Raw genomic sequence first — 112,862 nt, 5'->3', positions numbered from 1 at the left:
GTGCACCCCCAGGAATCGGGTGCTGCTCACTCTCTCCACCACAGCACCGTCGACGGTCAGCGGCAGGTGGTGGGTGCGACCCTTCCGGAAGTCAATGACAATCTCCTTGGTCTTGTTGACGTTCAGCAGAAGGTTGTTGTCCCTGCACCATGCGGCCAAAAGGTCGACCTCCGATCTGTAGTGAGTCTTGTCGCCACCGGTGATCAGACCCACCACAGTCATGTCGTCGGCATATTTCAGCACGCGGTTGCTGCTGTAGGTCGCAGTGCAGTCATGCGTCAGCAGGGTGAAGAGCAGCGGACTGAGCACGCAGCCTTGAGGGGCCCCAGTGCTCAGCGTGATGCTGCCGGAGACATTGTCGCCCACACGCACTACTCCAGTAGCCAGTTGCAAAGGGAGGTACTGAGGCCCAGGAGCATCTTCCTGATTTAAGGAGTCCGAAAGGCGCCACCGAGCTGGTGTAAGTTACTTGAGAGTAATTATGACTGAAAAGTCACGGCGTGCAACCCGTGAAGGTTGTATTGTTTAATATACCTCATGAAGACTAAGACGATTTTTGTCGATTTATCACAAAGCGGATAGTGCGCAAATATATATATAATAATTTTGATACAAATATTGAAAGGAACTCAACAGTTCCGACGTAACTTACACACGTTCGGGTTCCGTTGAAAAACGAAAAAAGAAGAAAGTGCAATAGTCATTTCTAACGTAATGACGGGTTCTGGCCGCTCGAGGACGCCATCAATATATTTGTACACTTGCTGTAGCTCGTCGTCGCCTTCTTATTGAATCTCAATCAACGTATTTTTAAAAAACTGTAATTGAATAAATTATTCAGCGACACACGTTTGGGAAACTTGCTGTTCATGTTCATGCTAAAACTGTTGCCTTTCCCCACAAAATGCACACAATCAGTGAAGTAATACACTGCTCAAAAAAATTAAAGGAACAGTTTTTTATCAGGGTATGGCATTAATTCAATTACACTTTTCTGATAAGGTTTTGGTCAGGCACGTGGCAGAGGAGGTTGTTAATCACTTTCAGCTGCATTGGTGTTGATGGAATTAACAACAGGTACACTAGAGGGGCAACAACGAGATAGTCCCCAAAAAAGGACTGGTTTTGCAGGTGGAGGCCATTTCAAGCTCCTCCTGCTTGATCTTTTTAACTGTTTTTCCACAAGTGTTGGCTCTAGCAAGAGTCATTATCAAGACTGGAAGCATGAGGCGATTTCTTAACCGTCCTGAAGTTGCCTATTGTCTAACTCCTCCAGGATGACACATCCATGCGTGCTGTTGCAAGAAGATTTGATGTGTCTCCCAATACAATCTCCAGAGCATGGAGGAGATTCCAGGAGACAGGCAGTTACTCTAGGAGAGCTGCACAGGGCCATAGACGGTCCTCATCCCATCAGCAGGACCAATATCCGCTGCTTTGTGCAAGGAGGAACAGGTTGAGCACTGCCCGAGACCTACAGAATGACCAGGCTACTGGTGTGAATGTTTTTGCCCAAACAGTCAGAAACAGACTTTACGAGGGTCGCCTCAGGGCACGACGTCCTGTAGTGTGCCCTATGCTCACTACTCAGCACCGTGGACCAGAATTGGTAAGTCCGCCACTGGCGCCCTGTGCTTTTCACAGATGAGAGCAGGTTAACCCTGAGCATCTGTGATAGACGTGAAAGGGTCTGGAGAAGCCAAGGAGAGCGCTATGCTGCCTGCAACATCATTCAGCATGACCGGTTCGGTGGTGGGTCAGTGATGGTCTGGAGAGGCCTTTCCATGGAGGGACAAACAGACCTCTACAGGCTAGAGAACGGCAGTCTGACTGCCATTAGGTATCGGGATGAAATCCTTGCACCCATGGTCAGACCCTACGCTGGTGCAGTAGGTCCTGGGTTCCTCCTGATCCACGACATTCCCGGCCTCATGTGGCAAGAGTATGCAGACAGTATCTGGAGGATGAAGGAATTGACACAATTGAATGGCCCTCACGATCACCTGATCTAAACCCGATAGAACATCTATGGGACATAATGTTTCGGTCCATCAGACACCGCCAGGTTGCTCGTTAGACTTTGCAGGAGCTCACTGATGTCCTTAGACAGATCTGGGAGGACATCCCTCAAGACACCATCCGTCGTCTCATTAGGAGCATGCCGCGGCGTTGTCAAGCATGCATAAAAGGATGTGGGGGCTACACAAGATATTGAAAAGAGTTTGTAATTGCAGAAATTGAATTTAGGCAAAATGGACGAGCCTGCCATATCATTTTTTCACTTTGATTTTTTGGGTGTCTATATACTGAGCCCTCTGTAGGCTGAAAACTTTTATTTCCATCAAAAGATGTGGCATCCTTTTGTTCCTGAGACATTAAACTGTCCATATCAGTATAGATATCCAACTTTTTTTCACCATTGAAAAGTGTTCCTTTAATTTTTTTGAGCAGTGTATATGACATTAATATCCTCACACAGGTGTTGTGCCAAAGTAGTTACCCCTGTGAAAATCTGTATCCCCTGTCGCGGGAGCGCGCTCACCTTTAGTGGAAAGCGGAAACCGATGGCGTACGGCGACAGCATGAGCTTGTTTTCAATAAAAATATGAAGAACACACATTTGCGTCAGTCTACTTCCATTTTTAGAACGTTTTTATTTTTTATTTTATTTCTTTAAATTCATCTGCGTTCTGCCGTTGACATGAGGTGCGTTTCGTACAGTCGAAATAATCACTTCACCAAAAAGCAATGATAATTACGTGAGCTTTTTGCATAAACCTCGATGCAAAGGAGCTCAACTTTTTGGGGAGCATTACATGGTATAAAGAGTATATGTTACAAAGGGGACTTTATTCTACATTGTGATCAACATTAATCCATTGTTATTATTCACATATTTTCAAATCAACTTATAATTTTTGTACTTATTTAAGTTGAAAATGACAATGCATAATAATTAAATGCTGACATTGCAGCAATGTAAAAAGTGTTCATTTAAGAAAAAGCCACGCACGTTTTGTGATGAAATAATTATTAACAAGAATGATTGAGTGAAAAGACCCCCAGGAAGACAAAGAAAAAGTCAGTTTATGTCCAGGACTCACCGTATTAAAATGGGAGGGGGGTACTTATTCTCACGGGCCGGTTTTGAGAATTTGTACCCCCCCTGTAACTTTGCCAAGGAAGAGGGCAACTTGTTCAGATTTGCCACACTATCTGAAAAGACCCCCAAGAAGACAGGGAAAAAGTCAGTCAAATTCCAGGCCCCCCGTTTTTTAAATGGGAGGGGGGTGCTTATTCTAACAGGGCTGCTTTGAGAATTTGCACCCCCTCTGTAAATTTGCCTAGGAAAGGGGGCAACCTGTTCAAATTTGCCACACTACCTGAAAAGACCCCTAAGAAGGCAGAGAAAGAGTCAGTTGATGGGTAGGGCTCACCGTTTTAAGGGGATACAGATTGTCACGGGCGTAATTACTTTGGCACTACACCGCCATTCACGACTGTGTGGATTATTGAGAGCAGATTCTGCCTGTGATCAAAAGCATTTTTGATGTGTTACAGCATCAGAGACAAACCTTTTGAGCAGTAGGCCAAAATTAGACACAAGGCTGAATTTCAATCGGAGCAAGTGTAAGGAATATTGTGTGCGATGTCATTTCTTTAGGTGAAGCTCAAGCACAGTAGTTGTGGTCATGTGTGTGTTCCCTAATCATTGATATGTGTTGCATGTGATCCTTGCGCAATATTCTCGTGAGAGCAATGTCAAAATAAATACTTTTCTTCCCACGTGGTCTTATTTTATAGCTGGCAGCAAGAGCCACGGGCCGACCGCACAAGGCTGTGTACACAAGACGTTCCAAATGTGTTTGGGAAAAGTCTCAGACACCTCAGATGCCTTCAAAATAACCTCCCTCCCAAATCTCAGCGTTTCTAGCATCGAGCCACAATCGGGAAACAAAAGTCAAGTACCCCGGATAAGAACACGTAGCCTTTTCGCGAAGTGCCGGGGCTGATTGAATTAGTCTCTGCTGGTATGGAACACGTGGCGGGGAACCAAGTCGCGGGTCAGCGCGCTCCGCCTACCACCAGGGAGGGAGACGTGAATTGTTTAACTGTGCCACGCTAATAAGAGGACCGAGCAGAAATGATGCAAATGGGCCTTGACATGAACTAGAAAGTACGTGTGCACGGCAACGAGGATACGCTTTTCCAAGCACCTCCTCCTCGTTGCCGCACATAGGGGGCTATTTACTGTTAGCCCCCATTTCCGCCTGGGAAATCAGACAGAGCAAGTGGCCAAGTGGCCGGCATACCTGCCTCCCAAGTTGGAGGTTTGGAACACAAACCCTCTTTCACATCCGCCGAATTTGCAACTTTTTTGTTAGCTAGAGAACAGAAACAGCCCGTCGTTGACGAGACAACAGTCAATTTGGACGAGCCCATCCAAAGGACTCACACAGAGGACCGCAGTCCTTACAAGAAGATGTGAGGGAGGGGAATAGTGCGCCCCACCCCGGCTCGTCCCAGTCTTGAAAGCGCAACGGAAATAAGCTGTTGACATCAGATAAGCATTGCGCTCATACAATGGACGACAGAATGCGAATCTGCTGAGAAAGACCGGTCTTGGGAAATTTCCTTTTGGCCTTTTCTGTAAATTTCCCAAGCATTCGTTTGCTGAACGTCAACAAGACCAAGGAGATTATCATTGACTTCCGGAAGGGTCACACCCACCACCTGCCGCTGACCGTCGACGGAGCTGTGGTGGAGAAAGTGAGTAGCACCAGATTCCTGGGGGTGCACATCAGTGAGGACCTCTCCTGGACCACCAACACTGCGTCGCTGGCGAAGAAGGCCCAGCGCCGCCTGTACTTTCTGCGGAAACTCAGGCGGGCAAGTGCTCCTCCCGCCGTCATGACCACATTCTACCGTGGCACCATTGAGAGCGTCCTCTCCAGCTGCATCGCTGTGTGGGGTAGTGGCTGCTCTGAGTACAACATGAAGGCCCTGCAGTGCATAGTGACCACTGCGAGTAAAATCATCGGGGCTCCACTCCCCTCCCTGAAGGAAGTTTACGCCTCCCGTCTCACCCGCAAAGCGGCTGCGATTGTGTGTGATGAGAGTCACCCTGCTCACTCTTTGTTTGTACTTCTGCCCTCTAGGAAGAGATACAGTTGCCTGCGCTCCCGCACCACCAGACTCAGGGACAGCTTCGTGCTCCAAGCTGTCCGGATCCTGAATTCCCTCCCCCCTCCACCCTCTGCTACATGACGTCCTGTTCTTTTGCGCTATGATCTGGCTGTCTGCTATTAGCGCGCTTGCTCCATTTTGCTGCTCTTATTTGTCTATTTATTTATTTATTGTTTATTATTTGGGTTATTTGCTTATTACTTATTTGTTGCTCTTGTCTGTTCGTTTTTACTCTTTGTGCTGTTTGATGTGCGTGTTGTGTACTGTCTAGTCACCGTGGGACGGTGGGAAACGTAATTTCGATCTCTTTGTGTGCCTGGCATGTGAAGAAATTGACAATAAAGCGGACTTTGACTTTGTCAAGCTCACGTAATCTTGTGCGTGCGCACGCACTCCAATGAGCCGCCACCAAATGGCCAATGCGGCCTCCGGCTCGGCCTTCTCCTGCCGCAGACAATCCGGCCGGCGTGTTAATCCCATCTAGGCCAAATGGGGACCTTGCTGCATCGAGGAAGGGGGTGGCCACCACACCTCATTAAGGAAAAAGCAGGATAAGAAGAGGAAAATCTCTGACTGGTCGCAAGATTAGGGACACCTACAATGGCCTCCAATACAACAACAAAAAGGATTAGAGTTTAACATAACGTCAATGGCCCGGTCAAGTCAACTCAACAACTGTTTCTTAACAAATTGAACATGTTTGGAGATAACAACTGCCAATTTTAATCAGAAATGGCTTCATGTGTCTCTTAATGGACAGTATTTTTGACACTGATCTCCAAACAATGGGGTTGTACTGGGGGATATTCCAGAAAGCAGGTGCAACATACTCTGAGTCTATCCCTGAACTCTGAGTTGACTTACTCTGAGATGGGAGAATGAGTATTTAGTTCCAGAAAAGCTGATCTGAGTTAGTTCATACGACTCTGAGTATGTTAATCTGGAGTTACATGCGTGCACAACCACAATAAAAACCCATCATCAATGGAGCCTTGATACCACGAGTCACCATGACAACTGAGGAAAAACAGATCACCTTATTTTAACACAATGGAGTTGGAGGTCCTTATGCAGGCCTACGGCGAGTACTAATGTATTTTTTCGCCACAAATCTAATACGGCTACAGCAGCGAAGGAGAGAGAGACGTCATGGGATTCCTACCTGAGTCAATGCTTAAGTTTGAATGGACTATTCCATTGATGTAACATTTAACCATAAGATCGTAGAATCGGCAATGAGGCAGATCCGCCATCAAGCCACAAAAAACATTGCACAACATCAGAACCTCAGAGAAGTGCCTGGTCAAATTTCATTTTTAAGCAGTGTTCCCACATTTGTGGGCAAAGTTCTGCTTGTTCAAAGAGTGTTTCAGAAATCTTTTGTCAGTATAGAGAAGGATTCAACAAAATACTTTGTTTCATTAATGGTTCAGTTCCTTCAATCAATGGAAACGACATATACAATAATGCGGTAAGTTTGAGATGACACCAAAATAATGAACTGTATTTCACTTGTTGGAGGTACCGAACCCCACCAGTTTCATATGTGCATTCATCAAACCCCTCTTGAGTGAAAAATAAAATAAAACATTTCCGAATTCAAGACACAGATGTTTTTTACTGGTGCACAAAATGAGCCGTGCATGAACATCACCTTGTTCAAAGAACAAAACCACACAATGCATGAACTCACAACAAATTACATACCTGCAAATCAGTGTGACTTCTGTTGTTGCCTTTGCGAGACCAGTACAGATATCTGCCGAGACCCTGAGACCAACTCACTGAACCCCTAGGGTTCGATCGAACCCAGGTTAAGAATCACTGCGCTTGCGCTAGCATTAGCTTACTTCGTAGCTTCAATGCAGTGCTTATTTACAAGACGTTCATATATATTGTGAGGGGATTTATTTTATTACATCTCATGTATGGTTGTATGGACAAGTCTTCTGTCATTTATATATTTTTATCAATCAGAAAGTATGCGGCGCAAGTAAATGCTACCTTGTTTAAATAAAGCAACAACAACAACAGATAGTAAACGATACCTCAGCTACAAAAACTACAAATGGTGACCGGAAAGGTAGGCGCACATCTTGCGGCCTGAGGGATGTGAACTAACTCATTTGCATTTAAAGAGACCGCACCAAAACGGCTTGCTCTGAACCGCACCTCAGAACAAGTAGAAAAGAGGGACCTGTGATGCTATTTAAACGAGGAATTAAGACAAAAGCATCGCTGTTCCTCTTTATATCGACCACAACTAAATGAGTAAAACGTAAAACAGTAGAATTTATTACCGTGATATTTGGGGTTTAAGTTTTACTTAGAAAAGCTTGCGCAATATTGATTTTACAGCTTTCACTGTTCTGGCGATCAGGAGGGTGGGGGGACAAAATGGGATCAGGCGATCCACCAAGGCCCTGGCATGAGTCGTCCCTCCCCGCGCCACGTGAGACGTTTAGCGCCCTCATTGGCGTCAGCGGTTATCTGGAGCAATGTTGCTGACTGGCTAGATAGATATGCCCGCTCGGCAAAGATCCACGCTTTCCCTCCAGCGGTCCGGCAGCGTGGCCGCTTCCGGGCGGGATGTGTTTATGTGAGTTGCTATTTTGTAAAAGTGGCAAGGGGAATATGTTAGATGAAGTAGCATCCATTTGACAGGTCGTCCGAGTATTTGGTGCAGAGTTGAATTTCAACAACAGATTCCTTTTGACTTTCTAGGGAGTTTAAACCAGAAACAAAACATCATTTCGATGGCTCTTGCATGCCCGCAGTGCGCCGAGCCCTTGAGGAGCAACAAAGTCCATAATCGGTTGCCCGTATTTTACCCATCAATGTTCGATGATGATAGGAGACGATAGCTACGGGCCTTCCGGGGTACGCGCAGGAAGGTGTGGGAATCCCTGATCAAGTAAAGTTTCGCAATAAATTAGGATAAACATATCTGGCAAACAGTGAAGACTCGACACCATCGGGCGGAATCAATTCTCTCAAATGAGGCGCATGGCCGATGCTCAACAACTGGCTCCAGTGGGCTCGCTCCAGTGGGCTCGCTCCGCTGCTCTCGCTCTCAGTCCCAACCAAAGTCTTGAGTGGTCATCTGATAGAACCTCCTGTTGAAGGGCTTGTAGAAGTCTCGTAGTCTCCGCAGCACCTGCGGGTCAATGGCGGGGTGGGTTCTGCCTTTGGTTTTGCCCAGGCAGCGGACTTTGCCGTTGCTCTCGGGTCTCTTGAGGCAGGGGAAGCCCTTGGCCGGGTTAAAGACAAAATGCTTCTCGGTGACCGCTCTGCTGAGCCCCAGAAAGTCCTGGACACGCGCTAGCTCCCCGGCGGGGTCGCCAATTAGCCGTTCGCCGCTGATGAACAGCAGCCGCTTGGAGGGAAAGTAGCGGAGCCAGTGCTCCAGGTGCTTGGCGTACAGGCCGATCTGGACGGCGCTCCACGTCGTGTCAATCTCACCCGCTGCTGACATGTTCTTGATGGTCAGGCTTTCGAAAGACGGGATGTCCGCCTTCTTGGAGCGGGTTTGGGTGTAGTCGGAGACGGCTCGCGTGACAGGGTCTCGGACCACCACGATCAGCTTGGTCTCTTTGGACATGGCGTAGATTCGAGCGGGGACCTCCTCTGTGACGTAGTAACTGGGCGTCTTCTCCATGGTCAGCTGACCCTGGGAGGACTTTGGCATCAGTTCCCTGCCAAAGAAAAACAATTAGACGTGGATCGAGCAGACCATTCTCCATCCACAATTGCATTGCGAGTCCAAGTCCAAGGTGCTGTTTGCGTAAAAGGTGGATGGGTAAAATGAGCCCCCAACAAAAAGTCCTTACGGGTAATAATTACACTCCCATATTGAGAGAGCGAGAAAGAGCGAGTGAATAATTATCAACCCCTTTAATTACCCTCCCCCCATTTTTCAAAGTATACAGCCATTTTGAACTGCCACCTCATATGAAACATTCCTCGGGACTCAGATCATGAGCAATAGAGCCGACAAATACGTGAGGTCAATACAACGACAGTTGAGATAGATGCAAGAGAATATTTATAGACACAGGGAAAAAAATATCCTTTGGATTTACTTTCATCAAAGTTGCACATCATTCAAATGTGTTAAAATAACTTGTTTCTTCATCGTTTGTGAGGAACCACTTGTGAAACAAAAACATTTAGTACCAGTCTTCTGCTGTGTAAACGGACGCACAAAATAAAATAGAAAAAAACGATTTAATTGGATTGGAATAGCTCTCTTCACGGCCAATGTCGATTCGATTATAATTCATTTTATGATCCACCGAATATCAGTCAGCGGCTCACCTGTACCAGTCCAGGCCCTTGTGGTAGTTGCGGTCGAAGAAATGCGGCTCTGCCCCCGCCGCGCGCACGTCCGGGTGCAGCCGCAGGAACTCCAGCAGGGCGCGCGTGCCGCCTTTTTTCACGCCGATGATGATGGCCTGCGGCAACTTCTGACTCTCCAATTCATTGAGGGAAGCCGCCGCCGCCGCCGCCACCGCGTTGGCCTCGTCCCCTCTGCTGTCCGCGTCGTTGTGGAGCAGGTCCCCTGACGGACGTGCCGAGGAGCCGTCGCCGCGCCTTGGCTCCGCTCTCGCTCCTCCGCTCTCGCCCCCAAAGCCGGGCACGGCCGAGGTGTAGCCCAGGAGGCAGTAGATCATGCACAACCACAGGGACACCATGACGCAGACGACGAACAGTTTGTTCTTCACGTGGGCTGGTGGTGGCACAACATGGGCATCCTGCAGAGCCGGACTATATTCCATAGGAGCGAGATGGCGTCCAGGGGGCGGGCATCTATCTAAGCCAAGCGCACCCAGTTCGCCAAACTTTCAAGGCGGCCCCTGAAAGTCAGTCGACCTGTACGCGGGGTTGTGCGGCGTGTGAGCGAGCGCACACAAGTTATGGTTGAGTCAAGACTCTCGTATATTTGGTCTAAGCTTTGGTAGGGACATTACAACTGACTATCCACCACCCCCACATCAACCTACATAACATCATACATCACGTGTACACAACCAGACACACTCATAAACTCGGCAGAACAGTTCAAGAACACTTTATTTATTGCTTTTCCAAATTCACCATACATTTTGCATTTTGTCCTCTTATGCAGTTAAGAGAAAAACATTCTAGGTAAGATAAAAATAAAGAACAAAGAAATAAGAACAAAAGATGTATCTTGCACTATATAAAAAAGTATAAATAAATAAAAATCTCTGTATTATTGCAGTGTTTGTTGGATGCTTATGCCTTCTGTATTTATCAACTGGCAAAATTAAATATGTAAACATAGATGCTTAAAATTCTCTGTGGAAATTGCTTCATTTTGAGAAAATGAACGGCTTTAGCTTCCCTTTTATGACTTTACCTAATACTCATGTAATGTAGACTTCATTTTTATGGTAAGCATTTGGTTTGTGCATATAATGCTTCGTATTTCTTTCATTACCACAGAGCGCCTTAAAGTTGCAGGGGAGGGCGGAAGTTGATGCCAGTTTGTCCCTCTCACTGCTGTACAAGTGTTTGAGCAACTTCTAAAGGGCGCGCAAAGAGTGGTTAAGTTCGGCCACAGATGAGCTCAGATGTGTTGCCACCGTCAGCACCAACATGGATCTCTGCCGCCACGTGAGGCTACCTGACCGGCACTACTAAATATAACTAAATGACTCTGTTGCAGCCAATGAAATAGCAGCATCTGTCGTCATCATCATACGTAGCTATGAATAAATCTCGGTACCTCTCATAGAAGCAACACATTTAATGTAGTTCTTAAATTAATGCTATCATTGCATAGTATACTGAAATATTACATTTATAAATATAGATTTTTGCCATATCAAAGCCTACATGATATGATAAAATGGTAAATATTGGTAGGGACTATTTTTTATTCCCCAAATATTGGTTGTTATATGTCCCTACCATCCCTCTATAAACCTACAACCATGCTCTTGTCATACATGACACTCATACTTTTGGTGCGACCCTTCAAAGTCATCACAATGTAAGCCTGTACACTCAAGTGTCAAAACTCAAGCGTCTATTGGAGCCAAACGAGTGAAGTAACGGCCACTTTATTCGCTGCTCATCTCTTCCTTGGTGTCAAGTGCCGAATGTTACATTTCATGCGCTGCAAAGCAACGAACTCAATCGAGTGTTTTATGTTAAAGGTAAGACTGCCTCAGAGAAAAACGCTTTCCGTCAATTATGTCCAGAGGAATTAATTGTTCATGTGATGACAAAGAACCAAGTGTAAATATTAAGCGTAAATATCATGTGGATGGAGCACATCCTGGTGGGTTTCTTGATCCGTCAGTCAGAAACATTTGGACAACGCTCAGGTCTTGATCTGATGGAGGAATGGCATACATTACTTAAAAAAACAACAACATTGATTTTGAATTAAAACACCTTTTGTAATTGCAAATGTGGCAGGACGGAGTAGTTAGCTTGGCTTAGTGTGGCAACCTCACAGTCAAAATGGGTGCATTTCTTGTTGTTGTTTGAAATAAAGTCTTTGTAAGTAATCGATAGTGCTTGCATGAGCGCCTGTGTCGTCTCCTCTCGGGGTGGGGTCACAGACCCGTGGCTTCAGCATATCCCTGAGCTCATGTTGGATGAGCAAGATTACCTGCTGAGCATGTCAGTCAGCAACCCCCCCCCCCCCCCCCCATCTAAGCCCCTTATCTCACCCCTCAAACAGCAATATGAGATATGCCCTCACATTAGGTATTCTTGCCCAATACACTACAAAATGCCTTATCAAAACCTGGACTAAAGAATTTTGCCCGCATCTTTCGTAAGGGGGTGGCATTGTAGGATGCACTGCTGAAAATGATACAAGAAAAGAAGAGCGAAGCATTGCAGTTAAGCATTCACCAACTCGTGCTTGCCGTATGTTGCTGATTTTGTGGGTGAAGCAGTTCTTCATTTTCCTCAAAGATGATATTTGAATTCTTGCTAGTGTTTGTGTCACTTTGAGTAAACTTCAACCGGCTCCAAGCAAGCACACTCAGTCTCGTAAAAGTGGGAGAACATAGTGAAGGAATTCTTTCAAAAAGGATTTTCAAATAAGTTGCACCATGTACTTTCAAAATAAAGAAAAGCGACAAAGTGTTCGAAACGTGATTGTCGCTTCCTCCCGGATGGCAATCACTGCCTTGTTAAAGGATGCGCCGTGGAGTCATAAACGCGTGCCTTGTCGGGACCATGTGGGAGATCTTAAAAGGGCTAATTGGCCTTCTCAGAGAAGGGCCAACAAATCCAAACAAGGGCGACAGCTTAAGCGTGGCTGGCCCAGTCGCACACGGAGACACACACGGACACGTACATCACCACTGTGACTCCCTTAAGGTCTTAACTCGCGGCTAAGGCCCAGTCCATCGGACTGAGATAGGATTTCCTCTCTTGATCCTGCAGAAATGCTCTTAAGCACTTGGCTGGCTGCCTTGCTGTCCAGAAGGAAGAAAGCCGCCATGCGGCAGGTTGCCAAGGTGAAGGCCAGGTGAGCGGAAAACAGCGCTTGAATGTGAAGCGACGCACAGGCCATCAACAGGAGTCGGCCATGTGGCTATCGTGCTTTCCTAATCTGGATGAGGTGCTTGGAATCCATTTAGAACATTCGATTGTTTTATGAGCTTGGCAAATGACTCGAACGCAGACTCGCCCCCTTCCTTTAGGACTTTGCTCTATACCGGTTCTTCTCATTTGGGTTTTTGAGCAGAAGAACCATCCAACGCGTCGTTCGGGCCACTTCATCTCGGTATTCTCATCCCAAATTCTGAGCGCTGCGTCCGACCACTTGCCCCGCTCGTCTCGTGATGGATGTTGCCACTCACATCTGCTTGTAGTACTCCAGCTGCAAGACTTCCACCTTTGTGCTCTTCCTGACAAGAGTCATTCTTTGGTCACACTTGTCGTCGTTTGTGGCATGACCTTTTGGTGCCACCTTGACGCCAGTAATATTGCTAGCCTCCTCCGTGAGGCCTCCTTTGCCACAGTGGCCTCAGTGAGCCCAGACTGGACTCAAGTCAAAAGACTTGCTCCAGCACCTTCATATTTTTTTTATGAAAGGAGAAAGGACGATTTTGTCCTTACTCGTCCCAAGTCATTCTATTGTGTTTTTTGTTGTGTTGTGTCATTCTATTGTGCCCTCTTTGCATTCATTGCAGCCTGGTGATCTTGAAAGGACGATCCTTCCATCTGTGGTTCCTTCTCAAGGTTTCTCATTTTTCCCCTGGTAGCGGTTTTTTGAGTTTTTCCTTGCCGTTTTGGGAGCTCAAGATCAGGGGATGCTTTGAGAATAATTGTGAATTGTTTGTCTATGTGGAGCCCTTTGAGACTGCTTGTGATTTAGGGCTATACAAATAAACTTGACTTGATTTGACTTGTTTACATTTTGTCATGGTTTCTGTTCACAAGTCTGTGTGCTCGCCCCTCCCCTCCTGTGTGCCCATGATCAGTGTAATCACTCTCACCTGCCTCTCATTGCATGTCTGTATTTAAGTCCTGTCTGTGTTACTTCCTGTTGGATTGTTCACGTCTCGTCTCATGTCTTTTGTCTCACATCTCACGTCTTTGTCTGTCAGTTCTGTTTCTGTTAGCCAGTCTGTCGGTCAGTCCCGTTGTTGTTTTATTAGGTTGTTATGTTAGTTTGTCTGTCTGTTCCTCTTCATTCTCCCTTCCAACTCCCTTTTCCTTCAATAAACCCTGGTCCAAGCTGCATTTGGTCGGCTCGCCCCATTCGCATTCGTGACAGATTTAGCTCGCCCCTGAGTTCGGTAAATGGCGCTTCAAAATGCCTTTGGGGAAAAAAGCTAGTCTGTCCCGAAGGTGAGGGACATATGTATGTTGGATGATTGTAGTCGTTCACTTACGTGCATGCACCCCGTGCTGGCTTCGCTCAACCTGATAAATCATACATGACGCACATAAGATTGCCAAACATCGATGCATGCGCTGCAAAATATGGAACTGTATTATGCAATTAAACACATATACACGTGCACCTTGCACCTGCTGTTGTCAAAAGAAGCACTTGAATCTGTATCATCTAGATCAGTGGTTTTTAACCTTGTTGGAGGTATCAAATCCCACCAGTTTCATATGCGCATTCACTGAAGCCCTCTTGAGTGAAAAATAAAATAAAAAAAATTCAAGACATAGATGTTTTTTACTGGTGCACATAATGAGCCGTGCATGAACATCACCTTGTTCAAAGAACAAAACCAACACAATGCATGAACTCAAAACAAATTACATACCTGCAAATCAGTGTGACTTCTGCTGTTAGCTTTGCGAGACCAGTTCAGACATCACAAATCTACACGATAAATCAGGTGTGTTCGGACCTCTGCAGTGGAGGCTCTGCCGAACCCCTGAGACAGACTCACCGAACCCCTATGGTTCAATCGAACCCAGGTTAAGAACCACTGGTCTAGATACAAATCTCTTGGGAGTAAATTATCCTGTTGAATATTCCATGGATTCATCCGAATTTGCAACATGACGTTAATGGGCGTTTATAAGACAAAGTGGTGTGCGACAAGTCTCTTTGTTTCCCCCTCCCTTCAATTGCAAGTGGCAAAAATCATCCTGAAGTGAGCACACTTCGTTTCGGAGCAAGTGACACGCCAAACCGGAGCAGAATCCCACCACTCACTTTCTTAGAACCCGTGGTTTGAAAAAGGAATTTGGTAAAAAGCCTCCACAAGGATAGTTGAGGAGTGGTCGCTGTTGTGCCTGAAACTGACCCGTAGCTTAGATTTGGGTTGGCAGCAAGGAGAGAATCAACAAGTGACCAGTGGTACTAAAAAAGCCTCCCAATTTGGTTTCCACATGTTGAATGTAGTCGGCGCAGCTTCGTTTATCCATTGCCGTGCACCCAAGCAAGCACCTCTGTGATGACTCTCACACTTTAGCCTAACGGGCCCTCCTCCCTGTGTTTAACGTGAGCTCAGGCCCTGCCATTGGGTCCTTTCCTGGCGCCCTGCCCATCCCCACGTGTTCTTGAAAAATGCATAAGTCGATAACGCTGCTCTCTAAGAAAACACTGCTCTCTGGTGGACAATAGAGCTCAAAGCAGAAAAAAAAATCATTTGTACCAATGATGTTGGAAGTGGCATGCTTCACAAAGGACATCACGTTCGGACAAACGTTGGAATGGCGACGACAGCTGCACGCATCATTTTGGAGGAGGACGACGTGGCAAGAGGGAAATTCCAACACTCATTAGCCACGAACACGGCTGGCAGTTAGCCAACTACCGTTAACGACCACAATTAGCTTCCGCTAACTAGCCATTAGCAACCACTGCGAAGGAACAGTGCGATAGATCAGAGCGCTCCGCAGTCTGATGGTTCCGAAAGTGCAGGCCCGGATTGGGAGAATTTTTTCAGGCCATGAGTCAGTTATGTAACCAGGCCACCATGGCGTTGCCCACACGTGCATGTTCACAGCCACACTTAAATGCATGGGCAAAGCAAAACGCTTTTGTGCGCACACACATGCACACAAAATAGTATGTTTTTGGCTGATTCAAAACAAATATGCACTACAATATAAGAATCACAACATTCACCCTGGATATTTTTAGTGCTGGACATTTTTCCAAGACTAAGCTGTGGAGGGTTTCACCCACCAAATATTTGGAAGTAAAATATCAAATACACTGTCATTATCATGTAAAGAAAGGGTATATTAATAATATGGCAAGTACAAGTCAATATTTATGTTTTCATTTTTCAAACCAAATAATGATCAAATAAAATAATACTGTAGACAGGTAATAAAGACACCAGTTGATGGCTCACAGTCAATGACAGCTCGGAGCCTCTCATGGATAACATCAGTGACGTATCTCACAATTATAGCACTCTGCATCTGCTGGGAGTGTCAGAACAACCAGCATAATAATTATATTATCGACAATAACACATTTAATCAATATCAAAAGAATGATAGGGTCAAATATATGCTTTTTTCAAATGTTTTATGCATAGTCATACCCTATTCAATCTCATGCAGTGATAGATGACTGTCTGTTCTCTACCTGTCAGCTGCTCTGAGCTAGTACTGGGCCTACTGTCTGAAGCACCAAAACTGGCAATATTTCCACCTTTGCATTAGAAATAGACATTCATTCATTCATTTTCTGAACCGCTTTGTCCCCACGGGGGTTGCGGGCGTGCTGGAGCGTATCCCAGCCGTCATCGGGCAGCAGGCGGGGGACACTCTGAACTGGTTGCCAGCCAATCGCAGGGCACACAGAGATGAACAACCATCCACACTCGCACTCACACCTAGGGGCAATTTGGAGTGCTCAATCGGCCTACCGATGCAAATCCGTCTTTGGGATGTGGGAGGAAACCGGAGTGCCCGGAGAAAACCCACGCGGGCTCGGGGAGAACATGCAAACTGTTCACATGGAGGGCGGGAGGTGGAATCGAACCCGCACCCTTCTAACTGTGAAGCGGACGTGCTACCCAGTGCGCCACCAAGCCGCCATAGAAATAGACATATATTTTAATATTAATTTAGCCACGGCCAGTCACAAAGTTTAGAGGAATGTGCATGTAAGGAAGAATAACAAATGACTCTTCAACTTACAAAATCAACTAGAACTAAATCTAACAATAAATGAAACGATCCATTAAAAATGAATGGGGAAAACTTTACCAGAAATTTGCAAATTTTGCAAAAACGAAAGATTTTTGGAACACACCCTCCAAATCATACTCCTCACCCTGCCTGGTAAGGTCTATTCAGGGGTGTTGGAGAGGAGGGTCCGTCGGGAGGTCGAACCTCGGATTCAGGAGGAGCAGTGTGGCTTCCGTCCTGGCTGTGGAACAGTGGACCAGCTCTACACCCTCGGCAGGATCCTCGAGGGGGCATGGGAGTTCGCTCACACTGTCCACATGTGTTTTATGACTCAGAGAAGGCGTTCGACCGTGTCCCTCGGGAAGTTCTGTGGAGGGTGCTTCGGGAGTACGGGGTGCCGAGCCAACTGATAAGGGTGGTTTGATTCCTGTATTACCGATGCCAGAGTTTTGGTCCGCATTCCCGGCAGTAAGTCGGATTCCTTCCCAGTGAGGGTTGGACTCCGCCGAAGGCGGAGGGAGGCTACCCTCTCGCTCACCGGGGTGAACCCCAATGTGCAGGCGCCCAGCCGGGGGTCAATAAGTATGCCAACACCTGCCCGACGCCTCTCACCGTGGGCAACTCCAGAGTGGAAGAGAGTCCAGCCCCTCTCGAGAGGGCTTGTATCAGAGCCCAAACTATGTGTGGAGGCTAGTCCGACTATGTCTAGTTGGAACCTTTCTGCCTCACACACCAGCTCAGGCTCCTTTCCAGCCAGAGAGGTGACATTCCATGTCCCCAGAGCCAGCCTCTGCAGCCGGGGATCGGACCGTCAAGGTCCCCGCCTTTGGCCGCCGCCCAGCTCACTATGCACCCGACCCCTTTGGCCCCTCCTATAGGTGGTGAGCCCATTGGAAGGGGGACCCACGTTTTCTTTTCGGGCTATGCCCGACCGGACCCCATGAGCGAAGGCCCGGCCACCAGGCGCTCGTCTTCGAGCCCCACCTCCAGGCCTGGCTCCAGAGAGGGGCCCCGGTGACCCGCGTCCGGGCGAGGGAAAACTATGTCCATACATTTTATTCGTCATAAGGGGCCGTGCTTTGTCTGGCCCCTCACCTAGGACCCTTTTGCCATGGGTGACCCTACCAGGGGCATGAAGCCCCAGACAACATGGCTCCTAGGATCATAGGGGTACGCAAACCCCTCCACCACAATAAGGTGACGACTCACGGAGGGGACATAAAATACATAATATGGAAATCAAAAAGTGGATGTCCAGGCCAAAGCGAAGAGCTGTCGGAGGTGCTTTCGATTGTCCTGGCAGTGTCCTCTAGGAGGGTAATCCGCTGCACTTCCCTCATGCTGAATTGGTCCACGAGAATCTAGATAGCCGCTGTCAGCTTGGGTGTCACCTAACCACCTCCCCAGCCGGGGAGGGGTGGGGGGAGTGGGGTCGGGGAGAGGGAGCAAAAACAAACTCCAGCCGAATCGGCCACTACAGGTTAGTTAAAGGCCATATCATAGAAATATGTCTATAAACGTGTCTTAAATGTTTCTACTGAGGTAGCAGTTTTAATATCCATTGGTAGGGCATTCCAGAGCTCTGGAGCCCGAATAGAAAATGCTCTAGCCCCTGCAGACATTTTCTTGGCCCTCGGTGTCACTAAAAGACTAGCGTTTTGCGAACGAAGGTTACGAGACGGAACATAAGGAACAACTAAGTCGACAAGATAGGAAGGCGCTAAGCCATGCAATGATTTATAGGTTAATAGAAAGAACCTTGAAGTCACATCTTAAATGGACCGGGGGCCGGTGTAAGTTGGCTAATATTGGGATATTGGGATCAAATTTTCTTGTCCGTGAGAGCAGCCTTGCAGGAGCATTTTGTACTAACTGTAGACTTATGATGCTGGACTTGGGAAGACCAGAGAAGAATGCATTACAGCAGTCCAGGCGCGACGTGATAAACGCATGTATAATAATTTCCGCATCATCGGTCGAGAGGATTGGGTGAATCTTAGCAATATTACGAAGGTGGAAAAAACCGCAATGCTGGTTATATTCTTAATGTGCTTTTGAAAGGAGAGCGTTGGGTCAAATATTACCCCGAGATTAGTTACAGTATCACTCTGAATGATAGAACGGTTATCTATAGTTATAGTGGTTTCCTTAAATAAATGTTGATAACGAGCTGGACCAATTATCAACATATCAGTTAACATCTCAGACAAATTGGTAATGTCAACCCAAACAATTACGGGGTTACAGATTTATAGCGGTTAGTTGAATTTGATTGCAGTAACAGACTATATTCACTAGATGGCAATATTAGTTTTCTCAGTGACGTGTACCCGTTCCTGAAAGGCAAAAATGTTTCCGGTATCATCCAATCATAAATACTTTCACATAAAACTAAATTTGTGTCATCGCAGCACACACAGGCTTGCTTTCTTTATCCATTGGGAATATGCCATCATTGCAACTTGCTGAGCTCAGTATTCTATTGGCTATCATTCACTCCCTGGTGATTATTGGTCTATCCATTTTATTTGTATTATTCTTGTCAGTACAACGAACTATCTGACATGACATGCCAGCCGTAGCCTATTTTTCCCCCCACAAGTGATGTACAGGTACGGTGCCCAAATTGCTGCCGGCCCTTGTTTTCATCTAGACTCCGTCTCCCACAATGAATTGCTGCGCAGCCGCTCATGCTTGCTTAGTGTGTGTGTGCGCGCGTGTGTGCATGTGTGGGCGTGTGTTTGTGTGCGCGCGTGCTTGTGTTAGCAGCCCCAGCATCCTTTTGTGGTCGTTCAGAACCCGAGAGCACGATGCAGCCGCACAGTTCTTTGGGAACATGTAATCGCGGACCGAGCGTTTGGGTGCCTGTGGGCGCATGAGGCGATATGGACTGCAAATGATGCACTTGGCTTCGCCTCTTTCGAACGTCATCTTTTAGAACGTCATTATTTGTAAGATGAATTATTTGATTACAATAATGCGGACAAGTCGGCGTTGATTGTGGCTCAATTCAAAATGAAGAAGCAGTTCAATCGGATGAGGCAGCTCGCCAACCAAACCGTGGGAAGGTAAGACACGCGCACAGAGGTGTACGCAACTCATTTGCGCCATTCTGCTGCCCCCTTTCTCCTCCCTGCCGTGCGAACCCCAATCCCTCCGCATTTACCCCAAATTTCCCGTTTAATTTATTGATTCTGATCATTGCGTTATTTATTCCAAAACGGTCTGTCCGCCAGCGTGCGTGCTGCGTGCGCGCGGTCCACCGACACGTGTTACCGCATAGGCAGCGTGTGGGAGGCGCATTGCCCCCCACGCAATCAGCCTGCCCGCGGAAATACTTCCGATCTGCAAATCGCGTCGCATCCAACGAACGCACGAGTGGCGAGTGGAAACACAGCTGCGTGCTTTATGGATGATGGATGCGTTAAAAGAATGTCGCAATGTTTTCATTACGCAGTCAGCTATTTGGAGGGGAGCCACCCACCAACATATCCCTCACCCACCCCCCACCTCGGCTCACGCCCCCCACTATCAGCGTGCATGGTGGGATGTCTGAAGGTCGTGTTGTCCTGTTCACTTAAGTGCAGTAAGATGTAGATGAAGATACGTATATAGAGGTCCAAGCAGAATGGCTAATGTCGCTCTTGTGTTAGCTTAATTGGAAGAGGCTGCCAGTGTCGCGCTCGACTTACGGGACTTGCGCTTGCCTTGCGATTTGCGGCGCACCGCCGTTGAGTCCACAGACAGTCTCTTTCGGCTGCGCTGAGGAGTATTTTTGTTCATTTTTTGCCCTGGTACGAGGCCAGCCTGAAAGATAACGACGTGACCGGAAGCCATTTGTATCCACTGCCAACTTGCTGTCCCACTTACAGTCAGTCTCATGTGATGCTGTGCAATTGGATCCTCTTCCTACCACAAGTGCAGCTTGACGCATAAAGCTCAATGTTTTTTCCTTTTGTCCTCAGAAAGGCTCATAGCTATAACATTGATTTCAACAACACGCACGTACGCGCACACGCCGCTTTTTTTCTCCTCGTCTCATGCCGCTCCACAATGCAGTTCTCAGAAAACGGCAACATTTTGCTCGAGTAAAGCTCGATGCAGCGTTCAAATAGCCTGATATATCGCCGGAAAGGTCTTATAAAAAGAACTACTGAAAAGATCTGAGCTGAGCGAAGCAGCTGAAAACCACAACGTTTGGTTTATGTATTTGTTTTAATAAATAATAGGGCAATCAACTTACAGTATGTTGTGTGGAAATGTATATTTGGCTGAAGAGCACATTAGCATGAACTGTGAAATGGCTAACTTGAATGCACGTTGCACCCCTGCCAACAAGAAGCTCTGAAGTACGTTTGACTTCAGATTGTTTTCTAGCGTTCTGAAGAATGATGAAAAAAGAGGTGCTGCGTGTTAGAGAATTCAAAAGCCTCACGCTCAGTTGTCGAGGGACTGCTTTTATGTTTCATTTTGCATTTCTTGCATTTATCCACCCAAGTTTGACCCGTTTTTCACGTCTGCCTTTTTCTCTCTTTAGGGCTGAAAAAACTGAAGTGCTGAGCGAAGACCTTCTGCAGGTAAGAAGTGTGGCGAGGTGCATGCTAGAATGCACCGGCAGCTTTTCAAACGTGGGGCCGTGTGGCAGGTGGAGAAGCGTTTGGACCTGGTCAAGCAAGTCATGCACAGCGCTCATAAGAAGCTGACGGCCTGTCTGCAGGGCCATCAAGGGGCCGATGTGGAGAGGAAATCACTCAAGTCGCCTTCCGTGAGGACCGCTCATCCTTGTCCATCTGCAACTTCATACGCTCTCGGACATTGGTTCTCAAACATGCGTGTTGCTCTCTCGTGCGAGACTCTTTCAGTTTCTGGATGCAACGGCATATCTCTTGAGTGTGTGTGAGAGTGAGTGAGTGAGTGAGTGAGTGAGTGAGTGAGTGAGTGAAAACCATGTGAAAATCTTTCAGTCGCCTGCCTGGTGTGAGAATATTGAGAGCGTTCGCGAGAGAGCATTCATTGTGGTCATGTGAGCGGTTCAGTTGTGCGAGAGGGTTCCAGTTGTATGCCTGAGAGCGTTTTTGTCGGTCGGGTGTGTGAGTGCGTTTCGCTTGCGGGTAAAAGTGTCTCTGGGGTTTTTGTAGGCAAAGTTCATATGCACGCGTTTTGGTTGTGGGTTATCGTAGCGCGGGAGTGTGGACAATGCCATTTCAGTATGTGTGTGAATGGCGGTCCCTTCATCGCTCAATGCAAAGCATGTGATGTGTTTGCCTTCCATCTCTGGTGCAGAAAAAGCTCCCGCTCAGCATCCTGGCCCAATGCCTGGCGGAGGGAGCGGCAGTATTGGGCGACGACGCCCTCTTGGGGTAGGCAGCTGCGGCCAATGCCTTTCCTCCTATTTGTTGAGCTGCACTCGACCACATTTGTCTCCGCAGGAAGATGCTGAAGATGTGTGGAGAGGCGGAGGAAAAGTTGGCCCAGGAGCTGATGGACTTTGAGCTGCAGGTGGAGCGAGACGTGGTGGAGCCGCTTTCCACGCTGGCAGAGGTGCGTGAGACTGCCCGGCGTGGTGCGCCCTGCGACGCTGCCCTCATGACCTCCCGCCTCCTCCTTAGGTGGACATTCCCAACATACAGAAACAAAGGAAACACTTAGCTAAACTGGTCTTGGACATGGACTCGTCACGGACAAGGTGAAGCCCGTTCGTATCTTATTGTGGGAATTGGGTAGGATATTGTGCTTGAAATGAAATGCTACCCCGCAATGAGACGGCCCGCTGAGGTAGAGCCCAAATATCGCGCAGCGGCGAATCAAATTCAGCTCTTGCGGCCACTTTGACGCCCATTCGATAGATCCACCCAAAACTTGTGCTTGAATAGAATCGGGAAGTCTGCCGTTTTGGCTATGAGGCTCATTTTGCCCGCCACTGCAGCAGGAGACACATGAGGCCGGATTGGCCAAATGCAGACGACGAAGGCATCGGTTGAGCTTACTAAGTGGAGCCTTTGCTTCCATACGTCTCCCCCATGAAATGCTGGCCCACGGCCGCAGATACCAGCAGTCGTCCAAGTCGTCAAGCCACCCTGGCACCCTCCAGCCCGGCGCCAAGTCAGACTCGCTCCGAGAGGAGATGGAGGATGCGGCCACTCGTATGGAGATCTGCAAGGTAAGAGCGTCTCACCATCCCTCCCGCCGGGCCTTTCGATACTCTCGAGATTCTATTTCTGCAATTTCCTTCTTTCAGGATCAGCTCTCTGCCGACATGTATGCTTTTGCGGCTAAAGAGGTGGACTATGCCAATTACTTCCAGACGGTAAGTAGGCCACAGCGGGTGTCTGTGCTGCCCGTTGCGTTTTTTGGATGCGTGAACCAAAGGTGGTGCCGTGGCACTGTGTTCTCGTCTCCACGTGTCCACAGCTCATGGAGATGCAAGCGGAGTACCACAGCAAGTCACTGGAGATTCTGACCGCCATCCTGCCCCAAATTAGGGCGCACCAAGGTCAGCTTGCGTGCGTCTGCCTGTCACAACGTGGCTTCCTTCTGTACCAGGGCGGGAGAAGGACGTTAGACTGGTGTGAATTAGTCCCTGACGTGAGTGCGGGCGGTGCTGTGCCTTGCAGAGGCGTGGCTGGAGAAGCCGTCCTTCGGCAAGCCTCTGGAGGAGCACCTGAACATCAGCGGCCGAGAAATCGCCTTCCCCATTGAAGCCTGCGTTACCGCGCTGCTGGAGTGCGGCCTACGAGAGGAGGTAGAGCAAAGCACGCTCGCTCGCAATAGGGTAACTTGGGCCCCTTGGCTGCAACGCTTGAAAAATGCAAGAAATCCGCTCTTCGTCACATGCAAAGTTCAGACTGTATTGGGATTTTATTTTTGAAGGAAGCCCGAACATGGCCCTAAAATGGCTGCTTTAAACCAAAATGGCCGACTCGTTGTACAAGCCTAGCACATTTGGTCCAGCTCTGTGCTGCCCGGCGCCACGACCACTAGCCGCGGCGGCGGCTGCTATACCTCGACTGAGTTTGCCTGTGACGAAGGGAGTTCTGTTTGTTCCACGAGGAGGCGCTTACTTGCGCTATATTTGCGCTCGCAGGGCCTCTTCCGAGTGGCTCCGTCGGCCTCCAAACTGAAGAAGCTGAAAGCCTCCCTGGACTGCGGCGTTCTAGATGCACAGGAGTACTTCTCGGACCCACACGCCATCGCAGGTTAGCCGCACCCGCCACCAAGCCAGCAACGACCGCACCTTTATATTGTCTGTCTCAGTGACAGATTTGTCTGGATTTTGCCGAGTATGCATATCTACAGTGAAGACTTGTTTCTGTGCTCCGCAGGTGCTCTCAAATCCTACCTGCGCGAACTACCCGAGCCGCTGATGACCATGGAACTTTACGACGAGTGGATCCAGGCCTCCAAGTGAGTGGTGGGCTCTCCGTTCCTACACTTTTTCGGTAGAGCCGGGCAGGATAAATTACCTTGGCAGAAAATGTACGCATTCTTTTGGGACGTACGGGTAACTTGCTAGATTCACCGCCATTCTTGTTTGCGCAGCATTCAAGATATGGACAAGAGACTGCAAGCATTAATGGGAACATGTGTGAAGCTGCCCACGGACAACTTAAATAACTTCAGGTCACGCCCGTCCTTGTTTCCTTCCCTGTTTGTATATTTATTATTTGTTTATTTTGACCTCTTGTGCGTGAACCCCACAGATACCTGGTCAAATTCTTAGCCAAACTGAGCGAGTACCAGGACCTCAACAAGATGACGCCAGGCAACATGGCCATCGTCCTGGGCCCCAACTTACTGTGGACACACAGCGAGCCGTACGTATCCAAAGCAACAGCGCGCTTCTCATCTCGGGCAGGTATTCCCAGCATGTGGCTGCTCTCCGCAGGGACATAACGGAGGTGATGACCACACTGTCACTGCAGATGGTCGGAATCATTGAGCCCATCATCCAGCACGCCGACTGGTTCTTCCCCGGCAGTGAGCTTCACAATCTACTTTGAATTCTGTGTCGCTCGGTTTCAATTATTCAAGACACGAGCCGTCACTCCGGTTCCGTTGTGATTTGCAAGCAAAAATTGTGAACGCTCGATTGTGGTTGGGCCTAACTTGCTTCAAGTTGGTTCTCGCCGTTGCCAGTTAAAATTTACTGTAAAACTAATGTTGCTTTAAGTGAACCTCCTAACTTACAAGTTTGATAGTTTTATGCTAATACATGATGCAACACATCAACAGCAGATCAACAAACTTTGCATCCACGCTGCGGTCGATAAAAGTCTTTGCGCGGCAAATGGTAGCTGTTAGAGACTTATTCGCAAGAACCACACGGGAGACAGTATGCCCTTTGAGCACTTGCAAGTGAGAATTCGTTCGTCACTGTGCATACAGCGATGTTCGAATGAAGTCTGACTTTGGATTCTTGCAAGAGAGTATTTATTGAGAGAAAGCAGAGTGAGGGTGAGAGTGGACAGGATGGGAGTGAACCCCTGGCCTCTGGTCAAATCATTGCAGGAGCTGTTGTGTAAACAGAACAACTTTGATTGCTTCCTCTGCAGCTGGTCAATCAGTTCAAAGGATCTCAGCACTTTGTTCTACTACTTTGTTAAGACAGGACAAGCTTGGTTAATTGTTACAGGTTACATTCCAACATCATTGGATCAAAACTAATCTATGAACCCTAACATATCCCTTCCTCATATGATTATGTCACCCCGATTAACAAACATAAGCAAGAAAATATAATGAAGATAGAAAAATAAAAATAAAAACACAGAAACAACATTGTAATCATCACTTGCGAGGCATTTTTGATGGTCAAATCATCAAGTTCCCATGAAAACTGTTCAGCTAATCAGCATTATCGCAATCTTCTATCCGCAGCGCATTAAAATCATCACATTCGACATGCCTGAGAAGTTGTATTTGTACCCGTGTTACGCTAGAAGACACAACTCTTGTCACAGCAGACTTCAAACATGAGACAACAAGTCATAAATGAGCACAACTATACCAGCACAACAATCACAGGAGTCTCAAGTTTCAACAGCAGAAAATAGCCATGAAAAGAAATCCCATTGATGTGGGATCTTGTCCTCCGACATGGTCCGCTGTAAATTCTTCCGTGAGTTCATGGCGTTGTTAATATGAGTATCTGGAATGTATGTGCAACAGGAAGTCGCAATAATGTGACACACGCAGGTCCCTTGTGCTGCAGTCATCAAGTCCAGAACCATCCTGGTTTGCAAGACCATCAGTTCTAGCCTGGATCTCTCTGCTTTGTCCATCAGCAAGAAATTCACAAAAGATTGAAAATAGTGCAGTGTCTCTATGAAGAGTGATGGTTTTCCAATTCCGATCCAAAGAAAAAAAGTGCATGAATGACTTTGTCTCCGACGGACCACACTTTGTGGCTGTCAGGAACATTCGCACCCCAGACGGGATAATGTGGTTCAAAGGTTGCAACAGCCCTGTGTCGACGTCCAGAAGAGTTATGTGCTGTTGTCATCAGATGATTCTGTATCTTCAGGTGTGGCCTGTCACACACACTGGTGCACACACGCCTGTCCAGTTGGCGGGCAGCATCGGATAAACCTTGTGACCACAAAGCCACCAGCCATTCTGTATGAAGTAGGTTCCGTTTGATGGTGCAGCCATGTTGGTCGGAGAGCCTTCACCACTTGAAATGGCTCTCCTATCCTGGCACTCAGCGGTGATGTCCAAAGCTCCCATCCAGTTTCCTCCTGGAGAGCAGTCGTTAATGCATTCGTGGGTTTCATTTTCTTGGATGAAACACGTGTAGTCCATTCCAGGTAGCCTTTTTGTTTAGGCCATCTGTGGCATTTTTTGTCCTTCAACAGTCACATTGAGATTAATCTGAAAGAGTTCGAACACAGGTTCCTTATTGTGTGTCCAGGGCGGTAGGGGTAGCATCACTGACTGTGACAGCACGGTGTTGATATCCAACTCCTCCCATAGAGGCCATGAATTTCGCTTCAGTGACAGTCATTGCTCCGGCCTCCAGGTGAACTCGCATGGAGGAAGGGGGGAGTTTGGAATACACATAGCATCCCTCCTGTGTGTGGGATCTCACAGTGAACTTTACATACTGGTACCAAGTGTTGGTTTCGTATGGGTTTTTGGGGTCCCATGACCAGTCCTCAAAGTTCTCATCATGTGACCATCTTTTTCCTCGTTTGACATTGTCAATCGGTTTATACAGATGAGCCCATAGACCATAGCACGCTTCAACCACAACGCAGCAGAGGATCCACCTGGCATGTGGAGCCCCGTTGCTACTAGGATGGCAGAGACACCGATATTTCCCATTGCCTAGTCAGAGTGGGGATCGATGGATTATTCGCCAACATTGAGACGCCCCACCGTAAAAGATGATGCCCCTTTGTAGTCAGACTTCCCCACCACTCCGAAAATGGGGTCCAGCACTCTCTGGAACTTCCAGTGGCTGAGGTGAATCCAGCTGGGCCTTCCAGCAACGTTTAGTGCAGTGGGGGTAGTCATCAAGACTTGGAATGGTTCTCCCCCGCCCCCACCATGGCTGGCCCAGTTTTTTCTTTTGATGAATTTGATGTAGACCCAGTCTCCTGGCATAATGGAGTTGTCAATCTGAGAGGAAGAAAGATCAGGCTGCAGTAAATTTGCATTGGACATATTTTTCAGTTTGAGTGCACTGATCATGCAATCTGCCAAGGACTGTTCTTCGTCTGCTTTTTGTAAATCTTGTATCATTCACCAATCAATTTTATTGCCCTTTTGAACTGGTCAAATAGGAGTGTTTGCGAGAAGAGTTTGAGCACTTCCTAATGATTCCTCCTGACCAAAGACCATTTATGACAGGGGCTATCCCATTTATTGCCTCCTGTTTTAAAGGAGATTCTCTGATCTTGTTTGGATTTGGGCTGGGGGAATGGATGTTAAGTCCTGTAGCAGATGCTTCCTTTGATCAGTCAAACAAATGTTGATTAGCCTTCCAAACAGCTACACCACTCCCTCATAGCTTCTTTAGTCACTTTTCAATCATCTTCCGATTGTCTACAGCAAAAGTTTGAAAAGTTAGAGAACATTTTAACCTAATGGTATGACGCCAAATGTATTAGAGAATCTGTATGTTGTAAAGTGTTGTATTATTACTATCTTTCACTATCTGTCCTACTCCCTCCCTCCTTCTGAGGCTTGGTGTTAGAGTGGTGCTCACTCTAACTTATGTTCAAGAACCACATAGGAGACAGTATGCCTTTTGAACGCTTGCAAATGGAGAGGTCATTCGTCACTGTGCATACAGTGATGTTCGAACGAAGTCTGACTTTGGATTCTTGCAAGAGAGTATTTATTGAGAGAAAGCAGGGTGGGGTGTGAGTGAACCCCTGGCCTCTGGTCAATCATAGCAGGGGGTATTTTACGATGTTGTGTAAACAGAACAACTTAGATTGCTTCTTTTGCAGCTGGTCAATCAGTTCAAGGGATCTTAGCATTTTGTTCTACTACTTTGTTAAGACAGGACACGTTTGGTTAATTATTACAAGTTACATTCCAACATAAGCATAGCATCAAACTAATCTATCAACCCTAACACTTGATGACGCCCATGTCTCACACCTTGTCCAGTATCACTAAGACAATCTTTTTGGGAGGATGCATTCTTTACTACATATGATTCAATCATCATTTAATTTGACTTTCTTTCCAAAACGCTTCTCAGTTTCCCAGTTCACACATCTTCTGCATGTGTTTGTGGTTCTCCAGTTTTTTTCTCTAGTTAATTATCACTCCAAAAGCAATCTTTTTTTTTCTTAGCATTTAACTTCCTCCCCTCTGTGAGTCGTCACTTTATCGTGGTGGAGGGGTTTGCGTGCCCCTATGATCCTAGGAGCCATGTTGTCTGGGGCTTCATGCCCCTGGTAGGGGCACCCATGGCAAAAGGGTCCTAGGAGAGGGGCCAGACAAAGCATGATGAAAAAGACAAATGGACCTAGTTTTCCCTTGCCCGGACGCGGGTCACCAGGGCCACCCTTTGGAGCCAGGCCTGGAGGTGGGGCTCGAAGGTGAGCGCCTGGTGGCTGGGCCTTCGCCCATGGGGCCCGGCCGGGCATAGCCCGAATAGAAAACATGGGTCCCCCCTTCCTATGGGCTCACCACCTGTAGGAGGGACCAAAGGGGTCAGGTGCAAAGTGAGCTGGGTGGCGGCCAAAGGCGGGGAGAACCTTGGCGGTCCAATCCTCGGCTGCAGAAGCTGGCTCTTGGGACACGGAATGTCACCTCTCTGGCTGGAAAGGAGCCCGAGCTGGTGTGCGAGGCAGAAAAGTTCTGGCTAGACATAGTCGGACTTGCCTCCACACACAGTTTGGGTTCAGGTACAGGCCCTCTCGAGAGGGGCTGGACTCTCTTCCACTCTGGAGTTGCCCTCGGTGAGAGGCGTCGAGCAGATGTGGGCATACTTATTGTCCCCCGGCTGGGCGCCTGTACGTTGGGGTTCACCCCGGTGAACGAGAGGGTAGCCTCCCTCCACCTTCGGGTGGGGGGGATGGTTCCTGACTGTTGTTTGTGTCTATGCACCAAATGTCAGCTCAGAGTACCCACCCTTCTTGGAGTCCCTGGAGGAGGTGCTGGAGAGCGCTCTTTCTGGCGACTCCATCGTTCTACTGGGTGACTTCAATGCTCACGTGGGCAATGACAGTGAGACCTGGAAGGGCGTGATTGGGAGGAACGCCCCCCCCAATCTGAACCTGAGCGGTGTTCTATTGTTGGGACTTCTGTGCTCGACACGGATTTTCTATAATGAACACCATGTTCAAGCATAATGTGTGTACTTGGCACCGGGCGTGTGAGGAGTTTGGCGAGGCTATGGAGAATGACTTCCGGACGGCTTCGAGGAGATTCTGGTCCACCATCCGGCGTCTCAGAAGGGGTAAGCAGTGGCGGTCAACACTGTTTACAGTGGAGATGGTGTGCTGCTGACCTCGACTCAGGACGTCGTGAGTCGGTGGGGAGAATACTTTGAAGACCTCCTCAATTCCACCGACACGCCTTCCATTGTGGAAGCAGGGCCTGGAGACTCTGAGGCGGATTCTCCAATCTCTGGGGTCGAAGTCACTGAGGTAGTTAAAAAACTCCTCGGTGGCAGGGCCCCGGGGGTGGATGAGATCCGCCCGAAGTTCTTAAAGACTCTGGATGTTGTGGGGCTGTCATGGCTGACACGCCTCTACAACATTGCGTGAACATCGGGGACGGTGCCTCTGGATTGGCAGACTGGGGTGGTGGTTCCCCTCTTTAAGAAGGGGGACCGGAGGGTGTGTTCCAATTAAAGGGGAATCACACTCCTCAGCCTCCCTGGTAAGGTCTATTCAGGGGTGCTGGAGAGGAGGGTCCGTCGGGAGGTCGAACATCGAATTCAGGAGGAGCAGTGTGGCTTTCGTCCTGGCCGTGGAACAGTGGACCAGCTCTACACCCTCGGCAGGATCCTCGAGGGTGCATGGGAGTACCCCCAACCAGTTCACATGTGTTTTGTGGACTTGGAGAAGGCGTTCGACCGTGTCCCTCGGGAGATTCTGTGGAGGGTGCTTCGGGAGTACGGGGTGCCGAGCCAACTGATAAGGGCGGTTCGGTCCCTGTATCAGAGTTTGCCAGAGTTTGGTCTGCATTTCCGGCAGTAAGTCGGATTCGTTCCCAGTGAGGGTTGGACTCCGCCAAGGCTGGTCTTTGTCACCGATTCTGTTCATAATTTTTATGGACAGAATTTCTAGGCACAGCCGAGGCGTTGAGGGTGTCCGGTTTGGGGACCTCAGCATCGCGTCTCTGCTTTTTGCAGATGACGTGGTGCTGTTGGCGTCCTCAGGCCGTGATCTTCAGCTCTAACTGGAGCGGTTTGCAGCCGAGTGTGAAGCGGTCGGGATGAGGGTCAGCACCTCTAAATCCAAGTCCATGGTCCTCGGTCGGAAATGGGTGGAATGCCCTCTCCAGATCGGGGATGAGATCCTGCCCCAAGTGGAGGAGTTGAAGTATCTTGGGGTCTTGTTCACGAGTGAGGGCAGGATGGAGCGCAAGATCGACAGGCGGATCGGTGCAGCGTCGGCAGTAATGCGGACTCCGTACCGGTCCATCATGGTGAAGAGAGAGTTGAGCCAAAAGGCAAAGCTCTCAATTTACCGGTCGATCTATGCTCTTTACCCTCACCTATGGTCACGAGCTATGGGTTGTGACCGAAAGAACGAGATCCAGGTTACAAGGTTACAAATGAGTTTCCTCCTCAGGGTGTCCGGGCTCTCCCTTAGAGATAGGGTGAGGAGCTCGGAGTAGAGCCGCTGCTCCTCCACGTGGAGAGGAGCCAGATGAGGTGGCTCAGGCATCTCATCAGGATGCCTCTTGGACGCCTCCCTAGGGAGGTGTTCCAGGCATGTCCCACCGGTAGGATGTCCCTCCTAAAGCTGCTGCCCCCGCGACCTGACCCCGGATACGCGGAAGAAGATGGATGGATGGATGGATGAATTGATTTAACTTGCTCAAAATCACTCCTTCTTCAAAGTTGCTTGAATAATCTTCCATAGTAGTCTCCAACAACTTCAACCATTCAACCTGTATTTTCCTTTCATTCAGGCAATCATTCACCCTTGCACATTTGCATCTCACACACAGTCTCTCCATCACATTGGTCTCAATTTATCCAAACTCTCCACGCAATATTCATATATCATTCTCAACACAATCCTTATGCTAATGTTTCCTAAGGTTCCTGATAGAACAATCCACCTTTCCCCCAAAAAACTCAGCACAAAAAAACAGCTGGCGAATTAATCAGAATTTTTTTTCTTTGTTTTTTAAATTAACCAACTCAATCGCTCGGATTTAACTCAAATATAGAAGTTTGTGTAATCTTATAACACAACCAATCAATTATTTCTCTTAAATTTAGTTTTGCAATATCTTAAATTCACAATTTCGCTTCATCCAATTCCTGAAAGCATGTACTCTCTTTCTTTTTTTGTGGATCAGTTTCTGCCCACAAACAGATTTCTTTCTTAGTTGTACTATGTTCATTTTGGTTTTACTTGTCACGTGCTCCATTTCAAACATGTTACTCTTATTTATTTATTTATTTATTTATTTATTTATTTAATCATTGCTCTTATTTATTCATTGTATGTGCCTTCTTGTTTTTACTTTTTGTATTGTTTACTTGAATGTTTTGTTTGTCCGTGGACCAATATAATATCCATCCATTTTCTGAACCGCTTTGTCCCCACGAGGGTTGCGGGCGTGCTGGAGCCTATCCCAGCCGTCATCGGGCAGTAGGCGGGGGACACCCTGAACTGGTTGCCAGCAAATCGCAGTGCACACAGAGACGAACAACCATTCTCACTCGCACTCACACCTAGGGACAATTTGGAGTGCCCAATCGGCCTACCAAGCATATTTTTGGAACGTGGGAGGAAACCAGAGTGCCCGGAGAAAACCCATGCAGACACGGGGAGAACATGCAAACTCTACACAGGGAGGGCTGGAGGTGGAATTGAACCCGCACCTAACTGTGAGGCGGACGTGCTACCCAGTGCGCCAACGAGCAGCCCTCCAATATAATGTGTGTGTGTGTGTGTGATATATATATATATATATATATATATATGTGTGATATATATATATATATATATATATATATATATATATATATATATATATATATATATATATATATATATATATATATATATATATATATATATATATATATATATGTGTGATATATATATATATAATATACACACCGTAATTTTCGGATATATATATATATATATATATATATATATATATATATATATATATATATATATATATATATATATGTGTGATATATATATATATATATATATATATATATATATATATATATATATATATATATATAATATACACACCGTAATTTTCGGACTATAAGTCGCACCAGCCATAAAATGCACAATAAAGTGAAAAAAAAACATATATAAGTTGCACCGGAGTATAAATCGCACTTTTGGAGCAAATTTATTTGTCAAAATCAGACATGAACCAGCAAGAACAGCCTAAATGATACGGTATGCTAACGTGACATATACACAAACGAGGAGCTGAGAACGGGCCTGACGTAACATTCAGAGTTATTCAAGTAAGGATTACATAAATAACACATTTATCAAACCATCTGTCTCACTCCAATTCATTAAATCCATCGATCGTGCTTTATGTAAACAATGCCGCGTATGCGCCGCATATGCTCACGTTGAACCAGTTGTAAGTTGCATTTCTAATTATTCCACAGACCCATATAACGATATATAAAGTATATTTCAAATAACTATCATATTAAAACAATATTATCAAACCATCTGTGTCACTTCAAATCATTAAATACATCGATCAAATTCCTCGTTCTTAATGTCAACAACGCCGCTGCAGAGATCTAGTATATAACTATATTGTAGCGTTAACAAAGTACCAGGAAAGACGTGGGTCTATATAACAACAATACTATCAAACCATCTGTGTCACTCCAAATCATTAATTCCATCGATCAAATTCCTCTTCCTTCATGTCAACAACGCAGTGCACGCGCGCCGCACAGATCTATCAAACCATCTGCGTCACTCCAAATCATTAAATCCATCGATCAAATTCCTCGTTCTTTATGTCAACAACGCCGCGCGTGCGCTGCAGAGATCTAGTATATAACTTTATTGTAGCGTTAACAAAGTACCAGGAAAGACGTGGGTTTGGTAAACGGCTATTTATTTAACAAAACAAGAGTTCAACAAGCCAACAACTACTGAACTTCCAGCCACGGAGGTGGAAGAGAGCTCCATAGAATAGGAGCGGGGGTGCGTAAAAACCATGTACGAGGCCCATCCACCGTCCCCGGACAGCCACCCGGCCGAGCGCTGGCCCCCGACTTCCATCCACGGAGATGGAAGAGAGCTCCATAGAATAGGAGCGTGCGTGCGTAAAAGCCATGTCCGAGCCCCAATAACCGTCCCCGGACAGCCACCCGGCCGAGCGCCGGCCCCCGACTTCCATCCACGGGGGTGGAAAGAGAGCTCCCGTCGAGAAGGATCGGGCGTGCGTAAAAGCCATAATAGTTTTTCAAACCTTCTGTGTCACTCCTAATCATTAAATCTTCCAAACTCTTCGTCCTCCGTGTCACTTACAAACAAAGCCGCGAATGATGCCGGTAGTACGTGGGGCCCTTCGTCATTTTCGTCGTCTCGTGATCGAATCCTTTGCCCTTTATGTAAACAACCGCCGCGCGGTACGGGTGACGTCACTTGCAGTTCAAATGACAGTAATCCCTTGCTACACTGCGGTTCGTTTATCGCGGTTTCACTACATCGCGGATTTTTGAATTTTGAAAATTTCTGAAAAAAATCACATATAATTCTCTTAGTACAAGTTGCCCCCCCCACCCAAACTATGACAAAAAACGCGACTTATATCATATGTAATCTGTCTTGTCACCGTGGGATAGTAGGAAACACTTTGTGTGTCTTGACATGAAGAAATTGACAATAAGGCAGACTTTGACTATGACTTTTACTGGTTCTTTTATCACAAAAACGATCAACAAGGCGGAAGTACAAGTCGAAAAATGTCAGGTAATCCAACCTAAATATCTTGTTTGTGATAAAAGAACCAGTAAAATAATAGATTTCTTTTTTTTCCTCTCTTTTTTATTTTTTAAAATTGTTTCTGTTTTGTACTGCAAATTGAGAATACCACTGTCTAGCAAATTTCTTTGCACACTAGTTTAGCCAATTTCATCACTTCAACACATAGGCACACTCTTAGGCACACAAATGCACAACTCTCGCGCGCGATGGGGGGGGGCTGGCATCAATGATTCGTCACAAGCTGGCCATTTCTTGCAGTCGATCATGAAGCTGGTTCCCGCCCACACACGCGAGGACAGCACATTCCAATTATTCATTCATCTTGTAGAAGCTTATTGTATTTCTTTACCACTTGATTTGCAAATTTTAACTTTAGTGTGCACACATAATTTGATCCCTGGTCATTTGTCATTGGTCATACAATCAGCATTGTCATACTTCTTGTATGTACAGGAGTTCTACTAATGTAAAAAAAGTTATAATAATCTGACAATGACATGTTTTGCTGTCATATGGGGGAGGCTTCAGGTCTTTTAAATTTGGATACATGATTTGCATAGGAGCGAAAGCTCCTCTTGCCCCTCTGCTTGAGCTGCGGCTCGAGCTGCGGTCTTGCACCTGTGCACTGGGGCCTTATTGTGTTCCGGTCCGACAAACACTTGCGGCCTCATCACTTTTCATCTTTCTATGTTTTGTCTCTTCAATTTGTTCTCTTCTCTCTTGTGACACTTTCAAACAGTTTCTAGCGCATTTCATTTATCTCTCTTTTCTTTCCTTTCCCAGCCACACTCCTCCAAACGGTCTACCACTTCTTCCACATTTCAACTTTCAACTTCCCTTCTACTCCATACTTTTTCTTCCACTTCGGCATGTATTGCACACAATTAAGAAATCTACTTGCCATGTACTTCTCATGTTTTCTCCGGGCACTCCGGTTTCCTCCCACATCCCAAAAACATGCTTGGTAGCCCAATTGAGCACTCCAAATTGTCCCTAGGTGTGAGTGCGAGTGCAAATGGTTGTTTGTCTTCCTGTGCCTTGCGATTGGCTGGCAACCAGTTCAGAGTGTCCCCCGCCTACTGCCCGATGACGGCTGGTATAGGCTCCAGCACACCCGCGACCCCCGTGGGGACTAAGCGGTTCAGAAAATGGATGGATGGATGTATTTCTCATCTCCTTCAAGAGCTTCTTTATTTGGAGATTCGCAGTTTTCATTTCCCATCTTAATTTAGTATTTTACATTTTTTGCAATTTTTTTTTCCCCCAATTTTGTTTTCTTTGAGGATCCTCAATGCAGGTTTAAATTGACCTTTCAACAGAATTACTAGCCTGTGTTATTACCGTGGATTAATGCTAGAACTGCTTTTTAGTCAATTTATCCTAGCAGTCACTCTCAACCACACAAACTCCAGCGCTTTTTTACTTTTAGGCCTATCCAGGATGGGTGTAAAACCCTCCCAAACAGCTTGGACAAATGGACAAAAAAGAATCTACGCCCTTCTTCAATTAAGAAAAATAAGCTCTGTTTTCTCTAGCCCGTTCCTTCCACTGAGTCTTGGACCTAAGCTGTTCTTTGGCTCGGAAAAACGGACAAAGAAAAATGTACACTCCTTTTTGATTGACAAAAAAGAAGCTCTGTGTTTCTTAGCACGTTCCTTCCACTGGGACTCTAACCCAAGTCAGATCCCATAGCTTGGAAAAACAGACAAAGAAGAATCTACGCACTTCTTCGATGAACGAAAAAGAAGCTCTGCTTTTCTAAGCCTGTTCCTTCCACTGGGACTTGAACCCAAGCTATATCTTGTGCACTTTTCACTTTTACCCGTTTCACATAACTTTAGGGCTTTAACGTACTTGTCCCCTGGTTTGTTCCACTTCCGGATCCCGTCAATCCACTGTTATCAGACGAAGGCAGACCTAAGATGCTGGCCCAGCGAAGAATTCTCTTCCCAGGTCTTTCTTTTCCAGGTCCTCCTAATGGACGCTGGCCTGTTAACAATGCAGCACGTCGTCCTCCGTCGATCAGCAGTGGGTATGTTGGAATCCGGGTCACGGACCAAAATGTTAGAGTGGTGCTCACTGTAACTTATTCACAAGAACCACACGGGAGACAGTATGCCCTTTGAGCACTTGCAAGTGGAGAATTAGTTCCTCACTGTGCGACTGGGACTTGAACCCAAGCTATATCTTGTGCACTTTTCACTTTTACCCGTTTCACATAACTTTAGGGCTTTAACGTACTTGTCCCCTGGTTTGTTCCACTTCCGGATCCCGTCAATCCACTGTTATCAGACGAAGGCAGACCTAAGATGCTGGCCCAGCGAAGAATTCTCTTCCCAGGTCTTTCTTTTCCAGGTCCTCCTAATGGACGCTGGCCTGTTAACAATGCAGCACGTCGTCCTCCGTCGATCAGCAGTGGGTATGTTGGAATCCGGGTCACGGACCAAAATGTTAGAGTGGTGCTCACTGTAACTTATTCACAAGAACCACACGGGAGACAGTATGCCCTTTGAGCACTTGCAAGTGGAGAATTAGTTCCTCACTGTGCGATGTTCGAACGAAGTCTGACTTTGGATTCTTGCAAGAGAGTATTTATTGAGAGAAAGCAGGGTGGGGGTGAGAGTGGACAGGATGGGGGTGAACCCCTGGCCTCTGGTCAATCATAGCAGGAGGTGTTTTACGATGTTGTGTAAACAGAACGACTTTGATTGCTTCCTCTGCAGTTGGTCAATCACTTCAAAGGATCTTAGCACTTTGTTCTACTACTTTGTTAAGACAGGACAAGCTTGGTTAATTGTTACAGGTTACATTCCAACATAATCATAGGATCAAACTAATCTATCAACCCTAACAGTAGCAACACGTGAAGACTAACAATATGCTCTCGGGCATATATTCTTCATCCTCTCCAATTATTGCATTTTACTGATCTTAGGAGAGACAATCTTTTTAATTTCATTTTTGAGCAAAAGATTTTCTTGTCGACCGGTGGCTATCACACACGCGCACGCACCCACCCACCCACCAGAAGTCGTTTGACCTTGTCAATGGGTACTTGAGCATGACATCATGATGTACAGACTATTTAATTATTTCTTTTCAGTTCTTTTTTAAAATCTCATAAATTACAATCCCGTCCAGCAGTATTTGTCAGGAGCTGCAATGGATCAATGGCATTTCTGTTTGTATTAATGTATTTTTGATTGTTTGCGAGTTTGACGTGCTCACATACAAGTGTGCCCGGACCCTCTTTTATTAATTCTCATGAATTACAATCCCATCCAGTAGTATTTGTCAGGAGCTGCAATGGATGAATGGCGTTTGTTTGTATTAATATATTTTTGACTGTTTGATACACTCACGTACACCCCCCCCCCCCCCCCGTCATCAATTCAGAGATGGAATTCAACCTGACGGGCAGTTACGGCAGCCCCGTCCACATCAACTACAACTGTAACTACAGCTCCCTGCCGTCCCCCGACACGGAGCAGTCGGAACGCATGCGGCCGCACCACGACCAGAGCCGGCGCCCCCTCAGCGTTGCCACGGACAACATGATGCTGGAATTCTACAAGGAGAAGGATGGGTATCAAAGATGATTAATCCCACACCTCGCCCACGAACACTTGTGCATTTCTTTCAGCATGGCAAGAGGTGTCATATTTTCACTGTCTTGCTTAGCCATCTACTGTCGCCCCCCTCCTTCAACGGCACCCATCTGGCTGCAATACATGCATGAATGACACCGTCTCCACGGCGACGCAGCCCAGTTGAACTCGTTGCCTCGTTCGCTCATAAAATATTTCTCCCATCCTCCTCCTACACTGTCCGGCGACACAGCATAGAGCTGGCTGAAAATAACCAGCCAAAATGTCCTCCCGTCAGAAGTTGAGGTGTCAAACTTTTTCATTGCAGGCCTCGCCGGGGCCGTTGCGACCAGCAAAATAAAAAAATGGTTTCGTCGTATATTCCCCCTACATTTCATTGACACTTTTGCTTTGTGTGTCCTCAGCACGTTGCTGTGCAGTGCGTACATGAAGCAAGTGTCTTAACCCCTTCTTTCCCTCTCTTGCCTCTTACTAACGCAGCGTTAGGAAAATACAAAGGTACGCTATTATGGCCTCTCCTGCACCCCCTACATCTTTCCCACACGCCCGTTTTGCGTTGCCCCGCTTTTCATTTCAGCTAATGCGTGGGTTTTAAGTGTGGTGTGTGTGTACGTGTGTGTGAGTCCAGCATTGGCGTGCGGGTCATGGATACTTCCTGGATGTCGCGCAAGGGCTCGTCTACGCTGGCCCGCAAGAGCTGCTGCACCCCGACGGGGGTCTGCTCTACGCCCACCGACCCGCTCCTCGCCACCGAGCAGGCTGCCTCGCCAGCCGCCTCGCCGGCTGTCTCACCGCCCGCCACGCCGCCCCCCGCGGGAAGGGTCAGGTAAGACGCCGCTGCTTGGACTGCTGCCACGGCTGCTGCTTTGATCATTTCTTCCCCACACGTCATCATCATCACCGTTTTCACCACCACAATCAGATGCTCCAAGTTACAGTGGTACTTTGACGTACGAGTGACCTGACATTTTAAGTATGTTAGCTTAATGCTAGCATCCAACGCAACATACCATCAACAGGCGAATGAAACTAGCCTTGTAGTTGTGTTTACAGAGAGCAGGTTTTTGTCTGGACCCTTCAGAGCAGATGCTCATGATCACAAATGTACTGTCGGAACACCGTGGGATATTAGGAACATTGGCAAGTTACACTTAAATTTAGTTTTATCCAGGCTAAGGGATAGAGTGGTCGTCCCCAACCCAGAGGTTGGAAGTCAGCCATTGTGACCACGCGGGACTGTCCTTGAGTGAGACAGACGATCCCCGGTTGCTCCTGATGCTACGGCGTCAGGAGGGGAACAAGGAAATGCTCTGCGTACCAAAGGTAGAAAAACGCTTGACAAGTACAGCCCATGTAGCATCTGTGAGTCAAGGCACCACTGTATTTATGTCTCCTTTTTTGCCTCTCGACTGCAATACGGTGTCACCCTCAAGATGGTTCCCACGAAAGGGTGTTTGCGTCTGTGAGGCGAGTGTGGGTTCTGAGCCGGTTGCGTGCATGGGTTCAGGCCCACAGGACAAGGCGGTGGATTTTTCAATCACACAAAAAGTAGAAATACGATTATTTTTCCCTAATTTGCATAAAGAGGACTGTGTTTAGAGGTGCACCGCCTAACTCAAAGGCTTCTCTTCTCTTTTCTCTTCTTGATTTGGAGCGACTATCCCCCCACCCCCACCCGCTTTCCTCGATCATCCGCACAGCTTCGCCTCCTCTCGCTCCAGTGCTTCTCCCTGTTCAGTCACCAGTCTTTTATGCTGTCTTATTCTCTTAATATCTACAGCTCAGACATGTGGGCCAATCGGCCGGACACCTCTCAGGCCCGGCCGCCCCCAGGGGAGGACCGGCCGCCCCCTCCCTATCCTGCCGCCTCCCACCACCACTTCTACCCCAAGCCCCCTCCCTGTGCCCGTCCCGCGGCACCGGGCCCTGAGTCGCAGCCACCGGCCTCGCCCCCGCCCCTGCACCACCGGTCAGGCGTCGCACTCCCGGGCCCACTCCCATCCTCCTCCTCTTCCTCCTCGTCCTCCTCGCTCGACATCAATTCCAACCCCAAGCCCAGCTGCCTGCACTTCCCCAAGCAGAGCCCGCCCGGCGACGGTTACGCATCGTCGCTTTTCCTCAAACCTGCCCTGGTGGTCGCCCGCCACGAGCAGTGCCTCGGCTACCCCCCCTCTGCGCCCCCGCCCCCGCCGTGGGCTGCCTGTCCCGGTGCCAGAGAGAGAGGAGTCCCAAGGCCGACTAGGTAAATGGACAGCTCCGTGAGCGGGTGCCACCCTTTGTCTGTCCTCTCGCATCACCTCGCCTCGCTCGCCTGCTGGATTTGCGTTTTCCTCACCCCCTCCAGTGGCACGCCTCGTGCGCTGTAACCTCTCGCTTGGCTTGCCTGGCAGACCAAAAATGCTTCACGAAGCCAGACATACGCTAAATACATTCGGCTGCTCTCAAATAGCATCAGAATGTTATGTATTGCACAGGTTTGCGGCGCCATTTGACCACCCAGCAATAAAAAAGAGAGCACATTTTAACAGTGACGATGATCGTACAGGTACCATCATATGTCCCAAGGATGCTTCCACAGTAGAAAAGTTACTTTTGGTGCAAAAGCTAAAATTTTCTCCAATAGATCTTTTGAACAGAAATGTCTGTGCCATAGCGTGCGGAAAAACTCCAACAGATATTTTTGTGTGTCTAGCTGCTCGGACTGATGTTGATGCATTTCTGCTTTTGCCAGTTCGTCCAAGAGTAAAGAGCTCTCCCCTGTCATTGGCCACAAAGGCATCCAAGCGGCAAGTTCAACAGTGCCTCCTAGCGGCAGTCCGCAGAATTGCAGTCCGTGCCCCCGCCCTGGAGAGCGCAGCCCGCGCAGCCTGGGCAAAGGTCAGCTCAGCGTCAGTTAGGTGTCAAGCTCAGAGTCTCTTCTTGTCGTACGTCGAGTGACAACATGCCGTTTGTGCTTCCAGGTTCCAAAAAGTTGGCGCCCGTGCCTCCAAAGGTCCCGTACTATCAGCCGGGGGCACTGCCCGACCAGTCCGCTGGTCAGCCGTCACCAGTCAGCCTATCGCCCACCCCGCCCGGCACGTCCTCTGTTTACGGACTGCTCTGCGCTCCGGGTCAGGCGTTGCCGCCGTGCTCCCCGGGGCAGGCCCTCTCGGGGGCGCCCCACTCCCTTTCGTCGCCGCCCTCACTGGCCGGCATGCTCGCCAAGTCACGGCCCAGGCCCAGGCAGAGGCCCGGCCTGCCCCCGCCGCAGCCACCTGTCGGCTTGGGTAGTAGGGATCCGGGCCCAGTCCGAGCCCCGGCGCTCCAGCCACCTGAGCCGGCCCTCACTGACGGACTGTCTCCAGGGACGAGCATGTCGACAGGTAAACACCAGATGCAGCTGCGGCGGCCTTGGCTCACTCTAGCCGTGACTGTGTCCAACGCCAGACAAGTGTAGTAGGGCAGCCTCCTCGGATTTGTCGTCGCATTTCTGCTCTCTTTCATGATTTCCCTTTTTGTTTTCTCCACTTCATTGCCATCTACGTTGTCCCATTTGTCCTCGTCCTCTGATTCAACCACCTCGATTTAGATATCTTCAACTACGAAATCCCCTCCATCAATATCAACCTGGACAGCCTCATCGACGAGTTTAGCGGCGCCCCCCGCAGGAGGTCACCGCCCGCCAACGAGGAGGAGCGGCTGGCCACTGCTCTATGACGTGGCTCGGTGCCGAAAGCCAAAAGCCAGAGAGAAGAACGCATTGCTTGGCTTCATTGGTGGAAAAAAGAAAGGAAAGAAAAGGAAGAATGTGCATCCAGAACAGAAGGAAAAAGCAAACCTCTGGGACAAAGCCGTGCCTTTCGGAGGAAAGACGCGATTCGAGCTTAGCCCCCGCCCCACCCCACTCTGTTGGCTTGTGTCGGAGTGCTGCGTTCACGGTTCTTCTGGGTTTACCTTCGATGCCGCTGCGTCCGCGTGATGCTCTCGCTGTCGTCGGGGCTGCGGTGCGTTTTGCTTCACGGGCCGACTGTCTTTATTGGCGACTGGGCTCAAATGGTGGCCTCTGACGTTTCTCTCTTTTTGCCTCTTGAAGGATCTATATGAGGAGGGCCTTTATGAGGTGGCGGACATGCCCACATCCAACTCTGCGTTTCTTGTTGAACTGTCTGGCAGCCCTTCTTTGCGTAAATGTGCGCTTTGCAGATGTCAAGCCTCATTTGTCTGTCTGTGTCTGTCTGTCCGTCTGTGTTTGTCTGTCAGTATGTCTGTCTTTGGAGTAAAAAGTGCAATTACAGTTCTTACACATCCAGCTGTGTCCAAAAGTAAAGTGGAAGCCGTTTACTGTGTTTTGATGTATTTGCTTCCAAACGAATCGGCCTCAACATGCCTGTTTTTGCATGTGTGTATTTTTGAGGTCCTCAACAAAAACCTTTCCAACCCCACTAAAACGTCAGCACCCCGCGCCAGTTTCATCCATGAATGCAAACTTGAGTGCAAATCCCGAAGGCCTAAAACGAGCAGGACCTCAGCCGTGTTGTAGACCTTAAGAGCAAATCGGAAGCATTTATCCACAATAGACAGACGACGCAAAATTGCCCGACAGCAGCTTTCTGGATTGACAGACCTTGTTGCCAGGATGCCCCAAATCGTGTCAAGAATGCATGGGCGAAAACAAATGGGCAGCCAGCTGTTATAGGCCATAATTGCACATAAACAAGCAGTGAGCAAATTAGCCCCAATTGAAAGCGGCTCCCCTTGACGGATGTGGGGGCTACAACTGGTTATTACTGCTACTGAATGACAAAGCTTTTTTTTAATACAAGTAAAACCTTTAAGTTAAGATGTTTTGTCTCGGGATGAAACTTTATCAAAGCGATGTACGGTATGCGTCAGTGTGTGTTTATGGAGAATTTCTTGATTGTGATATTTATTCTCTAGGTAGTTGTGACCACATGACAACATTGCAAGTGCACTCACTGCTTGCTTGTTGTTTGGGGAGGGACAACTATGGACAGACTATATCTGATATGCTTGGTTCTACCAGGAGGCTGATTGAATGTGGCACATTTGATGTATTCTTGTTCTGATTCCATGGAGTTTCTTTTGACGAACCATGCAGCCTGCCGGGCCGGCGTGCACGAGCATCATGCGAACGGTGTCACTGTCAAGCTTTGGCGCATCATCTGCCCTATTCACGTAGGCGGCTGCCAAGTCTTACAAAGAAAGGTGCAGTCCCGTCCGTGTATACTATGAAGCCAAGCTACAACCCTTATCAGAATGTCAGAACTAAATAAATAAATATATATATATATATATATATATATATATATATATATATATATATATATATATATATATATATATATATATATATATATATATATATATATAAATAAATAAATAAAGGCTACATTTCTACAAATGTCACACTTCTTTTTTTTTTTTAAACCTTAGGCTTGTCGCTTGGCATTTTGATGATGATATCTTCCCGGTCACACTTAAATGCATGGGCACAAGCAAAACACATTTTTGGGGTTTTGTTGTGGGTGGTACCGGAAAAACAAATCAAAATCTCTAGAATGAGGGCGAGCAAAATAATCAAAAGGTCTCTCTGAGTCTGACTGTCTGTCTGTGTCCTTGCACTGCTCTCTGGACTTGTCTTAACAATAACACAATATATATCAATATCAAAAGAATGATATGGTTAATATGCTTTTCTCCCCCCAAATGTTTCATGCATAGTCAGAACCTATTCAATCCCATGCATTGATAAATGACTGTCTGTTCTTTACCTGTCAGCTGCTCTGAGCTAGTACTGGGCCAACTGTCTGAAGCACCAAAACTGGCAATATTTCCACCTTTGCATGGGAAACATAGACATATGATTTAATATTAATTTAGCCAGGGCCAGTTACAAAGTTTAGAGGAGTGTGCATGTAAGAAAGAATAACAAATCACTCTTCAACTTACAAAATCTACTAGAACTAAATTTAACAATACATCAACAGAAAGACAGCCTTATTACATGGCAGTGGCACATATGCACACAACACATGCAAACTGGCATGCATACACGCGCACACACACACAGTTTTTAATGGCACCGTTGGGGCGTGGCTGAATAAATCCGTAACTTTTCTGCATTTGGCCGCGTCCTCCTTTAGCGCCTTTCTTTTTTGTCCCTCTTCGCACCGCCTTTCCTCTTCTTTTTACCACGGTCGAAGTCCTTTATCCTCACTCGCACCGCTCGCTAGCTACACAGCAGCCGGCACCTGACATACGTAACACACCTCTTCCTCCACATGACCTCTGTGTGGTTGATACGGACTGTGGGGGCGGGTGTTAATTGAAACATAAACCAATCGTCTTTCCCTCCTCACATGCTCCTGGCCTGAGTGGCCTGGCCTGTCTCTCTGATAGGCGCGCTGCCGCACCGGGAGATTTTAAAAAACAAACAAAAAAAACCTGAGATACAGGCCAGCAGGCCGGCGCTTCGGGAAAACTCCCAGTTCTGTCTATGGTCAGTCCGGGCGTGGTGGAGGAAGACAAGCAATGGTGTGGTGGAACCTGTAAGACTGGCCAAGCGGGATGACACAGAAGGAAAATGTACTCGATGCATCTCGGGCTTGTGCAATCACGCAAATCAGGCTTCAAGTCAAGGGTGGGGACATAGAACAGTTTCAAACTGTTTAAGCCGGTTAACAGCTCCTCTGAGTTTTGGAATTGCAGCTAAAACTGATGATTGCTGCTGTGTTTACATATAACGTGCAGCTGGTCTTCATGAGATACCGCCCGCATGCCCGCGATCCCTAGCTTAAGCAATACAAATGTTAAATATAACATGGTGAATCTTATTTTACATTTGTGCAAGATTATTGAAAGTGACTGGGAAAATTCCTCTTTCCTTTTGTACTCAAGTCTCTTTTTGTGCCCAATCACGTGCATTGACTTACCCATGTCTTGTATTATTTACATTTTCAAAGTAATACTTTTACCGGAGTCTTTTTTTTTTTTTGGTCCCACGCAAGTTTCTATACAAAATTAAGTGAATAATTCAATGTTTTACCAGGTAAGCCAATTGAGAATTTTTTTTCTGGAGGCAAGGTGTGTGAAGCGTCTTGCCCAAGGACACAACGACATGTGACTGTGATAGAGCTGGGATCGAACCACCGGTTACCAAACGAACCACTCTACTCCCTGAGCCACAGCCGCCATAATCACACGTGCTACCTCTGTCGATGCTCGTATTTGGCATGTGGTGGTCCATGTTTGTACACTCATCAAGCCAATAGGATCCACGGCAGCACGGCAGCCACCAGTGCCATCACGGTGAAGGTGGAGAGGAGCACCAGGAGGCACCGAGCCGTGCTCCACACCCGGCGCCGGCGAATCCTCGGCGGCCGAACCACCGTCAACACCACGCTGAACGCGTCGTCCTCAGTCATAGGTCTCCCCCGGGCGCTGATGACGAAGATCTCCGAGTTGCTGCACGGACTCGTGCGGAGGAGCGTCGACCGCCGGAGACGCTCGTATTCCGCGCAGAAGAAGCGTCGAAGTCGCCCGCGGACAGAAGCGGCCGAGGTGGTGTCGAGCTCCAGTCGGGCGAGCGGCCTCCCCACGGGCACCTCCAATGTCTGCCGCCCCCCTCCTCCTCCTCTTTCTGTATCCTCCTCGGGCTCCCCCTTGCCCTGCGGCTCGTCCTGCCGCTTCCTGATAAATGTGAGGTGTCTGCACACCGGACAGGCAAGGGTGTCCCGAATTTGTCCTTCGGCGTGGAAGTTGACCAGCAGCTTGACCAGGCATTCGTGACAGAACACATGTCCGCAGCTCAGGGTTCTCCCCGTCCCGCGCAGGATCTCGTAGCACACCGGGCACTCGCTGGCGTCCTCCTGCGGGGTGTCGTCATCCTTGTAGAATGCCATGGAAATCATGATAACAAGAACGAACGATGCAGGTGCAGAACTGGCCTCGGGCGTGCCTCAACCTCCGCATTCCTCGTTCCTGACTGCATGGGCGGGGAACGGCGCAGATGGTTGCAGAACAGGGCCTGCCACCTGGGCAGGTGCATTGGGAAAAGCTACCCACGATACCTACCTCCCCACCAACACACCAAATTTATGTCTGCCTGTGTCTCTATCTATTCAACCTTAAAATTGGCCTACAGTACGTGCTGCAAAAATAGCTAGATTTCTACTTTATTTTAGGTTTGTCAAACTATTGTGCACTTAACCAGAACACATCACTTTGTCCTCGGGATGTCCATTTAGCTAATACCAACAATGCAATATGTCACGTAGACAGATATTGTACCAATATTCGCAGCTCATGAGCGTAGATGAGGGCTGAAGCAAGAGACTGTCACTGCCTCTCGGTGGTCAGAAGGAACAGTGCAGTGGTGATTTGTTACAGTTGTGGGTATGTCTTATATTCTATGATTGTATTTTATTGTATGAATTTTGATTTACAATTATGTTCTGACTAGTTCTATTCTAATAAGTGTTGCCGTGGTCAAGCAGAATTTGTAACAGCAGAGGAAAGGATAGTCTGTTTGTGTTGTCAGACATGTACTCTATTTAAAAGGACGTTTCATTGAGGTTAAATTCGTGTTGCAGAAGTATATTCCGGACACGGAGATAATTTGTTGGAGTCAAGCGCCATTTCACGGTGTTATGTGGTCGTGTCCAGTCAGCAGGGCGCGGCTTCGTTTTTATATTGTGACGCCAACGTGTTTGGTGGCGTAATTTGTAACGTTAGCGCGCACGCGTCGTCGGAACTGACGTCGCTTCCGGGAAACGCGTTGGCAAGTTCCAAAAACACAAGCAGGAGTAAGTGCGAGGTAAAGCAAACCGAACCGGCAGCGGCAAGAGCAAGGGACGCTCTGAATTAAGATCGCCAGCCTGGCCGGAGGGGATCTCGCGCGTGTTCGCAATCGGCCGCCAACGGCGTTCAGATGTTACGAGCCGCCCAAAGGAGATAGCGAGTCGACAGCCCTTTGTCATGAACAGGTGCCATTCGCCTTCCTTTGGAGCTACTTTCGGAGTAGTTCGGTCACTGTTGGACCGCAAGGATTCTTTCCGTCTTTCTCGAGTCGCGGTTTTGCCGACTTCGGCTGAAGGGTTGCCTTTACTGTTCTCTTTGCGTTCTCCCGTCTAGTTTCGAAACGCAAACGGCGTACCCCGTAACGCCCACACGCTTGCGGCGAAATTTAGAGGGCTTGTCATGGTTGTCTGGATTGTCCTTTTGGACGAATGTCGAAATTGGATTGATATGAGCCCTGGCGAATTTCCTCGTGATCATTCCACTCAGTTGCATTCGGCTCGTGACGTGAGCGACCGACGCGTTCACCTTCTTGTCGGATGACGGGCGCACATGCGGCTCAGGTAACCGACGCGTTCACCTTCTCGGATGACGCGCCCACATGCAGGATGCGGCTCAGGCTCAGAGGCTTTTCAACTTTGCTGAAAGGTCAATGTTGAGCAAATTTGATGAGGCAAGAGGCTACGTACAAATGTTGGATTAGGGCCGTTTTCAGCACTACTCACGTCATAAATTGAGGTCTGAGTCAGATTTTCTCCTTTTTCGTTCTAAAAATTATTCCGCCATGCTTGCTCATTGATTGTCGTTTTTCGAGGAGTGGCGCTGGTGCCCTTTGTCACAGCTTTCATCTGGATTGCCATGGAAACAGCAGCAGCAGCAGCAGCAGCAATGTATTGACTCTTGGTTTTAATTTTCTCTCAACTCACCGTGTTTTTGAACTCCCTGTCCGGTTTCTTGGAAAGAGCAATGTGAGTCAAAAGTGATAGCGACATCTGTTAGCAATGTTTCAATAGGAGAAGCCATACACCCGGAGTGGGAGGAGGACCATTTTTTCCCCCGAAGTTCTCCGAGGGGTTGTATTCAAACGTATGACCAATGAAAATATGGTCATCATAAAGATGGGTGTGCACAGGGCTTCCCCCACACGTGATTTCGTTTTAGAGACTGGAGTTTCTGGGATTTGGAATCGGAAAATTGAAAATGACTAGTAATTATTAGGCTTGCAATCGATTCAGTGTCAGTGTTGTTGGGCAAATATTGAATGTAATTATGATGAGATGGCTCGTTAGTGAATGCTGCTTCCCGTTCGCATGCAAAAATAACGAGCGTTGTGAAATAGCTATTAGCAAAAAGGAGGCCGACTTTGCACACTCGCTAACTTCTCTGGCCCCCCGCCCTCATGAAGTCCTGCCGTGGACACAGAGATGATTCCCAAGTTTTCCACAAGTCCATTATTGGAAGTCCCGAGCTCTGAAGTATAGGAAAAGGTAGGAGCTGCATATATATATACACATATACTGATACCTTTGCTGCCGATTTTTTGCCGGCGAAGCGGCCGCTCAAGACACCGCTCGATTCTCTGCTTAGACTTTGAGGCCACCAGCATCCTCAACGGGGAAAACGCATATGTCCCTTTTTGGGAAGCAAAAAGGACCAACTGACCCCCCAGCAAAAGTTGCCCACAACGTGTTTTGTTATCTGCCGCTGCGCAGAAATATTTGGCCGTTTCAGGCGTGTGACGAGGCAAACTCCAGAACGCGTGGCCAGAACACACCGGCGCCACCGAGGCCTCTCGGCCGGGACAAAATCCACTCTTGCAGGATTGACAGTGAGCGAGCGATTGTGTTACAGTCGGTGTGCCTTTGTTTGCGCCTGCTGCCCAGCTCCCACGACGCTCGGGAGGAGCTGCGGGAGTTCTGCGACGGCAGCAGAGAGCTGGAGGCTGAGCTGGAGGCACAGCTGTGCCAGGCAGAGTGCCGCCTGCACGACCTGCGCAGCCAGAACGAGCGACTAAAGAACGAGGCGGACGGCCTCAAGGTAACCTTGCGTCTCCTTGGGGATTTGACCAGCGCCTGCAATAGCTTGCGCAATAGCTTGTGCAATAGCTCTTTGTGAATTTGAGGCCACGCTCTGACCGCTTGACCGGTCAACGCATTAGGACCTGCTCATTGCCTTTCAACGGAGCTGCAAGTCAAAGCTTTGTCTCTGTCACGACAGCTTTCCTTAGTATGTGCGGTCGTCGTATATATACGTACACTCTACAAAATACTACCGCTACTACTAAATAATGTGCAAGTCGCCGGGATTGTTGAATCCTTCTAAATGACCGGTTTTGCCATCACAATCTGCGCGATTTCATTGTTGGCATCTGCCGATGCGCGCTAACCCTTCTTCAACTCGTCTCTCCAGGAGAAGCTGGAGAAGCAGTATGCGCAAAGCTACGAGCAGATCTGCAGCGTACCCCTTAACGGAGGATGACCTGGGCCGCACGCGTGGCATCAAGGAGCAGCTCCACAAATCTGTGCGCAAGTTGGAGCAGGCCAACGATGACCTGGAAAGAGCCAAGAGTTACCGCAAACAATTGTTGGCACTCACGTCGTCGCCTGCCTCCAGAGAATTTCAGTCTCGAACGCACGCAATAATACGTGCCAAAAATGAGCAAAGGTGAAAATGCCCGGCCGGGTTGCTCCAATTCCGACTTTTGCAGGTGACCCTCACCCAAATGAGTAGGACTAGCAACGCTAAGGGAAAACAAAATTTTTTAGCAGGCGCATTATTATTATTTTTTATTGATGTTGTGACAGTAAGTTAATAATAACGGTTGAGCAATTATGCTAGCAAATTACAGAAGAGAAAAAAGAACCCACACAACTCAATCACAGTTGAATTTTTTATGCTGAGCAGGGCAACCATTGTGTCCCTGGAGGATTTTGAGGGCCACCTGAACTGGGCCATCGAGAGAAACGCCTTCCTGGAGAAGGAGTCCCTCTTGGTGTCGGTGCAGCGGCTCAAAGACGAAGCGCGAGGTACCGCCCCAAGAAAAAAAACAACAACCGTAGGCCGGCGTTGACCCGCCGCCTCTCGTTCTCCTCTGCAGACCTCAGGAACTGCCGGTGCGCGAGAGTACCATGGACAAGAAATCGGCGCCCAACTCGCCCACCTCAGACCTGGACCGGCCCCGCTTGGCTGGTGTGTGTGTCTGTATATATATGTAAATATGAGGAAAAAGTATATTGTTAAGTTGTACTCGAGCTGTCCATTCTTATTGGTCTTGTTTTTGTTGTTGTTGGCGCTTTGGCCAGCATTGACTGACTGCTGCGGCGGCTCGTCTCTCACCCCAACAGCCAGAATCTTCGCCCTCGACATTGTTGGCGATCTGCTCCAGAAAGTCGGTGTGGGTGGCCTTGGCTGTTGGTCAGACGTGAGCGGCCGAAGCAGGAGTCGCTGTTGTGTAATGGCACGGAACCTTTTTGCTCGCCAGGCTTTGGAGTCCAAACTGGCTGCCTGCAGGAGCTTGGCCAAAGACCAGGTGGCCAGAAAAAGCCTCCCCGCCAACAATGGTGGCACCGCCGCCAAGTTCATGTACGCGACACTGCGCTTTGCCCAAATGCCAACGTGGGGCCCCGCCCTTTTTTGGGCACCGTTTTGCCCAACGACAAATGGTCCCGTTGCTCGTCCACACCTGAAGTGAATGTTGATCGTTCCAAGGCCACACCTTTGTGTGTGTGTGTGTGTGTGTGTGTGTGTGTGTGTGTTTGTGTGTGTGAGTGAGAGAGAGTGAGTGACAGTGTGAGCGCGAGCGCATTATCCTAGAAATTGTCCCTGGGTCCGTCGGGATGGGCCCCAGCTTCCGCAGGAGCCGCTCCTAGCGCCTTCACCTCTGTTGGACGAGCAGAGCCGTGAGCATCGGCCCCAGCTTCCACAGGAGCTGCTCCTAGCGCCTTCACCTCTGTTGGACTAGCCGAGCCGTGAGCATCGGTCGTCACTTTGAGCCGCAAAACGGTCGCTTCTGGAAATGAACAGGCACGGGTGCTTTGGCCCCTTTTGTTTGTGACGTCTATGTGGAGGAAGCTCTTTTATTGATGCTTTCTTGTTTTGCACGTGAAAATGTACTTTGGTTGCATAAATAAAGATGGACGTGATCAGCCAAAGTCCTTTTGTGCACTGGTCAGGCGGCGGCTTCTTGGGGTCCAAAAGCTCAGAGTTACAGGCCCAGATGCTTCTCCATGTCCACCTTTAAGATGTTCTTCTTGATCTTGAAGCAGAGAGTCAGTTAGAAGCTGGGGGCGGGGCTGAAATGGCAGCATTAGAAGCGCCGGGCTTTTTCCTGAGCCGCCATCATGCCCCCGCTCTTACCTTTCCGGAGGCGGTCATGGGGTAGCTGTCCACAAACACCACGAAGCGGGGGATTTTGAAGTGGGCGATCTGAGATGAAAGAATCGCAGAGTCGAGTCAAGTCCAAAAGGCTGTCGGTGGTGTCACGTCACCTGGCCTTTGCAGAAGGTCTGTATCTCGTCCGCCGTACACGTCTGTCCTTCTTTGAGCTTGATGCAAGCGCACACCTGCTCCCCCAGACGCTCGTCTTTCACTCCCACCACCTCGGAGAGAACACGCACGTCGACGAACATCTGGCAACAATTTACAATCTTTCGGGCCATCGGCACGTACCTGCACTTCGTGCACTTTGCTGTTGGTGTAGAGGAACTTCTCGATCTCAGCGGGATAGATGTTCTCCCCACCTCGGATGATCAAGTCCTTGATGCGGCCCTCAATGGAGCAGTAGCCCAGCGCGTTCAGGCTGGCCACGTCGCTGCGCGCACAAGTGAGGCCTTCGCTAAGATGGGACTGGAAGCTGCATGCGGGCTCCCTCTCATGGTTGGCAAAACATCCATCCCTCTCAAATGTAAGGATTAAGACCTGGTTTGTTTTTGAACATTGATTTCGGGCTCCTTTGAAACCAGTTGTTTCAGTCCTGTTCCTACGTCCTCTGATAACGCTAATCTCTGATTTCACAAGTCAAAGGGGGCGGTCCTATAAGAAGGTGTGGTATTTTTCCCAAGCGGGAAGCGTGCACGGTCTCGACGCTCTCACCCTGTCCTGTACCAGCGGTCCGGGCCGAGCACCCGCCGGGTTGCGTCGCTCTCGTCCCAGTATCCGTGCATCACGCAGCTACCCCGGATCAGCAGCTCCCCCGTGGCCCCCAGCGGGACTGTCTCGCCTGTCTCCACGTCCACCACTTTGGCCTGTTGTGACGTGCGACAAATGACTTGCATTAAAAAAATGGGCATGATTTTTTAAGTCTAATTGTTTTTTTATGAAACCAGAACGTGACGCAAAGGTTCGCCCCTTGTTTTTTTTTTTACCTCAACGTGGTGGATGACGCAGCCGACCGTGTGGAGCTTGAGGCGGTCGTCGTCAAACGGGAAGCCCAAGAAGGTGACGGGGCTGTTCTCTGTGGTGCCGTAGCCGATCTGCTCGACACACCCGCTGTCTTAGTGTCGTCAGAGTTTCCAGTCCTACCTCCGAATGTGGCGGCTCACCATGATGTCTTTCATGTTCAGCTTGGCCCTGACGTTGGCCACGAGCTCCGGGGCGCACGGCGATGCCGCCATGATGCCTCCAGCGCCATTGCATATCAACATATGAAATTGGTACCAATGCCGCAACGTTAGAATTTTGTCAACTAGCGGTCACAGCTCGTCTTACCGCCTTCCATTGAGGACAAATCGTATTTTTCCAGATCAGGCTGCCCCAGCAGGTCTGTGAACATGGTGGGAGTGCCGTAGACAAAATTGCACCTTCAAAGGAAGAAGTCGCAAAAACTGACAAAGAATGTCGGTGCGGTGTTGCGCACATCTTGCTGCCTTTATGGTGCATGAATGATACAAAGAGGAGACACCGTCTGGTACTTTTCCTTGTGAATGGCCTCCAGGTTGGCTCGGCTGTCGTAGGCGGCGGAGGGAAAGACTAGCGTGATGCCGTGCAGTGCCATGCACATGCCTCCCAACACCGAACCAAAGCAGTGATACATGGGCACCTGCATGCACACCCGCACCTGAGGCTGATGGCAAAACGGCACACGGGTCGGTCAGTGCAACGCTCCATCTTGAGCCAGTTGTTGCTTGCCGGATGTTTGGCGGGGTGGCACTCACCCTCCAGTCATAGCCGGCTCGGAGCCCCACAAAGTAGCCGTTGTTGACCACGTTGTGGTGGGACAGCGTGACTCCCTTGGGGTCGCCGGTGGTGCCCTGAAAGAAAAGGGGAGGCGGAGTCACACGGAGGCTGTGAGCCCAATGACCGTAGGCGACGGGCCGTTCTCACAGAAGTGAACTGAATATTGATGGCATCGTCGCACGACAACTTGCCGTGAAGCTCGCTTAGCCGGTGCCGGTGACAACTCTCAGCTGCTTGGAAAACATCGTCCAGGTGCAGCACGCCTGCCTCGCGCCTGTCCGTCATGATCACCGCACGCAGGTCTGGCAATCTCGCGGGATTAAGGTCTAATTTTTATTCTCACGCATGTCTCAATCCGCGTGTAACCTAAACATAAGCAATGCATTCGATGGCAACGTGTGACTTTTAGGCTACCTGGCGCTGCGCATGGCTCCTGGCAGTGACGTGCTGAGCTCCGGGCAGATCTGCCGCAGCATATCGTAGAACTTTTTCTTCTTAAAGCTGCTGGGACAAACCAGCGCTTTGCACTGCACCTGTAGCGCAACGTGACCTCCAGGTTACTCACTCGCGTGACACTTCAACGTGTAAGGAAAAAAGGCGACAACAAGAACCTTTCTGAGAGTGAACTCCACTTCTTTGAGTTGATAAGCCGGGTTTAAGGACACCTGCCGGATGGCCGGGAAAAAAGTGAGGCCACAACATTGAGGACACCCGCCCGCATTGTCTTCTAGGTAGCAATTGCAGTTCACGAATGAAGCCAGAACTCTGCGTTTGTTCATGATGGTCTTAGGCCATTTCAAAAACATCAAGCAGAGTTTGCCCATGACATTTCCACATCACGCCACGCTATGTTCTCGTAGAGTGGTAACTACTGTTCGCTAATGCTGAAAGTTCTAAATTTGCAGTAAGATCGGTCGGATACACATAGAGCTAGCTAGTGACAAGCGCAAATGTGAGCACAATTGCATCCTCTCAGGCCAACCTGAATGATTCCCGCCTTGGCCGAAGCATACTGGAAGAGGATCCATTCATATGTGTTTGGTCCCCAAAGGCCCAGACGGTCGCCTGGCTGCAGGCCCAGAGCCAGGAGCCCCGCAGCCACCTGGTCCACCTGCACAACATCACGCTGCATAAGTCCCTCCCGTGGTAAACCCAATAATCGCTCAATTGAGTACAAATTGAATGTGCAACCTTTAAAGCTTGAGATACAAAACAATGTTTTTTGTTTTTTTTTACTTTTCCAGCTTAGTAGTGAGAACAGACACACACAGGACGCTCCCCCACCCATCCACATGAAAAAATGAGTTGACGACAATTCAGATTTCATTGTATGACATCTGACGTCAGTCGCACTCAAAAGGTTTGGCCAAACGTACGTCCTGCTGAAAGCGCTCAAATGTTTTCCTGATGCCGTCCTGCAGGAAGACTACGGCTTCACGCTGCGGCCAGCGTCGGGCGGCGGCCTCCAGGCACTGTCCCATCGTCAGGGAGAGCAGCGAGACGGCTGACGTGCCGTGCACGTAGCTGCTGCTCAGAGATGGTCGACACGGAGGGCGGTCCACGTGAAGCCGTCTGCGCACATCAAAGCAACGCCGCATGGAGTCAGCGATTGGAACCACGTTTGCCTTCGGTGCGCTCGCATCATCTGATTAGCCAACCATCAGTACGTGAAAAAAATTGCAGTAGTGATTTGAAATCATTTGGATGGTACATGGCCATTTTTTAGGGTTTCAAAGCAGGGTTTAAACTAGGGTAGGGTTTCAAAATTGGTCATGCAATTTTTTTTTTAATTAAAAAAGCCTTACTAGGAATTGTCAATTACAAGCCTTATACCATAAAAAGTATTCATTATTTTATAAATAAAAAAAGCCTCACTATACATGTTATTTTTTGTGAAAAAAAAACTCATTATACATGGTCATTTTTGTTAGAAAAAAAGTGCCTTCCTATCCGTGGTCATTTTATTCATTTTATTTTTCCCCTCCGTGAGTCATCGTCTTATCGTGGTGGAGGGGTTTGCGCGCCCCTATGATCCTAGGAACCATGTTATCTGGGGCTTCATGCCCCTGGTAGGGTCACCCGTGGCAAAAGGGTCCTAGGAGAGGGGCCAGAAAAAGCACGGCTCACCCAAGCCCCTTATGACGAAAAAGACAAATGGACTTAGTTTTTCCTCGCCCGGACGCGGGTCACCGGGGCCCCCCTCTGGAGCCAGGCCTGGAGGTGGGGCTCGAAGGCGAGCGCCTAGTGGCCGGGCCTTCGCCCATGGACCCCGGCCGGGCATACCCCGAAAAGAAAACGTGGATCCCCCTTCCCATGGGCTCACCACCTGTAGGAGGTGCCAAAGGGGTCGGGTGCAAAGTGAGCTGGGCGCCGGCCAAAGGCGGGGACCTTGGCGGTCCGATCCCCGGCTGCAGAGGCTGGCTCTAGGGACATGGAATGTCACCTCTCTGTCTGGAAAGGAGCCCTAGCTGGTGTGTGAGGCAGAAAAGTTCCGACTAGACATAGTCGGACTTGCCTCAACAATTAGTTTGTCCATTTGTGCACTTGGCACCAGGACACCCTAGGCTGCAGTTCGATGATTGACTTTGTAGTCGTCTCATCGGATTTGCGGCCGCATGTTTTGGACACTCGGGTGAAGAGAGGGGCGGGGCTGTCAACTGATCACCATCTGGTGGTGGGTTGGCTCCGATGGTGGGGAAGATGCCGGTCCGACCTGGCAGACCCAAACGCTCTATGAAGGTCTGCTGGGAACGTCTGGCAGAACCCCCTTTAAGGAAGAGCTTCAACTCCCCCCTCCGGCAGAGCTTTTCCCATGTCCCGGGGTAGGCGGGGACATTGAGTCCGAGTGGACCATGTCCGCGCCTCCATTATTGAGGCAACCGACCAGAGCTGTGCCCGTAAGGTCGTTGGTGCCTGTCGTGGCGACAATCCCCGAACCCGCTGGTGGACGCTGGCCGTAAGGGATACCGTCAAGCTGAAGAAGGAGTCCTATCGGGCCGTTTTGGCCTGCGGGATCCGGAGGCAGCTGACAGGTACAAGCGGAACGCAGCTTCGGCGGTTGCTGAGGCAAAAACCCGGGCGTGGGAGAAGTTTGGCAAGGCCATGGAGAATGACTTCCGGACGGCTTCGAGGAAATTCTGGTCCACCATCCGGCGTCTCAGGAGGGGGACGCAGTGCACAGTCAAAACTGTTTACAGTGGAGTTGGCGTGCTGCTGACCTCGACTCGGGACGTCGTGAGTCGGTGGGGAGAATACTTCGAAGACCTCCTCAATTCCACCAACACGCTTTCCATTGTGGAAGCAGGGCCTGGAGACTCTGAGACAGACTCTACAATCTCTGGGGTCGAAGTCACTGAGGTAGTTAAAAAGTCCTCGGTGGCAGGGCCCCGGGGGTGGATGAGATCCGCCCGGAGTTCTTAAAGGCTCTGGATGTCGTGGGGCTGTCATGGCTGACACGCCTCTACAGCATTGCATGGACATCGGGGACGGTGCCTCTGGATTGGCTGACTGGGGTGGTAGTTCCCCTCTTGAAGAAGGGGGACCGGAGGGTGTGTTCCAATTACAGGGGAATCACACTCCTCAGCCTCCCTGGTAAGGTCTATTCAGGGGTGCTGGAGAGGAGGACCAGCTCTACACCCTCAGCAGGATCCTCAGGGGTGATGGGAGTTCGCCCAACCAGTCCACATGTGTTTTGTGGACCTGGAGAAGGCGTTCGACCGTGTGACTCGGGAGGTTCTGTGGAGGGTGCTTCAGGAGTACGGGGTGCCGAGCCAACTGATAAGGGCAGTTCGGTACCTGTATCACCAATGCCAGAGTTTGGTCCGCATTTCCGTCAGTAAGTCGGATTCGTTCCCAGAGAGGGTTGGACTCCGCCAAGGCTGCCCTTTGTCACCGATTCTGTTCATAATTTTTATGGACAGAATTTCTAGGCGCAGCCGAGGCGTTGAGGGTGTCCGGTTTGGGGTCCTCAGCATCGCGTCTCTGCTTTTTGCAGATGACGTAGTGCTGTTAGCTTCTTCAGGCCGTGATCTCCAGCTCTCACTGGAGCGGTTCGCAGCCGAGTGTGAAGTGGTCGGGATGAGGGTCAGCACCTCCAAATCCGAGTCCATGGTCCTCGGTCGGAAAAGGGTGGAATGCCCTCTCCGGATCGGGGATGAGATCTTGCCCCAAGTGGAGGAGTTCAAGTATCTTGGGGTCTTGTTCACGAGTGAGGGCAGGAATGAGCGCGGGATCGACAGGCGGATTGGTGCAGCGTCGGCAGTAATGCAGACTCTGTACCGGTCCGTCGTGATGAAGAGAGAGCTGAGCCAAAAGGCAAAGCTCTCAATTTACCGGTCGATCTATGCTCCTATCCTCACCTATGGTCACGAGCTATGGGTCGTGACCAAAAGAACGAGATCCAGGATACAAGCGGCCGAAATGAGTTTCCTCCGCAGGCTGTCCGGGCTCTCTCTCTTTCGTGGAACGTCAGAGCTCCAACTTAGTGTCGTGGAGCCACGCCAGCATCTCCTGTCCCAGGTCAAAGAGGCCGGCCTCCGAGGGTGGTCTATATCGGGGGCAGGTCTTGATGATGTGGTCGGCCATATGCTCGGGGTCTCCGCACTTGCAAGCCGCACTGTCTGCCAGTCCCCACTGTCGCATAGATGTGTTGAAGCACCCAACACCAGTTCTTAAACGGTTCAATGTGGTCCACTGCTGGCGAGGTAGTTCGTCTCCTCCTATGGATCCCAGATGTAACGGTCCATGAGGGAGGGACCAGCTGCCTCCCACTCCTGCTTCCAAGCTGCTGCCAGCCAAGCATCTCTGGAGATGTCCTCAGGGATGGAATTGAGCATCTCTTGTGCTACAATGTTGTAGGCGTGGCGCGCCTTGAGTCTGCTTGGTGGAGCTGGAGTTGTTGTGGTACTATGCAGGATGTGTCAGTTGTTATTTTTTGCCTTCCTGGCGAGAATGAGGGTGGCAGCCTCTCGGCGAAGGTTGGCCGGCTCTATTCCCTCAAGGAAAGGAAAGAGAGAACCAGGGGTGGGCTTCAGGCATCCTGTTATAATTCGGAGGGCGTTGTTGATTGCCACATCCACCTTTTTGGCATGGGGGCTTCTGTTCCATACTGGGGCACAGTACTCTGCTGCAGAAAAGACCAGCGCTTGAGTAGATATCCGCAAGATCTTAGCAGAGGCTCCCCACGTTGTTCCAGGAGGGCGGCGGATCAGTTCAACCCTGGATGTCACCTTTGCCTTCAGATCTTCAAGGTGTTGTTTGAAGGATAGGGTCCGATCCAAACACACGCCAAGGTACTTCGGGGCTTGTTGAACCTCCAGGCGTTAGCCCTCAATGCTCACTGCAAGTTCTCTCTTTGCTTCCCTGGTGCAGAGATGGTATGACGCAGCAACAGTCTTTCCAACGCTGAGCTGTAGACGCCACTTTCGAAGGTATGCTACCATGGTGCGTATATCTACATTCAGGCTGTCTTCCGTCGCCTTCCACGTTGGTCGGCTCAGCATGATGGCAAGGTCGTCTGCACAGCCATACTTTCTGGATGCTGTGTCCGGAAGGTCGTATGTATAGATGTTAAATAGCATTGGTGAGAGAACTGACCCTTGCGGTACTCCGCGCCTCAGTCTTCGGAGCTTACTGCACTGCCCACTGCTGGTTTGGAGAGTAAAGCTGTGGTTGGAAAGCGTCTCCATGATGAACTGCACCATGTGCCGGTCCGGTATGGTCCTCAGCAGCTTCAGGTGGAGTCCCCGGTGCCACACTGTATCGTATGCGGCAGTTAAGTCCAGGTATACCACTCCAGCTTTCTCCTTATCCTGGAAGCTGTTCTCTATGTCTTGGTAGGGTAATCTGGTCTGCTGTTGACCTTCCTCGTCGGAAAGCAGCTTGTTCCGGTGGGAGCTGTGGGTCCACCACTGGCTCTATGCGGCTGTGAATCAATATTTCCAGGATCTTAAATGGGGCACTCAGCAGTGAGATGGGCCTGTATGACTTGGGGTCCTTCGCATCTTTATTTGGCTTCAACAGAGCTATCACAGAGGCCCTACGCCAGATCTTCGGGAGTTTTAGTCTCCGGTAGCATGATGTAAAGAAAGCTCTAAGCCATCGAGATGTTGTTGGTCCCTGGTGGATGACAAATTCCGGGTGGATATTGTCACGGCCCGGGGATTTGCCCGGCTTTAGTTTGCTCATGGCCTCACTGAGTTCCTCTGCTGTAAAGGGTCCCGAGAGATTGGAATCGGCGTTAGCCGCTCTTGAGATACAAGACACCTCACGCGATATCAGTCGTGCAAAGTCTTTGTCTGCATCCGGGAAGCGGCCATTCTTCGGGAGTTGGGAGGCGATTGCGTCTGCAGTGACTGGGCATCTGTGGGCTGATGTATTTCTGCCTGTGAGCTGGTTGATGGTCTGCCACGCCTTCCGGCTGGAATGGGTGAAGTTGATTGATTCAACGACTTCTGTCCATCTCGCCTTGCGGGAGAAGTCCAGCTTTTCGAGCAGTGCTGCTGCTGTTGCGTGCTCCTCTTCTCTACAGCTGGCTCTCTGGTGTTCCCTCAGGAGGCGGCTACAGTCATCATCCCAGCCTGGGATGTAGTTCCTCTTATACCACGTGGGATGCTCTTCTTTGCCGCACGCAGGAGGACCTGGCAGTAGGCTGCATAGGCTGCATCCACATCTGTGGACTCTGGGTCTGGCAGGCTGGCTGACCTCCTTTCCGTCTCCTCAGCATACGTCTCCCAGTTGGCTTTTCGGAAGTTCCATCTCTTCACAGGCTTCCCTGGCACCCGTTCCACAAGTGATGGGACTTTGATGATGGAAGGTCATTGGTGTGAGCAGGGGAAGCTGTCAAGGACACGCCTCTCCGGTCTTGGGTCGTTGCTGCGGCAAATGACGAAGGCCAGGTCCGGGTTGGTGGTGTTCCAGCGTGCAGAGAAGAAGGTTGGGGGTTCCTTGGGGTCGTACAGCAGCTGGGCATCAGTGTTGGAAGCCCATTCGCACAGCGCCACTCCGCTAGGTGTTGAGTAGTTGTACCCCCAGTCTGTGTGCTGACAGTTGAAGTCGCCTGTGTAGATTGCGGGTGCAGTTCCAGATGGGAGTGACGTTGTGGTTAGCTCTGATGTTGGGGGCTTGTAAACGTTGATGACTAAGGTTTCCTGGATTATGGTAACCAGCCACTCGATGTTGGAGCCTGGTGGGGATTGGCTACAGGCTGCCCAGCTTATTCCAGTGCGTATAAAGGTTGCCACTCCATGCTGCTTGGTGTTGATGGACCCAGGGAGATGAAACCCAGGGATCTTGAAGATGTTGGTCGTGCAGTGCGTCTCCTGTAGGAGCAGGACTGCGGCCCCGTTGGAGTCGGCCAGGTGCCGTAGGACTTCGAGTTTGGCGGTGGTAAGGCCCTCAAGATTAAGTCGAGTTAACCGACAGGCCTCTGTTTTCGACGGTCGGGATGGCTGCCCTGTCCGGGCTCTCCCTTAGAGATAGGGTGAAGTGCTCGGTCATCTGGGAGAGACTCGGAGTAAAGCCGATGTGCCTCCACGTTGAGAGGAGCCAGATTAGGTGGCTCTGGCATCTCATCAGGATGCCTCATGTACGCCTCCCTGGGGAGGTGTTCCGGGCATGTCCCACCGGTAGGAGACCCCAGGGATGACCCAGGACGCGCTGGAGAGACTATTTCTCTCAGCTGGCCAAACGTTTCAAGGCGTTCTGCCTTAAGATCCCCTGGGATGAGCTGGATGAAGTGGCTGGGGAGAGGGAAGTCTGGGAGTCCCTCCTAAAGCTGCTGCCCCTGCGACCCGACCCCAGATAAGCGGAAGATGGATGGATGGATGGATGGATGGATGGATGGAATAGTCATTTTTTTAAGAAAAAAGGCATTTGACCTGGTTGGTCAAAGCAAGATTTGATCTTCCGCAGACTGCAAATGTCAGGCAAGTACCCCTAAACTACAAATATCCAGAGTTCTCATTAAAATAACTTACTTTTACTTTTTTTTACTTTTTAAAAGAAAAAAAGCCTTTTTAAGAAAAAAGAACCTTACAATACATGGTCATTTTTTTGAGAAAGAAAAGAAATTTAAGAAAAAAAAAGGCATTTCCTTATCCTGGTTGGTCAAAGCAAGATTTGATGCCATAAAATCAGCATACAAGTCAGGAAGGTATACCCCGAGACTACAAGTATCCACGGTTTTCACCATGTTAATTTAAAGCCTCATGGTTATTAAAACGAAACTATTAAAATGATTTTTATTTTCTAGGTCATTTAAAAAAAACAACCACGGCCTTTTTTTTTTTTTTTAGAAACAAATGATTACGATCCCGGCATGAATCAGCCTAACTCAAAATCCCTGCAAGACAATTTTGGAAAGAACAAGGGCAAGCCCCCAACTTACCGACCCCACTGGAGCCAGCTTGACCTCCACACCACTCTGCGTTCAAGTCCACCAACAAATTTGACACTGGTAGCGCATTGCGACAAAGAACGGAGTGCAAGGAGCGAGGACATTACTTCCAGCCAAGGCAACACTGACAGTGAGAGAAACGTCAGCACTTCAGGCCAAAACTGTGCTCAGAGTTAATCGCCACGTGTAATCTTTAACCACACAGAGTGACGGCGTCGACCTCTTTCAGTGATCCAAAGTGCAGCCCGAGGTTGGAAATGAAAACAGATTGAAGCTCTTCAAAAAAAGACTACAGCCGTGCAACGGCTTGATGCTTCTCAAGGACCAACAGGAGAAAAATAGCCACATTTTTTAAATGCTATTTTACATTTGCTTGTTGCTATTGTCAAATTTTTTGAAAAAAATGCTGAATACGTTTCATTTATTTGATGATTCAAAATATTCAAACTGAGGTTGTAATTGAACGTTTAGGTTTATGATTCCACTTAGCTTGACCTTCAAATCTAACACTCAAAGCGCACTGTCACAATTGAGTGACGATAGTATTCTTGGTGAAGGCAAAAATGAAAATCCACTGACAGTTAGTTGCTTTACTGACTTTGTAACAAGAATTTAGCATCATGCATTAATCACTAACAGAGTGACAGAGTTGAACTTTGGATCACTTGCAGCCGTGAGTTCGAACTGAAACCATGTTGAAGAAGCTTATAAAATAAAAACAAGACATGAGCAGGAAATTGAGCTTGCATGATATCACATGGTGACAAGGTAGTTGCAAGCAAGCGACACGTTCTCATCACAACGCTTTTTATTGGACAATTATTGTCGGCGACAGTCCACGACTGATGAAGGCAAAGGTTCGTAAAACGGAACAAGGTGGGCCGAGGCCTCTCTGTTTTCCAATGATAAGAATGCGTTCCATCAGCGAGCAGACTGTCAGTGAGGAGAACAGCTACTGCCATGCGCCTGAACGGCGTCGATGTGCTGCAGCAGACGGTCACAATGGTGGCAAGTGCGGTGGTTGTCCCTGACGGCTTCCACTTCCTTCTTGAGGAGTGCCGGAAGGACCGAGCTGCCCGTCTTCAGCACCTCTGCAAACAAGCGTGCGTCGTCGTTACTATCGCCAGTGTGATGGCCGTGTCGTGGGATCCGTCCTTTCCGCTCCACCTTGAAATCAAAGCAAGCGGCGTACTCACCGAGCACTTGGTCTTGCACGGCGCTGTCGGGGTCATCCAGGTGCAAGAGGAGCTGCTGGAAGAGGAACTGCAGGTGTGAAGCGCACAGTCCGGTGTCGTACTCGCCGCCCAGGCTGGACAACCACAAACCGAGTGCACGGAGGGCCTCGCCGCGCACGTCCTCGCTGCTGTCGTCCAGACGCTTCAGCAGCTCTGTGTTGCGTGGGAGCGCCCGAGCATAAGTGCAGGTAGAGTGTTGAAGGCAAAAGCCAAAGCACTCCTTCAACTCCTGGACACAATTGAAAGCGTGCCAGGCGGGACGTACCGGGGTAGATTTTGTTGAGGGCCTCCTGGCGGAAAGCCGATCCCACCAGTCCGAGGACGGCGCACAGCGAGCGACAGGCCAGCAGCCGGCCCATCGGGGAGTCCTCGTCCATCGACGACAGCACCTGCGGGACCAGCTGCTCCTCCACGCGCAGCAGCTGAACACAACAGCCAGTAAAAGCAACAATTTGGAAACAAACACTCAACTCACAATGTGTGTGATGAAACGGTGAGAAAAAACAAGTGATGCTGTTGCACTGAGGCAGCGAAACAACCCAGCTGGCCCAATGGCAGCTCTGAGTGGGTTACACCCCTTCATGTATCATTGGTCAGCACTTGTGAAACGACTCGGGCACCATCATGAGTATGTGTGTGTGTGTGTGTGTACTTGTTGTGACGTGACGCCTCCTCCGTGCAGCAGGGCAAGCAGACAGCTGAGGGCAGCGGTCCGTAGGGCGCCGGCAGTACGGCCGGCTCGCCACACCAGGTTTGGAAGCAGCACGTTACACAGGAACTTCTCAGACTCTGCCCTGAAAAGTCTGAAATGAAGACGTTGACAACATTATTTGGAACCTTTGCTTTTTTTTGCTACAAAGATCCAATAAATGAAGTCGGGGAGGGAGTATGTCTCTTGGAGAGCGTACGAATGTAGAACGACACGGGCCAGGTGTGAGATGGCCAAAATGATCTGATGGTGGGACGCGGGCCGGCAGTCGTATGCCTTGTCGCCGTCCTGTTTTGGCCCCTCCCTTTTCTGTGTGTGCATGCGCTGCCAAACGCACCCCTGAGAGTCCAGCGTGTTGCCTCTGTCCAGCAGCAACTTAGCAAGCATGGTGAAGACGTTCATCCTCATCTCTTGGTCTCTGTCTGGCTGGAGGCAGGTGTGAAGCAGCGGCATCAACTGGCTCACAAACTCTCCCATAACTGGACCTACGACACACACGTTTGCACGGTTTTGCACACTCATTTGGGTATTTTGTCGGGCAGTGACCGAAGGTCAGTGAGACACGAGTGATGCATGACGGGGCCCTGAGGAAATGAGCCCTCAGGTTCTTGTGTCTAGGAAGGCCAATCAAGCAGGACATCTCCTCATTCAAGCTGCCTGCCTGCACTTTGAAGAAGAGTCCAGGACAGCACGGAAATAGCGGATACGTTTGTCAACCAGTGCCTCTCCCTGCGCGGCGGCCACCTTGCCGGCATTTCACCTGACTGCACCAGGATGATGTGCATTTGGAGTTGGTGTGGCGAATAAGCAGACCAGGTGTTGACAGACGTGGACAGCCAGTCCAGCAGCTGGCCCATGTGTTGCCTGTAGAGCGCCGGCACCGAGCCCAGGCCCTGGACCTCGCACAAGCGCTGGATGCTCTCCAGGGCCTGAGGAACACGTAGAGAGAATCAAGTAACCTTTGACGAGTCAAGGTGACACTTGAGCATACAATCAATTGGGGGGGGTAGGGGGTGCATGAGATTCATCTCACTTTAGAGTTCCCACGGTTGAAAAAAAAAATGGCAGAAATTGGACTTCAACTGTTCCCATCTTTTCTCAAATAAACACAAAGGCTTACTTGTTTTCCATTCATTTGTTGTAATAAATACATTTCGATTTCATCACATGACCTCAAGCAGTCTGATGTGCCGTCCAGACGAATAAACGCCTTGCTTCCGATAGATAATCTGACAGCTATCTTTGTGTCAACGTGTTTAATACATGAAGCGGATTTCCCGCAAGCAGGAGAGAATTTGGAATTTGTAACATACAAGGCACAAGGTATCTTTCAGTTGCATACCCCTTGTGATGCACTAAAAATTAACACCCCCTTCCCCCAGAAAAAATAACCAGTAGAGCCACTACATAGTTGCATCTACCATAGCCAGGCAGTGCCTAGAAAAAATAAAGGCCTTCTCTCAAAAAAAAAACAAACCCTGTCTGGAAGGAGCTAAAGTTGCCTCTACTGAAGTGCTCGTCAATTGCTACGGTGCCAGCTCATGCCAGAATGCGAGACATTTCATCCCATTCCCATGCCGGAAAGTGATTGAGAGTGCTTAACAATAGAAGATGTGCAAGACGAATGGGACAACGGTGTTGCGTGTGCTCTGATCAGACCCATCCCATTCTTCTTGCACATCTTCTATTGTTAAGCATCCGACACGACGAGCGCAAAAAACAAAAGAGAAGAGAGACACCGGATGTGACAAATATCAAAGGGAAGCAACTTCAACATGAGTCAAATTCATCTTGGAGCAAATGGGAGGAAGGAGTGCAAAGTTGGACTTCAGGGCAAAGCAAGGTACTTGATCAGTCCTACGAAGGTCCCTCTGAGACCAGTGATGTCAGACATGTTGATGGGAAAACTCGGCCCCTTTGCTGGGAAAGGGCTTCTGCTTTTCCCCCGGGCTGGGTGTGGGGGGCGGGCCAGCCCACGCTTTGTTATTCTTCCCAAGCTCTATGTTGCCGGCCTCTTATTGACCATTTGAACAAGCGCAGCGGTGTAAACGGGTGCTGCAGTGAATTCTGTGGTGGCTGACCGAATGAGCGACTCCGTTTGTCACACTTCCTGTCTGTCCGGGTATGCTCCTCGAACAGGGGCAGGTGGACGTTTGTGCTCAAGGGAGACCTTTATTCAAAGTGACTCAGTAATCTGTAGATACATATGTTTTTCATAGCACATTAAGATTATGTGACAGTGAATCTTGTATTGTCTCTCGACATGCACTGCTACAACATCTGTGTTCAACTATCCATTCCGTAATGCGCTACAAAAGTGCCTGATAGATTCTAGTAGTTAGTCCACCATCACATTATGTGTTAGCATTAGGGCGACAGATCCAAAGTTGGTGTTGGTTGTTTTAACAGACTCTGCAATTAGTTTCACTTTACGTTAAGCTTGGCAGTCTGGACTGTCTTAAAGCCTTTTTTTTTATTTATTTTCCATTACTTAGAATTTGGATTTAGCACTGATTTTGCAATTTGCTGACCCACGAATCCTTATTTGCCACATCTGCGCTCACGTGCCGGTGACGCACACCTGCTAAGAACCTGCTCTTTCTCCGCCTTTCACCCGAGACCGGATTTCAAAGTTCCCTTCCAGAAGGTGCAATTTAGTGCCCCTCGGCTAAGTGGGTAATGATAGCGTTTGGCGTGGCCGCATGCCTCAAATAGCTGCCTGGCATCCTGTAGAGTCAAAGCACGGTGACATTTTCTCACCTTCTGGCTGAGGCCGGGCTCAGTGGAGAGGCTCTGGACACTGACCAGCACCTGCAGCAGCTGCAGGCTGATCGGGCGGCAGTCGGAACCGCACTGGTGCAGCAGCGTGTCCACGCAGGCCAGCAATTGCTCCAAGTAGGCAATCTGGACAAAGGAGCCCGGGAGATGCAAATCACTGTCTTGAGCTTTTGCATTCCATGTCTTTATTGGCAAACATTGATTCCGCGCCAGTTTTAATGCAAGATATTTTTATGCATCGTCATGGAGTAGTTTATCCTACTCAGGTCAAAAATCCCAAGAATGGTGCCAATGGTCAAATGTTGCAGACGATCATTAGAAATACATTTGAGGCAATTTCAATTACACCGGCACACCACTTGGGAACACGGCCCCAAAAGCTGCTCAGGTTGCTGTGGTGACGGGAAAATAAACAGCCTCGCGCTAAGGTTCTCGCTTTCCTGCGTGCAGGGAAGCAGTGCAGGAGGGGGACATCGCTGCCCCATAGACATTGCTCAAATAAAAAGCGGAGACATGTGGGGCAACCTTTTCCATTTTTCCGATGTTTTTCTTTCTATGAAAAGGCCTTTGTGTTGTGTCCCCCCCAGAACTACATAAAGAATGCGGGTGATTGGCGTCAGAGAGCACTTGCCAGCTATTCCTGCAGATCCTTCCAGATCATGTTCCTGTACACCGCTTTGACATGCCCAAAATCTGGCCTTTCAACTTTTGTGCAGGATCCTGTCAGACTGTGGCCTTTCCTTTTTCCAGCGGTCGTGTGCGTTATTTGAAGACAAGCAACCAAGGCATCCTCATTTTTTTTTTCCTCCCTTCTGGTTGTGAGCACAAACACGACAATCAGACGTGGAGGATTTGATTTGACAAATGACGTGGTCATCCGCTTTTGCCAGCTCATCTGTTTGTTTGGTTTCAGATTTCCTCAACAGCGCACCCGCTGAACTGACCGTGCATAGAGGTGCTATTGAAGGCCGCTGCGCCTTTGCCGACCAAGCGTCTTATCACAAAGCGTATTTGCACTGGTAGGAAGGAGTGAGTCAGGGGAAGAAATCCAGTGCTCAAAATAAGCGTCAGCATTGGCTGCGGACAACGATCTTCTATGACACCGCCAAAATCAGCAAATGGGAAACAGCCGCTATGCGAAGAGTCTGCGCAGCGGGTTACAAGGTGGACAATCAAACGCTTGTTACGGGCGTGCGCTCGAGCCAATTGAGTTGAAGCGCATCTGATGCCGACCGCCCCCACCTGTTGATATTCCTGGCAGACGTCAGGTTGGGCCAACGTGTCGGCGACCCGCCGGAGATGCGGTCCCAGGAGAGTTTTGGGGCATCCTCCCAGGATGCCGCGCAGCACCATTAGGGCGGACCATGGCTGCAAGGACGAGGGGGGGGCATCGACATGATCCAGGAGCAGCTTGAGGAAGACCTCGGGTGGGACGAAGGCACCCAACACTTTAGCAGCGGCCAGGCACTAGTGGGGAGAGCGACAGGAAGTCGACGGGTGGTAAATGCGTTACCACCACATGGCGAACCCCTGCCCCCACACAAGTTCAAATGCTGCTTTTTCTGATCAAATGAGATCTTACCATCCGGGAGATTGAAATTGGGAGATTTTTTTTGACAGGGCAAGATGTGCGTCTGACTCACATTGTTGACCACGTCCTTCTCAGAGTCGGCGCAGGCCCGGTAGAGGAGGACCAAGAGAGGCTGGAGGTGCTGCGTGCTGTGCTCCTCGGCGTGGAGCAGCAGCACCGACAGTAGCCGCGAGGTTCGGACCCGGGTGGCGACCAGCCAGTCGCTCAGGTCGTGGCTGATGGCCGGCACCAGTCTGTACAGGTTCCTCGCCACCAGTTCTCTGCAGCCCAGACCTGGACGCTCCACTGGAAGGAGAGAGAGAGAAAGCACACTTGTCCTCTTTCTGAACTCTGCCAAGCAACAGGCGACATGACGCAAGTCTAGAAAGACAGCAGCACCAGTCACCAGTGAGGGATATTTGTTCAGAAATACAACAGCCCCTCAAATAATGTGGCCAAACAGATCGGTTTTTGATATACCGATCTGGCAGAATTGACTCGCAGCATTGGGAAAAAGGGCAGTAAAGCGCTGCCACTAAAGGCACTTTAAATCCTGCCACTCAACACGCCTCCATTATCCAACGACCCCTTTTCTACTTAGCTCTCAGTGTTCGAGTGTGAGCCCCGCCCACGCACTCGGAGGGCCTTCCGATATGAGAATGGCAAAAAAGAAAAAGACATTAAAAAAAAAAAAAAGGCCAGGGCCTGTCCTGTCCTGTCCTGCCCTGCCCGTCTCCCTTTGATGCAGGGGGGCTGACCTCCCACTGGGTAAAAGTACGGTGGGGTGAGAAGAAAGTCCATCTTGTCTTTGAGGTCATCCTCGTTCTCCTTCTCCCACTGAGCACCGACCCGCTGCCATAAATCAGCCGCCAAAACTCTGCAGAAAAAATCTGGGTTTATTACAGAGGCCAGCGACAAAAGCTTTTCTCCATGAATCCATTTCACCGGGAAAATGTCGCAGTTGTAGCAGTCATTGCAATAATTGGAGTTCAAAGTGAAACACAAGCAACTCACGCTGATTTAGGATCCATTTGTAAAACATTAACTAAAGCGTCAAAACAGACACGAGTGCCCGATTGCCTGACACAAGGCTGGTAACCTACCTTATTTCGAGAATCTCATCCGTAAGACCGCTCAGCAGGAGAGGAATGAGTTTGTGGAAGTAGGAGTACCTGTCCATTAAATTGAGCAACCAATCGCCTACCACCAAAGTTACTGCTTTCCTCACCTGCACCGAGGGGAAAAAGCTCAATTGGGTTCATGTTGTAGCAATGAGAGTAAACAAAAATAGCCCACAACCTGCGGCGAGTCATCAAACAGCCTCTGCGCCAGGTGAGACAAGACGTCGTCCACGTTTTTCCCAGTGCCGTGCTGTATGACCGCACCGGTAGCTTCGATGACAGATACCCGCACCTTGGAGTGCTGATGAGCGATTGTCTGCATGAGCGGCTTCACTAGACTCTCAGCCTGCATGTGGAAATGCTCTGCGAAGGCCAACATGGATGCAATCGGTTAAGGCTTTCTCTTAACAAGGAGACAGAATAAGGAAAATGGTTAAAAAATCTTTATCTTGCACATTGGAATGAGGGCAAACGGGGAGGCAGGCGGTTGAAGACGTATCTTCCCAGTCTGGGTACTTATCATCCACTGATTTCGCCATTTGATTAAAACCTGCATTTATAACACTGATGACAGCATCAGTGAAGCTAGATGCATCACTCGCTCGCTGCCAAACAACCACTAATTTTTGTAAGTTGTAGCATTAGCTCATTAGCCAAAGTTGGACTAACCTGGCACACACTTCGCAAAGTTAACGGTACATCTGCAGCTTTCCCTTTTGACATCGGGAAAAGGGTCAACCAGGGTTCTCTGCAATATGTCGATCATTTCGTTCAGATAAGGCACCAGGTGCTTTCCACACACGTCCACCGTCAGAGTCAACATCTCCACAGCGGACAAGCGCAGCTCCTCCGCCGGCTCCAGGGTCTCCTTCTCCCCGAACCGCTGCGCCAAGCAAGGCATGAGATAAGGCAACGACTCCTTCGGTTTGGGGACGCAGCGAATAAAGTCGCTTATGAGCAAAATGGCGATTTCTCTACATCTTTCCATCGGATCAGACAGACACTTGAGGAGAGGCTTGAGGAGGGCTGAGAAAAGCTCCTGCATGACGACGCCCGACAGCTTTTTGTCCACCGTCTCTCTCTTGATGGACTCCAGGGCTTTCTTCCTTGTCGACTTGTTGTCTTCGCCGAGACAGTTTAAATGCCGGGCGAGTCCTCGCAAAACTTCCGCAGAAACGTGCTCGTCTTTCAAAGCCGTGGTCGCCATCTTAGCTGTGGTCGTTATGACAACCAAACAAATGCCCGCTTCCTGCTTTGCTCCAACACCTCTTCAAAACTGCAAAACTTTATTCAGAAACGCCAAATGTTTGAACAGTGTTCCCTACAACAACCCAAATAACTACAATGACAGACCCAAGCCATACCAAACCACGGCAAAAGTAGTACACCCGACAAAATTGTAGAGAAAGGGAAAGAATAGTCGAATCCACAACCCAAAAAAGTATTAAAAACTCGTTTTCAAACATTTATTCAGCTATAGTTTTCATTTAACTTTATGTGCAATACATTTGAATTTCATCATTATTTAATTAGTATTGTATGTTTATATTTTCAACTGCAGCGGTATTGTACAATCTGTGCATAATCGCACTCTTCTATTTTACTATTTTTCACGTGGTACTTCCTCTAAAAAGTGAGAACCCACTGTTCTAATTAAGGGAACTTGGGGCGTTCACTTTAAACAGGCCGAGAGGCTCGAGATCGCCCTTGCGACAGAGACGTTAGGTTGACGTCATCGGCATTGACGCAGAGCGTACCAGGAGGAGAACCGGCAGCATCAGCAGCGGCGGCGGCAGCGGCAGCATCCGAGCTCGAACCTCGCCAGCCACCCGACCCGCCTTTTATCATTCGAGTATCTTTCCCCTGGATTTAGCGGTAGGAGCAGCAGCGAGTGGTGACGTACATTGTTCGTGTGTGTGTGTGTGTGTGTGTGTGTGTGTGTGTGTGTGTGTGTGTGTGTGTGTGTGTGTGTGAGAGAGAGAGAGAGAGAGAGAGAGAGAGAGAGAGAGAGAGAGAGAGAGAGAGAGAGAGAGAGACAGCGCAAGAGAGACAGAGCGAGAGACAGAGCGAGAGACAGAGCGAGAGACAGAGCGAGAGACAGAGCGAGAGACAGAGCGAGAGACAGAGCGAGAGACAGAGCGAGAGACAGAGCGAGAGACAGAGCGAGAGAGACAGCGCGAGAGAGACAGAGCGAGAGAGACAGAGCGAGAGAGACAGCGCAAGAGAGACAGAGCGAGAGAGACAGAGCGAGAGAGCGAAAGAGAGAGAGAGCGAGAGAGAGAGAGAGAGCGAGAGAGACAGAGCGCGTGTGCGCGCACGCGTGTATTTAGAACGAAAGGCGCAGCCTCTTGTATGATTTATTTAATTTTTGGTCGGGGGTAGCGTTAGACCGCAGTCATTTCCCCCGCGTTTTGGTTGCAGCGACATCAGCCTGCGTCATTATGCAGAATTGGACATACGTATGTGTGATTTCTTTCTTCTGATCCTCGCGTGAGCATTCACCTGCCCTGGCTTAGCATGCTGCTATACCGTGCCACGCGATTTAGTATTTATTTTTAAATTTATGATGAAGCTTCTGCACATACATGAACCAGTATCATGTGCAGCAACGTTAGCAGAAAGCCCATTTCCATCAGTCGCGCATGCAATGCATAAAATAAAGAAACACACAGTATAAGACTTGGGGCATACACTAACTAGCGACGCAGGCTCAAAAGACAGAATGCAGAGAAATAGTAGACTACTGGGGTTCGGCACATCCATTGATTGCTTTTAAATGCAGCTTTGCTAAACGGAGGGGCTATTTCTTTCGCTGAAAACACCAGAAAAGTGGGCAAATCCTATTTGGTGTCCCCTCCAGTGTGGCAGTTGTGTCGTATCCCCCGGCTGTTTCCATCCGGCTTGCTTTCTTTCCCCTCCCCTCCTCTCACGGTCCACCCTGTTTTCTACCACAGAGATAAAAGTTAAGATGGCCACCTCCTCCTCCTCCACTCTGGACGAAGACGAGAGTTTGAAGGGCTGCGAAATTTTTGTGCAGAAACACAACATCCAGCAGATCCTCAAAGAGTGCATTGTGAACCTGTGCATCGCTAAGCCTGAACGGCCCATGAAGTTCCTGCGGGAGCATTTTGAAAAGCTGGAGAAGGTTGGTGACCGAACGGGGAAGAAAGCGTCGCGTCTCGCAATGTCAGGCCGCGTGCCGTTGGTGTCATTTGACCGTCAGTGCGAGTTGCCGCGTGTACTGTCCCCTCATCATGCTATTGCTCGCTTTGCTCACTTGACGCGATTGCGCCATTTTGAGATCGGTCGACACGTATTGGCTCGGGATTTAGCAAAGAAATAAATCATTCTTTCCCGTACAACATTAGCATTTTTTGGGACATGGTACCAATGGTACACAAATAGCTGGCTTTGGGCGCAAACCTCCCAAGTCACACTTTGGCCGTTTTGTTCAAAAACCGATACTATTGCTCAGTCCACACACCTAGGTGTTATTTTGGACAAATGATTAAGCAATCTCATGTGTGCTCATTTGATTCAAACATCAATGGTTGCAGGTTAATCATATTTGCCTGCCTCAAAATGTAGCCAAAGTAAAGCTCATGAATCAATCTTCAGTGACACAATCATGGGTAAGAAAATATTCAGAGATGTACGTAGCGTTTCCTGATAATGATACAAGGTGCGGCTGGCAATGTCAAGGGTCACAGTGTTCTGTTGAATGCGCTTCTTCCGGGGAAGACGCCATCGAGGGCTTTCCCTCATCACCAAAGAGTTTTTGTTGTTTGAAAAGCTTTCTGAAATGGTCTGCTTTATCTTTTTCCTATGAGTGCATCATGAGATGACTGCGATCACGCAAGACGTGTGTCCAAATAGCTTGTGGCCTTGTCACATGACTTTACCCCAAAAGTGCCTTTCCTCCATTTTTGCTCATGATTTTCTCTCTAGCTGAACAAAGCATGTGAACGATCCCTCAAGCACACGCGGTGAACTTGTTCCAATCAGCTGGTTTTCTCCACTCGGGTCCCAAGCACGGAGATAACTGACGTCCTACTTTGCGGTCGGCGCACAAAGATGACTGTGTCCAAGCGTTGCGCTGGGCCGAGGGGCAGTCGATCCCGTGAACACAGATCAAGAGAGTCATCCTAGTCCCTCTCGAAGGAGCCAAAAGCGGGGCCCCCTCCCAATTGCCGATCGCCGGGCCCTTTGCTCAAAACAAAAATCTACATACAAAGGGTTGAATGTCCTGATCGAGAATGTCCATCATCGAATATAACTTGACGATCGTGAGCGAGCTTCCTGTTTGCCCCGCCCCACACGGCTCGCTACCTCCCTTCCTCACCGTGATGCCGTCTACTGTTGTCTTTTTTCAGGAAGAATGCAAGCAGATGATGGCGCGGCAGAAATCTAACAGCCAGTCGGACTCGCACGACGACGAGGTTTCTCCGCCGCCGCCCAACCCTGTCGTCAAGGCCCGCCGTCGCCGCGGAGGGGTGAGCGCCGAGGTCTACACCGAAGAGGATGCCGTCAGCTACGTGCGCAAGGTGAGCCTGCAAAGAGGGCGAGACAAAATGATGCTCCACATTTGGCGCTTGAGCGGCCATTTTGGTGCCAATCCAAATGCCCAACTTCAACATAAACTCTCAAACTTCACAAGCCTCATCCCATTTTTGAGGGGCAACATGACTTTGCCTATATTTCTTGTGAAAAAAACTGCATCATGAACTTTTTCTTCATAGTGTCCTTCTCATGTTTGCCTGAACAGGTGATCCCAAAGGACTACAAGACAATGACCGCCTTGGCCAAGGCCATCTCCAAGAATGTTCTCTTTGCTCATCTGGATGACAATGAGAGAAGGTACATGACCTCATTGGTGTTCAGCAGTGTTTCAAACGGAAGATGTTGCACCTTGCGAGCAGTGTGTGGCCACTGTGTGCCACTGTTGCCTGCCTTACAAGTGTGGTGGTCGCCGATTAGACACGCACAGATGTGGTTCGGGGTGTTGTGTTTTTGGTCGCGATGGCAACCAGTTAAGCGGCACTGCATGGACACCGTTCTTCATAGTTGGAAGACTGGCCTTCATTGCTCTTGTTTTAATCAGCTTTCCTGCTATGCCGTTTTGCTTTAATCCCCCCCTCAGGAAAGGGGGTGCTGGAAAAAAAAAAATATCTAAAGGTGGCTGGCAGGCAAGACTTGCAGCTGAAGGGGAATCAAGTTTCACTAACGGGGATATGAGAGGAAAAGGCCAACGCGAAAGCCAAAGCGCAATTTTTTCCAGTATTTGATCAGCTGCACAGCAATATCACCAGTTATTTCAACACCTATGGAGTTTAATTTTAACAATTCAAAAGTGTCTATATTGGTCCACATTAAATATAGTTAAAACAACACTTTTTTTAATATGGAGTGGAAATTATAAAATCAACACTCCAGAGTGTATGATGATTGACTCTCTGAATATCTTGGAGTTTAAATAATAATTGAATTGATTTCTATTACCGTGTTGGCCCGAATATAAGATGACCCCGATTATAAGACGACCCCCTCTTTTTCAAGACTCAGGTTTGAAAAAAGACTTTTTGAACACCACATTTAATTTTTATACAGAAAATAATTACATCTGAAACATGATTATAACAATATATTCGAGAGAAAAAACATGTTTTATATTTCCTCATTCAAATCATGCAAAAACTGTATCACATCTTAATATCTGAACATGTAAATATGTAAACTAAAGTGCAATCACATTTGTAAATCAATGGCTTCTACTGTGATAAAACAACAAAATTGCAATAACTGCATTAACCATCAAAGTGAAGCCTAGCTGTAGTCTTGAAAAAAAATCTGAATAAGCAAAAGCATTGCAAATAAATAATGCAAACTGATACCGCTATTGTTGGGGAGCCTGAGGACAGATAGGGGTTGGCTCGGATCGTTATGCTCTTTTCGCTCCCGGGTGTCGGTCAGAACACAGGAGGGAAGACGTGGTTCAGTTTTGATTGCTTTACTGAATTATTGGGAAAAAATAATAACAAATAACTATAAATGAAATACTCTAGGCAACACAACAAGCGTGTCATCGATCGAGACAACAAAATACATTTGCTGGCGACCGTTAGTCGCCGTTCCGCTGCGTAACGGCTACTCGGACGATGTGAGGCAAATTTAAAGGAGCGCGCCGGAGCTGTCAATCAAACGGCGCGCACACGAAGCAAACCGCGATCGGACAAACGGCACAACAGTGGACAGTAGTAACAATGAACTGTATATACTCACTTTGTGTCAAAGACGCACACGATCACAACAACATACTCAGTCGATTATGAGCGCGCCCGGGCTGTCAATCAGATGGCGCGCACACGAAGCAAACCGCGATCGGACTAACGGCACAACAGTGGACAGTAGTAACAATGAAATGTATATACTCACTTTGTGTCAAAGACGCACACGATCACAGCAACGATATTAACTCCAACACTGAAAATCTAACACTTTTGATTTTGCTGTGTGGCAATTGAGGTCTCTCCTCTGATTGCACGTCAGTACATGTGATGGATCGGGACAGTCTGAAAAAAACAATGCAGCCCATTATGCGGCGGGGCCGAAAATGCGCGGACGCCATCGCCGCATACTCCATGAAAGCGTGTCCATTTGCTGCCGACGTCCAACACAAGAGCTTGTGGGGATTGTTGAGGACAAGCAGGTTGCCCTTCTAGTCAACATGGACCCTTGTCATGGCGCTCTTCGCAGCCGCTTTTGTCATTCCCCACCAATGAAAAGAGATTTTGATGAGGGCGCAACAAGCCATGGATTCTTTTTCCAAAATGTTTGCAAATGGTTTCTTTCAAGTGCTAGGTAACTGACAATACAGAAACAGTTTTGTTTACTGTACTCCACGTGACAAGCAAGATTTCAACTGTTTCAGCAGGAGAGAAAGGAATTCTCAAAGCTCGGGGCTTTCGTCATCCCGTCCACTTAAATCCCCTAATTAACAAGCTGAGCTGATGAAGTGAGCCGTGCGTTGACCTCTAACCCCAAAGCCTGACCTCTGCTCCTTCTCCATCAGTGCCCGCTGACAGACAGAGAACATCTCGGGTCCGCGCACTCAATGTGTACCTGTGCCGTAACGACAGTCAATAAATCATCAAGTGACGAAAAAGTCGCAGCAGCAAAAGTACAGCAGCCGCATTGGCCATGTACGCCGTAGTGGGCATCAAAAAAAGAGTGAGCCACAACAGGCCCAAGCCATTCGCTTGGGGCTCCGACGCTCCGGTACCGTCTAGGTGTTTTTCTGGAGCAAAACACGTTAGTTCTAATCTAACGAGCAAATGGGCCTCTCAGCGTGCGTGCCGCTGTTTCTTGCAGCCTTCTCGTGTGGAGTTTGCATGTTCTCAGCATGGTTTTCCTCCCGCATTCTGAAAAGTCGCACGGTAGGCCCGCCACGCCAATGGTGCCTCGTATCACGTCTCAGATGATTCTCTCGAGTCCTTGTCAGCTGGCGCCGTCCTTTGGGAGTTGCTTTGTCCGTCTGCGTCCCAGGAAGAGCGGAGGAGGTTTGGCTGCCTATCCCATTTGTATCGTTTTTGAGCTGGCGGTTTGCCACCTCCAACACTGGAGTGGCTTTTCATTTGCGTGCGCTTTGCATTTGTAGTCCTCGCCTGCCGTTCCTCCTGAGAGCTTTTTTTAACGTCCTTCGTGGAGTGGCGGCACCGCCCCTCCCCCTTTTCCCCGCGCTTTTCTCTTTCTTTGCTTCCCCCCACCATTATGGAGGCAGGACAAAGCCACAATGGCGATAGGGTCACGCTCCACAGGAGAGCTGCAGGCCCGAGTGAGGCGCTGCCACCGTCGCCACCGTCACCACCTCCCCCGGCACCCTGTACCAAGTGCAGAACGCCCCCGCCGTCATTTGCTCCTATCAGCCAGACGAATGGAAACTTTTGTCCCCCTGCAAACCCTTTGCGGCGTTTGGTATCCACATTTTCTTTTGGTTTCACAACAGAGTGACTCGTCCATCTCAGCTCACAGAAGAGTAAAGCAGGAACAAGAGTGTTTAGTTTGGCTCATGCGCGAATGTAGTGTATTGCCCTGCAGCGACAGCCATTTGCGAGGACAAGACACCTTGAGCGGCCAAGGCGACCGCTCACACACGGAGCGCCCTCCCGAAAGGCGGGACTTGGCCGTCAGCCCCCTGTTGTACACATGCCGTCGGCTTCGTCTATGCTAGCGTGATGAGTTCCAGCGATGACATGTGACTTGTCTGATGATCTTCTTCTCTTTGCTTGCGCTTCTTTTAGATAGCACAACCGCATCGCTTGATGAGATGAAAACTGCCTTCTCTTTTCCACAACCGATCCTACGTCTCATTTGTCTAGCCTTTTTTCAAATGCATGCCATGAAGCCGCTGACTTTGAACTGCATCGACTCTGTTTGAGCAAATGTTTTGTGCGCCATAGAAGGCTGCTTACTTTGCTCCCAGCATCCTATTTGTGTACACGGGCACCAAAGCCAAAGAGCAAACATCTTTGATTCTGCATTCACACCAGCATCAAAAATTTCTTGTCGGCAACACAAACACCACGGGGCTGGCCATACGGAGTCACCTATGTTTAGAATAGGAATACCACTTTTCTTTTCACCGAGCCGCTCTTCTGGATGCATCCGTGTTGGTGTTTTACAAAGACCCGGGTGTAATGAAAGGAGCTTTCCAGTCAGCGAGCACAGACAGCGCAGAACTCGCCGCCCGCTCAACACTGTTGGGAGGGAGACCTTACGTCAACCGAATGGCAGCTCATTTGGAGAAGGCTGTGCTTCGGCTCCGCAGTCTGTCGAGCTCAGATGCCTCCATTTTGCTTTTGCATCCAAGCCATCCATGGCTGATGAGCTTGATGAATTTGGCCTGGAGGAGAGGAAGCACCCTGAGCCTCCTCGTGCCCCGACACATCCCAGCATTGGAACTTTAATCTGCAGGGGCTTCACACATCATAGCAAACCGGGCTCACGAGTGCTTTTCTGGGCTGGCTGTCCCAGCGTCACGATAGTGGCTGGCCTCAGATGGCAGGCAGAGTGAACACGGTGATGACGGCTCTTTGCTCATCACCTTCATTCTGCTGTGCAGTCGAACAAACGATACTGACTGCGCTTTCTTTCCCATTCAGTGACATATTTGACGCCATGTTCCCCGTCACGCACATCGCCGGCGAAACCGTCATCCAGCAAGGTATGTATTGGAGGCTGCAATTGATACACATTGTGTCATTGTAGCACAGTTTTAGTGTCTGTGAGCAACAACATTGCCGTGAACCAAAATGCACAGAAGGAACATGTTCTCAAAGAACCGTGATCACACACAATAAGACAGAACAATGAGCGGGCAGGGCAACCGAATTAAAGACACTGTTCTGACTGGATGGCACGGAAAAAAAAAGGCGGGGCTTGGCGAATTCAAACACGAATCAACGGCAATCACACAGGGAGTCCGATACGGGGAGAATGAATCCAAAGACAGTGGAGGCCCTGCAGGAGAGAGCATTGATGAGTCGTAGAATGCAGCTAATGCGTCATGAAGCCTACCATTTGGAGAGGCGGATTGTCGCTCTCTCTCTCAAGCAGCTGGCAAGTGTTCATGATCATGAAAGCAAAGCTCTGTGTAATAAACACCCAGTCAGTCAGTCACTCCTGGAGCTGCGGCACCTCCGAGGCAAGGTGCAGTCCTAATTTGGAAATGAGGAGTCTGGTCCAATTTGCGGGCCCCTCCGTTCCAGACAGCCCGGCCCCATTGTTGTACACACACCATCGGCTGAGCTATGCGCCGTATGCACAGCTCATGTCATAGCTCTTGTCTTGGCTCGCGGGCACTGGACAGCTTCAAGCTCCCAGGCCGCTTCACACGATTTCGACTTGGCGAGCAAGCCTTCAGTTACGTTCAAACAAGAGAAGACTTCCTGGAGTGTCTGTGCTAACCATCTCATTTTTGCTCCAGTAGTACAGCAGAGTTGCCACACTGTGTCGTCGTGTGAATCAGGTGGTCACTGTCAAACATTTTGGACTTTCCTATCACCTACTTTTCATCCCAATGACGGGGCACGTTGTCACTAAACAGGTCTATTTCCACACATTTTTGGAGAAAATTAAAATATTTGAAGTGCACCTTGTGTTTAGAATGATGCGGTGCTGTTTTTGAAGGCGTGGATGTCGAGCATTTCATACAGATATCGATTGCTCTTACGTAGTGTGTTAGCGCAAGGTACGTGGTAGACAGAGGACCCCCTCCACGTGGTGGGACAAGTTTGAAGGCAGATTGTGGAAGTCACTCTTGTGTTTTTCCCTCTATCTTCCAGGCGACGAAGGAGACAACTTTTACGTGATTGACCAGGGCGAAGTGGATGTAAGTAGAAGCATGGTTGGCATGCTGCAGATCTTTTGAGGTTTTTCCCACTTATTTGCGGAGACAACCTTGTTGGTCCCACAATGCATGCCAAAGTCAAACAGCAAAATAACTCTTGATTCAACCGATTGAAGCTGATTTGATTCGACGCAAGGTCGCGATTCTTGTTGATGTCGAGTCCGGCAGGAGACCAATAAGGTCTTACGCCTTTGCTGTTTGAACATCTGCCTTGCTCGCTGCTGGTCTCTGAACAGGTGTACGTGAACGGGGAATGGGTGACCAACATCGGAGAGGGTGGCAGTTTTGGCGAACTAGCCCTGATTTACGGCACTCCCCGAGCTGCCACGGTGAAGGCCAAGACCGACCTTAAACTGTGGGGGATCGACCGGGACAGCTACCGGCGGATCCTCATGGTAACTCGCCACTCTTCTGCTCGATGCTGCTGGTCGGAAATGTGTCAATTGTTTTGCCGCTCCTTGGAGACAACGCAACAGAGTCGCCACGTGTGTTTATTCCTATTGATGAAGGTCAGTCTATTCAAGCGAAAGGCGCGGACTTCATACGGCGGTGGTCGCCAGCTCCGAAAGGTTTGCTTAACGTCATTACCTCGCCGATACTTGCCGGACTGAGCACAAATGAGGTGGAAAACTGAACGCAGCTGTCATGACTTCACTTCTTGCCACCTTGTGGCGAGGCAGCCAGTGTTATACGCTTTCTACACTTGAGTCTTTGTTTGCGGCTGGCCCGTTAACCTTAAATTACAAAAGGTCTCGAATAGATCCCAATTTGGTGGAATTTTGCAATTTCATCACAATTGTTGCTCACGGTCTGAGCCGATAAAGGGAAAAGCAGCGAGATGACAGAGGGCGAGATCAATGCATCGTGCATAACTCATGGACAAGAAATTGAATGTCCAGCAGTTGCCAAAATCATGTGAGTCCAATGAAAAAAATGGAAAGAAATGCAAGGCTTACTTTTTAATGGACTTGTGTAAGACTTGTATATGGCCATTTCTAAAAATGTTTCAGTACATTTCCATGATGACTGCAAAATTGGGTCAATTGCCTCAGCCCTCGCTCCCAGTCTCATTTTGGCTGACGTGACTCCCTTTAGTGTTGAATCAACACCTTTTTTCACTGGAATTCCACCGCCTTCCTTCAAACGTTTTGGGGTTGGCATGCATGGGCCCGCTTCGGTTTCACGTCGGGCACACATTAGCCCGCCTCGCTCGTTTTTTTACCTCTGAGAACTCCTCCGTTCCCTTGCTCTGCCTTTCGCAACAGTCAAGAGGAATTCAGTATTTAGTTAATGATTGCTCTGTTATTTTCAAAGCACTGCCAATGCATCCGGGTGAAAATCAATGCACATCATGTGCCTTCTAATGACAACTATTCAAGGTTGGAAACAACTTGCAGTGGTGCGTCCGTGACGCCAATATTGCGGCAAAAGTATATTTCACATGACTCGCAAATAACGAGGATTTGTCTTTTCCCCCCTTCGGAGAGTTGTTACCGCCCGGAAGGGACATTTATGTATGAAGAATTAGGATGCTCATTGGCGTTGGATTGTTGTGATGATTAGCTATCATTTGGGCCGAGACTTGTCAGCATGGGGGAATCCCCTTCTTGGTGGGTGGGAAGGACCGCGCGCACAAACACACACACACACACACACACACACACACACACACACACACACACACACACACACACACACACACATACGTGAAGCGCACGGATCAAACACCCTTCACTCCGATATGAACGCACCTCAACACGTGACTCCAACCATATATGGTCAAACTTAATGACAAGCGAGATGTGAAGAAGCCATTTCGAGCAAGCTCTTTGGGCGGTGTGGGAACAGAAATATTCTGTTGTGAATGAAAGAAGTCATGTCATTTGGCGCTGCCTCAAATGTCAACAAGCGTAAAAAAGCATTACTTTCAATGTCGGTGGATGAGGCCATCTTACTCTCGCCTTGTTTTGACAGGGCAGCACTCTAAGGAAGCGAAAGATGTACGAAGAGTTTCTCAGCAAGGTCTCCATACTCGGTAAGTCTGCCTCGCCTTGCACCACCAGACGTTTGTGTTTGTACTTGAGTGCAAAGTACAATCGCACACACATTTCAAAGCAATGTGTGAATCATCTGGAAGACAAACGAAGGCGCTGATTCAGAGACTAAAGGCATAGTTTTGTCAAGAAATCACTGCCGTCATGTTTTCCCAGAATAACAATATAATAATAATAACAATATTCAAGGTGGTGTTTTGAACATCACCTGTTCAAGTACGACCCCCTCCCTCTCCAAATTATGACTTGATAATGGAAAAATACTGCAACTGTGACTCGTTCACCGTTTCCTGAGCAGACTTCCTTCTATTCCCAGCCATCTTTGGAACGCCCATGCTCGCGGACGGACGATAGAAGCATCCAACCTAACAAAACAAATGACTTTTTCCATTCCCCAGCAGTAGAACCTGGGTTGCTTTCACCCAAAACATTTACTCCTCGCTTGTCCTCGTGGCAATTAGGCAGAGCATTTTGCTTTGAAGTAGCAGCAGTGGATTCCCTCGGGTACGGCAGTCGGAGCCCACGTCTTCCCCCCTCGCCCGGTGAATGGCGTCCAGGCCCTGCCCCCTGTACACACTTACGAGCTGGCTGAATAAACACGTACACTCTGAGCAAGTCTCAGAAGGCCTCAGCAAGATTCCGCTCCCTTTCTTCCTCTGCCTGCCCGGGCCCGTCTCTCCCTCGCTAAAGTGCTTTACCCCTATTCATCAATCCTTCTGCGGCTTTCCGCCACCGTCAATGGTGGGTGGAAGGGAGGGAGGCGGGCCTGCCGTTTTTGCTTGTCTTTGATTTCGCCCGACAGCCAGCAAATTGGGTGTGGGCCTTCGATGTACTTGGCGCCACACGCAGACCCGCCCGTCGGGGCGGGTCAGGCGCGCCCCAGCGTGTAATGTCCGCTCATGCTTGCGTCGCTGCTTGGCTGTTGGGACCGCCGGCAAGCTTGACAGACGCCAGACACCCACCAGTCCGGGGCGGCTGACCCTACTCGGACATCTGGACAGCGCCCTCCCATCTTCCCTTACAGATTTCACAGCTCCACACACACCAAGAGTGGCACCAAGAGCTCCTGCTCCACTTTGACACCTTTGAATTGAATGCCAATGCCTTTTCTCCACACATTCCACTCAGAAATTGTTGCAATAAGGCAACAATCAAAGTGTTGAAATAATAATATAATTTTTAGATCCAGTATATATATATCAAAGTGGGTGCAAGGCCACTCACTCACCTGTTCGATGATTCCAATCCTGCACCAGTGGACAAGTTTACGTTCTATACTGTCTTCCTTATCCATACGGATTTATTTATGCTATCCCACCTTTTGTTTTACACCAACTGAGCATCCATCCATCCATTTTCTGTACCGCTTGTCGCCGTGGGGGTCGTGGGCGTGCTGGAGCCTATCCCAGCAGTCATCGGGCACTAGGGACACCCTGAACCGGTTGCCAGCCGATCGCAGGGCACACAGAGACGGACAACCATCCGCACTCGCACTAGGTGTGCTAGGGGCAATTTGGAGTGCTCAGTTGGCCTACCAAGCATATTTTTGGAATGTGGGAGGAAACCGGAGTGCCTGGAGAAAACCCACGCGGATACGGGGAGAACATGCTAATTCCACACAGGGAGGGTCGGAGGTGGAATCGAACCGGCACCCTCTTAACTGTAAGGCAGATTTCCTAAATGCTGGAAAACCTTTTAATGGCACACCATATTGAGCACCATATTTGTTTTCTAATGACAGAGTCTTTGGATAAATGGGAGCGTCTGACTGTGGCGGATGCCCTGGAGCCGGTCCAGTTTGAGGATGGAGAAAAGATCGTGGTGCAAGGAGAGCCCGGCGATGACTTCTTCATCATCACAGAGGTAATATGGGGGCAACGCTCTCGTCGCAGGCCTCAAAGGTCAAAATCAAAACAGACGTTACTGACATGATACTATAAAATTATACTTTGAAGGCCACTGCTCCCCACTGATTGATGCCGTAACGTCATTGCCATCCTGTTTTAAACCTGTTTAGTAGCCATTTCAAGGAAAAGAGAGCAATGATACTTTGCCGTAAAGTATTCCAGATGTTCAACTTGAGCCTACTCGATTGGTCAAATGTTTCACTGCGGAGGTGCACAATTACGTGCGACTCTTTGGTTAGCTTAGCAATTAGCACCGTTTGCCCGTCTTTTCTCGTCAGCCCTCGTCAGTATGTGGATCCCGCCCTCACCCTGTTGAGCTGGGGCCCCTGGTGTGTGCGGCGCTCCATACCTAGCCTGTCATCTGAATACACTCATGATTAACTCCACATACACTTGCACTATTCAAGTCAAAAAGGCCCGCGTAGGACAGCAGCAGATGCAAATTGCCCTTTTCTCTCCCCCCAAGCTGCCAATCTCATGTTGTCTGTCCGGTTCAGAGCCCTGCTGTTTGTGGCGGCGGCAAGGTGCGATCGAGCCACAGAAAGAGGGCTTCATCTAAAGTGCTGAGTGATGTATGGCTTCACCACATAGTCCCCTTCTTTCTTCACCTGACACCACTCCCAACATTCCACTCGGCTAACCATCTTTCATAATGAATCGAATGAGTTAGCATAACATTACAAAAACCTCCCTGCCCAAGTATTTATAAACCGCACCACAAATGTTGCCCTCATATTTTCTCACCAAATTATGGAAGTCTCATAAAAGTGTACACGACCTTTGGAAGCCATTTGTGTGTGCGTGCTTGTGTGAACAAAGCAATGAATCCATTTGGGACACTGATAAAACAGTTAGCAACGCATGAGTCATCAGTCCGCATGGAGGAGAAAGGCAAAAATGCCGAGGGATGGATGATAGGAATAGGCCAAGTTGTTGGAGGCAAGCGGAACATTCCACTTTGTCCTCCAAGTGTAGGAGAATCCCACAAACTCAAAACTTGCAAATACAAATAAATGCCTTCCCACACAAATCAAAACTTTGTCCAGTGTTAAGCGTTTGTACTATGTCAGAAGCAAACAAAAATAGCTTTTAAGTCTTAACTTCAGTGATGAGCATCAAAGGTGTAACGCTGAACCAGTTACCCAGTTGTCAGTCACAAATCTTGTTGGTCGCTTGTTTCTGCGTAACCTGCCCTCAGCTAGTCACTGAAAAAAACTCAAAGACGGGTTGGAGTAGCAAAATCCATCCATGTTGATCCATTTGGGGGTGGCTGACATTTTGTTTTGTCCCGCCACTTGCCGTGGACTGAAAATGGCTTCACAGCAGTCGTGGGTTGCCAATGTCACATGAGCAAAGGTGGGAAACAGGTGAGCCATGAAGGCCTCTGCCTGAGCTGAGCCCTGTGATGTCATTTTCAGTCCAATGCGAGCCAAAATGGCTGCCCCCTGAAATGGATCAAAATTGCTGGAATTTGCTACTTTGTTCACATTCATTGGGATAGCGTCTTCAGACTAGTGGTGGCACAACAAAACGTCAGAGTCAAGAAAACCTTTGACTTGACTCGCGCTTGAAATGGAATGAGAATCATTTGACCATTGCATGTGTGTGCTTGGGATCTGCCATTTCCCTTCTCTGCTCGTGCTCATGAATATTTCCAGCCCATCACATGATGTTTGATCCCTTCCTGCTGTCTGTTTTGCATTTTTCGCCCCTAAACTGACGCGCTTGCCTTGGATGCGGCCCGGGTCGACTTTCCCAAAGCCGGCTGGACTACGCTAGAATTTACACGGGGTCAGGAGACTCGGCCTCCTTCCTGGGAGGAACACGGGAAAGGGAGAGAGGGAGGCAGTAGTCCAAGCCAGCGGCAAAAGAGATTGACTCAACTTGCAAGATGGCTCCTGCACCAAATACTTTCATTTCATCAAGTCTGCTTGAGCTGAGTCGGTTGAGATTTGCCCTCTCCTCCTCCAAGGATATACATAGCAGGCGCCAGATGCCCATGCAGTGATCTATTTGTGATCTATTCGCATGAATCTTGCCCAGTCACACTGCTGAAACGAGGCAACGAGTGCACGCTGTCTCCCTCCAGCCGCTCCAGGCGCTCCAGGCGCTCCAGGCGCTCCAGGCGCTCCAGGCGCTCCAGCCGCTCCAGCCGCTCCAGGAGCTCCAGCCGCTCCAGCCGCTCCAGCCGCTCCAGCCCTTATCTTGGCTTTCGGAGCCACTTGGTATCCAATGGAAGAGAGGCTGAGCCACGGAGGCAGCGGGAGAATGTTTTCAAGTGCGCTAAGGGTCCTCCTTTGTTTGCGCTTGGGGCCCCTAGCAAGACCCCCCCCAACCCTCTGTGTGTGTGTGTGTCTGTGTGTGTGTGTGTGTGTGTGTGTGTGTGTGTGTGTGTGTGTGTGTGTGTGTGTGTGTGTGTGTGCACACGCCTTTTGTATCTACGGGACTGACACCAAATCAACGGGTTTGTGACCTGCAATAAACTGTCAATGCGGTTTGCATTATTTCCAACGGGAGAGGAACACGTTTCTTTTGGATCCTAGTTGTGCCACAATAGTGACCAATCCAAATTGATCTATCAAACGTGTACCACGAGGTGGCAAGTGTGCAACCTTGTCGTTTGAGTGACTGTCGGAGAATGAGAGCGTAGAGTTGGCTGCTTGGTTTCTTGTTTTTTTTTGCTTTAGCAGCCAGGTGCTTTGATGTCACGCTCAGCTGATCACGATGGGTCGACTTTTGTGGAAGTGACACTTTGGACCAGTCAATTACCGAAAAAGTCATTTGATGATGGGATTGCGTGTCATTTGGGTAGGTCCTGAGACGAGTCATAGGTGACTCGACGTGCGCCACTTCCCCTTGTGACCGAGTCGAAGCCCCATTTGCCCGCCGTGGGAAGCAGGCACGTTTTGGCACCTCATTAAGCTTCATCATCTTCACATAGAGCATCACGAGCCGGCTCAACAGAGGGATTAGCGATAGTGTTAGCGTAACGGAACCGCCAGGTTTGCTTTTCAGAGGTTTTTTTCCATGCTGATATTTGAGCTACGATGTGAGCAAATTGGTTGAGTGAGAGCATGCACTGGCCAATGTTGTGTTAGTGAAGCGTTGGGCCAAACAACAGCTGCGAGCTAGGCTGGCCATGGAAAACTCATTTCCTGGAAAACGTTTCACTATTTTGCTATCCGCGCACAAAGTTGTGTGGCCACGCCGGTCTTGGCTGCAGCAGTGGTTTCCATGTTGTGCGTGAGAGTCATCCCGTTTGGATGCTTCTCTTTATGACGCTCTGGAGAGAATCAAGCAAATCCGAGAATCCTTGCTCGGAATATCTGGGTTGCCTCCCACAGAACAGGTGTCCGTTCCATACGGGGGAAAAAAAGCCAGAGCCAAATCCTGTGCACCTGTGTCTTGTGAAGCAAAGGAATTTCTCCTCTGCTTAATCTTCCTGATGATGTTCAGCTCCATTCAGTAACTCCTATTACCTCCCGTCCACCCCCACCCCCTCCTCTTTCTTCCACCCCTTCCCGACTTTTTCTCCCGCTTGTCCGTCCCATGTCCAGGGAATCGCCTCCGTTCTGCAACGCAGATCCGACAACGAGGAGTATGTGGAGGTCGGTCGACTCGGACCCTCCGACTACTTTGGTGAGTTGCTCTGGATCCATCCGGGACCACAAAGCCCAAACACATATTGGATCATCATTCATCCAAGTCCAATTTTTCTTAAAGAGCTCAACCGCAGCTGCTGTTGCTAAAATCTGCCCTTAAAAAACAAAGAGAGTTCAAGCAATAAATGAAAGCCAGAATGGAAAAATGACAAGTTGCGAAGCTGGGCCGAGAAGGGGCTTGCTTAACATTGGACGGCAATACCAGTGGGTGTCGTTGGGGAAAATAAAGTCCTTGTGTTATGAGGCAACTTACAATTAGGAAGAAAAAGAGCCGTATTTGAAACAAGAACAGAATGTTGCAAAAGTATACTTGTCATCTCTCCAACGAAAAGTGAAACTATTGAGGATAGTCATGTCATTGCAAGAAATAAAACGAAGTCGATGTTGTATGTTGGTTAATCGTAAAAGTCCTTTGTGGCCTTCAGGTGAGATCGCGTTGCTGCTGAATCGTCCCCGGGCGGCTACGGTGGTGGCCCGCGGCCCCCTCAAGTGCGTCAAGCTGGATCGGCCTCGCTTCGAGCGCGTGCTGGGTCCCTGCTCCGAGATCCTCAAAAGAAACATCCAGAGATACAACAGCTTCATCTCACTCACTGTCTGACCCCTCTCCAAAAATTCACAGAGGGGCTGTTCGCCAGGGGCCCACAAGCTGGCTTCTACGTGTCCAAAGACAGGGTGCTTGTTTTGTGTGCTTTCTCTCTCTCTCTCTCTCTCTCTCTCTCTCTCTCTCTCTCTCTCTCTCTCTCTCTCTCTCTCTCTCTCTCTCTCTCTCTCTCTCTCTCTCTTTTTTGTTTTTCACATGCTTGCTGTCATGCACCTTTAAAATGGCTCGCTTAATAACTGGACCGAAAATTTGAGCCAAGAAAATTGTGCAGGAAATGTGATGTCAAACAATTGTTCGGTCCAATTTTTTACCCAAATTGGGTTGTTTTGTGACCCGGCAGTTTTAAGGGTGCGTGTCATGCCCCCCCCCGCCCCCCTCCAAAAAAAAGTTCGCATTGCATCTTGTTTGTGTGATGCCCGTGTCTCCATTTGGCACTTTTCACGTATTTGAAATGGGGTCATTGTGCGAGATGGGGGAAAATGTCCATGGCTGACGTGAGTTCACATTTTGTTGCTTGCCCCTTTCTGAATTGTTTTTTGGTTTCCATTTTAAGGTGGCGGTCATGACAACGTGATTATTTAACTGAGCTGTTATTGTCTGACGATTTGATTCGCATGTGAATAGCAGAAATATCCTTGGAAAAAAAATATTCAATATAAAACGCAGATCAACGTATATGGAAAAGTCTACACAGCTCTGTTCAAATATATGCTTTTTTTGTCATTAAACTCATCAAAAATAACAACATGAATCTTTTTTTTTAATTACTCAAATAATGTGACATAACTTAAAAAATAACAACAACAAACAGATATATTTGGGAAAATGGGTGTGTGGAGGGAAAACTGGGTTTCCACAAGTGTGCACATCCTCTAATGTGGCAGTGTTCAGAATGATCCAATCGCACATGTGAAATGTATTGTTACTATTAGGATGAGTTGCACTCTACTACTTGGTTACTGTTTTGCTTTTTAACTGACCATAGTTACTTGGCAGCATTTATCGGTTTCTTTTTTTTCGCGGTCGGTAGTCAAGCAACTGCTGCCAAGTACACGACAACTCAAAAGAGTAACAACAAAACCGTGACAACGTAACATCGTCGCATTGGGCAAAGTCACATAAACTGAGCATGTGGCTTTCCTCACAATGAACATCAAGTCACGTTAAATGGGAGTCAGCACAAACCTGCCGCTGTGTGAAGTGCCTCTAATCAACACCAGATAAAGTTCAGCCATTCAAGCGAGCATTTCCTACTTTTTTGTTTGAAGCAGTTGCCTGCCTGTCGAGTGTGTGAAGCTTAGTCGAGTGATGAATGGTGGAAAAATTTTGGAAAAAAGTTTGGTCTGATTATTTTTATACCATAAAAGCCTGACATTTGAACTGGAGTGTGTAGACTTTTGATAGCCACTGTAAATGCACGCAGATTATCGTTTCCTTTGGCTGAAAGCTTTTCCACCATTTTGCAAGCGTACCTGTAGAGTGAACACAGCAGTCTTAGCACACACCTTTGCTCGAAACTTTGTTCAAAGGAAGCATTGCAATTAATATTGACACTGATTCAATGTTGTGAAATGTATCTGTTTCTTTCAACAAAAAAGAATCTTGAGAAAATAAAGATCAAATCTCCCCAGATTTTCTGAGCGGTGTCATTTGTTTTCAGTGTAGCCAATACCTTCCTTCCTTCGTTTGATGCTCATGAGTCTCATTCTGGCATTTGCATCATTGACCTCATTCTGTACGGGTGCCTCCCCCCCCTCAATCTAAGCAAAGTGTCATCCATGGGGCTGAGCTGTCCGAGGGTCATGGGGCTCCTCCCCTACGCTTTTCAGGAGCGGCACACAGCTTTGACGCATTCCTCCCCATCTTAATGCCCACTAAATCAACTAAGGAATGTAAAGGCCCCCCACACACACACATCAAGTGCATACTAAGTAGAATACAGTCTAAAAATGACCGGAATAATGTACAGTAATGAAATAATTCAGGAGAATGTAAAGAAATGCAACTGTGTTTTGCCACATTTTTGTGGCCTCTTTTGTGGCATCGTGCTGCTCCCTCAGGGGCCACTACTATACACACAGTCACATCTTGGTGAGCTGCGTTCAAAATAGTTATTAAAATGAAGAACTGGGAAAATACAACAGGACCTCATTCGGAATCAAATGTTCATCGCAGTGGGGGGCAAGCAACCTGCTCCAGCGTTCAGTCCACCTCTCAGCTGTGCTGATCCAAGCAAGACATGCGACGTGGCTAAACTGTTCTGTCCCACCCATCCCTGGCCCTCCATGAGACCCCCTGGCACTTGAGACGGCCATGAGCAAAGCCACAAGTCGACGACTGTCAAGTGCTGGCTTTCCGCAACTTGCGGGAGACCCCGGATGGCCTCCCTCCGGACGCTCTCCCTAAAGCTGGTCGGAATGTGCGGATTGGGAGGGGGCCTGTAACCAGAGAGCACCGGCTCCTATTTTTAAGCTCATAATGGATCCACTTCCTGTTGATAATCAGCGTGTTGTGATCTCCCTTCTGCCTAGGGATTTTGACACTTCATTTGAAGTTCTTATAGGAGGGGGGGCGAGTTTTGGTCCGGCTACCATGATGACAGAATTCAAATGACATGAAAGGCCTGTCTCGCTCCAATCCCACACGCATACCGTGTGCCCTCTTCTATTGTGCAACCAAATTTGCCCACTGTTGACACAATGGGTAGATTGTGAGACAAAAAACAAGAGCGAAGCACCAAGGCTCTCCCCCTGGACCGCTGCCATGCCACTGTGACGACGCTTTGGATTCAAAGGAATGTTTTCTTCAGGGCTAGCTGAATGGCAGCACAAACGTATCAGTGGTGGGAGCAAACTAAGTAGGAATACTTTGTCATTGCTCGTCTTCACCTTCTGATCATCATGCACGCTCCATATACATTGGGGGTTTTTTTTGGAGGGGGGGGGTTGGGTCGAGACTTGCAAAAGTTTCTCTACTCCTCCTTCCAAGGTGGCACACACATGTTGAAAAGGTCAGGTCTTGATAGACAACAGAGCACTGTCAATTACTCGGCTATTTCTTTCAGCCGCTGGACATCAAACAGAGAGGATGGCACCGGATGCTCCAGTTTCTTCCAACCTTCACGATGTTGTCATCACGAGGGTTGACGAGTGAACAAGCCGAGGAAAGAGGAAAGAGTTCTACTCGTGCTGCTCGACCTGCTCCTTCTCCCCGAGGTGGAGGCAATGTACGCACATGCACGGGTGTGTGTTTATTTGTCCGTCACCTGGCAATCCAAAAGGATGAGCCCCCCAACCCCCACCCCCAGTGTCAAATATGAGCCGCCGCTTTCTATTGTGGACTGCGTTATCTGCTTTTATGGCCACGTCAAGGTGGGACTGCCTCGCTTGGGCTCAGAGCTCAGATGATGTTCGACTCAATAGCGGGAACATTTCATCTGGGTACTTTGCTAATATTTTTGGATAGGTTGCCCTTACTAAGACATTTTCTAAAATCTTGACATGACGTCTTCACTCAAGTACTTGAATCAAATTGGAACTCCTGAGCGCAATGTGTGGCCGGACTGCAGGGAAACAGGAGTCATTTGCACTTCACTCACCCTCTTCGCTGGCCAGACTCTCCGCTGGCTCTCCCCTTGAGTCTGCTTTTGCTTTGTAAAACGTCCAACTTGGTCTCTAGAGAGACTAAGAAATTTCCTCGGAAAGCATGAATCTTGTGGCAAATATCAGCAATATGAGCGCACATCTTTTTGTACGTTATGAAATGGAATCTAATTGGAACTGTAGACACGGTGGCCGCCATTTCCGTCCAATATATTGCTTATGGCAAGACTTTGGATTGGGAAAAAAGTAAGATGCAGCAAAGCTTTTTTGGAGCCTTTTTGGAGAACACCGAATAACCCGGCACGTGGAACCGACTTGGTGTCCACTTGCTGCCTTTATCAGTCTGCATCCTCAAGCAGGAACTGCTAACCTCCCACGAGATGGATATTTTCTTCATCCTGGCAGGTCAGTTAAACTAATTTCGATTTTTAAATGAATATCTACTTTGCAACACCTGTCATTGCCTTTAAATGAGGAGTTAAACTTTATTTTAGTTGTAGTCACTAAGTAATTTCACTGTGCTGCAGTTCAATGGGATACACACAAGGAGGTGGTTTTGGGGAGCCTGTGGTGGTGATTGTCAAAGAACATAGGTCTCTTGACCTCCTTTTTTTATGAACACTTTGACTTAGTATGCTACTGTCTTAACGTTGGACATGCATGATGGCAGTCATTTGCAAGAGCATCTTGGGGACGTAAGTTTGAGAAACGTGTGTGTGTGTGTGTGTGTGTGTGTGTGTGTGTGTGTGTGTGTGTGTGTGTGTGTGTGTGCGTGCGCGTGTGCGTGTGCGTGTGCGTGTGCGTGCGTGCGTGCGTGCGTGCGTGCGTGCGTGCGTGCGTGTGTGTGTGTGTGTGTGTGTGTGTGTGTGTGTGTGTGTGTGTGTGTGTGTGTGTGTGTGCGTGCTGGTGGAGGAAGGACATGCTCCTAAAATCACCCAAGTAGCTGCCTGCCCTAGCGGAGGGAGACGCAGCAGCATCAGGGAGACGCGAGGGGAGGTGCAAGTGTTGCGGAGCTGCACGCCGCCTCGCTCGCTCGCTCGCTCTATATTAAGCAACCGCTCTCACACTCGCTCGCTCTCACTCCGTTTGGATGCCTCGACGCCAACGGACCACTACTTTTCGCCCCGTGCCTCTTGTTGCATTCGTGATTTCCGAAAGGGGTTTTTCACTGGATTATGGTATTCTCCCCTTTTGGGAGGTGCGTATGAGGCTGTGAAGTACAAGTGCACTGCGCGTCTGGCATTCCTTGGGATTATCACACTTTTTGAGGAGCTGCGTGGAGTAAACAAAAAACACCAACGACGACACCCGCACAGACAACACTTGATCCACGCAAAGGTCGATTGAAGCAGCCCCAAAAGCTCTCGCTTTTTCTCCCCCGCCCTGAGGGGATGGTCGAAGGTCGCCGGGGTCAGGAGCGACTGCGCGGCTCCTCCACGATCGCTTCATCTTGTCTGGGGTTCATTCCAAATTAAAAGGGAGATGAGAGCTGCAATTTACTACTACTACTTCCTGTTGTGGACGACGTACCTTCTGCTGACCACCGCTCAGGTAAGCAGCCCCAAGAAATAACTATGCGCTCAAGTTGTCCAACCCGCTCTGGTTATTTTGGGCTTTTGTCGCCTAATTTGTGTGTAGCCTGAGCCAAGTGGGCAAACTCACGGGTACGGCTCCGGGTGATATAAATAGTCGCCGAGAGACGACCACCAACCAGCACTCCGAGTGGGCTTGGTTGTCGAGGCGCCTTTCCTACCGCGGAGGCGAGCGCAACAAAGTACCGCGCACTTTGCACGTCTACTGGCTGCATCGCCAGACTGCCTCATGCAAAAACAATTCAATGCGTTATTACGTGTAGGTGGGCGGGGGCGTAGGCTAAAATATGAGTAATGATCAACTTAGTACAGTGGAGCCTCTGTTTTCGAACGTCCCGGTTCTCGAACAATTCGGTATTCGAACAAAATATTCGAGATTTTTTTTGCTTCGGATGTCGGACGAAATTCGGTTGTCGAACCTCGCGAGATGAGCCGAGAGGACCCGCATGCCAAGTGACTCTGTTCGTTATTACGTTTTCGTTACTCTGAGGATTGCATCATCTCTAATTATGCCTCCAAAGGAAGCAAGTGGGAGCAGTAAAGCCATCCTAAAACACAAAGTAGCTCCTAAAGCAGTGAGTGCCCGGCGCGCTGCGGTTGCGCGATCGGACCAAATTAAGCTCCCTGCGCACTGAGGTCCTCTTAAATTTTGGAAAGTACATTAGGACTTTAAAAATATTTTCTAAATTTTAGCGACCGCTCTGTCACAATAATGTGACCAGCACGGTGCAGTTGCGCGGTCGGCGACGCGCTACGGTTGCGCGTTCGGCAGTGTGCTGCAGTTGCGCGATCGGAGAAAAATGCGCAAATGAAAAAATGCTTAAAAAAAGCGGGGGCTTTTGATCTGGAACGGATTAATTTTTTCCCATTATTTGTAATGGGAAAATATGATTCGGAATTCGACCGATTCACTTCACGAACAGCCTTCTGGAAATGATTGTGGTCGAAACCCGAGGCTCCATTGTATGTCCGACGCCCTTTTTGTTTTTAACTGCAATTCTCCCGCACACGCATCTGTAACGCTTTCTCCCCTTGTCACCTCCTCCTCGCGTGCCGGGTGCTGAAGGAAGTGCAGCACTTTCCTCAGGAGCTGATCGACAGATTGTCCCGCAGTGAAATCCACAGCATCAGCGACCTCCAGCGGCTACTCGAAATTGACTTCGTAGGTAAATTGCGCCTTATGAACGTTTATGACATATGCACAGCGCTCGGCATGTCCACCTCAGTGTCGAGAAATGTGTTACGTCATGCTCAGCAGTCAGCGCAAATGTTTTTTGGACACACACTTTATTCGATGGAGGCGTGCCACTCCAAACTGTTTTGGACTCCCCATATCGGAGTTGTGCACGTGGCATCAAATCAAAAAGTAGTTTGGATAGAAAGTCAGAAAAGCCAAGTCTCTTCTCTCACGCACAATTCGGACACTGGTCTCTTAGAATTTACGGAATTCGTAATTTGAGCATTGAGCGGTATTTGTTTGGAACGTTTGTCTGTCAGCCGCATTTGCTTCAACACACGGCGTTTTTGCAGCGCGCACGACGTTTTTGCACCACGCTCGCTCGTTAGCTTTCGGGTTAACGCGGCGCCTTGATGCTGCACAACGCCACGAGAAGCGATGCCCATACTTTTTGTTTGGTCGCATGTATAACCCTGAGAGATGAGAATTGACGTGGACTTTGGTTGTTGGGACGTGAGTGGCCGATTGCGCATCCTCTCGATTTCAATGACAGACCAGCAAGTGTCCATGAAATGTTTTACTGCGCATCCAAATTGACTTGTTGTCATAAAGCAAAGTGTCGCGTTCGGCCGACGCTCCACGGGCACTACTTTTGTGGTAATTGCGTGGATGTCGGGAGAGGTATAAGGAGGTGCGTCACCTTGGGCCCGCGCCCACGCTTTTGCTTTTGCCGTGCCGCTCGCTCACTTGCTCGCTAACAAGTGTTGTGCCAGATTTGGTTCCCACGTGAAGATTTGTTTCCCCTGCCGCGTGAGCGCGCACGCCTTGTTTGGAAAGCGAAAAACCGATGCGGCACGGGGTCAGATCTATGTTGTTTTCAATAAAAACATGAAGGACACACGTTTGCGTCAGTCAGTTTTAATTTTCATAAATGATTTATTTCATTTTATTTCTTTAAGTTTATTCGCGTTCGGCCGTTGAAGCGAGGTGTGTTCAAAGACCAATCGTACAGACGGAACATTCAAATACTTCACCAAAAAGCAACGATATAATTACGTGAGCTCTTTGCATAAACCCCGATGCGAAGGAGCTCCAATTTTTGGGGCCGCTGTGAAGATTTGTCCCCCCTGTAATTTGGGCTAGGAAAGAGGGAACCTGTTCAAATTTGCCACTTTACATGAACAGACCCCCAGGAAGACAGAAAAGAAGCCAATTGAAGTCCACTACTCACCGTTCTCAAAATGGGAGGTGGGCACAAATTCTCACAGGTTGATATTTTTATAGAGTTCCTGTTACAATTTCTATCCCCCCTCCCCACCACCTGTCACTTTGTTTGGGACAAAAGGAGCCTTCAGAACTGAAATTTCTTCTCAATCATTCAAATCAATTCATTCAAATCATTCTCGTTCTGAAAGATTTCATCACAAAACGTGTGTGGCTTTTTCTTAAATGAACACGTTTGAAATTGCTATAGTGTCAGCATTTAATTTTAACAAACTGTCATTTTCATGCAAATTAATAAATGCAACAATATTAAGTTGCTTTGAAAATACCTGAATAATAAAGATGGATGAATGATGATCACAATTAAGTATAAGGTATCCTTTGTAAATATACTCCTTGTAGCATGTAATGCTCCCCAAAAAGTGGAGCTCCTTTGCATCGAGGTTTATGCACAGAGCTCACGTAATTATATCGTTGCTTTTTGGTGAAGTGAATGAGTGTTACGTCTATATTTTTCCCGCGGTAGGGGAAACAAATTTTCACGCGGGAACCAAATCTGGCACAACACCTGCCGGGTTCAAACACGCAGCGCGGGATGACTAACGAATTACGCAGCGTGTTTACGGAGGGGCCGCGGGCGTCTACGCGCACACAGGTCGACCCCGCCTCGCCCGCTGAGCAAACACTCACGCTCCGCTTGGGATGTGAGCGGCCTTTATTATTTCATTGCGCCGTCCTCTGTAATATTCGGGCGGCAACCAAAAGAAGCATTATCAGATGACGAGCCGAGCGAGTGGCTTTCCTGGGCGAAAACAACCGCTCGCTCATTGAGAAAGGTCAAGAGTGAGCAAAACCGGCGCAGGCAAATGAGCGTCGTGCGTCAGCGTGCCGACTCAGCCGGGCAGCGCTCGTTTGAAAATTCACCCACGTTAACACCAGCATACTATGTTTTGACGAGGTACGGGAAACGATGTCATCGAGGCCTCGGAGCCTCGCAAGCACCAGCGCGAGCGACAGCACCGGCACAAGAATTCCTCCCGCCTCCCGGCTTACGATGGCGACCTGAAGAGCTCGCAGCTGCATGGCCGCCGCCGCAAGAGAAGCATCGGTAAGACTGGCGTGACGTCGCCGTCGCTACGCACTGACAGCCATTGGCGGGGGATCCCCAACCTGCCCCACTAACAGACGAAATTTGCATCTAATTGACGGCCACTGAAATGACCCATGGGAGCCCAAACTTTCTCCCAAAACGAGGCAAGGCGTCCACTCCGCATTCGGCGTCACAAATACTTTTGTATTCAAGTATGCGACTGACAATCGAGTTTGCTTGATTGAAGAGGAATTTGGAATACAAAAGAGAATTTTCACTAAGGAATGAATAAAAATGAAAAAAAAAAATTCCCCTGCTGCACTCAAGATCCGTTATATATAAATATCCATCCATCCATTTTCTGAACTGCTTTGTCCCCACGTGGGTCGCGGGCGTGCTGGAACCTATCCCAGCCGTCATCGGGCAGCAGGCGGGGAACACCCTGAACTGGTTGGCAGCCAATCGCAGGGTACACATAGACGAACAACCATCCGCACTCGCACTCACACCTAGGGGCAATTTGGAGTGCCCAATCGGCCTACCAAGCATGTTTTTGGGATGTGGGAGGAAACCGGAGTGCCCAGAGGCCACGCGGGCTTGGGGAGAACATGCAAACTTCACACAGGAAGGGCCGGAGGTGGAATCGAACCCGCATCCTCCTAACTGTGAGGCGGACGAGCTACCCAGTGCTACACCGAGCCGCCCTATATAAATATCTGTGACTAATTTATCGTATAAAGATGTTCAAAGCAACTCAATAAGGCTCCACTCAAGACTCTTTGCAAATATTTGTGGGCTTTGGGATGGCGGCGCAGCTCGTCTCTTTGGTGGACTTTTGATGAGATGCGAGACACGCGTCAGGAGAGGAATATGTCCTTGAGCGTGGAAATTCCAGGCATTCAAGGCATCAAGTTGCAGCTTGCCGAGACCTTCTGTCACATTTCTTCAGCAAATGTCGAGCACCCGCTGCGATATCTGATCGAGAGTGTGTGTGTGTGTGTGTGTGTGTGTGTGGGGGGGGTGGGGGGGACGAGAGAGCGAAAGAGAGAGAGCTTGTGCGTCGCGCGACGTGTTCTGGCCCGATGGCAGCGCGCTCGCTTTTGCTCCGATTTCATGCTAAGTGTCCCTAGGCGAGGTTGAGCGTGCCGGAAGCAACTCAAAACTGCTTCATATCTCACGTCCGTACGATTTAGAGGTCTGGCCTCAAGCCCTCGGCAACATGTTTGGGCTCAAATCTCAGGAGAAGACTATTCCAGGCAGCAAGCGCATTCTTCCAAGGCGAGACCAATGAGTCATCAAATAGTTGTCTGCCAAAATGGCACACCTTGGGCAAATTTGAGATGAGCTTTTCTTTTGCTTGCCCCCAGTGGAGGAGGCGGTGCCGGCGGCGTGCAAGACGCGGACGGTGATCTATGAGATCCCCAGGAGCCAAGTGGATCCCACCTCGGCCAACTTCCTGATATGGCCGCCCTGCGTGGAGGTGAAGCGCTGCACGGGCTGCTGCAACACTAGCAACGTGCGCTGCCAGCCCTCGCGCAAGCACCATCGCACCGTCAAGGTAGGCGCCCCCAGGCTAACGTACCGAGAATTGCACTTTGCCAGCCGAGGGAAGCTCACTCCGTTCCAATTCAATGTAAACCTCACTCTCTTCTTTTTCAAATTTGGATTCCATCTCAGCAGCAGACTTGCTATCTGGAGCCTTTCAAGTGAACTCGGTGACCCCGCTCGACGGCCTGCGAGCCTAAACTCAACCGAATCTTGTTGGTGGCCACATCTGATCTTCTTGATCATCCAAAATCCATAAATGGATTTCTCACGGCTGTCTGGCGAGTGTGTGTGTTTCCCTCTTTGTCTTGTCCGGAAGCCTGGAGGACAGACACAGCCGTGTGACAAAGAGCTGAGGACTGAAAGGATTTGATTTTGGTTGGAGTGGTGTTGGGGGGGGGGGGGGGGCGCACGGTTCCCAGAAGCCTCTGTGCGCATACCCCTTTTCTGTTCAGCGTCAAGATCGCAGACACGCTGGTCTGCTGCAGTATTTAGACGCAGCTTCCGGCAGAGCAGCGGGCAGGCTTGGAACCTTCCTTGCCTTGCGCCTTGGAGTCCAGACACAATTGTCTCTGCTCTCCCATCATCGCAAGTTAGGGGCATTGGTGGGCGGCGCATTTGGTACCTGGACCTTACCTGCTGTAAAATACACTCAAACTGTTGTGTGGCCGCTTTCTGTCAGGATTAGTTGCCAAACGTAGGCCACTGCGATATAAAGAGCAGAAATTTTATGGGAGGGGATTTTTAAGACTTTTTGGAGCCTAGGCCAGCTGAGGCAGGGGGTGCTTCCTGGACCCGTTTTTTGCCTCTGTCCAAAAGGCTTGCCTCAGCTTTGCATAGTCTCGCTTCTTTTCTATTCACGTCCCCTCAGAATAAACGTTCATTTTGTGCATGTACTGCCACTTGTTTTGCTTGCACCAGGCCGTGTTGAGGAAAAGAACACACCCGCTGCCACTTTGCATCTTTCCAAACACACTTTGATTGATGTATTTTATGTTTATGGCTTGCACTTTCTTCCTCCATGCCCGCTGTAAAAGCCTGCCCTGTGAATCTGGCAAGACACCAATCATTAGTACGACCAGACTTCAACTGTATGAACCGGTGGCTCTTCTGCCTCTGCGTCCTGTCTTACCCATACGCTTGAGTGTGCTCTGGCATTCTGCGTACAAATGGCAACGCCTCTCTGCTTGTTCTCCCAGCAGTGAAGAGGCCGTGACACAGCTCAAGCTCATTCGGCTTTACTCTTGACGAAAGCCAGGATGAGGCGCCGTGGACCTCCGGTGAGGCCGATGGATTTTGGAAAAGTCGTCTCTGTATATGTTTGTCTCATCTCATCCCTATGGCGTCACTTTGGAGGTCCTCCGGGGTCACCTCCGTTTCAACCTCAGGGGGAGATTGTTTTCATTCGCTCATATGTAAACTCCCCCACTGCAGCGTGTGCCGCAGACCAATTTCCAGGCTGAGGAGTCGCTCGACGACCGCCGCGCCGACCGGATTGCTTCAGTTACTATTTGCTTCAGTTTTTCTTTCCTTTCTCCACTCCCTGGCCCCCCCTGGACCGTGATATGAAGTCGCTCGCCCTTTCCAGCCGTCTGCTTGGTTCACCTCGTTGACCTTCTCCATTGTTCTGCGGGGGGGGGGGGGGGGGATTATGTTTGATATTTGATCTGGCGCCTTCTGCTGCCCTCCGATGTCCACATCTGGCGATCCGTCATACTTGAGGAGTCGTCTTTGCGGGCATCATGGCTCACTTCCAGACGTTTGTTGTTGGGGTGCGTGATAACCCCGCCGCTCGTCAGCCCAAGCGCATGTTGAGACGGGTTGAAGAAGAGGGCAGTGGCAGGCTGTATCACCTCTTTGCGCGTCTCCCCCCCACCCTCCTCGGAAGATCAGCTTTTCTTTCTCGCTGCCTCAGTTCCTCTGAGCTCTTTCTTTTTGCGAGGCACAAGCTTGTATTGTCTCGCTGGCCTAATTTCCTCACCCCTGGCCGGTGAGCCACCCGCTTGGTCACTTGTAATCAATGTATTCTCTAAACATACCCGCAATTTTATTTATTTTGGCTCCATGTTTTTGTCCTTCTTCCAAGCCTCTTGATGTACATCCACATCCTCGTTTTGTTTTCCTTGGAAGGCATGAGTACAACTTTCCCTTCTGTCATGCTCTCATCGGCACTCAGGGAATTCCCAATTAAAAGCGAGCAGGAGGGGGGCGGGGGGGGGGGGGGGGCATAAGCAAAGTGGGTGCATTTCCCAGAGCCCCCGGTCTCACCCCAACCCCGCGGATCAGATATCATTCCCCTAAGCCATTCAAGGGACTCTTTCTCAGGGCCCCGGCTTTCAGTTTGATTTATACAAAGAGTGTAGGGGCCCACTCGTCAGAGCATGGGGGTCTCTTTTCTGATGTGTGTTTTATGTGGGAAGTCATTGACTCTGCGCCGGATAAGGAGCCTTTGTACTCAGTGCCAAAAAGTGCCCGCCAAATAAATCGTGCATGCCTTCCCTGTTAACACCTTTCACAAGAAACACGGGACAAAGTACGTGGTGCAGAAGATTGTTTAAGCAAAGTATGGTTACACCCTCATTCTCCATATGAAGGCCGAATCCTTTTTTGCCGTGCTGTAGGAAGAACAAGTCAGAGAGACTTGATGCAAAAATACTGATCAGTAGGAATTTTGACAGTTGGTGTTGATAACTTGCCCCCTGAAGCAAAAATGGAGTGCACTATTGTGACATTGTTGGTGCTAACAGTGACTCAAAAAGTTGATCACTCACATCATCCGCCTGCGCCCAAATAGCAGTCCATTGAGTGCTCAATAGCGGAAAGTCACGGTTCCCCGAAAGCTGTCCTGCCTGCAACAATCTCCATGGAAATCTGTGAGTCAGGATGGAAGAGGATTGGTCTCATCTGACGCAGTTTTTTTTTCGGGTTAATCAATGCCAGGCCGTCATACTGTTCTCATGTTTTGTTCCCAACAATAAACCCTTGACACGGTCTCCATGCTCTTATCTGGCTCGTGTTTGCGTTCCTTCGGCGGGTAACCTATCAACTTGATGTTAATAGGTAACGCATGAATGTCATTCCATCCCATCATAGTCAGCTTCCAAGCAAGCACGCGGCAGAGTGACTCGTCGCCCATCATCGTGTCAAGGTTCCATAATGGCAAACGGGCATCTCCCGGCTAGACGCCATTGTCCTCTGTTTGTTCAACGCATACCACCGGTTCTTACTCAGCCCCCCCTCCCCACACAGACACACACACACTTTGGGGCGGCCCCCCTGAGCTTTTACTTCACAGCGTTGGCAAGAGTGCCATCATGCTTTGTGAGCACTGACGTGTTTTGTTTGACCAGACAGACGTGCTACGTTCTCTCATCGGCCTGACTCATTCCCCGCTGGGGAGTGGGCCAGCATGGGACGGAGGAAGCAAGCTTCTCGCGGAGGATTGTTGCTTCATATCCTGTCCTGTGCAGTGAACTGAACTTGAGATGAGGTGAAGCAGGAGGATTGCTGGCTTGGATTGGGTTGCGCTGCGCTGCAGTGGGATATTGTTTCCACATGCCCCCCGGGGGCTGGCTGATGAACGTGGAAGTTACCTGCCTGTAGCGTACAGAGCCGCCTCCCCTCTTACGTAAGCTGCCTTGTCTGTACAGCTCCAATCAGAAGGCTTCTAGGTTGAAGGTTCCAAATTCCTGCATTTGTTGTTGCTTTTTGCTACGTTTCAGAAAGGACCCTTCTCTCACAGTTCTCTCTGAATCTGTCCGGGGGTTGAATGGGGCAGACCCTTCTCCTTCCTAGACCTACATCCCAGCCGCCCCTTTTGGGCTCGTCTCTCCAGGGTAGACGCCTTTCAGGAGTTGGTCAAAAGTCTTTATAGCCAGGTGTCCTCGTGCTTCCGTATAAGTTGACATGTCAGGACACGGTGAGAGAGTTTGAGTGTGCCTGGAAGCGAATGCTCCAGGCCTTCAGTTGAAGCATACAGTGGCCAGGGGATTTCCCACTCTTTCCTACCGGAAAAAACTCTTTTTCTTGGGCCGTAAAATTGCTCCTGCAGCTAAACGTTGATTCTTCGGCTGGTATGGCTTGCGAGGACAGCTCAGAGAGCACCCCAGTTGAGCGCTGACCTCAGCTGCAGCGTTCTGCTCAACAATGACCAAGCTTTCTCCTCTCCTCGTCTCTTCAGGTCGCCAAGGTGGAGTACGTCAAAAGGAGGCCCAAGTTGAAAGAGGTCTTGGTACGGTTAGAAGACCACCTGGAGTGCGTGTGCACGTCGCAGCATCACGCCGCCGCCACGGAGCACTTGGATGCAGAAACAGGTAAACCCTCTCACCTGTCTCTCGGCTGCCCATGTTCACCTTTGGTCTGCTTCAGTTTGAACGTTGTATCGCTTTAGGGTTACCGTATTCTTCAGACTAAAAGTCGCTCCGAAATATACGTCGCATTAGCCATAAAATGCACAATAAAGTGAAAAAAAAACATATCGAAGTTGCACCAGAGTATAAGTCACATTTTGGGAGAAATTTATTCGACAAAATCCAACACCAAGAACAGACATGAACGAGCAACAACAGGCTAAAGGATACGGTATGCTAACGTGACATAAACACAAACGAAGAGCTGAGAACGGCCCTGACATAACATTGACAGTTATCCAAATAACTATAACATAAATAACATCTTTATCAAACCATCTGTGTCACTCCAAATCATTAAATCCTTTATGTCAACAATGCCGGGTGTGCGCCGCGCCGCTGACATCGGTTGCAGTTCAAATTATTCCACAGGCCCATATAACGATATATAAATCATATATCAAATAACTATTATATAAGCAAAAATATTATCAAACCATCCATGTCACTCCAAATCATTAAAGCCATCGATCGTCCTTTATGTCAACAATGCTGGTGTGCGCCGCGCCGCTGACGTCGGTTGCAGTTCAAATTATTCCACAGGCCCATATAATTACAAACAACAATTTTATCAAACAATCTCCAAGTCATTAAATCCGGTGATCGAATCCTTTGTCGTTTATGTAGACACCATCGCGTGTGCCCCGCGCCGCTGATGTCAGTTGCATTTCAAATTACAGTAATCCCTTGCTACATCGCGGTTCGTGTTTTGCGGTTTCACTACATTGCAGATTTTTTAATTTTGAAAATTTGTGAATAATTTCACATATAAGTCGCTCCTGAGTATAAGTCGCTGCCGAACCCAAACTATGAAAAAAAACGGGACTTATAGTCTGAAAAATACAGTACTTTCGTCCATTCCCGCTGATAATCACATGACGGCTCGTCGGTTTAGGGTTATTTGTCTCGTGAGTCGCACTCTCGTGCCGATGACGCATCAAGCAAGGTGTTAGCTTCAAATCTAACGACTCTAGGAAGCCCACAATATCCATACATCCATCTTCTGTACCGCTTTGCCCCCACGGGAGTCGCGGGCGTGCTGGAGCCTAACCCAGCCGTCATCGGGCAGTAGGCGGGAACACCCTGAACCGGTTGCCAGCCAATCGCAGGGCACACAGAGACGAACAACCATCCGCACTCGCACTCAGACCTAGGGCAATCTGGAGTGCTTAATCAGCCTACCAAGCATGTTTTGGGGATATGGAAGGAAACAGGAGTGCCCGGAGAAAACCCACGCGGACTCGGGGAGATCATGCAAAATCCACACAGGGAGGGCCGGAGGTGGAATCGAACCCGCACCCTCCTAACTGTGACGCGGACGTGCTACCCAGTGCGCCACCGAGCCGCCCTGAAGCCCACAATAGACCGAAGGAAATAACTCCAAAAATAGACTTACTTGCTGTCCATCTCTTGGGATGCTAAAGAGACATCATCCTGCTGCAGCCTCCGTAAAATGTTTGCTACACATTTTGGGAGTCGTTTGGGCACATTCAATGCATCAATCAAGTCCAAGTCTTTCTGTGGCTCGCATGTCAGGAGAAGAAAGAGGCTACTGTTGTCCTTTGTACTCTGTGCTGCAGAGCAGCAAGATTTCACAGCTTGGCTTTCTCCTGCTGTACCTTTTTTGTCTCCTGCGATGGGTGGAGTTCGCGCTGAGTTAGTGATGTATAAAACCGATCTGCTGAATAATTTAATCATGTGTTATATTCTCTTTTTCTCACTGTGCAATAACAATGTCATCTTGAGTGTAGTCTAGATAGTTTTACTCTTGTGAAAAAAAGTAATGACTATTTTCAATCCAATTTGTGTGTTCTGTTTTAGCCTCTTAAAATCAACCATACACGTTTTGCCCACATATCAGTTTTGTACAAAATGTTGCATGTTTATAATTCTAATGTGTTTAATTGTGAATAGAAAGATACCCTATTTGTTTTGAATTCTAAGTGTAGAGCGACCACATGGGGAATTCTCCCTTGGGAGGCCAATTTTCAGCCAAATGTCTCATTTGTGGGTGCATTCTAACATTCGGCTCTCTGCTTCCCCCCTCCAGTGGACGTGAGGTGAGGACGTCAGTGTGGGCTCATCGTTGCCTCACAAGGAACTTTTCCCTTAAAGACGGACGAACTAAGAAACAATGATGCTAAAGGTGCTCTGCCCCCCCAACAAATAACATTAAAGATGAGCCAGTGACGAAGCAATGGATCAATGGGAGACAAGGAAAAGCGGCGTCGGTTGACCTCCCTGCGGGATTAGAAAAATATCTCGCCCCTCTTGGGCGGCAAGGCAACGGTTGATGCGGCCACCCAAACACTCTTTTCAAACTATTTGGACTTGAGGACGGACGCTTGAGAGAACTTGTCCAATTTTTTGCATCCTACTTTTATTATTTTTGTCTTGCGTGTTCTTTGGACAATGATGGGAGGAGATGCGGGAAAGCCAGTCGCAGGAAGATGCTTTATTTTTGCTATGAAATATATTACACTCAGTTTTCATTGGTTATTGAATGTCCGCTTTTAATCGCTTTTAAAACGCTGTTGGAATTGTATGCAGCCAAGTTATTTTTCAGCCATATCACTGTAATGCTGATAAGGACCAGGCCCACCCAGTCTGCTGTAACACACGCACACACTCACGCACACACTCACACGCACACACACGCAGAGCAAAATTCAAGAGCGACAGAGCAAGCAGAGCACGAACGCGGCCCCGAGCTTGCTGTGAGCCTAACCCCGCTTCGGACGCACGTCAAATGGCAATACTCGCTCGCCAACGCTGGTCCCAGCAAGCCACCGTCAAAGCGCCACGACCGGGCAAAGTCAGACAGTCGTCAACTTGGCCTTATTTATATGCCACCGCGTGTCTCGCCACTGTTTGTTTTTCTTCGCCATCCGAACAGCAACAAGAAAAAATGAATTCAAGTGTTTTTGTTGTTGTTGTTTACAAAGAGAAGACACAACAATCCTTCCTATTGGATAAAGATGGTGGTCATCCTAACTTATCTATTTATGTTCAACAATAAATCTATTTCTGTTCATAAAGTGTGTCTGAGTCTTGATTAAAAGCGGCATGAATCGGAGACAATTCCCACACGCCCATAAGATGATGGCAAAAGCCAAAACTGTTGACAGCTGTTGGTGCGGACCGAAAAGTGGAAAAAGATGGACATGGAAAACGTGAAAGCGTGACCACACTTCAAGGGGGCATCGACCCCCAAACTTTCATAATAAAATGTTCTATGTAAACTCACTATTCTGATGAACAATACAAACTCTGGAATGCGCTCAAAATACAGAGGTGGCAATATAGGCATCCATCTCTGTGTCCCTAAAAACAAAATAATACAAAGTCCACAATAGTGAAAGGTCTTTAAGGACCAAAGTCAACATTTGTTTTTCCCGCCAGCGCAAGCGACCTTCAAAAAACCAGCCCATCAACTCAGGATGTGTATAAGAAGTCGGGTGTGGGGTGGGCGGGGCCGTGTTGAGTGGACACGCTTTCATCAACAACAATGCCAGAGGGGGACGAACCGGGAGGCGCGCAAGATGGAAAGAGGTGGTGTGTGTGTGAGTGTGTGTGCGTGCGTGTGTGCGCGTGTGTGTGTGTGTGCGCGCGCTTGGCAAATTCAAAGGCGCTCTCCCGGTGTGCAACACGGATCACTGGAATTTTGGGACTACTCCAGTGATTGGGCCGCTTGGAAGTCATAATACACGGTGGGTCAGGGGTCAGGGCTCGGGGGGGGGACCTCAAACGGGAGAGTGCATTTTGTTCCCCATTTGTGTTTACTGATAACACAAAATGTGCTCGTGTGAGAGATCACCTGTGCTTGGCAGTGGAGTCTAATCTGCTTTTTCCTTCTCAGGTAGCAGCTCTTTGAAGAAAAAGACAAACCCAATTGGTAAATGTTCCAACTTTTTCACATATTCTTAAGAATTTTATTCAGAGAAATATCACATTAGTAAATATTACGACAAAAAAAATTGGACTCCTCAATAGGAATACATGCTAAAATATCTTCTTTAAAAATATTACAATAATAATAATAATAAATAAATATACATTTTACAACTAATATCCCAACTCCAATATCCCCACTTTTCAAAAAAGTATTCTTCAACTTGCGTTACTTATTTTCCTTTTATTTTTTATGTGAGAGACCATTCTTTTTGACCCTATTATAGCTTTCAATGTAGAAAACCAACTTTTTCAGAAAAAAAATTCTTTCTTTTTAGTGCGGCCCAAATACGCTTTCTTGGTAAGTGGAGAACCCCCCCCCCCCGATGTTTTCCTCTCTATGGCCTCTGGCTTTTGAGGAAATGCAGAGTTGGCCTTTGAAGCCGGCGACAGCCAACTTTGTCCTGGGGGGCGCTCATGAATGCGTCTCTTTGTCCACTTTCACGTCTTCACAACCTGTCCCTAAACGCACACACACCCCCACCCCGTTCACACAAATGACCCCGCTAATGATGCATTTAAGGTATTTGGCAGCCGTGAAGCAGCTTTGGGAAGGTGACCGGGTAGAGGGGGGCTCATTTTGGGATGCGGGGTGGTCTCACGGTTATCGTTGCCGCCCAGCATTTTGTGTATTAGGGCAGCGGGGGTTGATGGAGGAGAAGGGCGATGGTGGCGGGCTTGGCACGGGGCTTCACTCGACTCGGTGAGTGAAATCCGTCGCAAACATTGGACCCGCACACACGTTCATCGAGGTAGGTCAGGATTGTCATGTAAAGCAAGCCTTTTACGTCCACATGAATGTAATCTGCTTGCTCCATCTGTCTTGCGACGTGAATGGACCAATCAAAGTATTTTCAGCAAAGCGAGATAAAATCTTGCTAACAACAAATACGGCAGCTTTGATGCTCACGGGGCAGCGCTTTAATCTGAATTTGAAAGAAGTAGGAAAACGCAACAACACAGCCCGAAGCACAACCAACCCTTAGCCGAACGCTAACTGACGCTCAAGTTCTTCCAAATCAAACTCACCGAAGCCTTTCAAGACTTGGCTTCAAGCACTGAACAGAACGGTGGCAACTGGCAAGACTCTTCAAACTATAAGGTTGGCCTAATATAAGCCTTGCTTGACCTAACTTGTGGCAAAAAGGTGTCCATGTTGTGTCGCCTTTGGAGGCCTGACAGGTCATCCATCGACTGTTACTGTTAAATGGAATGAACAAGAGCCAACTGCTGAGAGTAGATGTCTGAGGAAGGACGCCATTTAGGTTCTCAAGTGAGTGTTGTCATTTCAAAGTCTGTGTGTGTTGTGTGTGTGTGTGTGTGTGTGTGTGTGTGTGTGTGTGTGTGTGTGTGTGTGTGTGTGTGTGTGTGTGTGTGTGTGTGTGTGTGTGTGTGTGTGCGTGCGCGAGAGTTTTTTTCAGGGGGAGTGCAGCAGGCAAAGCCAGTTTTCCTTTACACATCAATCACAAGTGTTAATCAAGTGTTTGGTTTATGGGAAGAAAGCAGGAAAGCTTGCAATGTGTCACTGGGAGTGTGCATGTGTGTTCATCTACGTGTGTGTGTGTGTGTGTGTGTGTGTGTGTGTGTGTGTGTGTGTGCGTGCGTGCGTGCGTGCGTGCGTGCGTGCATGCTTCTGTGTGTGTGTGTGTGTGTGTGTGTGTGTGTGTGTGTGTGTGTGTGTGTGTGTGTGTGTGTGTGTGTGTGTGTGTGTGTGTGTGTGTGTGTGTGTGTGAGGTCGGGAGTAGCCATTCCTGACCAACATTCTTGGGTGGCAGGCTTTATTATTAACTGTGGCAGAAGCATTATCGCTGTTTACTTTGATCCCCACCACCACCCACCAGAAGAGTAATGGCCTCCTTGCTTGCATTGGTGGTTTGCCATCAGCAGCTTGAGCATCGGCTGGACGGAAGACACCAAACGACCGACCGACTCACGAGGCGAAGTCAGCACAGACCTGACACACCTGGATCCTTTGGAATGAAATAAGGGTAGCTCCACCTCTGTCAAAATCTTGATATCAGCCTTATTTCTACACTCTTCAAAGCTGGCACCAATGAAAGCCAACTGCCTCATTTTGTTTTCTGCTTCAAGGCCAGATGTCATTTTCTGCTACAAAGACGCCCTTTGGAAAACGAGCGGCATGCACGTCATTGCTAATTGTCCTCCGATGAGGAGTTTGCCAGCTATCAATTTGCATGTCCAGTTCGCCAGTGCCCGGCGCTGTGCCAGCAAGTCTTTGTTTTGACGGTGGTCAAGGCATGTTTAACGTTTGAACGTCTCCACTAATTACAGTGCAGTCATTTCTCAACAAACTCCTACTCAGTTCTCACAAGAACCGGCGCGACACATTTTTATGTCAAAATTGCAGTCACGGTTGTGAATTATGACGACAGCCGGACAGATTTTTATAGATATTTTGACGCTCTCATAAATGTTCGCCTCACTCTTTTAGTCTTGTGGCCTACTAACACAATTGTTCACTCTCCGTTCCACTCCTCTGTTGGCGTCAACGCGCTGAAATGACAACTGCTGGGGTTTGGGGTTGACACTTGGCAAGGGATGCCTCGGGAGGTCGGGGGCCTTTTTTCACTTCGCGGTACAAGCTACGGGAAGGTCCTTTTGGTCATGTTTTCCTGCTGCAAGCGTCACTTTGCATAATTAGCGGGAGGGGTGTGACGAGCCTCGCTGGATTTTGGAAGTAGATCTGTTGGCCATGACACGCAATCTACTGTGCATGGGTAGAGTGCCCACTTGTTTTCCACCGGTCCCCGATGAGTTCATCCCGTTCATCAAGACCCCGTCGAGCCAATTCAGAGATTGAAACGCGCCTTCTTTGGGAGCGCAGCAAAAATTCGAGGCCCTCTTGGAAGTCAGCGACAAGTTGGCAAAACCAGAAACATTTCTAGGAGGACGGCACGCAGTAAGCTCGCTGGCTGTGCCTCGGCCCCGCATAGGCGCCACAATTGACGCAATGGCTCGGCCTTGTTTCAACTTGGGAAAGTCAGGACACGACAGTGTTGATGAGTCGTCTGCCCGTCCGCCTCCGGGAGCATGTCAGCTAGCTGGCGGCAAGCACCGCTCGCCATGGAACGGAGACATGGAAGTCAACAATTCATAAATCAAACAAACATTAGGTGACGTTAGGATGAGGTCTGAGCTGTACCCGCGATTGACTGGAAAGAGGGTGACCTGGGCTGACCATTTCTTTCATTGCAAGATGGCTGCACCTTCAACGTAGCACATTTACACCACACCCGATTTGAGACTGCCTTTAACGTCCGGGCCCACACAATAGTGTCGAGGTCGTACATCGAGCCCGTAATGGGTGGCCAAATTAATGAGCTATTGAAGAATTGAAAGCATAGCGTGACAATGCAAAGCGAACCGTACTGTTGCCACTTTTACTTTTTTGATCTTCCACATGGCCCGAGTAAGCATGAGTGAAGATTGAGGACGAGGCTGCAAGAGGACGTCAGTTGGGCCTCGTGCGTGTTGACGGACGTCCAAATAAAGGAATCCCGTCAGGAAAACGAGAAGCCGCCGTGTTTCTGCCTGTGGTCGATCTGATTTCCTCTCCACTTGTTTCCTCGCAGTTGTCTCCTCTTTGTCTCACTTAGCTGCCATTTGTCATCTCAGCCTCCTTCATCCTCACTTTCAAGTTATTCCCACCGCCTCATAGATCTGTCATTCTCTTGTCTTTCTCTTCCTGTGGCTCGTAAATAAAGTTGAGGAGAGGGGAGGCTGGTGTGAGATGACTGGAATGTTTCTTTGACTTAACCCGCCGGTCCATCCCTTTAGCTTTTGGCTGGACTCCAACACATTCATTTGACAAGGCCCTAGTACTCCAAAACCAAGGAATTCTGCCACTTTGAAGTGGTCATTTTATCCCTTTTCTTGGGTCCTACCAAATTAGAACAAACAAATGGGGAAGTTAATTTCTGTCAAGTCGTAGTTTCTCTCATGTGCGTCACTACTGGAAAGAAATTCAGAGCTCGATCACAAGTGCCGGAAAATGCAGCCACTCCGCTCCTGGCGCTGCTGACGCTTCTGACACTGCTGACACTGCTGAGACTGCTGATGCTCCCGAAACTCCCGACGCTCCTAACGCTCCTGACGCTCCTGATGCTCCTGACGCTCCTGACGCTGCTGACGCTTGGATTTCCTTGCAACTTTGCATACTGGCATCACGCCTTACAACATTTGGTGCACCACGGTAAGTAATCCTTCACAAGCCTTTATCTCATTGCCCTATCTGTCCCTCTATTTGCCCCCCCCCCACCCCCCAAGACCTGAATGAGCTGTAATGGTTATCTGTGGCCCGGATCGGGGGAGTAAAGGCCTGTTTTTCTTTCCTGGCCTATGTCTGGCATGTGTGGAGAATTGGGGAGAGATTTGGAGGCTGCATGCAACGGCTGTAATTTCAGCCCCCGACCCATCTGGGCTGGCTGATGGGAGCAAAGACCAGTGTGCCATAAATGCTGGAATGGAGGAGATCAGGGATACCTTTTCATCATCCAGAGGTGCCGTTTCCACCGTCTGCACAACACGCTGGAGACAAATCTCGGATTCTGTCAGATCAGACGAGGGGGGCTGCTCCGAAAAGAGGCATAGGTGTGCATGCGTGTAGGGCTCGGGGACTGAGTTTAACCCTTGGATGGCTGCCAGCATCAGGCAAGCACACTGAGCCCACATGCCTGCAGAACCATGCATGGTGCTGGATTAGGATATTTGCACTAAGATTACAAATCCATTTAGGGATTAAGATCTCGTTTTCTTGTGGTGTGCATGTCATGTACAAGTATTCAGGTGCAGCTCCAATAAAAGGCAATGGCGCACAACATTGGGTTCAGATTTAACTCCAATATTGGTGGCTGCTGTCCACCAGGCTACCGATGGTATTTTTCATGAGAACTTGGGCCTGCAACGAGATTTGAGGGATGATAGTTGGAGAGATTTTTGTGTCAAAAACGTTTGAGTGCATGTTTGGGAATTGTTGCAACATTCGTACACACACACACACACACACACACACTTGAACGCACACGCTCTGAACAGCAACAAGCGCCAAGATGTTTGATTTGGAGTGGAAATCGAAAGCGCTTGAGAAATGTGGCCTGGATGCTTTGAAGCCAGCGCGAAAGGTAATTCTGTCTGCTCTGCCTGGAATGTGCTGTTGGCACATACGCTGTCTCCAAACCTCAAATGCTTTTTTGCGGGGAGGGAGAGGGGTGATTGGTCTCTGCGTTTTGGTCATAAAGGTGACAAAAAAGCCGCAGCGGGCTCCCTGTAACATGTTGCTGATGCTGCTCTCTTTACTTTTCCACTCTTAGAAAAAAGTATGGCAAAGCCGGGTTTTTACTGCCATGTTTTCCAGGGCTGCAGTGGAACATTAAAAAAACAAAAAGAGCAGCTGAAAGGTGCTTTGTGAAGGATATTCTTCTGGGAATTGCGCTCTCTTAACCCTGCCTGCTTGCGTGCTTGATTTCCGAACAAGGAAATCAAGGGTTATTAATCAGAGGGCCATGTAACCAAACAGCGCTGGAAGAATCCTATTTGTGGTCGCAAAGAATTTTTTTTCCTCTAAATCCAATCCCACTGTTTTGAAAGCCCTTGCGGTTTCATGCACACGGCCATGAAAGTACGCGTTCGAGGCATTGGCGTCTACATTCGAGCGCCGCAAGATAGCAACAGGTAAGGTTCCCGTGTTGCCCAAAGTTACCTCATCCTAAACTGTGAATGGACCTTCGGGAGTTTGGAGGGATTTTTTTGGGAGATCTTCAAGCATTGAGCGGGACAGTGGAAAGTGGATCCATACAGACACGCACATATAGCTGTGTCCCTATCCTCCGTATTCTAGCCGCTAACTGCTAAGCTAGTGCGCTGAGCGCACAGAACTTCGACAACTAATTTGACAAAATGCAAAGGGACAAAGAACCAGCAAAATAAGTGATTTCCCTTTGGGACCCTGCTGGAAATCATGACATGACGTGGGCTCCTCCGCTTTTTGTTTATCGTCCAGCCGTGACGTTTCTGACCCAGACGCAGGCTCCAGGCCGGACAAGAGGCTTGCAAATATAGCTCACTTCAAAGACTGCCGTCAATCAAAGTCGGCATTCATGCATTTATTTTGGCGAGACCAACTGCGCCCCCGAGCCCTCGCCTGGTCACCTTTACACCTCCCTTTTTCTTCCTTTCCCACCAGCTTGTTTAGGTGAGCCGTTAAGGAGAGAAACAAGTGCAAGGCGCATTTAGCTTGGCTCTGTTCACTATTGACACAACGCTCACCTAAATATCTGCCCCGCGTAATTTTCCTCTCACCTAAATATGGATGCGGTGCATGTCAGCGAAAGAAGAGGGGAGAGAGAGAGAGAACAGAAAGGCTTTTGACAACCCCGGGCAGGTTGGGCCGCAGAATCGTCATCATCATCATCATCATCAAGGCACTAGAGGAAGGAAAGAAATGTTTGACCACAGGAGAGCCACCTATTCCATCTTCAATTAACACGGTGGAGAATTTCATCTGGCCCCCCAAACTTCCGTTGCCCCCTTTCACAAAGTAGGCCAACTTGAAGTGTCAAAGACCAATTTAGTTGTGTCTTTATTTTCTGTCCGCTTCAGTTTCAGCTTTGTGTTGGATTCTCGTCGTGCACAAGCTTCACTTTGTGACAGTTATTGTTCGGCCAGTGGACAAGTGCCGCCAGGTGTGCGCAACAAATGTGACCTCTTTTAACAAGCCGAGGGCATAAGTCGGACCCGAGGGAGCCGTCGGGTGGCCGCGCTGCCAGAGACGGGGGGGGGGGGGGGGGGGGGGGGGG

At 48.9% G+C, this 112,862-nt stretch overlaps 7 protein-coding genes and 1 pseudogene across 16 annotated transcripts; 4 read left to right on the top strand and 4 right to left on the bottom strand.

The window, feature by feature from the left end:
- Positions 1-8,099: 8,099 nt before the first annotated feature.
- LOC147044749 (heparan sulfate glucosamine 3-O-sulfotransferase 3A1-like) lies at positions 8,100-9,965 on the bottom strand. The gene is made up of 2 exons (XM_085933974.1): positions 9,505-9,965; positions 8,100-8,882 (listed from the first exon to the last, which is right to left on the bottom strand). The coding sequence occupies exons 1-2, from the start codon at positions 9,963-9,965 to the stop codon at positions 8,261-8,263; spliced, it is 1,083 nt and encodes a 360-aa protein (XP_085790100.1). The 3' UTR covers positions 8,100-8,260.
- Positions 9,966-19,730: 9,765 nt separating this feature from the next.
- LOC147044748 (rho GTPase-activating protein 44-like) lies at positions 19,731-43,307 on the top strand. The gene is made up of 22 exons (XM_085934675.1): positions 19,731-19,868; positions 21,338-21,377; positions 21,446-21,565; positions 22,084-22,160; positions 22,230-22,341; positions 22,410-22,486; positions 22,846-22,960; positions 23,039-23,107; positions 23,212-23,293; positions 23,415-23,542; positions 23,885-23,996; positions 24,123-24,204; positions 24,340-24,420; positions 24,501-24,614; positions 24,686-24,777; positions 37,839-38,028; positions 38,531-38,548; positions 38,679-38,876; positions 39,831-40,292; positions 40,782-40,927; positions 41,011-41,412; positions 41,619-43,307. Exons 1-22 carry the CDS (start codon positions 19,816-19,818, stop codon positions 41,744-41,746), a joined length of 2,898 nt encoding a protein of 965 aa, XP_085790801.1. The 5' UTR covers positions 19,731-19,815; the 3' UTR covers positions 41,747-43,307.
- Positions 43,308-43,989: 682 nt separating this feature from the next.
- On the bottom strand, positions 43,990-46,415 carry LOC147044747 (RING finger protein 222). The gene is made up of 2 exons (XM_085933515.1): positions 46,340-46,415; positions 43,990-46,119 (listed from the first exon to the last, which is right to left on the bottom strand). The coding sequence occupies exon 2, from the start codon at positions 45,958-45,960 to the stop codon at positions 45,310-45,312; it is 651 nt and encodes a 216-aa protein (XP_085789641.1). The 5' UTR covers positions 45,961-46,119; positions 46,340-46,415; the 3' UTR covers positions 43,990-45,309.
- Positions 46,416-48,264: 1,849 nt separating this feature from the next.
- On the top strand, positions 48,265-50,991 carry LOC147044746 (nuclear distribution protein nudE-like 1-B; annotated as a pseudogene). Its single transcript, XR_015068458.1, has 7 exons — positions 48,265-48,333; positions 48,730-48,883; positions 49,256-49,510; positions 49,751-49,872; positions 49,944-50,035; positions 50,191-50,234; positions 50,328-50,991. The product of XR_015068458.1 is annotated as a nuclear distribution protein nudE-like 1-B (transcript).
- Positions 49,668-61,625, bottom strand: LOC147044745 (medium-chain acyl-CoA ligase ACSF2, mitochondrial-like). 4 transcript variants are annotated; one of them, XM_085933511.1, is made up of 17 exons: positions 61,407-61,625; positions 54,397-54,592; positions 54,003-54,131; positions 53,632-53,685; positions 53,435-53,553; positions 53,168-53,330; positions 52,999-53,094; positions 52,756-52,907; positions 52,553-52,644; positions 52,387-52,463; positions 52,210-52,317; positions 51,938-52,089; positions 51,515-51,740; positions 51,334-51,444; positions 51,203-51,271; positions 50,183-51,138; positions 49,668-50,045 (listed from the first exon to the last, which is right to left on the bottom strand). In XM_085933511.1, exons 1-16 carry the CDS (start codon positions 61,517-61,519, stop codon positions 50,989-50,991), a joined length of 2,007 nt encoding a protein of 668 aa, XP_085789637.1. In that variant the 5' UTR covers positions 61,520-61,625; the 3' UTR covers positions 49,668-50,045; positions 50,183-50,988. The 4 variants fall into 4 exon arrangements, with proteins under 4 accessions (XP_085789637.1, XP_085789638.1, XP_085789639.1 ...); XM_085933512.1 differs by having other exon boundaries at positions 49,672-50,045; positions 51,515-51,656; positions 61,407-61,623; XM_085933513.1 differs by having other exon boundaries at positions 49,673-50,045; positions 50,183-51,101; positions 61,407-61,623.
- A 61-nt stretch (positions 61,626-61,686) lies between these two features.
- Positions 61,687-70,091, bottom strand: dnaaf5 (dynein axonemal assembly factor 5). 2 transcript variants are annotated; one of them, XM_085933508.1, is made up of 13 exons: positions 69,498-70,091; positions 69,007-69,191; positions 68,811-68,935; positions 68,466-68,584; positions 67,781-68,013; positions 67,380-67,604; positions 66,120-66,263; positions 64,021-64,288; positions 63,697-63,844; positions 63,303-63,453; positions 62,916-63,072; positions 62,612-62,803; positions 61,687-62,506 (listed from the first exon to the last, which is right to left on the bottom strand). In XM_085933508.1, exons 1-13 carry the CDS (start codon positions 70,033-70,035, stop codon positions 62,352-62,354), a joined length of 2,640 nt encoding a protein of 879 aa, XP_085789634.1. In that variant the 5' UTR covers positions 70,036-70,091; the 3' UTR covers positions 61,687-62,351. The 2 variants fall into 2 exon arrangements, with proteins under 2 accessions (XP_085789634.1, XP_085789636.1); XM_085933510.1 differs by having other exon boundaries at positions 61,742-62,506; positions 64,120-64,288.
- A 502-nt stretch (positions 70,092-70,593) lies between these two features.
- Positions 70,594-88,951, top strand: prkar1b (protein kinase, cAMP-dependent, regulatory, type I, beta). Of its 4 annotated transcripts, none has more exons than XM_085933848.1 (11): positions 70,594-70,734; positions 71,783-71,973; positions 73,202-73,372; positions 73,594-73,685; positions 77,987-78,048; positions 79,169-79,215; positions 79,470-79,628; positions 81,208-81,268; positions 83,029-83,150; positions 86,752-86,833; positions 87,282-88,951. In XM_085933848.1, the coding sequence occupies exons 2-11, from the start codon at positions 71,797-71,799 to the stop codon at positions 87,452-87,454; spliced, it is 1,146 nt and encodes a 381-aa protein (XP_085789974.1). In that variant the 5' UTR covers positions 70,594-70,734; positions 71,783-71,796; the 3' UTR covers positions 87,455-88,951. The 4 variants fall into 4 exon arrangements, with proteins under 4 accessions (XP_085789974.1, XP_085789977.1, XP_085789976.1 ...); XM_085933851.1 differs by having other exon boundaries at positions 70,653-70,703; XM_085933850.1 differs by lacking the exon at positions 70,594-70,734 and adding an exon at positions 70,841-71,287.
- A 3,210-nt stretch (positions 88,952-92,161) lies between these two features.
- pdgfab (platelet-derived growth factor alpha polypeptide b) lies at positions 92,162-105,128 on the top strand. Of its 2 annotated transcripts, XM_085933994.1 has the most exons (6): positions 92,162-92,610; positions 93,718-93,817; positions 96,011-96,160; positions 97,510-97,700; positions 101,868-102,000; positions 104,147-105,128. In XM_085933994.1, exons 1-6 carry the CDS (start codon positions 92,542-92,544, stop codon positions 104,158-104,160), a joined length of 657 nt encoding a protein of 218 aa, XP_085790120.1. In that variant the 5' UTR covers positions 92,162-92,541; the 3' UTR covers positions 104,161-105,128. The 2 variants fall into 2 exon arrangements, with proteins under 2 accessions (XP_085790120.1, XP_085790119.1); XM_085933993.1 differs by lacking the exons at positions 101,868-102,000; positions 104,147-105,128 and having other exon boundaries at positions 97,510-98,038.
- The last annotated feature ends 7,734 nt before the right edge of the window (positions 105,129-112,862 follow it).

Source organism: Syngnathus leptorhynchus, chromosome 16 (genome assembly GCF_054491065.1).
Source record: "Syngnathus leptorhynchus isolate UIUO chromosome 16, UIUO_Slep, whole genome shotgun sequence".
NCBI lineage: Eukaryota > Metazoa > Chordata > Actinopteri > Syngnathiformes > Syngnathidae > Syngnathus > Syngnathus leptorhynchus.
Note: the sequence above shows the minus strand (reverse complement) of the source record. Positions and strands in the feature narration are given on the sequence as shown.

Coding starts and splice junctions, on each gene's coding strand:
- LOC147044749 (XM_085933974.1), bottom strand. CDS start 9,965: ATGGAATATAGTCCGGCTCTGCAGGATGCCCATGTTGTGCCACCACCA. Junction 8,883..9,504: donor AAGGGCCTGGACTGGTACAG/GTGAGCCGCTGA, acceptor TTTCTTTGGCAG/GGAACTGATGCCAAAGTCCT.
- LOC147044748 (XM_085934675.1), top strand. CDS start 19,816: ATGAAGAAGCAGTTCAATCGGATGAGGCAGCTCGCCAACCAAACCGTG. Junction 19,869..21,337: donor GCCAACCAAACCGTGGGAAG/GTAAGACACGCG, acceptor TTCTCTCTTTAG/GGCTGAAAAAACTGAAGTGC. Junction 23,543..23,884: donor AGTGCGGCCTACGAGAGGAG/GTAGAGCAAAGC, acceptor TTGCGCTCGCAG/GGCCTCTTCCGAGTGGCTCC.
- LOC147044747 (XM_085933515.1), bottom strand. CDS start 45,960: ATGATTTCCATGGCATTCTACAAGGATGACGACACCCCGCAGGAGGAC.
- LOC147044745 (XM_085933511.1), bottom strand. CDS start 61,519: ATGTCCTCGCTCCTTGCACTCCGTTCTTTGTCGCAATGCGCTACCAGT. Junction 52,464..52,552: donor TTTGTCCTCAATGGAAGGCG/GTAAGACGAGCT, acceptor ATGGCGCTGGAG/GCATCATGGCGGCATCGCCG. Junction 51,139..51,202: donor CCATGACCGCCTCCGGAAAG/GTAAGAGCGGGG, acceptor CTGCCATTTCAG/CCCCGCCCCCAGCTTCTAAC.
- dnaaf5 (XM_085933508.1), bottom strand. CDS start 70,035: ATGGCGACCACGGCTTTGAAAGACGAGCACGTTTCTGCGGAAGTTTTG. Junction 63,454..63,696: donor AACACGCTGGACTCTCAGGG/GTGCGTTTGGCA, acceptor TCTTCATTTCAG/ACTTTTCAGGGCAGAGTCTG. Junction 62,804..62,915: donor CCTCAACAAAATCTACCCCG/GTACGTCCCGCC, acceptor CACGCAACACAG/AGCTGCTGAAGCGTCTGGAC.
- prkar1b (XM_085933848.1), top strand. CDS start 71,797: ATGGCCACCTCCTCCTCCTCCACTCTGGACGAAGACGAGAGTTTGAAG. Junction 73,686..77,986: donor CTGGATGACAATGAGAGAAG/GTACATGACCTC, acceptor TTTCCCATTCAG/TGACATATTTGACGCCATGT. Junction 83,151..86,751: donor ACTTCTTCATCATCACAGAG/GTAATATGGGGG, acceptor TCCCATGTCCAG/GGAATCGCCTCCGTTCTGCA.
- pdgfab (XM_085933993.1), top strand. CDS start 92,542: ATGAGAGCTGCAATTTACTACTACTACTTCCTGTTGTGGACGACGTAC. Junction 92,611..93,717: donor TTCTGCTGACCACCGCTCAG/GTAAGCAGCCCC, acceptor CGGGTGCTGAAG/GAAGTGCAGCACTTTCCTCA. Junction 96,161..97,509: donor CCGCCGCAAGAGAAGCATCG/GTAAGACTGGCG, acceptor GCTTGCCCCCAG/TGGAGGAGGCGGTGCCGGCG.